This window comes from Bacillus rossius, chromosome 1, assembly GCF_032445375.1.
Source record: "Bacillus rossius redtenbacheri isolate Brsri chromosome 1, Brsri_v3, whole genome shotgun sequence".
Classification (NCBI taxonomy): Eukaryota; Metazoa; Arthropoda; class Insecta; order Phasmatodea; family Bacillidae; genus Bacillus; species Bacillus rossius.
The window spans coordinates 262040017-262184195 of NC_086330.1; the positions used below are offsets into that span (position 1 = coordinate 262040017).

The 144179-nt window shown below is 40.3% G+C and overlaps 2 protein-coding genes across 3 annotated transcripts; one reads left to right on the top strand and one right to left on the bottom strand.

Annotated features, from left to right (window-relative positions):
• Positions 1–1126: 1126 nt before the first annotated feature.
• Positions 1127–119723, top strand: LOC134527538 (phenoloxidase-activating factor 3-like). 2 transcript variants are annotated; one of them, XM_063360297.1, is made up of 7 exons: positions 1127–1262; positions 93662–93720; positions 102867–103541; positions 104626–104725; positions 107099–107289; positions 109694–109789; positions 117623–119723. In XM_063360297.1, the coding sequence occupies exons 2-7, from the start codon at positions 93672–93674 to the stop codon at positions 117949–117951; spliced, it is 1440 nt and encodes a 479-aa protein (XP_063216367.1). In that variant the 5' UTR covers positions 1127–1262; positions 93662–93671; the 3' UTR covers positions 117952–119723. The 2 variants fall into 2 exon arrangements, with proteins under 2 accessions (XP_063216367.1, XP_063216366.1); XM_063360296.1 differs by lacking the exon at positions 1127–1262 and adding an exon at positions 67664–67830.
• Positions 119724–139374: 19651 nt separating this feature from the next.
• Positions 139375–143161, bottom strand: LOC134527539 (uncharacterized). The gene is made up of 2 exons (XM_063360298.1): positions 142427–143161; positions 139375–142340 (listed from the first exon to the last, which is right to left on the bottom strand). Exon 2 carries the CDS (start codon positions 141725–141727, stop codon positions 139790–139792), a length of 1938 nt encoding a protein of 645 aa, XP_063216368.1. The 5' UTR covers positions 141728–142340; positions 142427–143161; the 3' UTR covers positions 139375–139789.
• Between the last annotated feature and the right edge of the window lie 1018 nt (positions 143162–144179).

The following is a 144179-nucleotide window of genomic DNA, read 5'->3' on the forward strand; positions in this document are numbered from 1 at the left end:
TATGCAGGTTTTTATGTTTTTTTTATTTATCTTTTTGTCCAAACTGGAAGCTGCAAATATCGCAACATAGCACTTTCCGCAAAGGACTCTTTGTACAATTGCCTTTAAAATGACGTCGAAAATTGTTGGTTTTATTAAGCGAAATGCCACACTATCGACACATATACATATATCGACTATGACATTGCCTCTTTTGGAACCACGCTGTTTTTGATATGCCATCAAACCATCTTCCATATTTCAAACAGAAAATGTTTCAACCAGTATAGAATATTCTCACTTTCGAAATAGCTTCTGTGACTAATACCAGATGCATACTGAAATTTTTAATTAGAAACAGATAGTGCATATAATTTTTAATATTTTATCAGCGAGAGTTAATTTGCAATTTTAAAGACTCGTGGCCAAGTAGTTCTGTTTTTCGACAACAAATGTCGCCTAGTGTTGTGTAGCGGTAAATATTATTTATTTTTTTATGTGTCGCTGGATGCACTCTCACGATCTCGAGAGGAGAGTTTCGCTAGACATCAAGAAGAAGGAAGTTCGTCTTGCATGATTGTGATTCTCTGCCGTCTTAAGGCATATTATTTGACTAACTAATGATTTATTTTGTTTGAATTCCACCTGATAAATATATATTTTAAGTGCTGATTGAGTAACATAAATTAACTAATTAAATGTAATTCTGAAAACAATTCCATGCCTCATTATGTAAAAACATTTTCACGCAGGGATTGATTTCTCAGAATTAACCAGAAGCACTCCAAGAACATCAGTAGAATTCTCGCCAGGAATAACCAAGAGCACACGGATGAAAACTAACACACATTTTCCTCAATCAATATCAGTGAATCACAAAAAAAAAAAAAATGTTTGAAAAATAAAACAAACAACAGTTTCTGCCAGTTTGTGAACTTTTCCTTTGTTCAGCAAGGATAGAGTTCTAGAACAAGCCACTTTGGTTTCTTTGCTATTGAGATTTTGCAATTGTGATAAAGCGGCGTGGCATTCGCATGGCGCCTTCTTGCCCCGAGGCGTTTAATGTTCGATGTTGCTTGCCTTGTAGCGTGCACTTGGCCTCTCACTCATCGCGGCGCGCCGCACGCCTTTCCTTGCGAGTCTGTGTTCGGATTAGCACTCATGCTTGTTGGTACTTAGGCCTTGCTTTTAAGTGTTGTTTCTTCCGCTTGCTTTTCCCACGCCCGAAGATGGTACTCGTCGCTCTTAACGTCATTTGCCTATTGTTTCGTCTTATCAGAGAGGTAAGATTTTAATTCACCGTATTAGCGAGTACGCCTTGTTTTGATCTCGAGTCTGCTTGAACTATGTCTAGTGTAGGGTCAAATCGGGTTTAATGCGATTGTGTTTTGTATTAGTGAGTTTTTTTTTATTTTTTCTACTTAATTTTTTGGTTGATGGCCCCTACGAGCAAGTAATTTCCTGGATCTGTTCAAGGTCGTATTTATCTATGCATTGTGGTCTTAGCTTTGCAGGCGTTTAAAGTTAAAGGTGAGAACTGAAGGTCCCGTGAATTTCATATTTTTATCTCGCAGTCAACGCGTTCATTTTATAACTTGAAAAACTAGATTTTTAGAAATTTCAAAATTTCAAGCAAATATATTGTGTGGGCTGGCTGTTGGGGTTTATTTTTGGCTTTATTTTTTCTATGATATGTACACTTAATATCTGAGTAAGATTAGTCAAGACGCTGGAGTCAGTTAAAACACGTAAAAAAATTAAATAAAAACACGGATTTTCAGCACCCTGTCATTAATGACAGGTATTAACCAAGCGAATTTTAATCGGCCACAAAAAATATTAGCTTTCCCCTTCAAAATGCTGTCTCAAACGTACAGATATCTTGAATAGTAAAATTGTTAAAGCTAAAATTAATAAAGCATAAAAATGACATATCTTAAAAGTCTAAATTCGGATAGGCGGAAACGGGCGCATATAAAATTCAAATAAGCGTAAAAAAATTTTTTTTGGGATCCTAAGAAACAGTCCCTCAAAGTTAGAGCAAAATCTCAAATTAGTTGACTTTGCCAATCAGACGATTTTATATGTATGACTAATTAGTCACACAAAACTGAATACTAATGTAGGTAACTAAATTGACATGAAAGCATAGTTCACGTTGTTTGAACATATGAAATACCTATTAGAGTAAAAATTAAAGATTTTTTTATTTAAATTTCTGTTAGTATCGTACACACATTAAAAAAAAATTATGCAGCATTCCTTTGTTTTATGTCTATTGCAATTTGCTCGAGTGTAGTGTAGTTATTAAAATCAAAGAAAAAATCTTAAATTGTACTGTATGATTTCCAGTAGGCGTCTTTCTGTAGTTAAATTACATATATTTGATCACAGGTGAAACATACTGTTACGATTTAAAATGTGGGGAGAACTGGGTTCGTAAGAGCTAGCCCAATAAAGTTTTATTACAGTTTTATTGATGACTAATATTTACGTCACAAATAAATGATCTTACTTAAAAATGCCTAATTATCAATTACTCGCACTTAAAAATGTTTACACTCAAGTCACTCGTGTTTGTTAAGTTCCGCAGTTCGCACTCCTCACTGGAGCTAGGCTAAACAGTGGTTCGCCCCTTATCACGCGCCTGTCCACACACACAGTCTCGCGCCACTCAGTCCACTCTCTCGATCCCGTCGCGCTACGTTCGAGATCGCGCTCTCACTCTCTTCCGATGTCGCACTTCCCCTCGCTCGCGGAACTCTCGGAACTCCGGAACTCTCGGAACTCCGGAACTCTCGCGGAACTCACCGTGGAACTCGCGCTGCACACCCCGCGCTTACTCTGTCGCCGAACTCCCGCCGCACCAGCGGCACTCGCGGCACTCACAGTCGCGGTGGCATCCTTCTCGAATCTACGAGAGCAGCATTGACGAGTCGCGTCATCCCGGGCCGACCCGACGCCCGACGCGTCGAGAATAGCGTCGCTTGCTCGCGTGGCAGCCCGCGGAATCTCCAAGGCCGCTCAGCGATAGATAACGGCGCCGAGGGAGGACGATGCTCGGAAACGGGGGAAGGGGTACCGACGACCCTTGTAATCCGGCCAGGCACGCGTGGCATGCCTTACGTCAGTGGACCGCACGTGGCACTACGCGTGAATCCAGTGGCCGTGCAGGGCCATCTGCCAGCTCCGAACCTGACATCGCGGTCTGGTCTCTCGCGCTCGTAACATGCATTAGAAATGTGGGCGTTCAAATATTCCTGAAAGGGTATTATGATCTTATAAAGCACTATTTAACATTTTAGAAAATGGTTTTTTTTTTTCAATTTTAGCATGTTTTTTTTTAATAATATTAACTAAATGAATTGAAAAATTTGAACTTCTGTGAGCAACAAATTACTTTTTCCCGTTTTAGATGTTAAAATTAGGCACTGCATTCTACCTCGCTTATACTCTATTCTAAATAAAATTCTAATTAATTTTACCTATGTATGACTAACGTTTTAACACTGAGGTGAATGTCGTAAATAAGTACAGAAAACATTCAATTTTTCGTATGATACAAGACCACCTAGTGACAGTGATGAAACAAAAAAAAATGTTTTCATAATTAGAAAATAATTAGGTAATTAGAAAATCCAACAGTAGCAGTGGTATATTTTGGGGTGCCGCTGGAGATATATTTTTCAGACAAAAAAGTAGTTCTCATCAAACATCAGTGCAGCCATCTTTTGAACCTTCTTCGACAGCCTAAATACCTCACCAAATTACGTACTGAGTTCTTCCATACCACCCGAACTCCTTCAATCTTATGTGAACTCAGGTGGACTTCAACTTTACTGAATAAGCATGACGTTTGAATCCACCTGTTGTCCGCTTTGCAACATATAAAAAATCAATACCGCACATAAACAGTCTCTATAAAAGCTCGCAATAAGATACCAGTTTGTTTATGTTCACATATTAATCATATTATGCATCATTAATCTTTTTAAATATATATATATACATGCTGAAAAATCAAATGTTAAACATGTAATAAGTGCCAAAAAATAGTAGTATGCCGTGTCCGAAAAGTATATTGTGTAACTGAGCACGATCTGAGACCTAGAGTAAAAAGTTAACAATGTGTCGTCGGTGCGCACATTTTCATGCAGGCATTATTTTGTTCTTTCCAGATTTGGGTAGTGAGTTTGGCTAGCACTTTTTCTTCAGGAAGTAGTTTAAAAATTTATTTGTTGTTTGGTTATTGCATTTTTTTAAATTGTTTTTCACGTGTAAGAGTTAAAATATTAATTTTTTTTTCATCTTATTCCGAGTTTTAGAAAACTATTATTAAAACGTGGTTTTTCGTCGCGGTCAGGAAGATTTTTATATATCTGTGACTGTACGTGAAAAAAACATTCATCACTTAAATATTATTTCGAAAGTAAACATGTTAGAGAATTGTTGTGAATTAATAAATTTTGTTAATTAGCCTTCGACGTTATGAAACCACGAGCTATTCGTTGATTTTTGGAGATATCATTTTTTTGTAATGAATGTAAATATCTTAAATTATGTAGTACGTTAATTAAAAAAACGCTGTTAAACACGAATTAAAGTTGTTTGCAATTCATAAATATAGTTTCAAATTTAAAAAAAAACACTCGATAAGCAAGCAAGGCAATACGAGAATTTGATCATATCATTAAATATATATATTATGTATATTCAATGATCCTATGCAGCGGTAGGACGTGACCTTGTTCGCAGATAACGCATCAACTGGACTCCAGCAGATACAATGACAAAAAAAAAAAAACCTTTTCCAACAACCCTCCCGTTCATGATTCCCTTTGCTTCTTCGACTTCCCCCCCCCCCCCCCCTTGCCTTTTTTTCCCCTCGTAAAGATCAGATATTTCGCTCCACACTAGCTACAGCACGTGGCCGGTAGGTAGCCCACCCTTGCTGCGCTGGTTCAAATATCCCGGCAGCTGTTATCAGCACCATTAGGCGACCTTGGAGAGAAGCTTCTCTTATCGCTGCCTTGAGAACGAAGAAACCGCAGGCCAGGAGCAGCCAATTACTGTTATTATTGAATGGAGGATATTGTACCCGAATGGCTTTCTATCGGGCCTACATTCAGTCCTGCATTTAAAATATGTATGGTTTAATTAATAAAAGATTAAAGCCTCCATATTCAAACTTTATTTAGCATTGATGATTTTAGAATATCAAACATTCTAAAGGACTAGAAATGTGCATACGGGGTTGACCTAATGCAAGGAACAGTTCACGAGGCACATCAATGTTCGTTTTTTTTTTTTTTGTGAAAGACTAGACAATAAGGTTGTGGAAAATTTGGTACTTCCGTATTTTCGTTTCACATTATTTATCAGTTATATGTCATGTAAAAAACATTGTGTGTTTCACGTAAGTTATATTTGCTTGGTAAGTATTTTAACCAATATGTTTCATCTATTAGTAAATATGCTTAAGAAATTAACTAATTAATGAATGATTTGTGATTAGCTAGAATGGAGCTACATAATAATTTTTTTATTACTTTACAATATTAACATGTCAATAGCTTAATGGTCGCTGTCAAAAAAAAGTATTTTTGTGAAATAAAGTACTTTTATTTACCAAACAGAGAACATACTTTGTAAGTGGATTAGTAGTATAAAAAACCATAAGTTCGAACTTTTGGCTTGTACGAAAAAAAAATATATAGTGGAAAAATCTAGTCCACACTACTACTTCAGAAGGAATTTTATTAAAATAAAAGTAGTTAAAACTTTTTAAAATACATTAAATACTGCCTTTATTAATTCATATATAAAATTTTATATACACTCAATATACAATTCATATACACTTATATTCAGTTTCTAAAAAGTAGATACTCATTTAAACACGTTAATTTGAAAGCTTTAAAAATATATTTCTGGTAAATTAACTCAGTCCTGACTTCACTGTTGAACCTAGCTCCAGTGAGGAGTGCGAACTGCGGAACTTGATAGACATTGTGTGACTTGAGAATAAACATTTTTAAGTGCCAGCGCTTTGATATCGGATATTTTTAAGTACAATAAGTTATTATTTATGTAAATATTAGTGATCAATAAAACTGTGAAAAAAAAACTAATTGAGCCCTCATGAACCCAGTTCTCCCCTCAACATAAGTCGTAACAATACCATTCAAACTGGGACATTATTTTATAGACATCCTATATTTCAAATATATGTGTTCAATACTATTTTCCTTTTCCTCTATCTGTGAAGTTTAACTTCTACCGCACGTAGTTCCTACGCTTGTTTTATTTTATTTTTTGATTTTACAGTTGCTCTTATTTGTTTATTATTTTTATATAGTTTAAGTAAATAATAGTTTTATTTTATTTTATACTATAAATTTACCGAGACATCAAATAATAATCGTTATATATATATAATTCTTCTGTGCGTGTGTATGTCACTGAACTCCTCATAAACGGCTGGACCGATTTTAATGAAATTTTTTGTATGTCTTCAGCTTGATTCGAGAATGGTTTAGATTCACAATTCAGTACACTGGAAAATATTTATTTAATTATTTTTTTATTTATAAACTGTTTTTGATCTTTGGGTGGTTTAGGTTCACAGTATATTATGTATATGTGTGTGTGCTGTGTATTTATTTATGTGTTGTTATGTTATGTGTTGGATTTATTCTATGAATTGTTGTTATAACATTAAGATTAAAATAGAATTGCTTATCGAGAATCTTATATTATTATTTATTGAAATAACATTTTAAAGTCTAATTAAAAATATATATTGTGCAAATTTGTGAGGTGCAGTATTGAAGTGAGTATTTTACACAATTTTTCATTACTTTTAATTATGTATAGACGTGCATTCAATAACAATCAACTTAACCTAAAGTTTTAAATTGTCAGATCTCATCTTATTCTATGCAACTTATGACGTATTGAACGCCTCTTTTAAAATAAAAATATAAGTTTGTAAAATAAATTATAGAATTTATAAAATAAAAATTACTTATAGTAATTATAGTTTAAAGTATATTTAAATTTGAAGTTTTATATTTTTTATTTATATTTTATTTTAAAAAAATTATAATTTTTGGATTTACAACGTTTGAACAGGACAACGTCTTTCGGGTCCACTTTAAAGTGTGTGTTCAGGTGGATTCAAGAATGGTTTAGATTCACAATTCAATCCGATAAATAATATTTTGTATTAATTTATTTTATTAATGTTTTTGAACGTTGGATGTTTTACATTGGATCCGGTAGGAAGCGCTGTGATCGCGTTATTGAATATTAAAAAAAATAAAAAATATTTTTATTTCAGTTCGATCCGGCAGATGGTGCTGCGATTAGATTCAGGGAAATTTCCTGTAAATTTTCAAATTTAAAATACGTTTGAACAGAATAACATCTGTTGGGTCCGCTAGTTATCTTATAAATAGCAATTGCAAGCGAGTAGTGACAAAGGTATACAGTCTAGAAACTCACTCGCTGGAACAAAGCGAGCCGCGTGTTAACCAGTCAGCGATATTACATTGAGCGAGTTAGTTAGAGACGAGTGAAGTAGCCGAAAGTAACTGAGGCTTTATTTATTGCTTTTACTTGATCATTAAAAAAAGTAATTTCAAGCAATATCTCGCGAACCAAATAGTTCAGAACGAAATGATGGACAAATGGTAAATGTGGCTTCAAATTAAGTAAGGATGAAAATAATCAGTAAGCAGAGAATTCATATGATGGAAGAGGGTGTTGCTCTTCACTCAAACAATTTACAATAAACCAAACATAGTTCTTGTATGCCTATGTTCCAAGCATAGTTCTTATATGCCTATGTTCCGCAGTACTTTTGTATGTATTTTAATGAATTTAAAAACAGTTATTGCAGTTCTGTACCGCTAGCAGTTTCAGGCTGGCTCTTGACACGTGACATCTGATCGAGCAGTTATAGCCCGCATGGGAACACTGTAGGTTTGTTGGAAGTTCGATGCTATTACGTGCAGTCGAATTCTTCCCCCCCCCCCCCCTCACCCTTTCTCGTTCTTCTACGATGTCGGTCGTCTTACCAACAGCAGCCATCGTTATCGTTGCATTGCCCTGTGCCCTCGTGACTCATGGTTCTGTCCACATGTCATTCCAGCGGCCGGGCCAGCGAACACGAAAACAACCAGTATTACAGTATTAGTTGTAGTTGGTTCCACACCACACTTCGTCATCTCTGGGCTTGCGCTGCAAGCAGTCCTGCAACTCCGAGTCCTTGCCGACTGCCATGCGCACTGTCGCCCTGCCTTTGCTAATACCAACACCATATGAATCAACATTAGTCTGGTTCAGAGGGTACACCAGTGGATATTGAGATGGTTCAAGTAAGACTTTTGTTTCCTCTTTCCGCGTGGAATTGATTGAAGTGTGAGCTTGCTGTAACACTAAAACTTAATTTGTAGTTAAATAAATAACAGCTGTAAGAGGCATTATTTTTTCTAACACCAGATGTAGCATAACGTAGGTTCTAACACCACCAGTGGACTCAAAGGGGATGCTGGTAGAGGACTTTTGGGTAGGGGTATAGGAGGGGTGATAGAGGGGGGAAGGGTTAGAAAGCTACTGCGTAGGGTTGGAAGGGGATGGGGTAGGGAAAGAGAAAAGGACGTTATATTCGTTATTTTCGCACTTGTCGCCTGCATGTAAAGTTTCACGAGAATGAATCATAGTGTCCTTTAGTTAATACACCGACATGCATTTCCAAAGACCTTCCTATTTAATTGTCATGTCTGCGTGCACAACAAGTCGAGGAGAAAAATGGGGAGGGGAGATTTGACTGCACGAAAAAACATCGAATCTCCAACAAATCTAGTGTTCCCATGCGGGCTATAACTGCTCGATCAGGTGTCACTTGCCAAGTGCCAGCCTGTGACTGCTAGCGGTTACGCTTCCAACAGTCTGGTACAAAGCTGCAACTGGTTGCAAATCTATTAAAATGCAAAAGTACCTATTGTGTTATGTACCAATATAGGCATAAATGTGATTTCTTGTAATTTGTTTGAGTAAAAGAGCAACATCCTCTTCCATCATATGAATTCTCTGCTTACTAATTTTTTCATCCTTACTTTATTTGAAGCCACAATTACCATTTCGTTCTAAGCTATTTTGTTCGCGAGATATCGCGACATGACATGCCGTACAAGAATTCCATACATATATAGATTTTGTCAAAAGTCGCTGACACGAATCATAATTTTAAAAAAAGCAAACGTTACATAGGAAAATATTCGGGAAAACGTCACTCTCTGAACAATAAATTCAGTGAGTAAGAGTTTCAAAGGTTGCTGATAAGTTACGAAAATGAACTAAAAAATAATAAAATGCATTTGATGACTGTGATAATTAATCAAATAAACACAAATTGTAATAATTTAGATATTAAGGTCGAGAAAAGAGATTACTAGAATAAAGTAATTAATAACTAATAACTATTACAATGATAATTAACATTATTTCCATTAAAATTTTACCTTTTCTCAGTCGCTATCCGACGAATGTTTTAAAGATTCATTGCCATCACCACCACCACCATTGTCGCTTGCATCCATCAAAGAGCTATGAATACTTGATTCTGCAAATGATGGCGGATCCAAAAGTTCAATTGCGTGTGGGGATAATGATTTAAGTTTTTTTGGAGGAAGTTTCCGCAAACTGGAGATCAGTGGATCTGACGTTACCAAAAGCCTGCATAAAATGTCTTCCATTTTTTAATTAGGTCACATTTTCGCCCAAAATCTTCTCTGAATATTTTTATTTTCTTGTTACACGACTCTTGAGCTTCTTCAGACATTTGTCCGATAGGAATAATCAAAGAATATATCATTTTGTGACCGCGAATAAGAATTTTATGGACTGTTTTAGGCATAAAATACCATGGATAGAGTTCGACCAATTTACGTGCAGTATCTTCAGTGTAGTTCTGAAACTTTTGTACATTTATTTTAAAACCACAAGAAATTGTTTGCAATATAACATGAAATCGCTTTATCAATTCTCCATCAATTCCCGTTATTGAAGCCGAAATTTTATAGCTGTATTTCCGCCATTAGAATTTCCATATACTTGTTTCGGTTGATCAACAATAAGCCCTAATTTGTCACGAAAACCTTGTTGTATGTAATTTTTTTTCTCTCAACACTTTCCTTATCGTCCTTGCGCCCTTGCCACTTTTCTATTTCTAATTCGTAACTCACGTGCAAACAACATTCAAAAAACCGTATCCAAGCATGCAGTGGTGATATTCCGAATTCGAAGTGATCCTCAATGATGGGTTTTTGTAAAATACTGTCGATATCATTAAATTCTTTGGATGTAGTCTGACAAAGGTAGCAACGCATACTCGACGATGTATTCGTTATAACATTACAAACTTTACTATCTACCATTGTTAACACAAGTTTGAAATTGATGTTAAATTGTTTTCCATCCATTACAGTTTGAAAGGCGCAAAGTTTCTTTCTTGCATTTTGATACTATCAACTTCGTGTCTGGTAGCTTCGGTAGTTTCTTGCATAAATTGAATTTTAATTGGGCGACCAAATCTTGGCGATTAAGGTCGAAGATTTTTCCAAATAATGACATGTGAACTGACTTTATCATAGATTTGCAACGGAACGAGTGAAATAACGAAAATGTTGGCATCCGATTTATGGCCATATTCATCGCTAAATGTTTATTTGTAGATGCTTTGACCAGAAGTGCCATCACATCCCCATTTGCATACGAATTCTAAATTAACAACTTCGTTTTCAGGGAGAATTTTAACTACCTCTGATTGTACCATTAAAATTATTTCAACTGTATGATTTAACAATGCTTGAAGTGTAACTGTAGCTCCACTTTTAGTTACAGAAACTTCTGAATTGTCAGGGTAACTCTTCCTTTTTGAATCCAATACATATTTATAAGGCGGGTACAATTTACAATGTTTTTCTACGCTTAAAGAACGTATTCCTTGATACTGACTTTTGGACAGTTTATTTGTTATAACAAATGATATGCTTCGTTGACTGCCAGTGTATTCTCTGTAACACGTTGCATAGCTTTCTGGTACTTTGATGCTTTTGATGGACTGCCTGTGACATCCTTAATTAATTTCAAAGCATGTACATTTCCTGAAGCCTGGAGACCCATTTGTGTAGTGTAGGCCAGTGCTTTGACGCTATGTTCTCGAACCTTGTCTGTCTTCCTCCGTTTTGACCGTTCACTCAAATCAACCCAACTTGACGAAGGACGCCCTAATGTTTTGTTCGCGGAAGCCTCCGCACCTTTATTTTCAACTGTGAAATATACAGGAACGTTGAACCAATTATCAAACTTTTCGAAGAATTTTCTTTCAACTCTATTAAACTGTTTCCACTTTTTTCTAAACTTCGATACCAATTTTGCAATGACATCTTTTAAATTTTGTGGCAAAATGTATTGATGTCTAAACTTTTTCGCAACCTCTGTTTCAACAATTTCATTCAACATGTTAATATTTTCATTTAATACAGTTGTTACAAATAGAAAATTTTCCTTTCTCGTGCAAGAAATTTCTTTGGTATCGTTTGCAGATTCTGAAAATTAAGAATTAAAGGTTATTAAAAAATATTTTTACCAATTTATTGTAAATAATATTTCATAAAAACAACGCAAAACTGAATTTGAAAAATGTGGGTTTAAAAGCGCATCCATATCATCGAATAAAAATCATAACAGAAGCCAAAGCTGCAACTAGATGCAGCTAATTTTTTGACATGTTTAAAAAATATTAATGATCTACAAATGCCATTTGGTTTCAGAGTGGGATCTTGAGGGACTTTTAACTTATGGCTTTTATTAAAAACGTCTTCTTCAAAAGTGATGTAGAAATCATGTCATCATTTATTATTAACTTTTTATTAAAATAATTAATAATATTAATTAAGAGCAACACATATGAAATATACTTACGTTCTGGAGAATAATCCATTTTTAAGAATCCTAATCGGTTCACTTTTCACTTTTCTATACGTTTTTGAACTTGAGGAATTTTTGGGTGCGTCACACGCTAACAAAGCGACACGCTCGACGCTTCGAAACAAACTAAATTCCTGAGCCAGGTAGGGACCCTTACCCATCCCTAACGGTGTTAATACGTGCTAAAGGTACCACTACTACTATTCCAACAGTCAAATGTTCCTTAAAATAACTTTTTTTTTCGACTTTTGGCCAGCTTTTTTGGGATTTGGGACCAGTGTGCGGCGGTCAAAACCAGTACCTCACCTCGCTCGCGAGCTCCCGCCGCACTGCCCCGTGCCTAGCTAAGGCTCGAGGCGCGAAGGGCTTGTGGTTCGGAGACGCTTGGTCTACATGCCTGAAATTGTACATGACTTGGCCTCGTGGTTCGAAGACACTTGGTCTATACGCCTAACATTGTACATGGCCTGGTTGGAAGGTATTCCAAGTATCGAAAAATTATACCTTCATGCTGGGCACAGCGACAACATATTTATTTCTTCGGACAGGTATCTTGTATAGAGTCGCCTTTTGTAGAGAGAATGATTAATAAACTCCACATAAAGTAATGGGTAACAGAATATAAAATTTATTTTAAGTTTTAGTTACTCTTATCACTGATCGAGTATGGAACAATTGGGGGAAATCGACCGAGTAAATAATTATTTTAATGAGTAATTTATTTGATGATTTTTGGAAATTTTCCCGAATTTCTGGGTTTAATTATTACGAATTTCCGAGATGGCGGCCAATATGACATAATCGGCGTACTACAGTCTGTTAAATGGGGAATTTAAGCCGCTTTTATATTTTTTCACCATTTTGAATTTAATTTTTTTTTACTTAGAATATACATTTTTTGAATCAAGCAAGGATCGAACCAAGCACTGTAATCAATCGAATCAATTATTATTTTAATAAGTGATTTTTTGATGAATTTTGGAATTTCCCTGAATTACTAGCTTACTAAATACAGATTTCAAGGATGGTGGCCAAAATTCATGATGTCGGGCGTCCTAGCAATAAATAATTACTGCACTCTAGCTGGTAAAAATTAAACTAATATAGTGGCAGTGCACTCTGGCAAACTACGTGTGTTATATGTGACACTAGCACTCCTGGTAGCAAGTACTGAAAACAAGATGGTGGCTGCACCCTCTAGCAGGTGATGTGTGTACTACGTGTCACCAACGCTCCTGATAGCGAGTATTGAAAAATAAAATATGGTGGTCCTGTCTCGAACAGTTAATGCTATTATTCGTTCGAAATAAAAAAATATATATATTTAAAAATCCGAATGTTACTTGTTACTATTTAAATACCTTATTTAATTTTCAGCCTGGTAAATGTTTCGATGACCTTGCAGTTAAAGTCGTGTGTTTTCCAACCCAGAGGTCAGAACTTTGATGGTTCGAATCAATGTACTTCCAATGTATTTTGTATAAAAATTTGAATTTTAAATGTTGATAAGGCCCACGACAGCATTGGTAGGTAATGGAACATCGTTCTTATGTGCATGAAACAGAGCTATTGTACTATTACATGGTGATAGCACAGACATCTTCGTGTTTATTAAGATATCTGCTATGAATGTTTAGTAAATATTTCGCCTTATTACAACCATAAACTTTTCATCTGTGGAACATTAATAATATTAATTTTTTTTTTTTTTTCATCTGCATTGTTGTAATTTTCGTTAATTTTTTTTTTACCGTTTATTTTTTTATTCTGACCATCTGTTTAATTTGTAAATTCAATTAATTTTATTCTAGTTCCTTACCGTATTGTTGTAACCAAAGGCCATGAAAGGATGTTATGAACCATATATATTGGGTATACACGTATCTCAGCCACACAGGAACAGGAAGTAACTTAAAAGAGTGTGATTTTTGGCGTTACTACGTGTAGGCTAAGGCCTGACGCCTGAACAATTAAAATTATTAAAAATATGAGTTTAGGGTATCGTCGGTTGTGTACATTAATGAAATTGTTACAACTAAATATCTTAACGAACTGTAAGTAATATTTACTTGGATTTAAAGCAGTTATGCCAAGTATAAGCCAATTTAAGAATTGCTTAGCTAGGGACGCCATAATTAAGCAGTGTCGCCATTGTTCAAGGCTTAAGCGGCCAGTATAAATTTGCTTACATGCTTATAAATACGTGAGATTTCTAGCCAAACAAACTATATTGTTGCAAAAGTTGATAAAACTGAACTTCAATTAGATTGTGTATATAACATAATATCAAGAGAAGTAATTCTACTTAGACACCCAGAAGTCCTACTTTTAAGATAATCGTACTCCCGCTGAACTAAAGCCGTGTAATTCTATTTAAAATAGAATTTAATTTGATATTAAACTCTCTAATTTTTAACTCACTTTGAAATCATTTGATTTATGAACGATATAAATTTTGAAACAACTACTGGACTTAATTAAATCACTTTTGAACTTTTGGGTGTGATCTGTGCCAACATACATCCTAAGACATTTGAACTGTAAATAATCTCCAGGAAAGATTTGTCACAATATAAATTAAGAATTTTTAAGTAAATTCATATTTTATTGTTGAGTATTAAAATTGTTATAACTCCACCAACCTTAAATTCTTATACACACTTGGAAAGGATGAATATATACATTTCTTATAATATTTTCAAACTTACAAAAGATTCCTAATTATATCGTTGAATAATATTGTTAATTTTCATATGTATCAAGAGTCAGGTTCAGTTTATGTATGTCAGTGTATGTTTGTTATTGAAAGTGTTGCTGTGTTATGTTTACTATCTATGGTTCAAACTATTAAACTTCAGATTTTTCACCACTCTTTAAATAATCAATTTCCTATCCATATAATATACAAATTTCTTACTCCATAATTAAAATACTATATATTTCCATAGTAAACTACAGATTGGATTCGTCAGTTGTTACCGTCTACTATTGTTTATTTGTTAGAGCATTGTTTCTAAGGTTTTTATGCAATGTTATATTATTAAGTTTACGAAGGTATCAACAACACAGTACCTACACTTTTTTTTCCTCCACCCTGTACTGCCTTCTCTCCCTACTTCAACAATAAATTAAAGAAAGAGAGAGATAGAATTATTAGTGTAACAAAGGGAGGTGCAGAACAGAGGAAGTGGCGCCGCAACGTGTGGGGCTCGAAGAGAATCCCTAAGTAGACTACCTCTCCAAGGTGAAAACACAAGATGTCTGTTAATAAGACCTATGAATTGAGGAGTCGGTCAGAGCTCAGCAACAACCTGGAAGATCTCTCAGAACACGACAGTATACAGGAAGGATATGAGCCTGTATATCAACTGGTAATGGAGGTACAGCCTGAACCCAGCACACCAGAAAGAAATGAATGTCACAGAGAGAGTGGGACAGCTACAGCCACACCTACAGCTGCAGCTGAAGATGAGCAAGCAGCGAACACGACTCACACCACCACACCGACCGAGAACCTGCCGTCAACTGAGTGGTCTAGCATTATGTTGTTATTACAGAACGTGGCAACTATAACAAACCGGTTGGACGACAACGTGGCAGCTATCACCACCCGTTTGGACGCCAACGCTCTGGACAACGCACAGAACATGGCAGCTATCACCAACCGTTTGGATAACAACGCACAGAACGTGACGCAGCTTACTGAGAAGATTGACGGAGTCAGAGGTCAGCTGGACGCAAACCTTTGCGAGTTGAAGAGTGAACTCAACACCAGAATAGAGGTTCTAGATCATCAGCTGCAAACAGGCCTCAGTGACCTGGAGGGACGTTTGGATGCCAGATTACAGGAACAATGTCAGTCGGTGGGACAGCTGGCCAACCAGGTACTGACACAACAAGAAAGAGTTGAGAACTTGGAGTCACACACTACCTCCATGATTCGATCAATGGAACTGGTAAGAATAGAGGGGCGAGACCAGTCACAGCTACTCCAGCAGAGACTCGCACATATAGAGGAGACAGCAGTCACTCTGCAGTCACGAATGGAAACAGTAGAGTCAGGGGCAAGATCAGCCGCTGAACAAGCTGCTCAAGCATGCACCAGCTCACTACAAGAACAGAGGCAACTGAGAGGGGAGGAATTACATAATCGGATGACAACTGCCAACTCCTCCAGGACAGAGCTACCCAACCTACAGCCTACCGTGACTGCCAGTTACCCTTCACCACCAGCCCCAGTGGTTACCTCAAACGCCACACCACCTCATCAGACCCCATCTTGCAGTACTTCACATCTTGATCAGGTGGCTCTGATACATCACCCAGCCAAACATTGGGCTGAGGCTATGCCTACGTTCTCTGGCAAATCCTTAGAAAATCCAGTTAGGTTCCTCAACAAATTTGAGGAATATGCCCGAACCTTTGTACTAAGTGACAATGATAAATTGAAGTGTTTGAACGTAGCCCTTAAAAGTACTGCCTTTTTCTGGTGGGAGTTGCAAAGCCTGCACATCAAATCCTACGAACAATTCAAAGAAAAATTTAGATCCCAGTTTTGGAATCTAAAGGTACAAGGGAATTTGAGGGCCCAGCTACACTCCGACAGATTCGACAGTAGGAAAGGGAGCAGTCTGGAGGCGCACCTTTCATCAATGTATGAGCGCACCAGATATTTAGACATTACCATGTCAGACGATGAATTCATCGCAACCATGCTGACACAACTCCCTATCGCCTACCAAATACAAATGTCGGGACATACCTACAAAGATGTTACTGAGTTTAGGGACCATGTTCTGGCTGTAGACAAACTACAGAGATTACAGCGAGGTCAAGGTGCTAGAGAGGAATCTGAAAGAACACCTCACCAACCACCCAGTAAGAATGTGCCAGTGCACAATTACTGGCAGAACAGGACCAAACAGGACCAGCAGGCAAACGTGCACACCTTGACGTGGGAGAGTACAGTCAAGAGTGATGAGGACCACCACCAAGGGCATCTCGCTAAGAAACAAAAGGGCAAGTATACCCATAAGAATAGGCATAACAAGCCCTACAACAAGACTATCTGGTGGTCGAACAAACATGCCTGTAGTGATGGTGAGGATGGCCACCACGGCCAGCGCTTGGGTAAAACATCTGTTGAACGGCCCCCCAGGAAGGTCACGTACCCCCATCGTTATGCAGATTCAGATGGTGAGGCTGACTACCGTCACCAGAGTCAACGCCAATTTTACGCTGACTATACTAGGGGTAAACATGACTTCCGCCAGCCACATCTCAAGAACCCCGCCAGCCCAGACAGAAGCGGCAGACCACCGAGTCATCACAGCTCGTCTGGCGGCATACAAACTCATTTTGCATATCCACCACCCTCATTCTCATCACAAGAACAGTTCCAGCCACAACAAGGCTATTTTCAACGTAACGCACCGGTGAATCCTGCTGCTGCAGAATTTCAGGCAACAGTACCCAGGGTTGCCAAGGGACCCAACAATTGGACAGGGCCCAACTCTGCAGGTTCAGCTGCCCAGCAGGGTAGTCAGAACCATCTAAATAGGGAGTTAAACTAGAACGGGTCAGGTTTGCATCGCCCCGAACTCATACCCGCTATCCAGAGCCTACATGTCACCCCTTATGAAGCTCTGTGTCTGGATAAATCGGTGGCGATCGACCCGCTCTATATGCCCAAATTTGACAAAGAAACCGATTACGAAGAACTACCCACAGGCAGTGAGGTAGAACATCTGATCAACAGTCGCCTACAGTCTGAGGCACAAGCAAGGCAAAGAAGGAAGAAGGCTTCGAAAGTCAAGCAATTTAACATAGGAGAGCTCGTATTATGCAGGAGTGCAAGTGTGAGCAAGAAATGGGACAAAGTCACCAAGAAGTTGTTCTTGCTGTTCAAGGGACCCTATGTGGTCACAGACAGGATACATAACAACTGCTATGAGTTGGCAGACCCTGCCACCAACCACAGCATAGGCAGGTATAACCTAACCCAGCTAAGGGCCTACCACAAGCCTATGGTCCCACAGTAACAAGTGTTATTTGCTTGTGTCAGCTACTACAATAGTGTTTAATGGGTTTTTTTTCTTGGTGAATTAAGTAACAATATAAGTGCACATGTTACCTACACTGCGCAGTCCTATGTAATCAAGGAATTGCACATCAAGCACTGTAAGTGTGTGAAGCTAAATGTTTTGTGTCCAAGTCAGGACCTGTGCTAGCCAAGGTTGTACGGTATGCTGTATTTGTTAGTGTAAGGAAATGCACTAGTCTGGTTGCCTGATGAGCTTAAAACAAGTGTGTTGTCTCGTGACGGTCTAAGACTAAGGCTCTGCCGCACTGGGATTTGTTGTACAGCACTAACCTAGGGTTATTATGGTACCGTAATGTATGGCTATGGCATAACCTAAATGGGTATGAAGCTTCGGTGACACATGTGAGCAGGACTAGATGTCTACTAACAGTGTAATCATGTTGTTTACTCTGAAGAAAAAAAAAAAAACCTACTGATCCACTATAGTGTGAGCTAACCAACTTAACAAGAGTGAATACTATGTGTTAAAATTTTCGCCGACCAGCTGTGTTACTCCTAAGCAGTACATGCACATTGCATACTACAAGCACAAGAACACTTGCAACTACTAAGCCATGCACACTCTAACTGCTAGTTACCTGCAGATATGATACTCCTTCTCGTAGCACTCTGAGCCTTAGCTTGTTGTTGGATCACCCCCAAAGCTATCTTATTTAAAAAAAAAAAAAAAAAATTTAATAATATTTTGCAATTTTTAAAATAAAAAAAAAATAAAAAAAAATTATGGAAGCTTGATATGAAGAAATTTGTGTGATTTATTTTGCTCTATCAGAATGAAAGAAAAAAAAAACTGCACTGGAACTAATTTATTTTGGAATTTGATTTTATAAATTATGGGCACAAATTAATTTTATGAACTCCGAATATTATTTTGATGTGTAACACATAATTCGAAGCACTGTCATCTTGAGGATCACACTGTCACGCGAGTGACGTCACTGTTGTTCAGCAGCACATGATGATGTGATTGTCTTCTGAGTTGTTATCCACAGTAGCAAGGAACACTGGTGTTGCGAGAGAAAGTCCGCTCTTATGCTGCCCAGTTGTTGAAGGAAGTCACTGTAACAGAATTGTGACAAATGTATAAAAGTGCAAGAAATTTTTATATGTCAGGGTAAATAGGTGTAACACCTGACTGGAAGATCATGAACATTCTTGAAATGATATGAGACTCCGCATCAGCCAGTAGCTGACAGCCTACCTAACAAGACAACAGCATTCTGCAAGTAATCTACTGTGCAGCTGTGTCCAGAGTAAGATAGTGAGAGACTGTAAACCACCAGCTGAAAACCTCACCATACTCAAGAAAAAACACTGAAATTGTCCAGGACTGCATCTGAATTATTATTCATCTGTAGAACACTATGTAATAATTTTAGGCTTGGATAATAATAATATCTGTCAAGATATCATAAGAACTGATAAGGTTATGAAATATGTGTAACAAACTGTAAAATAATAATGACTGTTGCATCATAAGAAATGATGATATTCAATTATGTATAACTTTAATTATGTATATAATTTTTCAACTGGTTAATCTTGTGTGTAAATATTTTTCTTGTGTTATGTTATTTAATAATCTCTTAATATGTTGTAAGAAATTGTAATAATACTGATAATTGCATTAGTAGTCAACTAATTTACTCAGTAAATCACAGGTTAAATGCTGTGTTGAAACTGACGCCGACCTCCAATGCTCCTCTGTCGCATAGACCGCTATGCCTCATCAACGTCTCGCAAAAGCGTGTGCACCGAACGCGCCCGTGCGCGCAGCAAAGTGCAGTTCGTGCGACGAGGCGAACGCCATACAACGAGTGCTACACCGGCGCAAGGATCCGGCCGGGTGTGGCATATCCTTCCGCCGCACTACAACAAATTGTTATAATTATGTTTTTCCACAGGATTTTATTAAACATTATTTTTTATTAATTAATAATTAAGTCTTTGCAAAATCATGTTTCAATGTGCGATTTGTCCCGAACCTGGCCGGTTCAGTTTCCCGCGAAATTCACACGTTTCCGCGGGAGGGCTGGCGGGGGAGGGGGGTCGTGCGCGGCGACACCTGCAGTGTCCTTCGAGAGCTCAACCAGGCCGGCAGCCTGCGCGCAACGCGGAACCTTCAACCTTTGCATTCACCGACATGTAGTTTTCCATAGTGTAATTTCTTTTCAACCTTTTGTACAGTTCCGCGGTCGGCCTAAATTTACCATGAGGTACTTAACTTAATTCAATCAGTGCTCCGAGATGAGTGTTTACGTCATACGTAAGTACTGTGGGGAGAGTATGTGTTTTTACGTCGGCGCTTCACGCCCAACCTAGCCTACAGGCTACTTAGTTTTGGCCCGCACGGGGCAGCCAGCAGGCGACACGTGCCATCCAACTTAATCACGATTCAGTCCCTGGGACACACCTAGACACCACGTAGAGTCGCCGGAGACACGGGCCTACGTGTTGCTAGCCCAGTTTATCAAGTGTAATGTGTTAGCGGAATAGTTGTTCGCCTAAGTGTAATTCGTCATGTCAGGGCTTATGTATCACCGTCGTACTGCAGTGCGCCACCAAACTTAATAACGATTCAGTCCCTGGGACACACCTAGTCACCACGTAGAGTCGCCGGAGACACGGGCCTACGTGTTGCTAGCCCAGTTTATCCAGAGCTAGGTATTAGTGTAGTGTATTGTGCTTCAAAATATCGTGTGCCATGTCAGAGTGTCTTTTGTAACTTTCGCGTCACGTATACGAGTCTGCCCCTCACGCGCATAAGAATCGTGAGCCGCCACTGAGGAAGTGAGCTGCGCGTGTGACTAGTCGCGTCGGGCAAACCGTTACGGCCAGAACGGGCAGCACCATGTATTGGGCTGCGCTGTATTAAATTCACCAACTATCTGAAGAGGTTTTGTGTTATTATTCAGGCGTCCCGAGTGGCCTCAACAGCTCGGGGGGCCCTACTGCGTTGACCCCTACCTCTAGCCACAAGGCCGAACCTTCCCTGAGATCACGAACTGAACAAAATCACGTCTAAATACTCAGAGGTAGCGGGGACGGCGTCAAATTGGCGCCCGACTAGTGTGGCTTTCATTTTCTAAAAATTAATTTCCAAATTTTGTTTCAAATTTTTCAAATTTTTTCTCAAATTTTTCAAATTTTATACTTCAAATTAGTGTACCAGTAAGGGCTCGCGTAGGAAGTCGGGAATCGCGCGGAAACGGACGCGACGCGCAGACAGCCAAAGGAGCGGGCACCTGGCGATAGGCGCGCGTCAAGTTACACGCCAGACGAGATAACGGCTGTGGGAGCGGAAGTCCGCGCGCCTCGCACACGGATCAGGTGGCGCAGCTGCGCAGCTGCTACGCGCCGAACAGGAGCACGAACATGAGCCATGACGGAGCGGTAAAGATAGACATGGAAGGGGTATGCCACGCATGCCTTCTGCCAGGGTTGCCAATAAATCATGCCGCGGCAGGGGTTTTCGCCACCTGTACCTGCGACACAGATAGGAAGCACAAAACAGACTTTGACGACAGAAAATCAGGGCCGACGTCTACAATTCAGTGCGGCGCGAGGGGATGTCATCGGCGGCCCGATGAGGTGGCGTTCTGCCACCAGTGCGGCACCGTGAGGCACCGCTCGTGCACCGAGGCCCGGGAGTTCCTTAACTTCCGGAATGGGCTATTCATGTGCCGCGCGTGCGAGCTCGCGCTGGACAGACCGTCAGCGACGCCGGCGGCCCCTGTCGCACCGCGCCCCGGCGGCACCCTCAAGCTGCCGGAGTTCGGAGGGCAGGAGCACGAGGACCCCGCAAAGTTCCTGCGGACATGCCGAGACAGGCTGGCACGATACGCGGTGCCTACAGATGAGTGGACGGAGAAGGCGTGCGAGCAGCTGAGGGGGTGTGCCCTTGACTGGTGGACCACAGCCGGAGAATACGGCATGGAGTGGGGCGACTTCGCCAACGGACTGGAGGAGCGTTTCAACGACGCCCGTGCCCGGGCCCGGTGTCAACAGTCACTGTTCTGCCGGCCTCAGGAGGCGGGGGAGAGCCCGGAGGCCTTCATCAGGTCTAAGGCGCGGCTCCACCGACGGCTGGCGGAAGGGGAGGACGACAGCAGCATGCTAGGGGTAGTCGTCCAGCTGATGCTGCCCGAACTGCGGCCATTCCTTAGGGCCGCCACCGACAAGGGACTGGAGACGTTCGTGCGGTTGGCGAACGAGGTGGAGCGCGACGTGCAAGCTGTCCGTCGCAGCCGCGAGCCGCCCACCCGACGGCCAGGTGCGTCGCCACCGATGTTGGCGGCCCCCGAGGTCTCCAGGGCTCTGGTACCGTACGTGGAGCCAGTGCCGAGGCAACAGGGGGAGCAGCCGTCCCGACGTACCGCACCCAGGGAGAACACCGGGGCACCAAACCAGGGGGCTCCGCGCTGCAAGTACTGCCGTGAGGAGCGGTACCACTGGCACGACGTCTGTCCCACGCGGGCAGCTGTCTGGCAAGCCCGTGGGGCGGGCGGCCTTACGTCGGGAAACGCCCGCTAGGGGGTAGTGCCATGGCTGGCCACTGTCCCTGGAACCCTAGCCCGGCCTCCACTGTCACCCCGGCGCGCCCCGTCAGGACGGACGGGCGCGGCGCACTCGACTCGTCAGCAGCCTGCACCGGGTCGTCGGCGAGCCGCACCGGACACCAGGTGGCCCCGGCGACACCGGCAGCACCTGCGGTGTCCGCGGACACACCGGCACGCCCCGTCAGGACGGACGGGCGCGGCGCACCCGACTCGTCAGCGGCCTGCACCGGGTCGTCGGCGAGCCGCACCGGACACCAGGTGGCCCCGGCGACACCGGCAGCACCTGCGGTGTCCGCTGACACACCGGCACGCCCCGTCAGGACGGACGGGCGCGGTGCACCCGACTCGTCAGCGGCCTGCACCGGGTCGTCGGCGAGCCGCACCGGACACCAGGTGGCCCCGGCGACACCGGCAGCACCTGCGGTGTCCGCTGACACACCGGCACGCCCCGTCAGGACGGACGGGCGCGGCGCACCCGACTCATCAGCGGCCTGCACCAGGTCGTCGGCGAGCCGCACCGGACACCAGGTGGCCCCGGCGACACCGGCAGCACCTGCGGTGTCCGCTGACACACCAGCACGCCCCGTCAGGACGGACGGGCGCGGCGCACCCGACTCGTCAGCGGCCTGCACCGGGTCGTCGGCGAGCCGCACCGGACACCAGGTGGCCCCGGCGACACCGGCAGCACCTGCGGTGTCCGCTGACACACCGGCACGCCCCGTCAGGACGGACGGGCGCGGCGCACCCGACTCGTCAGCGGCCTGCACCGGGTCGTCGGCGAGCCGCACCGGACACCAGGTGGCCCCGGCGACACCGGCAGCACCTGCGGTGTCCGCTGACACACCGGCACGCCCCGTCAGGACGGACGGGCGCGGCGCACCCGACTCGTCAGCGGCCTGCACCGGGTCGTCGGCGAGCCGCACCGGACACCAGGTGGCCCCGGCGACACCGGCAGCACCTGCGGTGTCCGCTGACACACCGGCACGCCCCGTCAGGACGGACGGGCGCGGCGCACCCGACTCGTCAGCGGCCTGCACCGGGTCGTCGGCGAGCAGTACCGGACACCAGGTGACCCCGGCGACACCGGCAGCACCTGCGGACCGCCTGACGGCAGCGGCAGCGCCCCGGGAGCAGTGTGGTGAGTCGTTCCAATTAGGGCAGTTGGGACCTGGGGCGGGGCATTTACTCCGGATTCCCGTCAGGATGGATGGACAGCCGGTGCATGCTCTTGTCGACACGGCCGCCAGCCACACGTATGTGTCGGCTCAATGCTCGAGCGTACGGGACATTGTCTCAGATGTGGAGGAGGTACAGTTAGCGACGCAGGGGGCGACAGCGCGTATTGTTGGCCGCTCGAACATCACCCTCTCCATCAGGGACCATGTTAGTCACACAACAGCACTAGTAGTAGAGGGACTACGGGAGACGCTGATCCTAGGTCTGCCTTGGCTGGCGCAGGAGGACGCCACTGTGGAAGTCAGGGAGGGGAGGTTGCACGTTGGCCACCACGAGCGGCGCACAGTTTACAGCCTGGGCTATCGGCCACCCGCCGAGCAGGGGACACCCATCACGCTCGCGGACTTGAGGAACGGTGTGCCCGCTGCCCATGTAGAGCTCATAAACAATGTCTTGTCTCAACAGCCACAGGTGTTTGCGGCCACAGATATGCTCCGCCGTACCACAACCACGGAACACACCATCCCCACCCGACCTCACCAACCCCAGTTCGTAAAACCATACGGGTTCGGACCCACTGAAAGGCACGTCATCCAGACCCAGATCACGGAAATGTTACGCGATGGAGTCATCGAACCCAGTGAGTCGCCATACAACTGCCAGATTGTCATGGCGAACAAGAAAGATGGCTCCATGCGTTTTTGTGTGAATTTCAAACCAGTCAATTCAGTAACCATACCCGCCCCACCACCGCTCATCAACATAACAGACGCTTTGGCGGGGCTGGGCGACGCCCGCATCTTCACGTCCCTGGACCTCAAGTCCGGGTACTGGCAGGTGCCGGTACGTCCAGAGGACCGCCCGAAGACCGCGTTCACTGCCCCTGACGGCCGGCGTTTCCAGTTCTGTGCCATGCCGTTCGGGCTGATGGACGCCCCCGCGACCTTCCAGGCCATGATGGTGCGTGTGTTAGACGGGTACGCGGGCGAGTTCGCCGCCGCGTACCTGGATGACGTCATCATCTGGTCACGGTCGTGGGAGGACCACGCCCGGCACCTCGGCCTGGTCCTTGAGCGGCTGGCCAGACACGGCCTCACGTGTGCCCCCCAGAAATGCCACGTGGGCGCGGCTGAACTGGAGTACCTAGGGCACATGGTGGACGCGGAGGGTTGCCGCCCTCTGCCAAAGCACCTGAACCTTATTGAGTCCAAACCCGCCCCTCGAACCCGCAAGCAGCTGCAGAAGTTGATGGGCCTTCTCAACTGGCTGCGCTCGTTCATTCCGCATTTTGCCAGCGTCACCGCCCCGATGACGGACTTGCTGTCACCCAAGCTCCGGTTTCAGTGGACCAGCGAAGCGGACGCCGCCCTGGATGCGGTGAAACGGCAGTTCCGCGAGTGCCACCAGCTCGCCCGTCTGCAGCCTGACCTTCCCCTGTTCCTTCAGACAGACGCCAGTCAGGAGGGGATGGGGGCCGTCCTATACCAGGTGGGGGACAAAGGCGTGCGCCGGGTGGTGGAGTACGCCAGCGCCAAGTTCGGCCAGCCCGAACGGCGGTACCATGTGAACGAGCAGGAGTGCATGGCCGTCGTTTGGGCTATGCGCCGCTACCGCCACCACCTGGAGGGCCGCCGGTTCACGCTGCGGACGGACAGCCAGTGTCTCCGCTGGCTGGACTCCGCCCAGGGCCGCAAGTCGAAGTTCACGAGGTGGGCGTTGATGCTCCAGAACTTCGACTTCGCGGTCGAGCACGTCCCTGGACGGGACAACCAGTTCGCCGACGAGTTGTCGCGCCATCCCGACCCACACAACACGTTTCAGGATAACCAGGACTGGGAGGGTCTGTTGCCGCCAGGGGGAGTCGCGCCGCCGGTCACTCCAGGGGAGGCGCCCGCAACTTTATTCCACATCCCAAGGGCCCCCGATCATCCCGCCGTCTTGCCTGTGGAGACCCTGAGCGGATTAGTGGAATTCGTGAAACAGGCCCAGCGGACAGACGACCCCACACAGGCCGAGGTGCGGTCATGTGGGGAGCAGGTTCACCCCTACCACAGGTGCGTGGACGGGGTGTTGGAGACCCGGGTACCAGGGGACATGGACGCCTGGCGCCTTCATGTGCCGCTCGGTGCCCGCGAGCAGGTCATGGGCTTCCACCACACGCACGAGCTGGCGGGACACCCAGGTGCGCACCAAACCCAGTTAGACATCCGTAAGACCTTCCATTGGCCGGGGGTGACGCGGGACGTACGGGACCTGGTGCGGCGCTGCCAGCAGTGCCAGCAGAGGAAGACGAGGCGGTCTGACGGGGTGGAGCAGCAGCGCCTCCGACGGCCCCGCGACCCGTTTCACACCCTGGCCCTGGACATAATGGGGCCCTACCCGCGGACCACCCGGGGAAGGAGGTTCTTGGTCGTCATCACAGACATTTTCACCCGGTGGGTCGAGGCCTTCCCGGTGTCCAACGTGCGCGCCGGAACCATAGCCGCCCTGCTGGACCACGAGATATTCCCGCGGTATGGTTTCGCGCGCGTGCTGTTGACGGACAACGGCTGTCAGTTCAGCGGGAGGCGCTGGAGAGCTGACTGTCGCCGTTGGGGTCTCGACCACCACACCACCCCCATTTACCATCCCCAGGCCAACCCCACTGAGAGGCGCAACCAGGAGGTCAAGGCGCAGCTGCGGCTGAGGTTGGGGGACGACCACTCCAAATGGGACGTCCACCTGCCGAAGCTGTTGTATTGCCTCCGGCGCCGCACCAACGCTGTCACCGGTCATTCCCCTGCCGAGCTTCTGTACGGGAAGAACTTGGCTTTGCCCGGGGAAAGCAGGGTGGCCGATGTTGCCATGGGCACGGTGGCGCGCCCCAATCATGAGGAGGGGAGGGAGCACGCCAGACAACGGCAGGCCCAATTCCTGGCGGCCCACACGCCCATGACTAGTCACCCCCCACCCCCCATCCAGCCAGGTCAGCTGGTATATGTCAGGCAGCACCACTTGTCGTCCGGGGCGCGTAACTTTTGTGCGGGGTTGGCGCCCCGATGGTCGGAGCCGCGGGAGGTCCTGTGGAGGACGGGCCCCTCATCCTATGCGGTCCGGACGCCAAGGGGGCGGCCCGCTAAAGTGCACCGGGACGACCTGCGCGTAGTCGCGCACGGGGTCAGAGTTGGCCCAACGACCCCCTCTTCACCATCCCCCACACTCCAGGAAGCCACAGATACGCCGCGGGAAGGAGCAGCACCTGAACCCACCACCCGGGGGGACATGCACACGGGAGACACAGACGTGGGTTGCCCTGATCAGGCACATGAGTGCAACCAACCCGACCTCCGGCACACCCCGAGCAGGTCCCCGGTGCCGCTGGCCACAGTTCCGCACGTCCCCGAGGAGGTGGGGAATCCGTTGGTCTGGTTTCCTGACGAGGAGGGGGAGGAGGTCTGTGAGGAGGAGGACGACGAGCCACTGTGGCCGCTGGACCTCAGCCTGGCGGATGCCACGTTCCGGGTGTCCGTGGACGAGCCCGAGGAGGGGGAGGAGGAGCCGGACAGTAGAGATAGGCGCCCCACCCGCAGACGTCGGGCCCCGGTCAGGACGTGCTGCGCGGACGACAGCGAGCCGGTAGAGTTCGCTCCTGTCCCCGCCGTGGAGGCGAGCTGCCCGACCACCCAACCGGACACGAGGGGACCTACCACACTCTGCACAGTGGAGACCCCTACCAGCACAGTCCCCACCACACGACCACAGAGGGCCCGCCGACCCCCGGCCTACCTGGCGGATTACGAGTGGTCCAGGTCCCCGTCGAGCTACTCCACCCGGGCGCGGCCCGTAAGGGGCGATCCAGGGGTGCCAACACTTGTGGCCGGACCCCTATCATTCCCCCCGCCCACGTCATCCATTCCACCACCCTGCCACACCCCGACCACACTGACCCCCCCACCCACTTGTCACCATATTGAGCTAGAAGAGGCGCACGTCGCTGCCCAGTCCCAGGGGGGGAAAGGACACGGGTCAGGGCGTAACCCCTTATCATTCATTGAGTGGGAGAGGTATTCAGGGCAGAATGTTTACATCACAACACACCACCACTCCGCCGCGTAGTGTAGGGCTCGCAGTGCGGCGAACGCCAGTGAAGTGCTCAGCGTGTGAAGCGAGGCGTTGATGCACATAGCGGTCTCAGAGAAGGGGGGGCATTTGACGCCGACCTCCAATGCTCCTCTGTCGCATAGACCGCTATGCCTCATCAACGTCTCGCAAAAGCGTGTGCACCGAACGCGCCCGTGCGCGCAGCAAAGTGCAGTTCGTGCGACGAGGCGAACGCCATACAACAGGTGCTACACCGGCGCAAGGATCCGGCCGGGTGTGGCATATCCTTCCGCCGCACTACAACAAATTGTTATAATTATGTTTTTCCACAGGATTTTATTAAACATTATTTTTTATTAATTAATAATTAAGTCTTTGCAAAATCATGTTTCAATGTGCGATTTGTCCCGAACCTGGCCGGTTCAGTTTCCCGCGAAATTCACACGTTTCCGCGGGAGGGCTGGCGGGGGAGGGGGGTCGTGCGCGGCGACACCTGCAGTGTCCTTCGAGAGCTCAACCAGGCCGGCAGCCTGCGCGCAACGCGGAACCTTCAACCTTTGCATTCACCGACATGTAGTTTTCCATAGTGTAATTTCTTTTCAACCTTTTGTACAGTTCCGCGGTCGGCCTAAATTTACCATGAGGTACTTAACTTAATTCAATCAGTGCTCCGAGATGAGTGTTTACGTCATACGTAAGTACTGTGGGGAGAGTATGTGTTTTTACGTCGGCGCTTCACGCCCAACCTAGCCTACAGGCTACTTAGTTTTGGCCCGCACGGGGCAGCCAGCAGGCGACACGTGCCATCCAACTTAATCACGATTCAGTCCCTGGGACACACCTAGACACCACGTAGAGTCGCCGGAGACACGGGCCTACGTGTTGCTAGCCCAGTTTATCAAGTGTAATGTGTTAGCGGAATAGTTGTTCGCCTAAGTGTAATTCGTCATGTCAGGGCTTATGTATCACCGTCGTACTGCAGTGCGCCACCAAACTTAATAACGATTCAGTCCCTGGGACACACCTAGTCACCACGTAGAGTCGCCGGAGACACGGGCCTACGTGTTGCTAGCCCAGTTTATCCAGAGCTAGGTATTAGTGTAGTGTATTGTGCTTCAAAATATCGTGTGCCATGTCAGAGTGTCTTTTGTAACTTTCGCGTCACGTATACGAGTCTGCCCCTCACGCGCATAAGAATCGTGAGCCGCCACTGAGGAAGTGAGCTGCGCGTGTGACTAGTCGCGTCGGGCAAACCGTTACGGCCAGAACGGGCAGCACCATGTATTGGGCTGCGCTGTATTAAATTCACCAACTATCTGAAGAGGTTTTGTGTTATTATTCAGGCGTCCCGAGTGGCCTCAACAGCTCGGGGGGCCCTACTGCGTTGACCCCTACCTCTAGCCACAAGGCCGAACCTTCCCTGAGATCACGAACTGAACAAAATCACGTCTAAATACTCAGAGGTAGCGGGGACGGCGTCAAAACCATTGTAAATATGAATAATATTTTTTTTTGTGGAATAAAATTCCAATCATAATACTGTTATGTAGCAGTAAAATAGGCTGAATAGCAATTGTATGCTACATTATCATGATATCTAATGAGGATAATTTAAAAAAAAAAAAAAAAAATGGTGTAAATCAACACTGATAATTATTGATATGGTAATTACAAGTTGTAAACAAAACCAGAAAACTAATATAAGGTTATACCACTGACAGACTAGTCAACCAATAAGTAAACTAGCAGTACAATTGTGTAAATATTGTGTTCCTATGATAATCCACAATTATAGCATTACTTTGATGTTGAATAATTAATAAGATTTTATCTTATTGTTGCAATGTATAGTATATTATTAATACGTCAATAATGACAACTAGAATTTATTTTCTTTAAACAATTTCCTATTTCTCGTAACGAATATAATTTTTTTTTGATTAAGTAATTAATTTTCGTAAAAGTGATTAAATCTTTCCTGGTTATTTACACCAATCCTACTGTGAGAGCGACTTCAAGCAGCAACCAGTCAGCACAGAACATTGTTATGTTTACTGTTAAAGTGAGTTATGGAAACGCGATATACTAGATACACACCTGTCGTGTGCATAGTGCGGAAATAACCACGAGTGTAGAACACGGAAATATACTTAGCGGTGCGATGACGGAGCTGGCCTTGCTCCTACTAGACATTAAGTTGACGCCACGTATGCTGACACAGCGGCGTCAGCATGAGACCTCCGTCTATTCCCCGTTGATACCATCCCTGGTCAAGGGCTGGGACAGCCCACGGGCCACCTGGAGAGCCGAGCCCGGCACTGTAGCGGACATCGTCAGGACCCGCCACTGTCAGCCACTAGTTCTCACGAGCGCAGGTCACCCGACACGGTACATCCTGTTGCCGTGATCAGTAGCCGACACCCCCCTGCGGTGGCGTGGAGGTATCGTTATCGCCTGCCCAGGTGTGTGGCAGCACACCACGACGCTGTGGTGAATCCGGGAGAACCACTGAGTGTTAGTATTGGTGCACCTGACACTACCTAGCCGAGCACTACACTCAACTGTAAGTAAACCTACCAGTGCTATGTTCCTGCTTGATGTTCTTCACCATCCCAACACCCTATCAACAGCACGACTACGAGACGACGGAGTTTTCGCGCCATTTACGGAGCGCGAAGCAGCGAGGTGTCTACTGCGAGACGGCTGACACGAGACTGAACAGTCACGCCACGCCTCGGCCGCCGGTTGATCGCTGATTAGCGCGCCACCCAACCCCCACCTCCTTGCCAATTCTCAACCGTCGCTTCGAGTAACGGTCGCACCTGCTGTGTGTGAGAGAGACAGATGGGTTAATAATAAACCGGCGATCTTATGCTTTGTGCTCGCTTCGTTTTATGATTATCCCATGGGACAGCATCTGTACTATTGGTGATAGCACAGACATCTTCGTGTTTATTAAGATATCTGCTATGAATGTTTAGTAAATATTTCGCCTTATTACAACCATAAACTTTTCATCTGTGGAACTTTAATAATATTAATATTTTTTTTTTTTTTTCATCTGCATTGTTGTAATTTTCGTTAATTTTTTTTTACCGTTTATTTTTTTATTCTGACCATCTGTTTAATTTGTAAATTCAATTAATTTTATTCTAGTTCCTTACCGTATTGTTGTAACCAAAGGCCATGAAAGGATGTTATGAACCATATATATTGGGTATACACGTATCTCAGCCACACAGGAACAGGAAGTAACTTAAAAGAGTGTGATTTTTGGCGTTACTACGTGTAGGCTAAGGCCTGACGCCTGAACAATTAAAATTATTAAAAATATGAGTTTAGGGTATCGTCGGTTGTGTACATTAATGAAATTGTTACAACTAAATATCTTAACGAACTGTAAGTAATATTTACTTGGATTTAAAGCAGTTATGCCAAGTATAAGCCAATTTAAGAATTGCTTAGCTAGGGACGCCATAATTAAGCAGTGTCGCCATTGTTCAAGGCTTAAGCGGCCAGTATAAATTTGCTTACATGCTTATAAATACGTGAGATTTCTAGCCAAACAAACTATATTGTTGCAAAAGTTGATAAAACTGAACTTCAATTAGATTGTGTATATAACATAATATCAAGAGAAGTAATTCTACTTAGACACCCAGAAGTCCTACTTTTAAGATAATCGTACTCCCGCTGAACTAAAGCCGTGTAATTCTATTTAAAATAGAATTTAATTTGATATTAAACTCTCTAATTTTTAACTCACTTTGAAATCATTTTATTTATGAACGATATAAATTTTGAAACAACTACTGGACTTAATTAAATCACTTTTGAACTTTTGGGTGTGATCTGTGCCAACATACATCCTAAGACATTTGAACTGCAAATAATCTCCAGGAAAGATTTGTCACAATATAAATTAAGAATTTTTAAGTAAATTCATATTTTATTGTTGAGTATTAAAATTGTTATAACTCCACCAACCTTAAATTCTTATACACACTTGGAAAGGATGAATATATACATTTCTTATAATATTTTCAAACTTACAAAAGATTCCTAATTATATCGTTGAATAATATTGTTAATTTTCATATGTATCAAGAGTCAGGTTCAGGTTATGTATGTCAGTGTATGTTTGTTATTGAAAGTGTTGCTGTGTTATGTTTACTATCTATGGTTCAAACTATTAAACTTCAGATTTTTCACCACTCTTTAAATAATCAATTTCCTATCCATATAATATACAAATTTCTTACTCCATAATTAAAATACTATATATTTCCATAGTAAACTACAGATTGGATTCGTCAGTTGTTACCGTCTACTATTGTTTATTTGTTAGAGCATTGTTTCTAAGGTTTTTATGCAATGTTATATTATTAAGTTTACGAAGGTATCAACAACACAGTACCTACACTTTTTTTTCCTCCACCCTGTACTGCCTTCTCTCCCTACTTCAACAATAAATTAAAGAAAGAGAGAGATAGAATTATTAGTGTAACAAAGGGAGGTGCAGAACACTATGCTGACGCTCTCTAGGAACAAATACCAGAAACAATAATGGAGTAATCCAAAATGGCGGCATACATAAGATGATGACAAGTGGCGCACATGAAGTCAGAGTCGAAAAAAGTGACTATGATGTCACATCTAAGTTGGCGGACATTATGTCAGCATTCCAAATGACTGCCGTAACGAAAAATTCAACTTTCTAGAATCCAAGATGGACACCGTAACGGGAAGTGCTACGATGGTGTCAAACACATCCAAAATGGCGTGCGTAACGAAAAATGCAATGTTAGTGAGTGGGGCGCTCGATTTCAAGAAGATGTAATCCAAGATAGCGGATCTAAGATGGCGTCCGGGGACAAGTTCAAATTTCAAGGTCAAATTTATCCAAGATGGCCACCCTGACGTCACAATCATAAATGGTGGACATTGTCTCCGGCTCCACACTCTAACTACGGTCCCTGGTCATACATACTAATGTTCATTCATTCCTATGCTTGTGAAAAAATAAACTAAGAATAGTCAGTTGTCAAAACTCTAATCGTTGATAAAGTTACCTGTCAGAAAAGGTCACTTGTGCCAGTGTTTAATTTATGGAAAATTATTTTTTTTTTAATTTTTCTTTAATAATGGTTTGTGATGTTTAAAAAATTATTAAGTAAAATTTTGGCCGATGTTTCGGCAGTGGAGCAATTGGCTATTCCCTGCTCGCACCTGTTGGCCAATGAGGCTGCCCAGATAAAATATATCAGCCCATTCCTGAACGCCTATATGCGAATTTAACTATCCATATCACGTCAGCGGACACAGGTGAGTAGGGGGAGCGTGCCGCTCTGGTTACACAGTAAACAAAAAACAGCTGATTGTCTGAGCACGTGGGGGGTCGTGGCACCACGTGGCCCGGTAGGCGTGGCACCACGTGGTCGGGTGGGCGTTGCTGGAGCCACGTGGAGGGGGTCCGCAGGGGGTTGTTTACGTCACGTGGAGGAGGGTGTGTGTATGTTTGTAAATGAGTAAGGTAGGTAGCGCTAGTGTCGCACGCCGGAATTATTTTAACAAGTATAAAAATGTGAGGGTGGGCGGCGACGATTCGAACCTTCGTTTCTGGATTGTTAGTCCATCACACTAACCACAGGACCACGAGACCATGTTGGAGAAAATAATTTCAGATGTTGTATATAATGTTATAAATAATTTTTTTAAAGAAAAGGTATATTTTTTATAGTGCTAAGCGGGTAATTTAAAAAAGATATAGTGTCGGCTGCTATGCAGCCGCCATGTTTATTTTTATTTTGCTAAGCGGGAAATTTAAAATATATAGTGTCGGCTGCTATGCGGCCGCCATGTTTATTTTTTTATAGTGGTAAGCGGTAAATTTAAACGAGGCGCATTGGCTGCTAGTCGGCCGCCATGTTTTTTTTATAGTGCTAAGCGGGAAATTTAAAAAATATATAGTGTCGGCTGCTAGTCGGCCGCCATGTTTTTTTATAGTGGTAAGCGGTAAATTTAAACGAGGCGCATCGGCTGCTAGTCGACCGCCATGTTTTATTTTTTATATTGCTAAGCGGGAAATTTAAAAACGGGCCCGCCGCCATGTTTATTTCAACATTGAAAAAAAATAGTAATTTCGGCTGCTAGGAAGTAAACAGAACAGCCAACTTTGAAAAAATAAATAATATTATATGTATGACAATCGATTGCTGAAAGTCGCCATCTTGTAGTACAGCATACCAGACCGCCATCTTGTAGCATAGCACACCAGGCCGCCATCTTGTAGCACAGCATATCAGGCCGCCATATTTATTTTTCTTCCCCATTTATAGTCATTGTATTTTTCATTTCTCAAGTTTGAATATAAAAAGTATTATTTCGGCAGCCACTACTCTATGACTATAGTAGTAGTAGTAGTAGTACTAGATGCCAAATTTGAAAACACACACTGAAGTGTAGCCATGTTTTCTTATAGTACTAGACCAGTATAGTCATATTATGCTTAATTTGCTGTGTAGCATGTCTGTCTATAATAATAAATAAATAAAAAGCTGTAGGCATTACTTATGCTTATAGCGTGTTAATAAAAAAATTATACTTTACGTATTTCAGCGAATTCAAACACCATTTTTTTGGTGTTAAAGACATAATGTTCTCTTGTAGTGTGTATTGTGGAAATCAAATATACAGTAGGATTAATTACTTAAAAAAAATATTATTTATAATATATCACCAATTTTATTTAAAAATAAAAGTATTCTTATTACATCACTTGTCATTTAAAAGAAAATGTATTGTGCATTTATAGTCATTATATATTTTTAAAAAATAAAAAATTTTCCCAAGGGCTGTAGCTGCGAGGGAGTACGCGCCGTCGCAGACGTGTCTGCGGCTCCAACCCCTTCCATCCTCCCCCTTGTTATTTTTTTTAAATAATAACCCAGACACTGGTGCCCGCATAGGGAAGCCGCTCGCAGAGGGGTGGGGGCTGCAGCCGCAGAGAACTGTATACAAATGTAATTTCTTCCAAAGTTAAAATATATATTTCCCCAACACTTAAAAAAAATATTACGTCTACCTGGTGTGTTAGTTACCTGTACCTGCCATTTGATTAATACCAGGTAAAAGTAACTTGTAATAATAATCTTTTGCGATAGTCTCGTTTACGTAATGTTTTCGTTAAAAAAATTATGTATATATATATATTTTTTTCTCACATCAGTTTTTTATTTAAGAGTCTCGTTTACGTAATGTTTCTGGTTACCAGCCACAAGTAACACATAATGGATATTGAAATAATGTAGTCAACACATCGATATTACTTAGTTAAAAAAAAATTTTATTTATTATCCCCCCTACCCCGCTGGGCATCCATAGCCATCAGCTTGGCCACGACTTTGCCGCTAGGCAGAGCCAGCACCTGCTGGTTTGTATCAGGTAGCCGGAACCCTCTTTTTCGTCGGCTGTTAGCGGCCAACCCCAGGGACATGTCCCAGAGGGGCCCGCCACCAACAGCAGCGGTGAAGTCTTGGCCGCCGGTGTTGGAGGAGGAGGGGGAGACGACGACGGCCCTTCCAGCAGGTCTTCTGCGAAGAAGGCCGCCGCAATGTCGGCTTAGATACTCGTACCCTCCTCCACCTCTTCCACGAAGAAAGAGGCCGCCAATGCTGATGGGATCCGTTCCATTGTCTGGGTTGGGGAGATCTGTAGAACGTCACACAAATTTCAGGCATCCTATCAGGAGGAAGATTTATATAAATTTAAAAAAAAAGAAACAGGGGAATATTTTATTTTTACATTAAATTAGGAAAGCATGTTAAAAAATATACTTTGAGAGGCAACTTTAAACAAACTAGTATTTTTTACGTTAAATCATCTTAGCATGTATAATATGCAAGCTATCATGGTAACAGTGGAATATTTTTTCAAACATCTCTAAACATTTTCTTTAACATACCAACAGTTTTTCTCTCCACATGCATAATGGAAAGGATCAGTTGTCATGACATGGCATGGCGCGGTGGGGGGAGATGACACACCCCTCTTAGGATAATTTTTTTTCTTTTGTGTGTGGGGGGAGGCGGAAGAAGCGCTGTTGTTTGCCTTCAACCCCCCCACACACACACACATATATACACTTGACGCTCCCTCCGAGCAGGGGAGGAATGGTGAGCACTGTTGTGTTCCTGCAACCACTGCTCGGAGGTTACGTCAGCAGTGTTCGTCTCACTGGTGAACGTAATCAGAGGGGGGGAAAAAATGGAAATATGTACAATTATTAGGAGGGATCGGGCGAGGCACGAGTTTTAGAAGGACACAGATCTTTATGCCCCCAAGGTAATGTGCTGACCCTATCTTCAGAAAGCCAACGCTTATCGTCTCCTGAATACAGTGCTACCTTGTTCACTCGCCCCGTAAACACGGTGTGGCCTCGCGAACGGAAATGGTATTGACTGCCTAGAATCCGGGAATTTTTAAGCAAGCAATCCAGGTATTGAGGGAACAGAAGTGATTGGATTACGTTGGCCTTAACTCCTTTCGCTTTACGCATACAAGAACCATCCTCCATCTTGTATGCGTAGAGTTTCGGGCGAAGACCCACATATTCCGTAATGATCTTGCCAGCTGCCTCATCTTTCATCACCCCTGTTACACCCTTGTTGACTAAGGGGAAGCGTTGATCATTACCTGGCGCATAATTTGATGTGTCGAAATGTGAAGCTAAGTCGGGTCGAATTGAATCATAAATGTTATCACACTGAACGTGGTAAATGAACGAATCAGTGTCCGAGTACAAGAGATGCAGAGACTGGGGAGGGAATTTTTTTTGCATGTAGTTAAATGAAAGTCATATAAAATCAATTTTGACAAACCTAAAATGGCGACACCCATTTACAAAGGTTTATCGAAGGTTATCGAACATTTCTGCAACTCTATGAGAACTAGATTTTCATCGACGATTTGCCGAGCCTTGAATGTCGGACGACCAATCAGCTCGGCTGCCCCATAAATAGTTTCATAACACGAAGCGATGCGAATGTCTCGGTGTTTTCCATAATCTTCTAAACTTTTACCCTACACTGCATTTGAAAGTAACTTAAAAAAACGATTTTTCGAAGGGATTCGATTCGCAGCCTGGGCACGACGCTCAGCATTAAAGGTTATGTATTCTTTCATCCAGGCCGCCTGTTCAAACCGCAGCACGCGGTGAACCTGGCCGATGACCGCCCCATACCGAACGTAGTGCCGCAGTGTGTTAGCATGGACAACATAATTATTATGTGGCGCGAGAGTTAACAATAATTTACTCATTCGCTTGTTTGGTGGTACGCCATTCACAGGGGCCAGAGGCAGATCTGATAGGCGGTCATAACAATCACCGGGAAAGCTCAAATCCACTTCCGCGAAATATGACGTATCGCCATCTATGTCAATGGCGTTGAAATCCCAACTCGCATACTCATCCCTGGGAACCCACTCAAATTTGCCCACAGGAAGTTTATTTAACATTGTGTGAGCATACAAAGTGATTACATCGAAATAGCAGATGTACGAAGATGGAAGGCTCGGGTCGTGAGTGGACATGTGAACATTATTGGCTTTTGTGTGACGTCGACTTACGTTTGTTATACCTCCACGAACGGCTGACTCTAGGAAGAGGTATATATCCGGGTCGGTTATCAGCTCAAGATGCGCACCGGTTTTAAATAAAAGTGCATCCCATGCGAGCGAGGGAGTGGTAATGTAATGGGCAGGATCTAATGAATAATATTGTAAGCAAACGAAATGAAACGACTCCAATATGTCGGCCAGCAAACAAGTATCCACCTTAAGATAACTAAGTGCGTACTCTTTCAATGTGGCACAATGGAAGACATCCCAAGAATTTTGAGCATGAGTATAGTCCAGATCACTCACGTCCGTGCCACTCATTACGTTATGGAACGCTTCCTTAGGGGGTAGCGAGGCAGTCTGCAATTGTTCACTAGATTTAACAAAATCATAGGTAAACACACCTTTACAAGTAGCTAACTGAAACTGTGCGTCATCTGGAAACATTGAACGGGTGACTTTAAATTTATCTGGCGTGAGATTGCCAGCGAGAGTTTCCAGAGATGAATTTTAAAAGTTAAGTGAATCTATGAACCTAAGATGCACAGTGCGCATGCCTCCTTGCGCATTATCTGAAATGGGTATGTATTTTGTAATGCACTTGTAGCTCTCCATTGTAACTCCAAGGACTTTGACACTGCCGGGGTTCTCCACAACGAAGGAGCCGTCCGGCTGTGCAATCCACCGCGAAACTAAATATTGCATTAAAAATTGGGCATCGTAATTTTGCAAATTATGAAAAACCGCAACAAGTTGATTCTTTTGCAACCTGAAAGCCAGGTTGCATTTAGAATGGCAGTGATCGACCACCATCTGCCCAGCCAATACCTTCTGACCGATATGGCAATGTGTTTGACTCACAAGCCTTGCAGAGACGGCCTGGATCGGTGTCTTAATAGTAATGATCTTTGAATAAATATCGCAAACCCACTTTGTCATTGAAACTAATTCTGCGATCATTTCAGCAATACAATTATCACCCTCGAATTGCACATACTTGGTCAAAGAGCTATCGTACCCACATACTAACAAAATGCTACATGCATAAGGCACGTGTTCGTTTACCCGTTTAGTGCTAGAAGACTCGTCACCAAGCAAACAGGTGGAGAAAGGCTTCAGGTAACACTCAGTGTCACAGTACGCAATAAATCCTAGGCGGTCCTGTTTTGCAAAGTTTGTAAATTGCAAATACTTGTTCTCTTCTGTAAGGAAACAGGTCCGCACTGCTTGATGCTGGCTGCAGAGAACAGTGTGTGAATTTAATCTGTCTTCGCTTCTAAAATACTGAAGACAGCACTCGCAAATCCGTTTCTTATGTTGTGTCTTGGACAATTGTGAATGCAATAATCTAGACATTGATTTTATGTAAACAAAGTGTAGGTGCTCTGTCGCTCCAATCGAACGAATCGCCAAGATATTTACATGTCTCTCTCTTCGCTCAGAGGATACGCGAAGAGGCTGGATCGAGGATTCAGATTTGCCACTAAAACATTCATCAACGTTATTCCCCTTAGAATCTACGCAAGCGTAAACATTAAGGGAAATATCATTGTTCCTCTCAAATGTTTTAATCTGATGCAGAGTGGAGGGAAATGTCAAGCCATTCGTATTAAAATACACGAGTGGATTTGGATATGAAGTGGCTCGAGTAACATTGCCTTCCATCGTCGACACACCTGCCATGACGGTATACAGGAAACAGTGCTGCTCGGGACACTCAATGTTAACACAAGCTCTCCTTTTGGACAAAAACGCCGGCAATTTCGTGTGCGCTGCGCCAACCGTGAAAACTCTATAGCTTGAAACATGTACATCCATGTTAATCAATCTTTTTAGAGCCCAGCCACTGCCACGCGTGCTGAAATCACTAACGTGTTTATTGATTTCCGGAATGAATGCTGAATCGTAGATTTCCCCTACTTCATCAGAGTGCAGTATCGCGGTTGAGTGAGTTGTGAAATGAAAAGTTTCACTCTTGTTTCCCTCCGCAGATTCCTTAACAAATGAAGCCGAGAGTGAAACGTAATTTTTAAAGGGGCAAATTAATTCGTTAGTTAAGTCCAGAAAGAGAACCCTACATCTCTGTATAAACCGGTCCAAGTCCGGATCGACTATTTCAATATCATTTCCAATTCGAAAGTCCACTGTCTTGTTAGCAAATGCAGTGTTCAATGTAACACCCTCCAGGCGAGGCAAGACGTAGGGACCCCTGCGCCAACTACACCCCTGACCACCGCCCACCATCGCGAGAGGCAGGGATAGAAGGCTCAGCTTCATTAAGACGGAGTCGCTTTGCCTCGGGGGAAGAAGATGGGGAATATATAGTAAGAGAGAAGAGAGAGAGAGAATAAAGAAAGAGAGAGAGGGAAGTTACGTTCAACAGTGAGCACAAAGCTAAAACAAAAAGAAGAGAATAAAATATAGTAGACGTATTTATGGAGTATGGGTTTGACATAATATTTTTAAATTAATTTTTTTTTCAAAAAACAATGTTAGATTGTACACGAAATCTCCCATCCGTTTGCAAGATACAAAAAAAAAATTTTAGAGTATATTTTCTAAAAACATTTACGTATTAATGAATAGGAAACGATAATAAATTATAGATGGTAAATGCGAAAACATTGTGTGGTAGTAAAAGGTGAAGAAAGTTTAAGTTTAAGTTTAAGTTTAATATTATTTTCATGTTAAATGAAAAAAAAAAAAAGAATATTTCCATTCAAAATGATAATATCATCCTAACATTACAAACAGCTTAGTAAATAAATTTACAGTAAATTGTATCTATCTATCTTACCTTTGCTGGAAAAAACTGGAGGCGCAGCTCTGCTCGTCGAGGTAGCAGTGAGGCAGCAGCAGTGCGGCGACTGATCAGAGACTGTGTTCCCTCACAGTCTGTGCCATTTATATATCACACGAATGTTTCAAAATGGCTGCCAGTGTATTTTTTAATTTTTTTTTACTCTGGGAGCGCTCATGCCGCAGTGCGTTGCATCTGGTTATTTTTTTACAACTTACCACCCCTCCCTCCAGACGGATCTCACCCCAGACGGAAGTCACCCCAGAACAGGCTAGTATTCAAATAATCTAACAAGTAATAATAATTACAGTTTTTTATTCAAAAGTCACTCTTCAAACCACTCCTCATACAACAAAAAAATTACATTAAGACGTTTTTTCACAAAAACGACATATTAAATTTAAAACAAAAATATGACTCTTTAATCAGAGTCCAAAATTACATAATTATGTAGAATACTTTTCATATTAGACCACACTTATGTGTGTTTTAAATTACAACAAAAAAATTACATGAAGAGGTTTTTTTCACAAAACATTGTATTACATGAATAAAACACAAGTCATAAAACTTACAGTTTGTTATACATTTCTATGAGTACAGTACGTAGGGCTATTTTGGCATTGCTTAGGTCTCTTTCGTGCTGGTACTCCTGAATGTTGTGATCACCATCTTGACTGACGGGTCCCAGATAGCTGAGGTCTCGGTTTCGAGTCTTGCGCGGTGCATATGTTGCGGGCACTCTCCGCTGACATTTCTTGCGCGCTGGTTTCGCAGGCTCAATGATTGCTGATGCACAGTCGGGTGAATGCAGTTCTGGCATTTGCAAGGCATGATTGTAGACTTCGTTAACACTGCAAGGCAATGGCGTGTCATTTGCATGTAATTAACTGCACAACGTCCATACGAATTGCACTGATTAACTTCCAGGGGTAGATCGTTAGTGTCCGGGTTTATAATCTGAACAGTGTGAAAGTGACCGTCACAACTCTCCACATAGTTATTCAGGATGCCATTATTCCAGATTGAGTACTCCACCATAGATAAACCACGAGACAGGTTTTCATACTGGTTACCCAGGTTAAACGACATGTTTACTCGACCGAGGCTCACTCCACACTGAGCTGAGACTCTGATTGTCTTTTAGCAATTATACGTATGACTTCCATAAATAAACTTGCAATGTATTCACAGAGGGTGTTACAACATGCTGACTCGCAACAGTTCATGTTTTTTTTTTTTTTTTAGAAAAGTTTACGTTTCGTCGATAGCTTGAATCCGACATATGGCGCAAGAGGTAATGATTTAGACACTGAAAAGTTTGACTCTTTTATTACTTTTGCACAGTAAATAGGACATAGGTGTCCAACACACGGTGTGTTCAGGTCGTCATCGTCTCCCAACAAAACATTGTACTTTTTCTTCCGACAATGATCGGTTCTGGTACAGCGCTCTATAAAAGTTTCATAATTTTTAACTCTAGAGGTCCTGAGTTCATCAACGGATGTTGGATGTTTAGCCAGCTGATGGCCTAAGTGCACGTAACAGTTCTTACCTTCACAGTGAAACGATGTTAACAGTCTCATGGTAGTATATGGGAATGATTTATCCCAAAACATGCGATAATGGATATTATCGCGACACGATTCAAAGTATACAGGCAGTCGTTCACAATCCGTTTCAATGTCATAATATCTAACACGGTATTCGACACAGTGCAGGCTAGAATGCACGTAAAGATATCTAGTTTCTTGACAGTCGTACATTATCTGCGGTAAAGTGTCAGTTAACCTAGGATCCGCTATTCTGTGTTTCTTCGCTTTTTCTCGCCATCGGCGCGAAGCCAAAGAAATAGGAATGTCATAGAAGTTTCGGACACTTTGATTATCACTAAAACCATCATCTGACAATTGTTCTGGGTTTGTATCTAAATAACGAACATCCTCGAACAGCGGCATGGGAACGTCCAGATTTTCACCGGAAGCTAGTCTTAAGCCTGCGGGATATGGCCCGCGGATGTGTCTAGACTTTTCCCTCTTGGTCTTGATGGGGTCTCGACCCCAGACGGGTGGAAACATGGCGGACGTCACTCACCGGAGCTGTTACTGGCGAATATGGGCGGGTGGCAGCTGGCGGGCGGGTGGCAGCTGGCGGCTTGCGGCTGATGTCTAGCCGCGACGGCGGGACCACAGGTCGGCGTCCTCCTCCTCCTCCTCGTCGGAGCCGACCGGTGTTGGAATGCCGCAAATGTCCGGGTTGCACGGCACACTCCACGAGTGGTAGCCCCCGTCGAGGAATGTTGAATGTGTGAACGAATCACACGATTCACTCCAGGCAACCACAGTGCTGTTGGGACGATGCAGCTCGAACTCAACAAAACCTTGCTCCTGGCCGGGCCACACTTGCACCACCTCATCTGCGGCCTCGACGAGCAGAGCTTCCGGAGAGCATGGGAGGTGTGTGTCCGGCCCTAGGAGGCTTATGCTGCAGTTTTGCTGAGTGCAAGGCAGCTCTATCAGATCGTCGTCTGCATCGTCGCGAACCAGGTGTCCCAACGTTGTGCACACGTGCAACCACTGCCGACCGTCCACTGTCTCGAATATCACCCGACCGTAGCCGAGCGACACATCCTGATACAAAGTTGCCAGATTGAACTGCATCAGCAGGAAGAATGGCTTGGAGAGTGACTAGGCTCCCCTAAGAACGACGCATTCCATTTATAGCACCGAGGGTGGGAACCCCACCAGGCTCCCCCTTATGAGCGACGCGTTCAATTTATAGCATCGGTGGGGAGCAACCAGGGTCTGACGTAGCTTGGCAATGATCCAACGCCCAAGCCCTAAGCAGCGCGGCGATATGTCGTGATGTAACAGGCCGTGCGCGGCTATTATCTTGCATATACATTTTATTCAGTTCTTTTAGTGACGGACATCCGAGCTCGGTCTGAGCATCCTGAATATTAACATGTTTTTACAGAACTTTGCAAGCCACCTTTTTTGCTCTACGCCTGCCACCATTACGGTTCCGCTAATATGTCCTGACAGGATGTTTTGAATGAAGTATACGAAAACAGACCGTCATCCCAATGGATGCCATGGAAATGTCTAGTTAACCAAGAATTTGTTCTCTGGTATTTTCTGTGGAGGTATTTACACGAGTATGGCGGCTGAAATGTTCTCGTAATTATCTCCCCTTCGTCATTTGCCAGGCTTATCTCTTTCAAGACGAAACCGTGCTGAGAATAGCATCCCTGGAGGTTGGCATACAGCATGATGTCCCAGGGAAGACTGCGTTATCACTTTTACATTAGAATTTTAATAGATTTGTCTCTCTGGTTATACGAAACCAATCGATCGTGCAGAATTAGTGCGAATGCTTGACTGCCGACGGGAATATTTCTCGTTGTGGTAATTTCTATTCTACAATCCACGACTCCTCCAATCATCTTATCGTTCTGTTTAAACACATCAAACACAAAGAGAGGAGCCATATCTTTAAATTTCTCCGGGTCGAGAAGTGGTGATAATTGACGACCATAATATGAGTCTTGAAATTCCGCGTACATGTTATACACCAGCAGATAGCTATCATTAGGAAAATTACTATCAAGGTTTGTGTACGGATAGGATTCCGAATTCAAAAAAACTTTCACATTCTTAATGTCAACATGATCAAACTTTGATTTATCACCAGCGACGTTTTTTTGCTTACCCGTTTGAAATACGACTATTATATATCTAGGCTTTTCCGTATTAAATGATGTTTTCACGGACCAATGTACCGATTGAGATTGCGGCAGGGCCAGATATGTTTCGAGGCTCCAGGATCGGAAAGCAATGTCTATGTTTTTTCCTTTTTCAACCATTTTAAGCAAACGAATCCTCTGTGCGGTAGAAACGGTTACATGAGGCATTAACCAATCGATGCTCGTGAGTGTTAGTTTCACAGGCAACGGTTGCGCTGCCGTGTCTAACACCGCGTTGTTCTGAGAGTTTGACACCAGTAACACTAATTCTTGTCGAACATTAACTAAAACATGTTTATAATCTTCGAAAAATCCCATGAGATGACTCGAAGGCACGCATATTTCAAACTCGCCATTTGCATTAATGGGTACACTATAGTCTTCAGACAAGCCCCAGACGGCCATCTTGGAAACGGCTTTTTCACTGGGCGTTAGCGAAAGATAGTTTTTAATCGTAGTCACTAATCCAACGTCGCGACATTCATCTATCTGTAAATTATTTACCTCGTACACAATTCTGTTAAGCATGTGTAAAATTCCATTTCTGACAATTTTTGCGTATGTAGCGGCCTGGCCATCCGGTTTGACGAATTTTCCGCGGATTCTTAACAGACTTTTGCAATCAGACAAAAAATATCAGAATTCTGGATTGCGATACGTATCTCGGGATTTAAATCATAAGGACCCGAAATGAATGGCCGGTAGCTATGTATTTCCGTTTTCGTGATATCATTTTCAAATTGAATTGGCTGGTCGACTTGGAGAATGATGGAATCCATTTTGGAATACTTTGAATCCTAGTTTCTTGAGAAAACATATATTTTTACGTGTTAACCGCTTGGCGTCTCGCTGACTACTGGGTCTGCTTTCGAAACCGCCGGAGCCTTTATGAATGCCAAAGTATTTCACTCCCATATTTTTTTTTTAATGCAGACATAAAGTTATTTCTTCGCCTCTAAAATCTATGAGCTTCCCATTTTGGTCGACTATCCTCACAGAAAACTTGTGTATTCGTTTAACGATCACCGGAACGTATATGACAGATTTAGGTACTTCGATGACCTTATAACCAGGCAGGACGCTGGGGTTAAACTCGTGTATGCTCAAGCTAGGTTGTCCGTTTAAATAGCTGGAGCCCACGATATTTGTATCTATATGTATGACCGATACAGGGAAAATATTGACCGGTTGTGTTGACTCATGCATTCGACCTGCCACGTAAATTTTAGGTTCAAAACCGAGCATTTTTCCGATCGTATCGCTTCCTGTGAAATGGATATCGTAATTACAATGCATATTACATTGCAATGTATTAGGGTTGCCTCTCAAAATAAATGTCGCATCGTGTGGTAACAGATCTCCGATGTAACTTTCCAAATCTGAAATTTCATAACTTCCGACGGGAAGATTAATTTGAGACACAGGACCATTGTTTTTTGAAAAACGGAATTTGTTGTTTTTTTCGTCAACGTTCGGAATGGAATGGTATGTTTGAAAGTCGATTAGCCCAATCTGCCACTCTCCATTCGTAAGGTCAAGGGGTGGAAAATATACGGACCACAATTCCGAATTTTTTCCCGTTAATATAAGTGAAATTGACATTTCAGGTTAGCTTGCACTACAGTATGGATCACCAGGATAGGTTGCACTCTGGTATAGACTGGACGCGTCAATGGCTGGTGTATCTGTGCTGTTTGAAATTATTTCTTTTGTTTTTTATACGCGAACACGAGAAATCTTAAACATAAATGACCTCAATTCCACGATTTGATCGTCTGTTGTCTAACGTAATTGTAAATTAACATTGTGTCTTTCAGGTACTTTCTTACTTCCGGAGGCGGTCTGAGGTCGCCATAGCTGTCATAATACAGCGCAGTGCTGAAAGACTTTTTATATGCAATCCAGTGAGTTCCTTTTATTGTCGATATGTCTAGATTAATTATCCCGCACTCGTACTGTTTCGGTTTTAAAGGTAAGTTATCTCTCATGTAAACGCCTCGGAAATTTTTGATTTTCAACTTGAATACCGCATTTTCTAAATCCGTTGTAGTTAGCGGTCTGTGAGGCAAGGCTAAAATCACCCTTTCCTCATTTTTTTACTGCTTTCTGAGTCGCTGCGGCGAGAGCGACCCTTCCCCGCGTAAGGCCATGTGGCAGGGTTAAAAGCGTCTCACCCTTCCCTGTCCCTCCTTCCGCTTCCGGCGGCGGCGGCGTCCTCCGATGCCACCTCCCACGGCTTTGAATGGTCTTAAAAAAAGTTCCGCACCATTTTTGCTTCGATTTGTTAAGGCCTGAATACATCTGTGATGCTGTGCATTTTGTTGCAACAATTTTGTCTGATTATTAGCTGTTGTCACACTCTTTGCGATTCTGGCTGCGCCTCCAATCAAAGAACCGAGCGCTGCCAGAGCTGGAAATAGAAATGGTATAACACCGCCCTTTTTATCACGTTTATTTTTCTTATTTTTTTCTTTGCGAGTCTTATGCCGGCTCCTAGTTTACGCTTAACACTCATTATTTTACTTATGCTCCAAGCCGCGATCTTTTCACCTAGCTTAGTTTGAGGGTTCTGTGCAATTTGTTTAGCTCTAAGTGATAAAATACTGTCCACTTGATGTCTGTTCTCCAAATCGTTACTCTTTGCGTATGAAATATTGTGTTCTTTGTACGCTCTATCTAATTGATTTTTGCCTGGGTCTCCGCGTGCTAAACGTTTTTCAAGTTTTGTACCGGGCCCACAGTACTGATAAGTTGGCAAATGTAGCTCGAAAGGTAATTTATTTATGGCAGAGTTAATAAGACCTTTACTCTTCACCCTCCTTCCAGCATGACACATATCAGCGTAATGACTTTGGGGGGTATAAATAAGACGGTTTTATACTTTTTACGCTGCAGTTGTAACAATGGAAGTTATCCCTCATTATGACAGTCTTCCGATCGAAATTATTCACAATGATTTGATAAGCAAACGAGAACAACGCCACAGACCGCTGTTGCCGAATACCATAAGATGTATAATTGCCGGACCTTTAAACAGCGGGAAAACATGTATTTTACTTTCGATTATACAACATCCTAACGGAGTGCGTTTCGAGAATATTTATTTGTATAGCAAGAGCATAGAACAACCAAAATATAAACGTTTGGCGCAGGTGTTGTCTCATGTTCAAGGTATTAAATTTTTTCTATTTCATGAAAATGAAGAGGTAGTGCCGCTAAGCAAAGTGCTACCAAATTCGATTATAATTTTCGATGACATCGGGTGTGAAAAACAGGCAATAGTTCAACAGTATTTTTCCATGGGGCGACATTTCTTGTGCGATTGTTTTTATTTAATTCAAATGTATAGCTAAACCCGAAAACAGTTGTTTCGGGATAATGCTAATTTGATAATTTTATTTAAAATGGATCTTCTAAATCTTCAACATGTTTACCACGAGCACGTCACAACCGACATGTCATTCGATAAATTTAAAAATGTTTGTGCTCGCTGTTGGAATAGCAATGATGGTTATGGTTTCCTAGTAATAGGTAAGGATTTTCCTCTACAAAAAGGTCGTTATCTCTGTGGCTTCGATCACTTCATAGTGTTACCTTTGTGAAGAATGAACTTGGGCATCTCCAAATTTGGGAGCAGCGGGAATAAACGTCAGCAACAGTCATGTCTGACTCTTACGGAAGATGGGCACTGTCAGGTTGGCGGGAAACGTTTGCGCGGTGTAGGCGATCCATGTGACGCGGCAGATGCTACCAAAAAGAATTACGTAGATGTAGCTTCCGGTGCCACCGCACATGCAATTAGTACGATGGCAAATAATTTAGAAAAATACTTGGGTCTACTAAAAAACAGCCTCTCCTACGCACAGGATCTTAATAACAATTTGCTAACGTATCTACATCAGTTTGAAAAGAAGAGTTCAGATGTTTTCGATAAAATTCGAGGAAATTTACCCGAGAAGGAAGTTTTACACGAGTTGAAAAATCTGGTATCTGTCAGTAGTGATGAGCTGAAAGTGATTTTTACGGATGTGAAGGATCTCGTTAGCTCGTCACGTGACTTGCAAAGGGGAATGGGAAGTTACTTGCGTCAGGCAGATAGCGATACGCGCGAGTCATTTGCCAAGATTCTAGAGCTGTTGAAGGCTCTGTCAAGTGGTGGTTGCAATAGGAACTTTAGCGAGCTAAAGAATATTTTTCTGACTAAACACGAGGCTTTATATATACACAAACAACACTTTGAAGCAATCAAAAATGCTTTGGTGTCTACAAACGAAAAACAATCTGATACGACTGCGTACCTACAACAGGTTGATTCCACGGTTTGCGCGACATTTACAGAGCTTTTAACACTTGTGGGCGAGCAACCGAAGCTTGTAAGTAAGGAAATAGTGTCCGGTATGGAATTTCAATTTAATACTTTGATGAGTTCTCTATGCGAAGCGAATGCTAAATTTATTAAGGAGTCTCTATCGAGTATTGAGGATAAAGTTGATAGTCTCGTTAGTGGAGCTACTTCATGTTCTCAGTTTCCACATATCGTTAATCAAAGCTTGAATGCAATGAGAAATCGTCTAGACCTATTGTATAACCTATTGGGAAGGAAGCTAGTGGACAGACCTGAAAACTAGCCAGCACAGTCACCATCTGTATCGCTTCCGGTTTTAAGAGGTCCGTCGGTGAATTTGTCTGGTGTAAGACCATCTTCAACTCCGCTTCCGTGTATTACCATACCGGTTGAGCTTCCCATTATACCAACTACCACTACTGCGCTTAAAAGACATCCTTAATGTATAAAAGCCTCTATTTACGCTCACATGAGTCAGTCATGGCTTCAGAAGCAAGAAAGCTCCATCACATCATACAAAACGTTCGTGAAAAACATTTGCTAGCCAAACGCGCGCACCTGGCGCGGGATGCAGTTAATGAACAGGTATTCAAACCGATCACATCGCGTCTCGAGAGTTCTGCTGCCGCGGATAATTTATCGGCTGAGGTGAAAAAAGAATCCGCTACACCTATCGCTAAACCTGAGATTAAGACTTTCTCTATCGAAGGTGACGAAAATGACGATAATTATTTACCACTGATTGTTCATTCCGGTAAACGCTCGGCTGCGTCACATGAGCCGTTGGGTGAGGAAGCCCGGTCCTGCCTAACCGGATTCAATTCTAAAATAAATTATACGACCTACGGAATTTACAAACGCAAGAATCGCTGGTTCTTGGGAAATAAGGAAGTTTTTTTCCTACCTAATAATTTACTTTGCATAGATGATGAACTAATACAACCTTCGCCGGGATTATATGAGCTATTGTTTTCGAAAGAACCTAAGGTGTATTCAGAAGCTGCATTGCGTCAATACACACGCTTGCTGCGGTCTACTAGCGCGTGTTATAAAAGAGATGATACGTCATACAAACTTTATAAAAACACCGATCATGAAAAGTTTGGGCTCATTAAGGATCTTTGTCCTGTCATTGCTTACCATGAAGGCAGTGGTTTAGTTGAAAAACTAGATTTAAATCGTCGAAAGGAATATGGAACTAGGTAAATAAATTATGTGATCGGCTTAGATTATTACTTGCATCGCAACAATCCGGAAACATGAGCCATTCAAATGAAGTGTTGGCCATACTAGAAGAACTCATTGAATCTGGCTACATTAAAAAAATAAGTAAAAAAAATGACTGCCAGACGCGGTATTGTGCTTGAACTTCACAAAAGCGCACGCAAAGACTTTCCTCGGAGACGTGTAATCACTAATGGTCTCGGCGATCTTTTACAGATCGATTTGGTGGAAATGCAACCTTATCACCGTGCGAATAAAGGATTCAGATATATATTGGTTGTGATTGATGTTTACTCCAAGCGGGCTTACACGGTTCTGGTACTGAAAAAACTGCGGAGCTTGTGGGTTTAGCTATGAAACGTATTCTAAAGGCTTCTGGAAGTTTCACTCGCGTGCACTCAGACCGCAGTACCGAATTTTATAACAGAAGATTTCAGACATTAATGAAAGAACACGGAATTAACCATTATTCAACCAACAGCGAGCTGAAGGCCTCGGTAGTTGAACGCTTCATTAGAAGTTTAAAATCGCTTTTGTTTACGGAAATGACCGCTAAGGGAAACTACAAATGGCTACCGCTCTTACCAAAATTTATGGAAATATACAATGGCAGATTTGTAGGACTATCGGTATGAGCCCCAACGAGGTGAAAGATAATTCTCTTAAAACGGTTTACAATGTTGTGAAAAAAATAGACCACAGGCTACTTAAAGCTAGTGTCGTAGATCATGTACGTATCTCAAGAAATAAGGATTTATTTGCAAAAGGTTATTCCGTAAATTGGTCCCACGAGTTTTTTAAGGTGATAAAAATACTCACACTTACCCTAGAACCTACTACTTGTCTGATCTAGATGGAAATGAAATCAAGGGCGGTTTTTATTCTCAAGAAATTCAAGTGACGAAGTATATAGACACTTATTTAATTAATAAAATCCACAAGCGACTTCCTACACATCTTCTAGTCAGCTGGAAGGGATTCCAAGAATCAGTAAAAACATGGATTTCTAGAACCGATGTGGAAGACTGATGGAGTGAACCGGCCTTAACAGACTCTAATCGCGACTGTCTGGAGACCCTTGCAAGGGTTGGGGTGTAGACTCCCGCATAGGGGGAACGCACCGTCGCGACACGTGTGCGGGTGCAGCCCCACCTCTCTGCGAGCAGCTTCCCTATGCGGGCGGACATCTGGCAGGGTTATTATTTAAAAAAATGACAATGGGGGATGAAGGGTTTGGAGTCGCGACACATGTGCGGGTGCACCCCTCTGCGAGCGGCTTCCTTATGCGGGCGCTAGTGTCTGGGTTATTATTTAAAAAATAACAAGGGGGAGGAAGAAAGGGGTTGGAGCCGCAGACACGTCTGTGACGGCGCGTACTCCCTCGAAGCTACAGCCCTTGGGAAAAAAATTTATTTTTTAAATTATATAATGACTATAAATGCACAATACATTTTCTTTTAAATGACAAGTGACATAATAAGAATACTTTTTTTAATAAAATTGGTGATATATTATAAATAATATTTTTTTTTAAGTAATTAATCCTACTGTATATTTGATTTCCACAATACACACTACAAGAGAACATTATGTCTTTAACACCAAAAAAATGGTGTTTGAATTCGCTGAAATACGTAAAGTATAATTTTTTTTATTAACATGCTATAAGCATAAGTAATGCCTATAGCTTTTTTTAATTTATTATTATAGACAGACATGCTACACAACAAATTAAGCATAATATGACTATACTGGTCTAGTACTATAAGAAAACATGGCTACACTTCAGTGTGTGTTTTCAAATTTGGCATCTACTACTACTACTACTATAGTCATAGAGTAGTGGCTGCCGAAATAATACTTTTTATATTCAAACTTGAGAAATGAAAAATACAATGACTATAAATGGGGAAGAAAAAAAATGGCGGCCTGGTATGCTGTGCTACAAGATGGCGGTCTGGTGTGCTATGCTACAAGATGGCGGTCTGGTATGCTGTACTACAAGATGGCGACTTTCAGCAATCGATTGTCATACATAAAATATTATTTATTTTTTCAAAGTTGGCTGTTCTGGTTACTTCCTAGCAGCCGAAATTATTATTTTTTTTCAATGTTGAATTAAACATGGCGGCCGGCCCATTATAAATTTCCCGCTTAGCACTATAAAAAATAAAACATGGCGGCCTACTAGCAGCCGATGCGCCTCGTTTAAATTTACAGCTTACCACTATAAAAAAAACATGGCGGCCGACTAGCAGCCGACACTATATATTTTTTAAATTTCCCGCTTAGCACTATAAAAAAAACATGGCAGCCGACTAGCAGCCGACACTATATATTTTTTTAAATTTCCCGCTTAGCACTATAAAAAATAAACATGGCGGTCGCATAGCAGTCGACACTATATATTTTAAATTTCCCGCTAAGCACTATAAAAAATATACCTTTTCTTTAAAAAAATAATTTATAAGCATATATACAACATCTGAATATATTTTCTCCAACATGGTCTTGTGGTCCTGTGGTTAGTGTGACGGACTAACGATCCAGAAACGAAGGTTCGAATCCCCGCCACCCGCATTCACATTTTTATACTTGTAAAAATCATTACAGCACGCGACACTAGCGTTACCTACCTTCCTCATTTACAAACATACACACACACCCCTCCACGTGACGTCAACAACCCCCTGCGGACCCCCTCCACGTGGCTCTGGCAACGCCCACCCGACCACGTGGTGCCACGCCCACCCGACCACGTGGTGCCAGGTCCCATCCCCCCCCCCCCCCCACGTGCTCAGACAATCAGCTGTTCTTTGTTTACTGTGTAACCAGAACGGCACGCTCCCCCTAATCAGGTGATTCGTTGTTAAGGTTATAATCCCTCTTAGCACTTTGCACATCAAGTTAATACAGTGAGAATATAGATTTATCTAATAGTGCTTTTAAATATGCTCTGTATCTTATTAATCATTTGCATTAAGTAAGTAAGGCGAACGGAACAAGGGAGGCACACCTTTTCAGTGCGGACAGGGAAAGTGTGGTATGGTTTGGATGAAGAAATGCTGGGGGTAAAGGATGCAAGGGACGTGAAGGTATGACTAAAGAGGGTTTGGAGTGAGTAGAGGTAGGAGTCCTTGAAACCAGGTGAAATATCAGTTGCAAGAGTACCGAATCGATCGATCGATTCAGCTTGGATCTCCGAGAGCGGCGGGAGAACCCCAGACCTCGCATTTCGATGAGATTGTAGCTTCGCCCGAGGAAAAAAAAAACTAAAATAATTACTTAGTCGCCCAGTTTTCCCGGTCATCTCCCAGCCTGGTTCGCGGCCGCCCGCCCACGTGAACACGTGACCACATGACCACGCGACCACGCGACCACGCGACCACGCGACCACGCGACCACGCGACCACGCGACCACGCGACCACCCATGGGTGGCTCCAGGACCCGCACCGACGCATTTCCTTTTTATTTTCCCTACTTCTCTAGTGTTCCGTTGAAAATATGCACATTAATGGGACAAGGAATATTACATTGTTATTAGCGTATAGTTTAAAGTGTTGGCCAGTACCTATTTCAATTCATGATTTCGTATTAGAAGAACTTTAAAAGATTTTATTGTCTGGCATAAAAACGCGATTTCACAGAAATTTGAGAAAATACCCGAGGATTACTTATAAGGAAAGAATATAAAAATTTATTAACAGAAATTAGCAAACCCATCGTCGAAATTTTAGCTGAAAAAATTGTTGTTTAAATAAAGTTTATTTTTAATATTTTCTGGTGGAGGGCCTATACGCCCCATTCCTTCCGGTAGGTCTCCTTACATGGACGTATATTACGGGGGAAGGGAGGCAAAGCCGGCCCCCCTGGAATTAGAAGCCCCTCACTGTGCACTTTCAATATTGTGATTATGACGAGGAGTTGATAAATATAGGCCTATCAATGTCAAAAAAAATGTTTTATGGAATATTTTCTATATATTTAAAATCTTTTGTACTTATTGAATGCATATCGGTCAACATAAAGCAGTGTACAACACACAGGCACCCTATCCAGAGGTGACGTGTCGGTTAAAACCCACGCGCAAAACTCTCGGACCGCGCGGGCCCCCTGCCCCCCCCCCCCCCCACCTGGTGAATCCTGTATATTTGTACCCCTGCCCTCGTAGAATAACATGGCCCAGGGCCCCGCAAAGTATATGGCCGCCATTAGGGTTCAGAACCGGTAAATCTCTGTCCCGAAAGTACCGGGAATACATATACATATATACACACATACGACATTGTGACTTCTCGTTACCAATATTCTTTAAATAACTATACTTTTATTTTAAGTTTGTTAAGAGAAAAAAAGAAAATTTATTTTATGCATGTTAATAATTCTGTGATTTTGCATGTGTTAAAACGATTGTTTGTTTAAAGGTTTTCTTTCCAAAGTTACAGACTGAGATTAAGACTGAGAATAAAGTGATTTTTTTACGTTAGGATATACTTTTTGCAATAAAAAAAATTATAACACAAATGTTTAAATTTTTTTAAATTCTGAACACTAGAACTTGTTTAATCATACAAAACTAACTAGTACTACCTCAATCACAGACTACTGCACCATTATATCTATAAAAAAAAATAGCTAGTACCGAATGTACCGGGAAATCTCGGTTCTGTTTTAAACTAGTACCGAAATTCCCAGTTATGAAAATCGGTTACGCTGGGTGCACAAATTAAACAGTAACAGTAGGTCGTGCCCACAAGATTTATCACCTTGTTTTCGAGTCTTCTGATTCACAATAGCGCTAAGTACGGTCATGTGTATGGGAGGTCCTGGTATAGAAAGGAAATTAATATATTTTATTTCTGTTACAAACGCATGGTGCAACAACCAATTAGAAGAGAGTAGAAAGCGCTTTTGGCGGGTTTAGAGAACTGTTTATATTTGTCAATTATATTGTTACCAATTATGTGGGGAGAACTGGGTTCGTAAGAGATAGCGCAATTAGGTTTTCCAATTAAGTTTTATTGCAGTTTTAATAATTACTAATATTTGCATTACTAATAAATAATTTTACTTAAAAATGTCCGATCACCAATGACTGGCTCTTAAAAATGTTTATTCGCAAGTCACTCAATGTCTGTGTAGTTCCACAGTTTGCACTCCTTACTGGAGCTAGGCTCAACAGTGGTTCACCCCTTACCTCACGCCTGTCCACACACACAGTCTCGCACCAGTCAATCGCACTCTCTCGGTCTCGTCGCTACGCATCGCGCCACTCTCGAGGGGGTCTCTCACCCTCTTCGCCGATGTCGCACTTCCCTTCACTCGCGGAACTCTCGCATAACTCACGCGGCACTCCTTGTGGAACTGGGCGTCGCTGCTTAAGTACCTTCTCGAACCAACAAGAGCGGCAGTGACGGTCGCGTCATCCCAGGCAGACCCGTCCAGAAAGGCGGCGCACATTCACGTCACTCCACGCGGCAGCCCGCGGAATTTGCAAGGCCGCTCGGTGATAGATAACAGCACAGGGTGCGAAGGGGGAAGGGGGAGGGGGTAGCGACGTCCCTTGTAATCCAGCCAGGCACGCGTGGGTTGCCTTACGTCAGTGGACGGCACGTGACGTCATTGGCCGTGCAGGGCCGCCAACCAGCTCTGTGCAGGGTGGCATCGCGGTCTGGTCTCTCGCGTTCATAACAATAATGTGACAGGAAATTGTCAAGATATTACAATGCTCAGGTGTGATTCCTGCTTTAAAAATTAATTAGTTCTATTACTTGTAAGTAACTAGCAAAAATTGCAAATAAAAAATAGGTCTTGGTTAGAATGGTTAGCTAAAAATTTGATGTAATCCTTAAGTATTTATTTTAATGTTGAAAAACTATGCTTACAAATTGCTTGTCAGATGTCATGGGATAATCATTTGGTAGTTAATATAGTTACTAACACAGCCAACAGTTGTCAGATACATCGCAAAATTTCATTGGATGAAATTAACAGTAAGATTGCAATTGAGGACCGACTTTGCACAGGTCATGTGCACAGTCGTGCGCATGGCCTGCTGTGCACTCGCGTGTTTTTTTTTTTTTGTTTTTTTTTGAACCCAGCCTTACAGTTCTGAAACCCTATCTGCCTTTGGCTGTGAGTTTCCGGGCACTAGTACACACAAAGCAAGGAAGATAAAGAATGGCAACTCAATGCTCTTGTTTTCTTTGTAAATCACGCGAATTGTGCGGTATTTATTGGTAACCTAAACACCTAAAAATCGTTAACTTTAGAAAGAAAATGTTGGCGATCTTGATTTTTTTTTTTTTGTCGTTTATGTTGGGAATATTTGCCAAAAAGGTTTCATATTATCGGTTTCCCAATGTGGAACAACCAAATAAGTACTATGTTAAAGTGCTTTATCCTTTGTTTCAAATTTTCAAAACAGCATAGCCGCAAAGCATAAGTGTTGAAAATCATAAGTTCAGTTTTAATTGCAAATAATAGGTACACACGAGAACACGCATGCACATGTACACATAGGAGCCATGCATATTTCATTGCTACCAAGATCTGGATAATTCAGCATTGTCTAAAAAAAATTCAAAATTATAATAGTTAGCAATTATACTCAATGCGACATTCCGTTAATACACCATTCCATAAATTCTGAACTAATAATGTCTGTAAAATTATTATTTTTTGTTTAAGTCATTATGTTTAAGAAATTCCTATGTTTTCTTTATATTTAAAATTTAATTTTGGATTTTGGCATTTCACAATCGCACATATTTTTTAGTGGCCCTACTCCAGCTATTCAGTTGCTCCACCTTGCTAGTGCCGTTAACAACAGCTGGGAATACCCGCAGAGTCCGGTACCTTCTTGGCTTTTGTGAGGAAGGGAGGGGAAGTCAGGAATGAAGAGGGGAGGGAGGAGAAGTTTGTAGAAGGGAGAGGGGAAGCTGCCAAGGCCTGAGAGCCTGTGCGGTAGTGACTGTTATCAGGAGTACCAGAATTGTGGCATGGGTACTAATTTCCGTATAACCTACCGCGTTTGAGTCATCGTGGTACGGTGATGTATCAATATCTGACTGAACCAGAGACGTGGGCAGGGGCCGGTTCCGCAGGGGCTCACCCTCACTTTCACGATCGAAAATAAGAAGGAAAAAAACAGTATATTAAATAACTGGGACCTACCTACACAAGGCTACAGAGAAATTATTTTGAAAGGATTATTGTAAGCCTTAGTAGGCCACAACAATGTATTTCCTTCCAATTATAACCTCATACACAGAAGCGGCAGGAATTGTTTCAAAGTAGTCTATATTTATTGCCGGTTTGCACACGGTTTATGTAAGCGCATGTCTTTCATACAAACTGGACATGTGTGATTCATGTATTAAGTAACTTATATATATATGTATGTGTGTGTGTGTTTATGAGTTATTTTAATGAAATCATCTAACAATTGACTTAAAAAACAATTAAATAAAAACAAATAATATTTATAAAATTATCAGTTTTCTTTACACAATCTCAATTATTACTTAAATTTATTTGTAAACGTTGCAGTTCTGGAAGCCTACTATTTCCTGATATTTTAGTGTGACATTCAATAAATTCTAACTTTAAAAAATTATATAATGGATAATATGGACACCCTCCTTTACAAAATCCTGGCTAAGCCTTTGCTTCGATGCAAACAAACATTGGAAACTCAAACATAAAACCTATTTTTGTGGAAAATGGTTTTAATTGTAGACACATGTGGTGGCTTTTCGCGAATCAAATTAAAAAATCTGAACTTTCATTAGACTGCAATACGGTATGGCTGCACCAGTGTTTTTTGCCTTGTAATTGACAGTCGTATGTAGGAGAAGCCATCGCCTTATCTGGCCGGGCCACTCAGCACAAAACAGCTGAGATTCGTGTGCCGCCAGTGGGCGTGTTCCTGAAACAAACTCGACCAAGCACGAAACACAGACGATGCTTCAGTTTTTGAAGTGAAACTTCGTTTCTGAGGGGACTACAATTTTCGAGCGTTAAGAACATTCCTATCGCATGAGGGGAATAGTAAGTTACGGGGAGGGGGAACCGGGAGAGGAGGAGAGTACGTCAAAGGCGACGTCACTCCAACGCATGCACTAGCGGTCGAATGGGAAGTTGGTACGTAGCATGCATGCTGTATGCCAGGTTAATGTGGCCGGAGGGGGAGACGGCAGGGGAGAGGTAGCAATGACGCAGCAGTAATGCTACGGAATTCTAGTAACACTGCTTGTCTACTCCTCAGTTTTTTTTTTGCGTTCATACCCACATCCTTACTATTCTCAATTATTATCTCTTGTCTTGTAAAAAAATATGATTAATTTATATATATATCTATGCCTAATAAACAAGAAGTTTCACTTCTGTCGCACATGGAATTCAAGCACACCATATATATTTTTTTAACACACATATAGATCCGAAATCCTTCCTGCAAAAACATACGTGTCCCAAGTAATTATTTTTTACGTAACACGTATTTTTGAAACTCGGTTAAGCAATGAAAACTTCCCAAGTTCGTCTTTGTCTGGCGTTCTGGGTTGATAAGTCCAGTACTATCAAATTATTCTTAAGTACACGTAATTATTTTGAGACAAAGAAATGCCATGTTAGGTTTTTGGTTTTGCCAATTACAGATATGATGAAGACTTATGCTTTTAGAATATAGGTTCATAAAAATATCCAGATAGTGGAAAACAAAAAAAAATTGACTTATATTGAGAAACTTCGTAATTAGCCACGAATTTTTTTCCCCATAAATATTTGGCCAACTCCTTACAAAATAGAATGATGTGTAGAAACACACATCTGGTGCAAAATATAACAACGAAAAGCAATACATAATACTCAGGGCCGGTCCTAGGGCGGTGCGAGCGGTGCGACCGCTCCGAGCGCCATCAAGGGAGGGGGCGCCGAAATCAACCGACACATGAGACGAACGACGGTGACGATCGGTCTCAAGGGAAAATGGACGATTTGAGGTACCCGCCCTCCGAAGTCACGGTGTCAGATCTCCAAATTGAATGAATCCAAATTAATAATGATTATGTGTACGACAGCTCTTTTAACGTGGCTCATTCTTATTACATTACTAGCAATTTTTTATTTACATCCTGTGTCCTACAGTTTACAGTGGCGCTTCATCCGGCCGTTACTATAACTGCTTGGCGCCTGAGTCTTCCAATTTCCAGTCGTTCATTAGGGGCAAGTGGGGCGCGGGGTTAAATTTCGTCCGTCACTTGTTTCGCTAGGCAAGCATTGTCTATTGAATTGCCAAGTCGTTCAAATATGCGCGAGTGTATATCTGTGTTGTACAGTGTGTGAGTAGTTAGATTATTACAGAAGAATTCTTAATAGAAAACGGAAGTAGGTAAGTATTGTTTATATAAGTTCCTTTCTAGTAGTGGAGCACAGATGCGGATACCGATTAATCGCATATTAACAGCAACGTATCCAAAGTTTTGTAAATATGGCGTCTTCGTGCATGTTCGGCGATGTTTGTTTTAACGAATAAGAAATACATATTACGACAAGACGTTGGTGACACTTAATTTCCATACATATACATTGCATTGAAATGTTATTAACGTTTACTTGTTCTAAACGTTCACAATCGTTCTGAAATTATCTCCGTTGTTTTAGTACAGTTATTTTCCGATAAGAATCTTAACTTATTTAAATGTTAACATATGATTATACACAAAGGCTAAACAAGAATAGCGTAATAATTTATTATCATATAAAGCGGACGTTTCAAGAATCGGTAATCGGTAAAGTCATATCAGTGCACCACTACTTTCTAGTGTATTCTGTGGTACTGCGATAAGACATATCCACTTATCAACGAACGAAACCGCACAGCGAGATTAAACACGGTGTCTTAGGCATTTAATGATTACGCGCGTTTGTCGAGTACGTTTCTCCTTGCAGCCCGATGTACTGCGCTTTTGTAGTGTATTTATTATAGTGTATGTATGGTAGCTTTTGTATGGAAGTGATGTACCTGTTACGTAATAACTATTATTTAATCTTTGCCTATACTGCGTTTTATATATAAGGTGGTTAAGGTGTAGGTACTTACTAGTTTGTTTTAACAAATTTGTATAGGCCTACTATATATTATATATCACTCTTGTTAAAGTTATTTATTTTTTGTCCAATAACTATTAAAAAACGTTTTGTCTAAGGGCCTGTTTTACTGCCTTTATTTAAGTGACAATTAGCGTAACTGAGTTTTTACGTATTTTGAATGGAAAATAAATGAAAAATCAATCAATTATACTAACTGCCAGTTAAATAAAGGTGGTTAAAAACAGGTTCGTAATTAATTAAAAGTGCAAAAAACGGGTTTTTAAATAGTCCCTGAACTTAAATAAAGGAAAAAAAACTTAATTTAATTATTTTATAACTGGCTACTGCCGGCGATTTCGATCGCGTGAGTCCGTGGGAATAGATTATCGCACATCAGAATTTAAATCTTTAACTCAAGTATGTCCTATTCTATGTCGCTGATTTCTTGATATCATGTATGTAACGAGTGATGGTTAAATGTGTCTTTTACAGATTAAAAAACATGTCACAGTCTTCAAAAAAATTGTCTGGTGCACAAAACTTAAAAAGGAAACGGATAAAACAAGCCGAAACTGAAAAATCTGCAAATTTGCTATCAATATTTTTGAGAGTCAAAAAGTTATCTGACCCTTCATCACCAGAACTTCAATATCAACAAGCAATATAAGAAGACCCGCTTGAAAAAAGTTCTGATCTTGAAGATACACAGCACCATTTTCAAGAAGATTTAGCTGTTCCTGGAACCTCATCTGCATCTCAAAATATTACAGAAGAAGTTGTAACAGATGAATCGTTATCATCATCTTTTAAAGAGAGAAAACTAGATGATATTTCAAAATGGCCGCTTATTATTGACTCTGCAACAAAAGATGAAATCCTTCTTCGAGGCCCTGTTTGTAATGAAATGAACAACGAAAATTACCCAAAGAATTGTGACGGCCGTCATTTTTCAGATTCGCATTTTGAAAAAGTAATGCCAAATGGGGATATTTTTAAAAGAAGATGGCTCGTGTACTCTAAATCTGCAGATAAAGTATATTGTTTTTGCTGTCGTTTACTCAACACAAACCCCAACTCTAATTTGGGAAAAGAAGGATTTGACGACTGGCGGCACTTATCAACGCGTCTCAAAACACACGAAACATCCTCAGATCACCGACGTGCTTTGAACAGTTGGATACAAGCATCGATTAGGTTGAAGAACTGTAGCGGGATAGACAAACAATTACAAAAACAGATTGAAGATGAGAAATCTAGATGGGTTGCTATCCTCGAAACAAATGATGTCGATAGTGTTCTTCTTGGCAGGCAATAATTTGGCGTTTAGAGGGAGCTCTGAAACATTATACACCCCTAATAATGGCAACTTCTTGGGTTTGGTGCAATTATTAGGAAAATTTGACAATGTGATGATGGAGCACCTCCGCCGTGTTGTAAATAAAGAGACTAATGTCCACTATTTCAGCAAACGCATTCAAAACGAATTAATTGGCTTACTTGGAAGTGAAGTTCGAAATAATATAGTGAATATGGTAAAGTCAGCTAAATACTTCTCCATCATTATGGACTGCACTCCTGATGTAAGACACATTGAACAAATGTCACTAACATTCCGGTTCGTTGACGTTAATGAAGAAGAAGTGGAAGTGCGAGAGTGTTTTGTTGCTTACAAGCCAGTAAGTGACTCTTCGGGAGCAGGACTCACTGGCCTCTTTCTTGATTCGATTGTACAAGAATTTGATTTAGACATGAACGATTGTAGAGGTCAAGGCTACGATAATGGAGCGAATATGATAGGAGTGAACAAAGGTGTACAAACCAGAATTTTAAACCTATATCCTCGGGCATTTTTTAATCCATGTGGCTGCCACAGCTTGAATTTGGTGATAGCAGATGCAGCCAAATGTTCCGTTAAATCTGTTTCTTTATTTGGATTTCTCCAAAGACTATTTGTTTTATTCTCTGGATCAACCAAACGATGGGAAGTGATATCCAAGCACATCGACGGATTATCATTAAAAAAACGTTTGCGAAACTCGCTGGGAGAGTAGAGTTTCTAGTCTTGCTGCTGTTCGCTTTAACTACACTTCAGTTCGTGAAGCCCTTCAAAATCTTCATGAAGAAACTAATGTCTCAGTTGCAGCATCAGAGGCATTGTCGCTTATTCAGAATATGGAGCAATTTGAGTTCATAATTACAATGGTGGCTTGGTATGATATATTGTTTCAAGTAAACATTGTAAGTAAAGCTATGCAGTCTGAAACTATGGACTTACCAAATGCATCGCAATTACTGAAAAACTGTTCGGAATTCGTGAAAGAGTACAGTAGATTTTCCTCAACTCTAATTACAGCTAAAGAAAAAGCGTCTCTAGCCGAAATAAACCAAGTTTTCAAGGCAGTCCGATCGCGAAGAAAAAAACTGTTATTTGAATACGAAGCCTTAGATGAAACACCAACTGATCCGGAGGAATTATATAAAATGAACGTTTTTTACCCGATGATAGACACAATTGAGAATACATTGGTTACACGTTTTCAACAACTGTCAAAATTCAATGATACATGGTCATTTTTATACGACATTAAAATAATTCCAGAAAAATCCATGTTGGAAAAAGCCTGTGCTGAATTGCAAATCACTTTAACCGATGGAGAAAAATGTGACATATCTGGTCATGAATTGGTTGAAGAACTTGTGAGCCTGAACCCATTACTAAGAGATCTTCAGTCAGGAAAGCCAATAAAAGTACTTCGACTTATAAAAAAAATGATTGGCAAGATATTTTCCCGAATGTATGGACAGTGCTTTGTATCTTGCTAACTGTGCCTATAACTGTTGCCAAAGGAGAACGAAGTTTCAGTAAATTAAAACTTATAAAAACCTACCTACGGTCTACTATGTGTCAGGAAAGACTGTCCGATCTTGGAATTTTGTCTATAGAAAATGCTATTGCCCAAAAGTTGAATTATTCTGACTTGATAAAAAAATTTGCAAGTGCTAAAGCTAGAAAAGTGATTATCTAGGTATTTTTTAAATATTTTTACTACATGTCTACATACTTTTTGATTAATGTTTGCATGGAACATAGAATAAATTAAAGTTGACAATCATTATATTTATTATTATTATTATTTGTCATTTGTCCACTACATCTATCACATATAGGTAATCGCACAAACTGGTCAAACGAACATTTCTAAGATTTGACATTTTAGACAGCAGTAATTCGGCTTAATAATCTGAGGCGGCTGCTTTTTTGGTGGAAAATTAAGCAACCAGTTTAACAATATTTTCTTTTTACTTAGAGGGGCGCCATTTTTAGATCTCGCACCACCTAAAAATTTTGATAGGACCGGCACTGATAATACTTGTAGTATAAATACTCGTATATGAGTTTTGTGGGATATGTATCTGTAGTACCAACAGTGGCGAACACTGAAGACGGGGGGGGGGGGGGGGGTTTAAAATGAGAACGATGAATCCCCCCTTCCCTAAATCCTAAAAATCTATCATTCCCACCAACGAAAGGAAAGAATTCAAAAGCAAACCATGAAAAAGGTGATTCTTCCCACCCCCTTAATTTTTCTCGTCAACAAATAGAAATTATGCGTACGCTTCTGAGTGCTTTGGACGTTCCCATTGTGAAAGAAATATTACATGTTTCAATATTTCAGTCCGAAAAAAGTACCTTAGTTTTTTGTATCACGATGGCGAAAGATTTAAAACAATTTCATTGGGAGACAAGTCCATAGCAGTGTAGGTTCATTCTCCCCAAAATTCCTCATTTGCCATGAAACAAAAACAATGATACGAAAATTCAACCATCCATTATTAAGTGTGATGCAGATCTTTAAATGACATTTTTGATGTGAACATCTTAGCCCTTTGGTTATAACACATTTGGTAGGAGTAATTTCGTGAATGGAACGGAAGTCGCATGGAACGGAAATGTGTGACCACGGTGCTGCCATCTGTGGTGGTTAGTACCAAAAAAATGTTCACAAAGCCAAAAAGAGAAATTTTATACTATGAAAAGTTTATTGAACTTTAACAAAATGAGCAGTATTTTAATATAATTCCTTGTCGAAAATCATGTCCAAGGATTAGTATTTTTTCAAGTCTTTTTCGCTATTATCGGAGCCTTTTCATTATATAGGTAGTTTAAAATTTCGCTCTGCAAATTGAATGATTCGATACTCGGCGTAGCTGTTCTGGCAGCAGCGAATTCTAGCGGCGGGTGCGGAAACTACACGTGATTCGCGTCCAGAAATGTAGTTGAAAACACAATTTGCCTACATTTATCAAGCTCGGCATCATTTTAAAGAATTCTAAGTTAAATTTCGTTTCCGAGTTTCGTATTATATGTGTATTTGCAACATGAGAACACACGAATTTGCTCGTTACCGAGGTTATATGTCACAAAACTCTGGCTCACTTTTTTTCCCATGAGTGCCACTATTATGTGCCGGTGTACCATTATACTGAAGGTCCTGTACCGTGCGTGATAACCTGGTGTTCCCCACTCACGAGAGTCTAGCGGCAGGAATGCTACTTTCTGCAACAGGTTGGAAATGCCACGCCGCTCATGCTCGCTCCGGGGCCAACGGCTCGCTCGGACCTGAAGTGAACGCTATAGCGTGTACGATGGGTCTGACACCACACCGTAGTCTTTTCAATCATAAAACAAACTTTATGTTTTATTAAAAAATTGAAGAAAGTTAAAATTTGAAACAATACTATGAACAACTTACATATTAAATGTTATGTGCACTAATTAACACAGGCTTTACACGATAACACAAAACAAATTTTTAACAAATAAATTTAAGCCTAATTAGTAACTTCTCAGCACAAAATTAAAAAAAAAAATATTTATCAAATTAATAAACTATAAAAATTAAAGTTTGAAGTATTAGATACACATGTATTAAAACACATGTATTATATACGATATACATGTGAATGTAATCCACTAAACATGTGGCTTCAATCATAAAAAAATATTAATCAATTAAGTTAGAATATGAACCCAGGAAATATTCACGAAAATAAAGCTTATTTGTTATCATATACAAATTTAAAGTTATAATTTTGAGATGTTTCGTCCGTCAAATAATAAGAATACTATTGAATTAAGATGAATTTACTGTAAATATTTAATAAAGTGAATAAATAATAAGAGAAATACTAACATACCACTGAACATAATAAAATTACTTCATTGAAATAAGTAATTTTTGAGAAATATAAAAGTTATTTGTTGTGCAGTAATAATATTGCGATCGATGTCTTGAATCTCTGTTTCATTTGGTTTCGAGGTTCCAGCGCGTTGAATCACTTTTATTCTTTTTGTAGAAAACGGTCTTCTTTGTGGCACTATATTTCTTTTGAGTTTTTCTCTTCCCTGAACGACTTCCTAATGACTATTTGCAAGACGTCCATTCTGCGAACGAACTGCAGCTAAAGTTGCTTTCATGGCTGCAGTGTACTACCTAATTATCTCACCCTCACTTTGAGTGGAGATGCCTTTAATTATTTTATGAATTTCTTCTTAAAGTTTGACTTTTTCACCACATATATAAAAAAGATTTTTTTTAATTTTTGCTGAGTTGAGCAACCTTCTTTCTTTTCAGTAAATTTGAGTTCATTTTCTAAATGAATACATAAATTGCCATCGCTAAAGGGAAGCACTGGCTTGAACATTTTTGGACGCAGTTGTTTCATGGGTTGTTTTCTGTTGACATATCAGATGGCTATGCTTGTACATGTTCCATTTAATAGTGGAATCCACACATGTGTAATTATATCTATGGATGCTTGTAGCAAATTATGTTCATACTAGTTTGAAGGGGCGTCCAATCTGTTTTCTTTGATGTGATACAATTCTTTTACATCATATGTGGATGAAACTTTCTTCTTCGATAATCAAGTCCATGTTAAGAAGTAGACTTTCTCTATGTCTACTTCTTATATTCACAATTTTACTGGTCACTTTACATTTAGTTAGAACAATCCTGTCAAATAGCTTGTACCTAAGAAAGTTCATAATAGTAAAAATCGCTTTATCCAAACGTCTTCCAGTCTTTCCATGCAAATAGATATATTTTAAGGTTCTATGCTTACGTTCTATTTGCATGTTTGTATTGATACCACTATTAACCCTGAAACAATATGCCAATGACTGAATATTCTTCACGTAGTTTCCGTTGAAATATGCCCCAAAATCAGCTGTGTTTGAATTTCTATTCAGTCGGTTTATTACCGCAGTGAGCATCGTTTAATATGCAGCAGAGTCCCGTTCTTGCCACAATGTTCTCAAGAGTTTGGAGACTTCGGCCTGTTTTTCTCTACCGTTAACTTTTGACAAATATTTTCGCCAGGCTTTGTCCACATGCCAAAACAGTAAATTCTCATAGTCGGTGGCTCCATGGTTAAAACCCATGCATTGAAGAATGAGTCAGCCATATCAGACATAAAAACTTTGGGGCATATTATTGCAGCTTCTTTTTTTATATGCTTAGAAAAATTGATAATACATGTTGATCTGTTCTATTTGATATTAGAAATTTGCAAGGGAAACCCTGTCTCACGTCATCTAAAACGAGTGATGTAATCATTTCGAACCCGTAATAATTGTCAAGACCATGGGTATTATCGATACAATTACAGTCACTGCCATATTTTTTTATTAAGTTACACTGAGCTTTGTTCTTAATAATTAAGACAAAAATGTCATTTTTTTAAACTCTGGGTGCAGTTCAGTGACTGTATTTTGAGGCTTGTGAAACAAAACACACGACATATCACTTGCCCTTACCTCGTTAACACACGCCTCCACACTAGTTCCATCGTCTGTCTTCCACAGAAGCAGCACGTAGATTGTAACACTGTTCGATATTGTATAAGAGGTGAATTCTTTCTAGTTTTGAATCAGAAACTGAATCGCGTATTTTGTCTAGAATGACTTGGAATGGAATTTTATTGGCAAGGTCTGTTGCTAAATTACATCTTTCCGAATCAGAGAGACTGAGATGGCCTATATGTGTTGAGATTGAAATCATTTTACACATTCCATCTTCAGGTTCGATTACTCGTATGCTTGCAAGACATGTCCCATTGATTTTATTACTGCCCCGAGTTTTAAGGTGCTTCTGACCTGTACTTTGACACATGTAATAGCCTGAACGATGACATACAAAATAATTCCTAACAGAATTGTTAGCATACCGTTTTTAACCACGCTCTTTCACATACCTTGAAAATGTTTCCTTTTCAACATTTTGTTTTTATTTCACAAAATATTCGAAAGAAGAACACTCAAGATCTTGGGACTTGACACCAGCACTGTGTTCCGATTCCAGATGATCCAGAAATGACGTTTTCGTATTAGGTCTGAACTCACAAATGAACACATGAAACTTTATTTTTTAAACAATTTCCGCACTGTGATATTTCCGATCATGGTTATTAGTTTTCGAAGATTATATTGTCTATCGCAAATGTTGCATTTGAATTCAGAATTATTTTTTTCCATTAGAAGTTACATCAGCAACACGATATAATTATAAACTTACTTGTGAAATGTATTTCCAGTCTGCTTTTTCGCTAGCCTATTTGTACAACCATAAGCACAACACGACATTGTTTAATTTCATTAAAAACACCATTTCAAACTTGTATTCGCCGTTTGTTTTGGTCGCATTAGTGGGCGTGTCCCAAAAAGCAAAATGACTTCAGCATTCACGTCAAACAACTACTCCCTAACTTTTTTTATTTTTTTTTCCTAACCTTAATTAAAATTAAGTGTGTTTGGGAGAAAAAACGCGCGCGTGGAAAAAAAACAGGGGGGGGGGGGGGGATGCGCTCCCGATCGGCTAACTTCGGGAAGGCTCGGCAGTTGCAGCAAGTAGCATTCCTGTCGCTAGACTCTTGTCTCCCACTCACCTGGTGGTGACGGCAGCGGCCGGCAGTTGGCAGCAGTGCGCCGAGGACAGACGAGGACTCCAGCATCGCGGCGGACGCTGCGCAAGATGGCGGCCACGCTCTGACGTCCCCGCGCCAACACACTCACCGAGTTAAACCACGTAGTCATTCCTCGCACCAAGGTAGTCCGCGCTGCGCTGCCGATCCCTGGGCAGTCGCCGTATTCCGTACACGCTGTTCGGGATGAGGTGCCGCTTTCTTGACAGTGTTTCAGCGAACGTTCCTACTTTCACACCCAAATGTTATTATAAAACTAAATAAATAATTACTGATTCATTTTAAACTAGTCTGGGGACACAGGAATATTTGTTGATTTTTATTTATTATGTCGCAATAGGGGGAGACCCAGGATCGGACCCCTCCCTTCAGGAGTTTAAAAAACGCGAGAACAAAATTTAAAAATAACAGCCTTTTAGCTACATAATATTAAAAATTTATCATTATGGAAACATTGTACCTATCTAATTCTCAGTGGGCAACATTAGTGTATTTCCTCCATATTACAGCCCTCATACACAGTAACAGCAGGAACTGTGTTTCCAAGTACAGACAATATTTCATGTCAGTTTAACATATGTGTTTCATGTACTTATTATAATTCATATATATGACTTGTCTTAACGAAATCAAACAAGTGACTTAAGAACAAAGTATTAAAACAATTTTAAAAAAATAAACAAAATATAAAATGTTCAGTTTTCTTTTCTCAAGCAAAAACATTACTTAAAAATCTTATGTGTAAACGTTTGAATACTAAAAGTCTACTAATCTCTCATATTTTAGTATGACAAACAATTTTCTTTTTAAAATCCCAAAAATTCCATTATAAAGAACACTTACTTGTAAAAAGTGATGTCATGGTTATCATGTATCCCCTCCTTCATACAATCCTGACTACGGCCCTGGTCGCAGTGTTCAGTTCTCAACACCAGTCAAAAAAGTGACGCCTTAACTTAAAAAGATTGTAAATGGTTAATGCGAGTGACTTTCAGGAACTTAAAGTTATTTTTAGTTATCATTGTTGATCCTTAAACGAACATAACTAAACGATTCACTGGAAATTTTAAGCTTGTGGTTGTCTCTTTGCCCCCTTTTCCGAAACTTACGTACAACAACTTCTAAACTTCACATAGCCTTAGATAAACACAGACAAAAGTTTTGTGCTTGACGTTGCAAATAAAGGCTTTATGCAAATGAAGAGCCACGGTGATTCAGTGGTCGAGATCACTCGCCTTCCACCACAATGATCCAGGGTTCAATTCTCGGTCGGAGCTAATCACGAGTACTTCCGCTAGTGGCAAACATGGCGGACGCTGTCGCGAGACTGTTTGTTTTCTCAGAAGTTTAAGCCGAAATTACAAAATCCTGTACAAATCCGTTGTCATCCGCCCGTCGATCACGTAACCTGCAGACATTCAGATGGTCCGAAAAAATGATTTTTTCCGTATGTCCGTCAAACGTTTGGCAAGCTCTTAGTCTACGTTTGACGTACGCGATTGGATTATATCCATGATCTGGTTGCGACAGTCAATTTTTTCCAGGGTACAGGCCTGAGGATTTTTTGAAGTGAAAACTTCTTTAGCCGTGTTCAGCGATTTTTGGTAGGGGCAAAACTTATGGGTTCGCGTCACCGACATGCTAGTGACGTGTTGCGCCAGACTGGCGAATCGCAGCGGCCTGTGTACATGTATACTCATAAATACACTAATACATTGTATATACTCGACTGTATCATGTGCGTGTTGGACTCTTTTTTTGGATGGGTAAAATCTTGAGAGTTCGCATCACCAACATGCTGTAGTAGCAGTAAGTGAAGTTAATTTGACCACGTGAATACATGACCTAGGTCTGACATCACTTGTAAGTCATAGCTAGGTAATGAATATTTACGTAATTTTTACATAGGTACCACTGACATCTGTTGTGACTAAAAAATGATGTAAGGATAAATATGATGCTGACATCGTACTAATATAATACAAATAATACTATAATATACTGTATACTATACTGCATATACTATACTATAAACTATGTGCTATATATACTATTATATAATACTACTACTACTAATAATAATAATAATAATAAAATCATTTTCTTACGTACATTTGACGTAGAATTGATGTCATATTACACATTTAAAAACAAAGTTTTAAGTTTACACTTCTGTTGACAGTCCCCAAGACTGGCTATTTTTTTTCGTTCAGATGTTTTCCATGACAACATATCGACTGTTTGAAACTCGCTTCCAAACAATTCCGTCATGACTATAAATTTTATCCGAGGATTTGCTTATGCAATACGTACAGGAACACGACTAGTAGGGTGAGGGGGCTGGTTCCAGGACACGGTCAACAAACAAACAAACAAACAAACAAACAGGTAGTTGTCTGAGCGCGTGTCCTGGGTGGGCGTTGCCGGGAACCACGTGGAGGGAATCCGCAGGTGGTTGTTGACGTCACGTGGAGGCTGTGTTGATGGTTCTAAATTAGGAAGCTAGGGAGCATTGGTGTCGCGCGCGCCGGAATTATTTTTACAAGTACAAAAATAGGATGGCGGGCGGCAGGGATTCGAACCGTCATCCTTAGGATTGTGAGTCAGCCACGCTAACCACTGGGCCACGAGACCATCTTGGAAAAAGATTGTCAGATGTTGTATATATGCTTATAAAAATTTTGTGTTATGTAATTTTTAGAAAAAGGGATGTAGTCCGCCATGATTATATTCTTTATAGTGGTAGGCGGGAAACTAAAAATATATTGTCGGCTGCTAGTCGGCTGCCATGTTTATATTTTTTTATAGTGCTAGGCGGAAAATTTAAACAAGCTGCTATGCGGCCACCATGTTTATTTTTTATAGTGGTAGGCGGTAAATTTAAACGAGCCGCATCGGCTGCTAGTCGGCCGCCATGTTTATATTTTTATAGTGGTAGGCGGTTAATTTAAACAAGCCGCATTGGCTGCTAGTCGGCCGCCATGTTTATATATATTTTTATAGTGGTAAGCAGGAAATTTAAAATATATAGTGGCGGCTGCTATGCGGCCGCCATGTTTATTTTTTCGTCAACATTGGAAAAAATTATAATAATTTCAGCTGCTAGGAAGTATACAGAACAGCCAACTTTGAAAAAAAATATTATATATGACAATCGATTGCTGTAAGCCGCCATCTTGTAGCACAGCATACCAGGCAGCCATTTTTTCCCCATTATAGTAATTGTTTCTCTTTTCTCAAGTTTGAATTTTTAAATAGAAGTATTATTTTGGCAGCCACTACTCTATGACTATAGTAGTAGTACTAGCGTACTAGGCGCCAAATTCAAAACACACACTGGAGGGTAGCCATGTTTATTTTTTATTTTAGTAGTAAACAAGTTCGAGATATATCATTCTGAAAGAGGAAACATGGAGTAGTGGCATCATTGATTTGGAAAATATTCTGACGAGCTGATGAAGAGAACTTTTAATCGCTTGGCTAGATGCATGGCGTGACGTACGAAAGTGTGACGGACGGTTGACAGATGCAGACGACGATCTATTGTACCTACTGGTACCGGCAGACGTTTGTGCATATCTGAGCGGGTAGCTTGGTAAGGAATCCAAGGGGAGTGGGGGAAGAGATGCCCGCGCATTTAATAATAAGCCATCAGCTGTACTAAAAACATCAGCTAAGACGAGTTCAATTGTGTGGAAAGCTATGGAGTGTAAAGCACTCCGGTCATACCGGTTAAAGCGGTATGGGAAAGTTATTCATAGCAGTTATTTACGCCAGAATATTTCTGCGCATGCGCGACAGGCCTAGAGGCGGAGGGGAAGGGGAAGCGAGGACGGTGTGAAAGAGTTGAAGGGGTGGGGAGTGCGGAACTTGGAAATAATATAAAAAAAGTGCGCGTGTAATGACCTTGGAAAGGGTCAGGGAGCCCTATCTGAAAAGAAATTTGCACAGTTTTCTAACACTTCGAAGGCATCAGCGCGAGAATCACCCTTACAATGTGGATGGCCAACAAACATACAGTCTAAATGATATAAGACAACATGTATACGCCTGGAATCACAAACCACAGAGGCAGTGATGCGTGTTGAAAATGATAATGTAACGTCCAAGCCCCTTGGCGTAAGTTTACTGTAACACAAAAATTATTATTTGATAATTTTTTCAACTCCCCTCCCGAAATAAATTTCTATGGTGCCACTGAGTCCGCCCTCTTAATATACATTGTCAGTGACACGAAAAGGTAATTTTTACACTGTAAAGACATTAGTATATGTATACTTCCATTCCATTGTTAGAATTATTTCATGCTATTTCTTCAAATTTTATTTTATTTTGAAGTTTAGTAGGTATATACTAATCCTGTATCAAAGTTATAACGGCTTTAGATTGTATAAACAAATTTTAAGATTGCCTGACATATCATGATCTGTGTAATGATTAAATGCAAGAAAAATCTGAAAGCCTTACAAGTCGTAAAAACACTAAATCCATTCATCCATAAACATATAATAAATCCTAAAGTGTGTTTGTTGGTTTATTATGTTTTATTGGTTTAATTGTCCATCTTACACGCTTCAACGGAGTGACCGATCGACCTGATTTTTGGTGTGCAGACAGTTTAGAGGCCCGATAAAAACATAGGCTTCTTTTTATCCCGGAAAAATGTACGGTTCCTGTGAGATAGATCTGGAGCGTAATAATGTAATTACTTATTCATGCTGAAATGGCTGAAAGGAATTTGCCATTGCTTTGTTGAAACTTAAGCTCCTGGTGTTATGCATGTCTTCAAGATATACACATATTAGTGGTTTATTTTTAGGTTACCTGGGTTTGAATTGATAGTTGTCAGGGAAATAAAGCTTTGATTACATATGGTTTATATGGTTTCATTGATTTAGCTTTGTGATTTGGTTTCGTTGTCTCGGTGTAGTTTAGATTTATTGTATGGTATTTTTCTGTTAGTAATTTGCTAGCGTTTTGAAATACTTGATAATAACAATTAAATAAATTAATTTTCCCTTTTAAAACACAATTTACAGCATTCTGATAGACTGTTTTCATACTTATTTCTCACGCGGGCGAAGCCGCGAGTACTTAATAATAAGTTAGACTTATTTTAACATTAATCTAGTTCGATATATTTGCCAGCACAATTTGTCAGCTGAACGGTCAAGAAAATCTAATTTTTGCTTCTATGTTTTGGAAGAATACATATAATTTCTAACTGCCTTTTCTATTTCGTTTAGTTCGTAAATGTGATGCGGTATCGAATTAAGGATTGTTCGTATCGCCCCTACCGACCTCCAACATTCTCAACAAAGTGTCATTACTCATTACTTATTTTAAAAAAAAGTAAACTCGAGCTTAGGTGTTTTCCTACAAGAGCAATCTCGTCGGACAATGCGGACACTTCGGCCGAAACGCTAACGTCCGGTAATAGTCAGGGTGCAGGCCAAACTTTGGCGCTAAAGCCGATTGCTCATTGCATAGTATTTCATGTAATTAAATTATAATTGTCGTGGACAACATAATGATTTATTCTAAAATATTTTGTAGTTGAATGTATTTAAACTTATAACAGTCATATTGACATCATAAATTTTAATTTTTTACACTCATAGAAAATTACTATTCACAAATGTTTGTTTATACATTTCTTAAAGGCTAGAATATGGCAGTAATTCTCGGACTGTCTCCTTATTAATATCTTTTTTTTTTCAATTCACTCTCCATGAATGATTATATCGTTATTGAAAAAAAAAGTACTGTATATATTTAAAGGGATAGTAATATATATTACAGATATGGCATTTATTTACGTTACACTCTGCCGTAATGCCTACCGCATGTTCCAAATGTGATCACGGGAATATCGAAGAATAAGAAGGGAGGGGTAAGGTAGTGCCGTTAAGAGGAGTTACACGAAGCAAGGGGGGGAGGAGGGAGAGAGAGTGACAAGCGCGTGCATGCGCAGACGTGCTGGTAGTACGGGCCTGTCTTTAGGCGCTAGTCCTGTCTTTAGGCGCTAGTCAGGTACTAGGGGACTCGCATGCACTGAAGTCTGCCGGTAACAGTCATTCCGGCCTGAGTAGAGAGAGGTTGCCTGGATTCATGACAGTGCAGACAGCCAACCCACCGCTGTGACGTCAACCGCAGCCCTGGCGCTCCAAGAGGCTTCTCACCCTTCCTCGCTAGGGTGGCATGCGCCACTTCCCCACTCTTCCATTCCTATCACCAGGAGGGAGAAGAGTCTGGAATTTGCTCTCCTGTGAAGATAGACTGCAAAGCTATACTTGTACCGATGAGGCATAAGACATTATGACCACTTTTGGGAAAAATGTATTTTTAACCATAAACGTGACCACCGTTTGACTTTCTTTCTAGTGGAATACAACGCTTAAGAGTAAATAAGTTGGTTAGTTACTTAGTTGAGTAAATAAGTGAGTTACTGTTTAAAATTCTTTAAACTGCTCTCATGAAAAATATGGTAAATGTGACATAGTGTCTTATGCCTCCGACAAGGCCGTAGGCAGAGTTTTGTGAATGAGGTGATCCAGTACACCAATATATAATGTCTTCTATAATTTTTCTTTATTTATCAATTTCAAAAGAAAATTTAATGTTACACTTAAATAAAATCCCAAGGAATATCTAACTTTTAACTCATAGCTTTACAAGTAGAAATTTAATTAATGATTTTGCATGAAGAAGCTGAACATTTCGTACTTGATTTTGAATTAATTGTTTTTAATATTTTGTTCTCAAGTCATTTATTGGATGATTTCTTTAAAACAAGCCATAAATTCACATATACTAATGTTATACGCTTCTATGTAAGACATACTTACAGTAAGACGTGTGCAAACCGGCATTTAGTAAATAATACATGTGGCTTTTGTATACGAGGCATGTTGGACTGTATTGGGGATGAAATACATTATTGTAGCCTTCTAAGGATTACAGTTATCTTAGTAAAATAATCTCTAAGAAGCTAATTTGTTGTGATTTTCTTATTATATCTTTGCTTGTTTTTTTTTTATCCTGGAAGGGTTGGGTCCGGACCTAATGCACCTCCCCATTTGGCTAGTGCCTGACTCCGAGGTACAGAGATAAACTCAAGGCGTAAATAACCTCAGTAAAATGTTTATTCGCTTTGCTGTGTATTTAGGACCTAAGATTTAGTTTATATCACACTAGGGTTCAAACAAACAAGGTGGTCACTGTCTTGGTCGCCGAAAGGCGTGCAGAGGGTAGAGCGGAGCCTCCTGGCAGGTTCACGAGCAAGAGCGCGTGGTCGCTAAGGCCGACTCTGGCTCGCGTATCACACGTCTCTTGGCCTCTACGGGCCAGGTGCAGAATTGGTGTGTAGACTTGTCGGTAACGTGCGTCTGTGGAACTTTAAGCAATAAGCCTATTACTGTATGTTGTAGTTCAATTCCCTATACCACTTACATCACCCTCGGTCTGTGGGTTCGAGACTCGGGGAGGGCATAGTGGCGGCTGCCTTGTTCCGGGAGGGCGCCAGGCTCTTGCGGCTAACCGCTGACGTTTCGTGGGTCGTCGGCCCCAGCGAGGCCTACCAGGCTCGGAGGCTGAGGTTTAATTACAAGTTAAAATATACACTAGACACACTGCGTCGCAGGTCAAGCTGAATATGGTCTCTGAATGATAGAAGCGTTTGAAAGACACGTGGTTTTATTTCAGTTTAGGCTGGCAGTGGTACACGGGACAACAGGGCATTTACAAATTTAAATTGGTACGTTAAATGATATGTTACATAAAATAATATGAAATAATACACTAATAAAACATGCTACAGTTCAAGTTACGCGTTTGCGTCACACTGTAAGAGTGGTGGCTGGTAAAGTTACAAATACACTGGATAAGACAGAAAATTATAACTTAATATTTACGAGACGTTATTGAGAGTTTAAATATACACGTTGCACTTTATGTTATTTGAGATGAGACCTGGCGACAGTCCTGCACGCGTGTATACTGGAGTCGGCCAGTACCGTTAAATTGTTGGAATAACCGTATACTCTAGCCGGCTGTGGTGAGCTGCGATTTTGTGTTAGTAACTACAATGTCTGTCGATGTCTGTAGACGTATGCTCAATTATTAAATAAAACGGTGGACTGTAGTCGACCAGCGCCGTAAGTCCTGGAGCACGCGGCGGAAGTATCACGCGGCGGGAGAAGCTAATGACGGCCGGGTAAGACCAGAATGGACCGGGGACGCGCGGTGGCGGATGAAACAACTGTAGTTACCAGAGTACTGCAGTCAGTGAGAAGAACGGTGATGGCCCGCCGAGGGACGGTGCATCAGCCTGTTGAAGCACAGAGCAAGGAAGATAGAGAGTCGCAACTCAATGCTGTAACTAACGCTTTTATTTTCTTTGTAAATCAGAAAATTGTGCGTTATTTATCAACAACCAAACAACATTAAAGTTGTTACTTTTCAAGAAAAAAAAGTTGGCTAGGTACCTTGATTTTGTTTTTTGTCGTATGTTGCTGGGAATATTCACAATGAATATCTATTTTCCAATAGGGAACAACCAAAACAATATGTAAAATTTCTTGATAGTTTTGTTTCAAAACTTAGAAACAGCATAGCCGCAAAATATAAGTGTTGAAAATCATAAGTCGAGTTTCACTTGCAAATAATTCACACGAATTGTTTGAAATTATACTCAATAAGTTGCCTCGTTAATACACCATTCCATAAATTCTGAACCACTAATGTCTGTAAAACTACCCTTTTATTTAAGTCATTATGTTTCACAAATTTCTGTGTTTTCTTTATATTTAAAACTTAGTTGTTGATGTTGGTATTTCACAATCACACAAATATTTTAGTGGCCCTATTCCGCCTATTCAGTTGCGCCCCCAGTGTTGAAGACACTTCACATATCCCTTGAATAAAAAATCTAATTACAAATTAAGTGGCTGAAGGCCTAAAATTGTTGTATTAAATATTACATTAAGATTAAAGTTACAATTACTAATCCATTTGGAGAATTCCAGTGTTTGCTTTAAACTGCTCTGTAAATATATTTAAGATGGGTTGAAAATTTATATTGTGTGAACAAGCGTAAATACGAATTAAGATAGGCCCTAGGCAGTAAGGAAAAACACTGGCGTTCACAGAATAGAGTGCCCTTAAGGGGCTAAAACGCTTGTATGACGCACTATCCCTTGTGGGCAATAAATAGTTTGATGCACATTGCACGAGTACACTCGGAAATTAAATAATACAATGTACACTCCATTTAACGCCACTCGATTTAACAACAAACTCCCTAAAAAGTTTACCTTGTCCATACAATGGTACACTCTATGTAGCATCATACCCACTCTAAATACGACAACAATACGTTATTATTAAGCAATAAATAATACTTTCTATGTTGCCGAAATTAATCAGAACGGCAGCTGTGTACGTTCTTTTGTTTGTTATTTTTTTGCTTTATTGTCTAGCACGTATGGAAGATACTAATAAATTCTTTATTTTGTTTGTTGTGATTACCTTGCACGTGTTAACTTCGGCTGCTAGACTATCGTTAGGTTGTTATGCATTGTCTATACGTTTATCATATTGTTACGAACCCGAGAGACCAGACAGCGATGCCACTTCGGAGCGGGCTGGCGGCCCCGCACGGCCACTGACGTCACGCGCCATCCATTGACGTAAGGCATGCCACGCGTGCCTGGCCGGATCACAAGGATCGTCGCTACCCACTCCCCCCTCCTCCACCGCTCCACGCATGTCGTCCTACCTCGGCGCCGTTATCTGTCTCTGGGCAGACTGGGAAATTCCGCGGGTCGCCGCAGCGAATAGACGATGTTTTTCTCGATGATTCGGGCGTCGGGTTGGCGCAGGATGACGCAACTGGCCCCAGCTGCGCTCGTCGGTTCTGGAAAGGGCGCCTTACACTATTTAATCCGCGACGCCGGCCTCCGCGGAAGTTCCGAACGGATCCCAAGCCAAGGGAAGTGCGACGGCGGCGACGGAGTTTGGCGACAGAGTCCCGCGACGGAGGTCCACGAGGAGTGCGGCCCAGTGAGGACTGCGGTGTGTAAGGACTTGAGACACTGAGTGACTTGGATGAACATTTCTAATTGCGAGAAATTGGTGATTAGGCATGTATGAGTAAGATTATTTATTATTACTGTAAAAATTAATCATCCATAAAACTTTGTAGTAAATACTTAATAGGGCTATCACTATACGAACCCAGTAGTTTTTCCCCACATTAATAAATAGTAAAAATATTCTTAGTTGCTCACAAACTTTCAGTGTGAACATGGCAGGTAAGAGAAAATCTTTGTGTATTGACGAATAAGTTTTATCAATACGCTCAATAGAGGCGGGAGAAAAGATAAATGATGTTGGAAGATGCTTTGGATTCAGTTGCTCTACCATGTCTACAATATGGAAGAACAAAGAAAAAAAATTTACAAGCAGAGGAGGATGAAAAATCTTCCAAGAAATTAAAGAAACCTAAATACGAGTAATATGTCTGTTTCGAGGCCGATCGTGAAAGCTAAGGCAGAGTAGTTGCTCAGAAAGTTCAAGCAACGTCACCATATTGTCACGTGTTCCTAGCCGGTGCCACCGCCATTTCAGTCACGATCCACCTTCAGAGGGGGGGGGGGGGCGAGAATCGTAGCTCTTTACATAGAAACAACTCGCTTGGCATCAACTAGTCTTAACTTCATAAAATACTTTACTGTACCTAGGATCATAGGTTCGTCATCCCGTACAGGATGTCTGGTGAGAGCTGAACTAAGGAGATTTTGCAAAATAACATAATACTTAATTAAAATTATTTTATTCTTAAAGTCAAATACTCAACATCATTTTAAAGAACATTTAAATAGCGGGATTACAATTTAAAACAATAATCTCTTTACTTCCTTAACGATTGAACGACCTTACAAGAGAGAGAATGAGAGAACTTCACTAAACACTTCCCTAGTCCTTCCGAATACCTCAAATCATAATTAATACTTAAAATTAAAACAAAGATAAGTCCATACTCACATTTTCCGAAAAGCCTTTCTTGATCGATTACTTTAAAAAAATAACGTAGGGGCCTCTCCTGCCCTTGAAATCCCGAACGAACATTACATTTTAAAAACTATGACGCGTGACCCCTGACGAGGGCCATAGCCTCCGCCCGAAAGCTTGACGACTACATTATGACCTAACTTAAATTAAACGACTCGTGGCCTCTGGCGTCGACCATAGCTTCCGCCCGAAAGCTTGAATTCCTACATCACGAACGAACTAACAACTCGTGACCACAGGTGAGACGCATAGCCTCCGCCTGAGTGAGCCTGAATTCCTACATCACGAACGAACTAACAACTCGTGACCACAGGTGAGACGCATAGCCTCCGCCTGAGTGAGCCCCGAGTCACCACTCACTTGCGCTTAAATTCGCGCGCCCTGCCGCGCCTACCATAACAAAAGCTCGTTATTGAAGTCAAATTTACTAAACAACTAACTAGAACATCTGGGAAGACTACCCCCCCTCTACCCCGATGTGCAGGCCACACCGCGCGGCTTGTTACGACAGCGCGCCCCAGTAACTGCGGCCCGTGGCTGCGCCAGCGCGCGGCCAAACAAACAAACAAAATTCTGCAAGCCCGCAGCGCGCCGCGCCGGCCCCGTGCCCCAATTACATGGTCACGCCACTTGCGCTGACGAGTGAACAGAGCAGCCAGCCCAGAGTCCCGTCAGTAAAGTCCCTAAATTTGATTTCAACAACCCTGCAAAATTTCAACCCGCGACATAACCCTCCCCTCACAGAGCTCGAGCCCCATCGAGCTACCTCAAAATTACAAATTGTCTTTTTCCATTAAACCATAACTATAAATTCCTCATTTCACAAAAATAATAATTTTCTTAGTTCCTTGCTGTCTGAACATACATCTAGATTCTGCATAAGATTTATTTTAAAACAACAAGTATTCATAAAATTAAATGTAAAACTTTTATCTGGTTTGTTCTCACAGGAACCTTCAGAGGCTCGAGTTCTCAATTCAAAAAAAATTGTTCTGTTAGTGAAGCTCTCTTTACAAATTAAATTACTGTTCTTAGTTTCTCAGTATTCGTTAAACAATGTGCAAATTCTTGATAATTATTATTTTTTTTTTTTTTTCGGTTTCCGTTTATTACCATACTTCTTTCGTTCTTCAAAAAAAATTAAGTGTCCTTACAGTGTTTCAATTAATTAAACTCTTATCTCGTGAAGGTTGGTGCAACTCCTCGAAGTCAGTGTTGTCGAGAAGAGTAGCTCCCTGGGCTGGCCATCAGCAAACACCACTCAACTCCAACAGCTACTGGACTGGCTTCCAGGGCAGCTCACAACTTCTCCCCACATCTGCTTCGGAGTTGTGCCATCCTCATCACGAACAGATTACAATTCTGAAACATCATCAACAGGCATTACCATCACGCCTGACAAATACAAAACTAACTACTAAACTGCAATCGATGGGCAAGGATGCAAACACACAAAAAAATAAAATTAATTAATTCAACTGCTAACATAAAGTATCCCACCCTTAGCATAATCTAATCAGGCAAATAATTTGATAGGAAAAACTTAAGGAAGGGAAACATGACCTCCAATGATTTTCCCTAACTCTTGAGTCTTGATCTTCTCTATACAGCAAATAGTCCCCACGAAGTAACTGGGTTGAAGGTCAGTTCACATGACCCACCCATAACCTCTTCTACTCTTCTTTTCTTCTGGGGGCAACCACAATGCCCACCAATCTCTCTCCATGGTGCCGAACCAGCTATCCCATGAGAGTAAACAACGTAGTCAATAGAAGCGCAGAGGGGAAACACCAATCTCTGGCTTGTCGAGTCATAAAACTGCTTTATCTTCTTCTTCTTCTTCTTCTGAGTAAAACATCTGATTAATCTTGCTACTATTCTTCCCAACAATAAAAAAAAAGTTCATCAGGTATCTTCATGAAAAAACATTCTAACTAATACTAAGTCTTCTTTTTCTTCTTTTTTTTTCTTCTGTTAGATGTAATAGAAGGCCATGTTAGGGAGGTTATAGGGAAAAAGAGTGGCCAATTCCCACCCCATCACCCACCTAGATCATGACTAATTAACTTTTAAACTTTCTATTTCAAACAAATAAAAAAAAACAATTTTTATTCAAATTTTTAAATTATAGCTACTTTTCCTTCATAACCTCAAAAGCAAATCAATAATTCTAAATGAAATTGTGATTTACTGCATCCTTGTTCCATCCGATCTGTTTGTTTATAACCTTTCTGGTAAAGTATAAAATTTTCAAACATTACTAATTCAAAAAAAAATTAAATTCTGGTGTCCTTTGAGTTACAATTAAATTTACTATTTCTTAGCTTGAAATAATTTAAGTTTTCAAAACTATTTCATTGTCTAATTCACAACACCTAAAAATCAACTCAAAACAACAAATCATCAAAATCAATAAGATCATCTGACCTACCTATCAGTACTGTGAACTTGAACTGTTCGTACACATTTATAATAAGCTATTGTATTTAAATTCCAACCTAAATAAGGTTTAAAAAAAACTACTAATCCCTCTGTAAATTAAGAAAATTAACTTTAAAAATTAAACTTAAGGTATTAGTTCTTTTTGACAGCTACCACAACTCACTAGTTCCATTACATTACTATAACCTAAAAAGTTCTGTAAATAATGTTTATAACAAAAAAAACTCCAGTTACTGTCTTCCATAAAAAAAAATAAAACTTTACATGACCTTATTAATCTCCACTTGTAAGTCCATGGCTGCCAGCTTTCTCTTCTCTTGAATCTTCAGTCTTGGCTCTTGTTTCAGTGATCTTGTATCTTGTCTCTCGAACTCTTGTCATCTTGTAAACTGGACTGCTGCTCAGCTCATCTTAAGGAATCTGTAACAGTTTCAAAAATACATGTTAATTTAAATTACATAATTCCTGTTCTTTGGTCCTAAAAAAAAATTGTATTATTAGTACACATTACCCTGAAACAACATTATTATTCATTGTTTATTACTTAAAAAAAATGCTTTACCATAAAATCCTTTTTGTTCTTTTCATTAGGCCTATTTATTTTCCTTCTTCTTAATTAAATTCTGCTTCAAATGTTAATCCTAACTTAAGACCTACCATCTATTTATTATTCATTACCTACATTATTTATGTTACCCTAAAATTCCCATAAGTTTCTAATACTTCCTATCAAAGACATTCTCTCTAAAAAAAAATTTACTTGTGACTCTTAACTTAACAAACTTAAAAAAAACTTTTACACTAGACTTAACTTATTATTCATTCTTAGTTACTAAATTTCTATATGTAAACTTTAGTACTTACAAACAAAAACTGCCTATTTCTCTCTACCTCTTAATCTCTTTCAATTATTACAATAATAATGTTACCTTGCATCTTTAAACTTTCTTCTTTTCAATTAAATTAGACATCTCATAACAATAAAAATTCTGCCTATACTCTTCTTATGGGTGTCCAACCCAACAACAAAATTTCAAATTCTCAAGTTTCCTTATATTTAAATTATGCAATGCACATAACCTCTGTGGTGCCTGTACCCTTTTAGGCCTACCACCTTCTCCTCTCACAGCATGACAACTCTTATTCCTCGGGGTCTGTATTCACTGTTACAAATCAAATATCTCAAAAAAAATTAAAAACAAATTTATTATTTTAAGAAAACAAAAATTTACATTGAATTTACTATGGAGCCTGGAAATCTTAATGTCTCACAGCAGCTAACATGACTAAATCCCATGGAACCCCAGGTTTACATAACCTGTGCCCAAAAATTTAAGCATACCAGGCTTTCTCTGCACTGGTTTTACAGCATCACACACTATTTAGGGCCCCTGATCTGCCATCAGTCCCAAGGAGTTTTCCCACAACCCCTCTCTACACAAGCGCCTACCGCATTCCTCTCAATTGGCTATCGGTTTTACGGCATTCTTTTGGGATCCGACCATCAAGTTAGGGCTAATCGAACACTAAACCTCCATACTTCCAAACTAATGTAAATCAATTAAATTTTCTCTGTAAATTCTAAAAATCAAAAAAAATTATTCCAACATGCCAAAGAAACTTCCAAAAAAAATTCATAATCTTATCTTCAAACCATTAAAATAAAAATAAATAGATTACTCTGTTTTCTCCTTAATAACTGTAAACTGTCAACAAATATCATGTCGTAAATTTTAACTATGCTTACTGACTCTTAATCATAAAATCTCATTTGTCCTAATTAATAAACAACCGATTTCCTTAAAATCTCACTGTATCTCTCACACTCAAACTTCACTGGCTGAATATCTCAATAAATTCAAAAACAATTATCTAAACTCTTAAAGAAACTCCTCCCCAATTATTCAAATAAATTACTTCACCTTATTTTATTTCATTACTTAAAACACCTTACTCAAAAAAAATTAATTAATTATCTAGCTATCTTCCATTATTATTTATTTACCGAACAAAACTTTCTCCTAAATTAATTTAGTAAAATTCAATTTCACATTAGGCAAGTACACTAACTCTCTACAGCAATGTTTCTCATTTCCCTCCTTCCTAACTGAATCCAATCTTACTTAACCTCCAGGGAATTTACCTCACAAAATAACCAAAAATTTCACTGTAGTGCCTATCTGCTATAGGCCCACTACACAGGGGGCTCTAACCCCACCAACAAACTTCATTGAAATGGTACCCTATCCCATACAGGATAGCCACTTCGGTACTACCATGGGGAACTCCTGCCCCAAACTACTCACAACTCTCAGGATTCTCCTGACCCTTAATTCCGTAGTCAGCCCATCTCCTATGGTCTGCGCTACAATTCCCTTTCTTCCCAGGGACACAACGCCTCACCTTAGGGTCCCTCGCCCTAATGAAAACATTAATTTTGTCTCTCTGTTCTTTTGGAGTAAATTCCCTCTACACACAAAATCTAGCCTTCCCAGTTTTCTCAATGCTTATCGATTTTATAGTGTACCTCCTTAATAATGTTTACAAATCCCAAAAAAATATTTTTAAAACCGAGGTAGAATTTAACTAACAAAAACATAAACAACTTACAACGAAACACTTCTAGCCTATACATCATACACTTCTTAAATTAAATTACTTACATACTGAAAGTTCCTCTTCTCCTAAAACACACTTAAATTTAAATTTATTTAACCAATAGTCTATTTTCTTATCGCTAAGTTACCGTACAGCTGATCAAAACAAGGTCACGGCCTGTCCACGTCTCCGTATGAGCCCGTGACGTCACCGAATTCCATCAGGTGCGCCAACCCTCGCTTGCGGTTCCTCCGTTCTCCGCTAGGTCTCAGCACCTCCCCGTCACGTGTTCACTCTGCCACGTCCACTGACGTGTCGTTCTGAAACAACTCTCAACATTTTTCTAATTAAAACAAAACATCACTATAAATTCTATAACTCTCTTTTACATAAACTCTCGTTTTCTCTTTAATTCCTTTCTAACGTTTATCCTTCCCTCGACTGATTTAATTCGTACGTCTCGTCTCCTACGCGCACGAAAACAAAACAAACTTCTCTTGAAAATAATTCCTATTTACGACAAAAAACTTTATTTTAAATTATAATTCTCTTAACCTACAATCTTAAAATGAACTTCAATTAAATTAAACCACTTGCATTATCTCTAATAAGCATTTAACTTATAACGTATTCTCCTCACGTAATAATCCCCGATATAAATCTACAATAAATTCAACGACTTAAAACAACTTATCACTATAAACTTTATCCTTACAAGTATCCTCAAATAAACATCTGTTACGTCAAAAAAAAAATCTCAAAGACTTCCTCCACTATAGACTAAAATTCCGTAATCCTCTCCTCAAGTAAACTCTTAATAACCTGCTATCAGAAGCTGAAACTAACTTAATAATAAACATAAAAATCTACCTCTCTCTCTCTCCAGAAATAGAACCTATCCGGCGAACTCTACCATTTCTTTCACGTGCACCTAGCCGGTGCCACCGCCATTTCAGTCACGATCCACCTTCAGAGGGGGGGGGGGGCGAGAATCGTAGCTCTTTACATAGAAACAACTCGCTTGGCATCAACTAGTCTTAACTTCATAAAATACTTTACTGTACCTAGGATCATAGGTTCGTCATCCCGTACAGGATGTCTGGTGAGAGCTGAACTAAGGAGATTTTGCAAAATAACATAATACTTAATTAAAATTATTTTATTCTTAAAGTCAAATACTCAACATCATTTTAAAGAACATTTAAATAGCGGGATTACAATTTAAAACAATAATCTCTTTACTTCCTTAACGATTGAACGACCTTACAAGAGAGAGAATGAGAGAACTTCACTAAACACTTCCCTAGTCCTTCCGAATACCTCAAATCATAATTAATACTTAAAATTAAAACAAAGATAAGTCCATACTCACATTTTCCGAAAAGCCTTTCTTGATCGATTACTTTAAAAAAATAACGTAGGGGCCTCTCCTGCCCTTGAAATCCCGAACGAACATTACATTTTAAAAACTATGACGCGTGACCCCTGACGAGGGCCATAGCCTCCGCCCGAAAGCTTGACGACTACATTATGACCTAACTTAAATTAAACGACTCGTGGCCTCTGGCGTCGACCATAGCTTCCGCCCGAAAGCTTGAATTCCTACATCACGAACGAACTAACAACTCGTGACCACAGGTGAGACGCATAGCCTCCGCCTGAGTGAGCCTGAATTCCTACATCACGAACGAACTAACAACTCGTGACCACAGGTGAGACGCATAGCCTCCGCCTGAGTGAGCCCCGAGTCACCACTCACTTGCGCTTAAATTCGCGCGCCCTGCCGCGCCTACCATAACAAAAGCTCGTTATTGAAGTCAAATTTACTAAACAACTAACTAGAACATCTGGGAAGACTACCCCCCCTCTACCCCGATGTGCAGGCCACACCGCGCGGCTTGTTACGACAGCGCGCCCCAGTAACTGCGGCCCGTGGCTGCGCCAGCGCGCGGCCAAACAAACAAACAAAATTCTGCAAGCCCGCAGCGCGCCGCGCCGGCCCCGTGCCCCAATTACATGGTCACGCCACTTGCGCTGACGAGTGAACAGAGCAGCCAGCCCAGAGTCCCGTCAGTAAAGTCCCTAAATTTGATTTCAACAACCCTGCAAAATTTCAACCCGCGACAATATCAACTATGGTAAAATTAATGGAAAAGCACGAAGTGTTGATACGAATGTTACTAACGACTGGATTAATAGTGTGTGGCCAAAATTGCAACGAAAGTACAATCAAGTGGCATTTTTTAAGCTGATGAAACCGGAATTTTTTTTAAGTTTCCCCCCTTTAAAACTTGGAAATTTAAAGGAGAAAAGTGTGTGGTAGGAAAACTCTCCAAAGAGCGTATCACAGTGCTTGTATCTGCTGATATGAATGGCACAAAAAAAAAAGGAAACTGGTGGTAATAGGTAAATAAAAAAAAATCCGCTTTGTTTTAAAAACATTTAAACAATTGCCAGTCACCTATAAAGCTAATTAATCAGCCTGGATGACAAGTCAACTTTTCGAAGAATAATTGGAAGGTGGGATGCAGGGACTAAAAATTATGCTTCTTGTCGACAACTGCCCTGCTCGCCATTTTATATATAACCTTCAAAACATAGAGTTGGCATTATTTCCACCAAACACGAATAGTGTTTTACAACCAATTGATCAAAGCGAGATTAAAAGTCTCAAATGGCACTACAAAAGGAAACTATTGATAGAGCTAGACGAATCTGAGGGTAAAACATTCGGCATGCAGTAAATTTTTTATCCAAAGTCTGGGAAGAAGTTTTAGACAAAACTTTTAGATAAAAATTATAAAATTTACAAACAATTTGAACGATTTCTAAATGCACCTACTAAGGGAGTTATGGATTAATTTTATCTTACCCTTTGCAGCAATGGTTCGTCTGATAAAAAATTGTTTCAGACAAAAGTTTTAGATAAAAACTATAAGATTTACAAACATTCTGAAAGAATTTGAAGGTTTTCCTACGAAGGAAGTTATGATTTGTTTTGTTTCCCAATTCTTGTTTATTCCACCCCTTGCAGTAATGGTTGGTCGTACAAAATATTATTTCATAATAAAGTAGTAGGTAATAATTTTAGGTTTTACAATAAATTAGAAAGATTTAATAGTATGCTTCGTACGGAAATTATGTTTTTTATTAATTCTACCCCTATTTTTTTCAACCCCATACAACAATGGCTCATCTTATCAAAAACTGTTTCAGACAAAACTGTAGTTAAAAATTATAAGCTTTACAAAATATCCAGAGACAAATTCGATGTTGTGCCTAAGAAGGGAGTTATGATTTTTTTTTTTAGTTTTACCCTTTTCTTCAACCCCTTAAGTAGTATATAATACGGCAGCCGGGCGCAGGGTTAAGAGTGAGGAGCGAGGAGACAGTACGCAATCTTGGATTTTGACGTCACGGTGGCCATCTTGGATGACCTTGACCTTGATCTTCAAATTTTGCCAAAATTTGCCAAAACTTCGCCAAATTTTGACAAAAATTCCATTTTTTTTTAAAAAAATTCCGTCAAAAAATCCCAAAAAAAAAATCCACAATTCAAAAATTAGTATTTCTAAATTCCTCAAAAGTCATTTTGCCTTAGAAAGAACACAATGTCCTAAAAGAGGCCTAAGCATCCATGTCTAAAGCCTCTGATAAGCCTCTGACATCACGGAGGATTAAAACCGCCATCTTGGATTATGACGCAATCGTACATTGGCGAGATCGAATTACTGAGACGAGAACGTATCACAGCGCATCGAATTTTCTTGATCATATGGGCTTCTACTTTTAACGTGATTTAGGCTCCTGTATTATAGTAAATAGTTCTTGTTTTAAATTAATCGATCGGTCGCGGGTATATAAGCGAGTCCTAGACAGCAGGTCGCTCAGTTTTTTACTTTCGTCGACGGTGTAAGGATCACCTAGTTTGTTTCATCTGGTGCATAATTCGCGTAATTACCTGTTCTTGTGAACTCGATGGCATCTTTACCGTCTTTAAAGACGAACTCGATGGAGGTTGTACCATCGACTACGGGAACCCTGACGTCAACACTGGAGGAGACGTCAACACTCGTGAAACCACCAGCGGAAGAGAACTTCATGACTTCACTGCTGACTGCATAGGAAACCTCGGCGAACGCTGTTTCAACCTCAAAGAAGACTTCAATGGATGGTGATTCGTCAACAACTAACGAACATCGGTGCCGTTACTGTGACAAAATTTTCTCAAACATCAGCAATGCTCGTCAACACAAGAAGAGAGAATGTGCTAAGAATCCTCCGCGCAACATGTTTGGTTGTGAGAAATGTCATTAGCAGTTTGCCAGAAAAGATAATATGAAAATGCACATGAAGACATGCAAAGGTCCTGCTGCGCGGCAGAAAGTAAAGGTTTCTATACAACAACGATGCATTGATGTTCATAAGAGTATGCCTGGAAATGGTACAACTACGGCAACGTCAGTATCTGGATCGGGTCTGAAAGGCTCGTCTTCATCACCACGGTATCCTTGCAGCTACTGTGATATGTCGTTCGCATTTTCCCATGATGTGCGAAGACATGAGAGGAGTAAATGTACGAAGAATCCTCGCATGAAGTTTCGCTGCGATGAGTGTTATGTATGGTTTACTCGAATTGATAATTTGCGTCGACATGCGAAAAACTGTAAAGGTGAATCCCGTGTGCCTACTATTGAACTACCCACGGAAATTACGACTCCTCAGTTTAGGTTGAAGACTCGTGAGCGTACAAACAAAAAAAAAACAGATGTGCAGCAACCGATTTCTATGGCATCTGGACATGGAACTAAACCTAAGACTGTGTTCGGTGCATTACATTTGAATGATAATGGCTTCTATTTGGTGCAGTCTGCATTTCGTGGGACATTGAAAGACTACTATTTTCTAAATACGATAGTTGAGGATATCAGGTAGAACATAATCAATAAGCTTACTGATGATGTAGAAATAAGTGGTCCTTTAAAATATAACTTGTGGCTGGACTGTGTATATGGCAAACCATATCCGTTCGATGACAAAGTGAAGAAATGTGCATTCAAGACATCGGCTGCAGTAATTTACAGTTCTAACTATGTGAAGCAAACTTTTAAACACGGTATCCAGAAACTCTTTCAAGAAGATGAGGACTATGTCAGTAAAGGTTCTGGTTGGTCTCTGTCTAGAATAACCGATTGGAGCTTAGAATTAGTAATTTCACACCGATGCGGAACTAAATGTTTATGTTATTGTTAACTTTCGCAAGTGTTTCTGTAGTGGAATATAAGATATGTAAAAAAAAAATATTTTGTAAAAGAACTTGCGCTGCTTTATTTTAGAACCTGCTACTATTATGCTAAATTGAAGCTATATTAATTTAATTCTGTATCGTCCTGGGATTGAACCAAGTTTCGAATCAATCATTACTCTAATGAGTGAATGTTTTGATGAAATTCTGATTTTCTCCCGAATCTCTAGCTAAATAATTACACGATTCTAAAATGGCGCCCAAATTTCTTGATGGTGGCAACCTCAGTAATAATACATGTTTACTGCACTCTAGCCTGTTTAAATAAAACTAGAATGATGGTAATGCACTCTATAAGACCAGTACACATACAAGATGGTGTCCTCCAGCAGAAGAAAACAAAATATTGGCAATGTCCTCTAGCAGGTGGTAGCTCCTGGTAGCATGTACTGAACACAAAATATCGGATCCATGATGATCGTCAAGGTCGAAGTCAAATTTCAAGGTCAAGGTCAAAGTTCCATGCCAACAGCCGAGGTCAAAGGTATGGTGAACAGAAAATTATACTAACATGGCGTCAGTGCACTCCAGCAGACGTAAACAAGATGGTGGCCTCCAGTGGACGAAGAAAAGGTGGCGGACATGACGTTATACCAGTTGACGGTATATACCTTGGTATTAGTGGTGGGAGGTCAGTCTAGGTGGCTTCTGTGGAATAAGGATCTGTCGTTTTTTATCTTTTGCTCTTACCGGTTTCGAACCAAGGACGGAAATCGTTCTAATAAATCAGTATTCTAATAAGTTAATTTTTTTGATGAATTTTTAACTGTTTTTCATTAAAATTGGATAATAAATAAAGATTTTCAAGATTGCATCCATAACGATAATTGATACAGTGGTGACATAATTCAAAATGCCAGGTGTGACATAAGACGTTTTTATTACTTTTTATTGAGATTTTTTTTAATACATTAATAAATTACTAGTTTACTCTCGCTGGAAATCTAACCATGACCGAAATCGTTTAAATAACTAATCATTTGAAGTAGGTATTTTTTTTAGTAATTTTTTGGATTTTTTTCGGAATTTCTAGCATTTAAATTATGGATTTTCAAGATGGCGACCGTAACGAAATATGCAACTGTATTTTTTAAAATATTTTTATGTAATTTTGATTATTAATTTTTTTATAAATTTTAGAACTTTTTTCAATAAAATCGGATAATAAATATAGATTTTCAATATGGCGGTCGTAACGTCATACTAGTTGACGTTATATATACTTTGGCATAAGTAGTGGGAGATCAGTCTGCCAGCGGCTTCCATGGAGGAAGGATGCACTATTATATACTACTCCCTTGAAGCAATGGTTCGTCTAATCAAAAATTGTTTCAGTTAAAAGTTTTAGATAAAAATTATAAGATTTACATAATATCCAAATGAATTCGATGTTGTGCCTGCGAAGGGAGTTATGATTTTTTTGTCTTCCAACCCTTGTTTTTTCAACTCCTTTGCAGTTATGGTTGGTCATATCAAAAATTTATACAGACAAAAGATTTTGCTATAACTCATACGAGTTATAAATCGTTCAAATGGATGTAATCTATTACATATAATGGGAGTTACAGCGAATTTTCTGTTCAAAAATCTTTCCCCGTTTCTACCCCTTTAGACGAATATTGTTCCTTAACGAACTCGACCGAGATTTTCCACAATTATATTTTATGTATCAGTTTCGATGTGATTTGTGAAAAATTGTGGCATTTATCGTGTCCACAAAATTGTGATATACATATGTATATATAAAAACCTTTTGAGATGATGGTTTTTGGGTCTATGGACCATGAAACGAAAAACTATATAAATATTTTCCGGAAGTCGCACTATGGTAACGGCTACATTATAAAGTATTTCTTTGAAATCTACCAAAAAAAAAAAAAAAAAAAAGGACGGGAGTAGGATGAGTTTGCCATCTTGGACTGTGACGTTCAAGCAGGCATATTTAATTATATTGACCTTGAAATTTGACTTTTACCTTCAAAATTTGCCCTAAATTGGTAAAATGACTGCTCAAAAATCTGAAATATAGAAAATTTCTTTTTTGAGGAAAGTTTCCCGTTTAATTTCCCAAAAAAGTCAAAGGCTTAAAAGGTTTCCGAAAGAGATTCAATTTCCCATTTACAAGCCTCCAATAAGCCTCTGGAGGGAACCTTGACATGACGCCGAAAGCCATTTTGAATTATGACGTCACATCCGCCAACTTGAAATTCAATAATTTTTAACAAAGGAAATCGGGAAAAGTTTTTAAATTCATAAAAAAATATATTTAATCTCTTTGTGATAACATTTTAATAAAAAAAATCACGTCATGGAGTCTTGGGTTCGAAACTGGTTAGGGTAAATAAATAGGTGACAGGGTCTTTCCTTCACAGAGGCTACCAGCAGACTGACCTCCCACCACACTACCAAGGCAGATACTACGTTCTCCAGCATGACGTCATAGTGACCATCTTGGATCCGCTATCTTGTTTTCATCTGCTAGAGATCACTGCCACAGTATTGGTTTAACTTTTACCCGCAAGAGTGCAGTATTATTTTTTACTGTAAAATCCGACATCCTGTCGGTCATATTGGCCACCAATTTGAAATCATTAATTATTAATTTAGAAATTCGAAAAATATTCCAAAATTGTATTTAACAGACTCACTTCGTCGGAATTGTAAATGGGAGTATTCACTATCTTGAATGCGCACTTCTTCATTTTGTCCAGGAACGTATAGGGTTTATCTTGTACGCAGTCCAACCATAAGTTATGTCTTGAAGATCCGTGCATTGCTACGTATTCTGTAACATGATTATGTTCTGCTTGATATCGCCAAGAAAAGTACTCACCAAATATATTTATATAATAGAAGTCTTTCAACATTCCACGAAATGTATATTTATCCAAGGGAACCCATTATCATTTATCTGTAATGCACCAAGCACAGACTCTACTAGGCGTCATACCAACACCCGTTTGTGTGCTTGTATGCATACGAGTCTTTAACCTAAACCGAGGAGTCGAAACATCCTCAGGTAGTCTCACAGTAGGCACACGGACTTCGCCTTTACAGTTTTTACAAGTAAAAACATGGCATTTATCGCAGCGAAACTTCATTCGAAAATGATTCTTCACGCATTTACTCCTCTCGTGTCTTTGTGCATCATGGACAAATATGAACAACATATCGTAGTAGCTGCAAGGATGTCTAGTCGTTGTCAACGGGCTTTTTTTCAGGCCTGAGCCAGGGACCTATATTTTTTGGTACCAATTCCAGGTTTACTCTTAAGCGCATCAATCAATCGCTGTTGTAGCGAAACCTTTATTTTCTGCCGCGCAGCAGGACCTCTGCACATCTTCAAGTGTATTTGAAACTTATCATTTCTTGCAAATTGCTTGCGACATTTTTTTAAACTAAAGTTTTTGCGAGGTGGATTCTTCGCACATTCTCTTTTCTCGTGTCGTCGAACATTATTGTTGTTCGGGAATATTTTGCCACAGTATGACATCGATGTTCGAAAAATGCCGAGGCACCTTCAGTGGACATCATTGATGCTATTAGTACTGCAGCCATTGAAGTCTCCTTCGCTGACGAAACGTCATTCGTCGAGGTTTCCACTGCAGCCAGCACTGCAGGCATAAAGTCTATTCTGCTGGTGGAACCACGCCTGTTAAGTCTCCTGTAGTGATGTCGTTGAACATTCATTCAAGTTCTGCGTAGTTGTTGGCATCGTCATCGAGGTCTGCATCGTCGATGGCACAATTTACAACAAGTTCGGCGTTAATGATGCTAAAGAGCTCATAGAGTTTACAGTAATAGACTATTACTAGACTAATATGTCAGACAATACTACCGAGGGATCCTTACATTGTCGCAGCTAGTAACAAACTAAGACCACCAACGTCTGGGCTATGATTATTTACTCACGATCGCTGGTATAATACAAGAGTAAAAAAACCACCATTTTTCATTTGTTTATTTGAATATATTTTAGTGACTATAAATGTAAGCTTACCAATCAGATTCGATAATGACTACAAGGCGACCGGCAATGCCTCCACCTGCATTTGGCTCCATCTCTATTTAGCTCCATTTGCACTTGGTTCCACCTGGCTGCAATGCTTCCATCTGCATTATGATCCATGTCTATCCCACAGGAACCATGATTTTTCAGGGATAAAAAAGAGCCTATGTCACTCTCCAGCCCATAAACTTTCTCTATTAAAAAAATCATGTCAATCCATTGCTCCATTGCTGCTTGAAAGATGGACCAACCAACAAACATCCTTTCTTATTTGTAATAATAAGTAAGGATTGAGTAAACAAATACCATCTACAAAATACAAAACTGTTACTGATGCATGCATAGCATAAGTTACTAAACATTCAGGTTTTTATATCAACTTTGACTAAATGACTGTTTATAAGTACTTTTATTATTTTTATTAATATTTTCGTTTCCCCAGTATGTTACATACGAATGTTATAATATGCAGCCCATTAAATCAAGTCATTGTGATATGTCAGTGTCCTAACATTTTTTTTCTTTGCAGGTTAATAGAAATGGGAGCAGTATACGACTTGAGAATTCCCATCATATTGTTCTTGATAGGTAAGCCATCTTGATTACTCAAAGCAATTTCCACTTTGATATTATTCTAAATATTCTGTGGATTAATATGCATAAAACACAGTGAATTTGGAACACGAATGTGTATAATAATAAATCAATATTTTAACTGTCATACTATACATACCTAGTATAAATATGTTTATACATACATTTATAAATATATATTAAATCAGTAAACAAATTTTATGTGTACTTTTATAACTTAAATAGGTTCACAGTGAGTGTATTTTTCTTAAATTCTTTGGTTTGGGGAAATTGGCAAAGTGTTTCTATCCCCTTTCCTCCTAAACGAAATTCTGCATACACACCTGTCAGACACTGATGGAGCCGCACAATTTAAGATTTTCGGAGGAATTTGGGCTTTAGAAAACCAATTAAAAGTAATTTCATTAAAATTGTATTCACATACTTTTAGTAGCTAACAATAATTAAGTACAGGATTTGCATTGTATCAAACATTAATTTAATCTCTAGTACTTAAAATATTTTGAATTGAACAATTATTTTAATTTAAAAAACTGCAATCTCGAGGGTTTATAACCATGCTGGTTCACTATTCGCGCTGCCTCTCACCTTGGTGCGTCATCGCAGCACAGTGTTTTTTGATGTGTAACACCTTAGTTTTTGGTATACGCACGGCTCTTGGTGGGAGTCATTTTGAGAATGCGACTTCCATCGGCCGACGGAAGTCTCATGGAACCTTTGAGAGGTTAATGGAACTTTTCCTGCACAGCTTGACTTAGAAGACTTGCCTAGTATACCTGGACGATATTATTGGGTTGGGAGATACAGTGAAGGAACATTTGCGGAATCTGCAGGATGTATTCGACAGGCTTCACCGTAAGTTGAGTCCTAAGAAGTGCTTGTTGTTCCAGAATGAGGTAACATTCCTGGAACATATTGTATCACAGGATGGAGTGTGAGTAGATCTTGAGAAGATCCGTTCTGTTAAGGAGTGGCGTCAAAATAAGAATAAGCATGAAGTAAGGAGTTTCTTAGGACTCTGTACGTACTATAGGCCATTTTTGCCTGGGTTCTCGACAATTGCAACACTACTGCATCAGCTGACCGAGGACAAGAGACAATTTTTATGGACTTCAGCATGTGAGTCTGCCTTTCAAGACCTCGAGGATATCGTGTTCATTAGCTCTATACTTGCATACCGCCATCAACATGGAGAGTATATTCTCGACACATTCAAGTGGAAAGAGGTTGGGTGCTCTACTTTCCCAGGTTCAAGATGGAAATGAACAAGTAATAGTATACTCCAGCAAAGTTTTTTCCAAGCCTGAACGCAACTATTGCATCACAAGATGAGAACCCTTGGCTGTAGTGAAGTATCTGCAAAATTTCCACACATATTAATATGGAAGAAAATTCCTTTTATGCACTGACCATGCCGCACTTATGTGGCTACTACATTTTAAGAACCCAGAAGGACAACTTGCTAGGTGGACTGAACAGATACAACAATATTATTTTCGGATAGAACACAGGAAAGGCCAAATTCACAGTAATGCCGATGCCATTGTGACCATGTGTTTGGTCACGAGACATTTCATGTTTAAATTCTACTTTGGGAAAACATTAAGGACATGAGAGAAAATACATAACCTTACCTGTTGTTACCATGTGGACATAACATCTTGCGACATCACAAGTCATAGACAGGCTACGGCTGGGTGCAGGCAACTCCAACCAAAATTCAGAAGGTTCTTTCCAAAACAGTTTCAAACTCAGGGGTACCAACTCAGATCTTAGTAAGAAGAAGAATACCACTGTGGATCGATTGTTTGGACTACAGAGAAGAACATTCTATAACATTATATTATAGTCTCCGATTTTCTGTTTCTTCCCAGACAAGTGAGAGACATAGTTGGGAAAGAGGGGGAGAAAATTTGGGGATTTGGGCCGTTAGTTATGGAGCTGCAGGACCATTACTAGACTCGCCATGGATTGTTGACATCGCATATACGCACAGAGAGAGATGATAACCCGAGAAAATGCAGGTTATTGGAGAGCTATGCATTGATTTGATATGTTCAGTAATAGCCATTAGAATATTATATAAGTGTATTTGGTAATGTTGGTTGTATTTTTGTTGGATTATGTGACAATTTTTTTGAAGTTGTTTTTACGATGCACCTTGTTGAGTTAATGTTTGAATCTGGGTGCTCGTGATTGTCATATTCAGTGCCGCAAACTGTTGGCGACCATATTTCTTTCAGATAGTTTTCCATAGCTCTCCAAGACCTTAAATTACATAAATTGTCCAAGTACATAATGTTTGTTTTCAGGATATTTGTTGCGAATAATCGCATATAAAGTAAATATTCTAGTATTATTAAGTGAGATAAAGTAACTTATGGGACATTTTTCTTGTACCTGAACCAAAATGATTGGTATCTATTTTTGTATGTATTTATATATTTATATGAATGAGGTTATGAAATGTATTTTTTATGTTGGATAATTTTGTCCAGAGATCAGAATAAAGTAACAATTAATTTAATTTACTTGTCTTGTTATGTTCTGCCACCTTCAATGTGTCAACAATTATGTTGTCTTTCCTTTGTAATTTTCTAATATGCAGGCTAGGCCCCATTTGGGCAAGCAAGCTTGCCTTGTGTATCATTACCTTGGTAAATAGAGTGGTGCTTGCAGTGGGAATTTGGGACCAGATGGGATCGGCCTCACCCTCTCCCGAAGACCTTGCAATGTTGTCTGCAACCATCGCAATAGGGCAGAGAAAAATGAGGGAATCGAAGATGTTCGCCCAACAACAACTAATTGGGAAGATAAATGGGATAATGCCAGCTTGAAAGCAGCATAGCCGCAAGATCCTGACCTGGCACATATTATAAGCTGGCTAGAGAATGGTACTGGATGTCCAATATCGCATGAGATCTCCAGTGACCGAAGAGCTGTGAAAGCTTACTGAGCAGTGGGATTTCTTTAGGATGGTGAATGGGCTACTAATGAGGGCATGGGATTGTCCAAATGGAAAAGTAGTTACAATGCAACTACTTTTTGCAAAGAGTCTAGTGGCAGAGGTGTTGAAAGAAATCCATGATGGTCACTTGGGGGTGAACTAAACTCTAGCCAAGACCTGTTAACGGTCCTTTTGGTTGAGGTGTCGCTAGGATGTGGAAACTTGGTGTAGACAATATGAAGAATGCTTGGCTAAAAAGGGGCCACAACACCGGAGTCGTGGGAAAATGAGGGCCTACAATGTAGGCAGCCCCTTTTGGACCATTTCTTAAGACTAAAGATGGTAACTGGTATGTTCAGGTAGCAACGAATTAATGCAGCAAGTGGCCAGAGGCTTTTGCACTTCCTAACAAAGAAGCCACTACCATTACAGATGCAATAGTCAACAACTTCATTTGCAGATATGGGGTACCAATGGAGTTCCACTCAGACCAAGGCCGCAGTTTTGAGTCTGCAGTTTCAAGTAGACAATATTGGAGGTGTGTTGTTTGCTGGAAATAATTAAAACCAGGACTACAGCCCTACATCCCAGTCCGATGGCATGGTGGAGAGGATTAATAGAACTCTTGAGGAACACCTTGTCAAGGTTGTGGCCAGGCATCAATAGGATTGGGATTAACACATCCAATTATTGTTTCTAATGGCATATAAATCTGCCATCCATGACTCCACTGGGCAGACCCTTGCGAGTATTGTGTTCGGACAGGAGTTGAAGCTGCCCTGTGATGTCAAGTTTGGTCAAATTCGGTTGACCTCGCAGGGAGCCGACCAGCACCACTGATAATGTAAATCGTCTTCAGGAATGAATGGCGCTTTTACATGAAGGAACTTGCAAAAATATTCGATTAGCAACGAGTCGAATGATGATGAGGTACGACCTGAAGACTAACTTTACCGTATTTTAGGGGGGCGATTTTGTGTGGCTGTACAATCCGCAACGAAGGAAGGGAAGGTGCCCTAAGCTTTAAGCAGCTTGGGAAGGCCCGTATGAAGTCTTGAAGTGGCAAAATGATGTGGTTTACTGCTTCCAGAGAGGAAAGAGGGGACGAATAAAAGTGGTACATTTGGACTGGTTGAGGGAATATTCTGGAAGGGATGCATTACTGTTCAGGACGAACAGGTTTAAGGAGGGGGCAGTGGTATAACGCAGACAGGAACTAGACACGCGCCAGTTTCGGAGCTGGCTGACGGCCCTGCCAGGCCACTGGCATCACACACAATGTCACGTGTGGTCCACTGACGTAAGGCATGCCACATGTGCCTGGTCGGATTACAAGGGTCATCGCTACCTCCTCCCCCCTCCATTCCCGCACATTGTCCGCAAAAGCCTACACTGTTCGTCTGTGCTGTCGTTGAGTGGACTATTTAGTTTAATGACTGGGTTATTCTGTTCTATTGTTTATGTCTCGTCCAAATTACCTGTTAGTTTTATCACCGAGTTCGTCAGTCACTGTGTTGCAGTTTATTTTACATTTACTGTTCTGGTTGCAACTGACTTATCGTCACTGTTATCTATCGCTGAGTGGCCTTGGGAATTTCGCGGGCTGCCGCGCAGAGCAGATGGAATTGACACCGCCCTTCTGGACTGTTCGGGTATCGGGTCGGCCCAGGATGACGTGACTCGTCATCACCGCTCTCGTCGGTTATGGAAAGACGATCTACTAGTACTTAAGCAACGGGTATTCCGCGTGAGTTCCGAGCGAGATCTGAGAGTTCGGAGAGTTCCATGAGCGAAGGGAAGTGCGACATCGGCGAAATGGTGAGAGACCACCCCCCCCCCCCCCTCCGATCCCTCTCCGTGAGTGGCGCGACGCGGAGTTCGACTGGATTGCGAGAGAGTGCGGCGACTGAGTGGCGCGAGACTGTGTGTGTGTACAAGGCGAAGTAAGGGGCGAACTACTCTTGAGCCTAGCTCCAGTGAGGAGTGCGGACTGCGGAACTTGATAGACATTGAGTGACTTGAGAATTTACATTTTTAAGTGCTACTGATTAGTGAACAAACATTTTGAAGTACAATTTTTGTAATTAATGTAAATATTAGTAATTAATATAACTGTGAAAAAACCTAATCTTGCTCTCCCATACGAACCAGTTCCTCACATTATAAATCGTAATAATATATATGTTATTTGCTTAATATCCTGTTTGAACGCCGGTGGTGTTATAAAAGGAAAAAAAGTGTTCGCAATAAGATTTTTGTGTTAATGAATCTGGGATGAGATGCCAGTTCCCGAAATATCGCAATTATTTTTTTTAATAGAAAGCCTACACTGTTCCACTGTTCGTCTGTGCTGTCATTTAGTGGACTATTTAGTTTAATGACTGGGTTATTCTGTTCTATTGTTTATGTCCCGTCCAAATTACCTGTTAGTTTTATCACCGAGTTCGTCAGTCGCTATGTTGCAGTTTATTTTATATTTACTGTTCTGGTAGCAACTGACTTGTCGTCGTTAGCCTACCATGTTCGTCTGTGCTTTCATTTTATCTGACTTTATTTCCACGTAATTATATGTTTTGTCTAAGCATGTGTAAAATTTTAAATTAGTTAATATATTATTGTTTTTTTTTTGTGTGTGAATATGCTGTATTCATATGTGTTGTACATGCCTAAAGATTTTTTCTATTACAACCAGCATAAACTAGCAATGGCATATTGTGTGAATTCATTCTTCCCTATTGCAAGACTCATTTAAAGACCGTGTCTATGTAACACAGTTGCACACTGAATCTGAAGGTAATGGTACCTTCAAGTTAATTTTGTTCTCTGAAAAGCCCATAGCCAGGATTTTGTGAAGGCAGGGGTCCAGTTTAACCATTATATAATTTTTATGATCACGTTTTCTTTATAGTTGAATATAAAAATAAAAATTTATTGTCACACTTAAATCTCAGGGAATAATAGACTTTTAGAACTCTAACGTCCACGCATGGAAATTTAATGATTTGGCTTGATAAAAGAAAACTGAATATCTATATATTTTGGTTTTTATTTAATTGTCTTTCATAATTTGTTATGCCAATTATTAGATGATTTCCGCTAAAACAAGTAAAAAGTATAAATGTACAAAGCAGCATCAAATATTCTCATTCTGTCTTTGTGTTTTTTTTTTATCATGGACTTGGTGCTCACACATTTTAGTCGAGCTGTGCAGAGGCGACTCTGGGGCCTCGCACTGGCCATTTTCTTTCTAATGGTCCTTTTCAACTAGTTTTTCTGTGATAGATAAGGCCGTTAATTTGAAAAGAAAAAAAAATTTAATCGCATTTGATTTAAGGTGCAGATCGGTACCTCTCAATTTCAGTTGCCTTTTCATGATTTCCTACAATAAAAACCGTAACTGATTTTATTGCCTCATAAAATGACACAATTTCACAGGAATTTTATCGGTAGCGTTAATAAAACTTACGTGAGAATATTTTTTTTTTCGAAAGAACATCAAAATTTTCAAAGTAAACCATAGTTTTTAAGAGTTTATTTATATAATTTCCCTGCCCAATTTATTATAAGGCTGTTCTATACCTCCTCCCTCCCAGATCCTCCCGTAAGGCCCCTCTACAAAATATTAGGACCCTGAGAAAATGGCCTAGGGCACCAACAAATCTAGGACCGCCACCGATGCTGGCATTGAGGTGGACCACCCAAACCTCGCTACAAGACACTGTGTTCATAATATAATGGTCCAGTTTCAATGGTATAGACTATTTACAACAAAAAATACATTAAATTAAAGGTAAACTAACCTAGTTTTTTCTTTCAAATGTTCATCATGCCACCTATAGTTATACGGCACACATTCAACCTAAAGTCCAATTCTTCCCACAACTTGGTTAACACATCCGGAGTAATGGAAGCAATAGCCTCTTCAATTATGTGTCTCAACTCTGGCAAGTCATTAGGTAGCAGCAGAACGTAGGCACGATCTTTTATAAAGACCCAACGGATAAAATCGCATGGTGTTATTTCAGGCGAACGTAGAGGCCAGCGAAAAAGAGCTCTGTTGTCTTGACCATCATTACCAATCCAACGGTCAGGTACTTCGACAATTAAACCTTAACGAAACGCACGTTGAACTGAAATTACAGATTCACTCTTAGCAAAAACTGAACAACACGAAACGCTTTACGCTCAAGAGTCACCATTTTTTGTAGGTGGTACTAGAAGCGAGAAAACAACAAAGCTGGACTCGCCCATGCACTTGTCTAAAACTGTTTTGAGTTATTCTTTAATTGTGGCCTTGAACCAATACTCTACAACACTTACAGTTGATACTATTAAAATTTATAACTGGGACAATCTTTTATGGACATATGGTAGTGTGACCCCGAGGGTCCATTGCAACGATAAATCCCATTTAAGCTTACGACCAGTGACAATAGGCACTGACCTCTCTTCCTAGATAAACTATACATCGTTTAGATGATTGCTCTCCCTTATGGTTTGTTTACCCAGCCCTCTTACCATTAGCCCTACCGGCATGGGGCCCCCATGTGCGAGGATACGGAATACGCCGTTTACGCAATCGGGAAAGGTTTTAGGGCTCTGGCTATGACCAGGGGCTGAGGTTACCCATCCCAGCCTAGTCATCACCTCAGCCCCCACCCCCTCCAGCTCGCTCAGCTAACCAGACAGTTGGCTGTGTCCTAAGTCTTTAGACCTTATCAGCACTGCTGGTGCCTACCCCGATCTACCACATCACACTGGAACCCCTCAATCACCCTGTGAACCTGTGGTCCGGTGGAGTCCTATCCAACCTCTCCTAGCTGTTCAGGCTAGTAACCGGAGCTGTGTCGTCGCTCAGAATGTTGACTCATCAAAGGACGACGTGCCTTCCTGCAGGAAATGGGAGTCAGAATGAGTAATGAGTAGACTGAGGCCGTTCCAGGGCTGGGCATGCAGGTCTACCTCCAGAACCCCCGCGACCAGCTGGGTCCCCTGCCGACCCATTTAATTTTTATTTTATTTTAGTTATTTGTCTCGTTTTCCATGAAAAAAAATGGACATCAATAGGGAAAGGAAGAAGTGAATTTTTATTAGCATTTATTTTTAAGTCCTGGTCAAGGTGTAACTTTGCGGACATCGATTTGATATCCATTTCGACATTCGATTTTGTACTAAAAAAAATTTTTATATGTTTTAGTTGCACATATAATGACGCGATTTTATCGCTGCTTTATCGTTAGCATTTATAAAACTAACCCGAGTATACATTTTTAGGGAATAATAGCTATATTTATTAAGATGAATAAAAAAATATTGTCGAAGAAATTTAAGTTCCAGGTCTACTCAAAAATGTTGTTTTAAAAAAATATATATTTTTCAAATTTTTCCGGGAGAGAGATTTCAGAACACCGTCCTCCCCATTTTTTTTTTTCGCTGGTGGATTCTCCGTTCACCCCCCCCCCCTCTCCTCTCTTTTTTCTCAGGCATTTGCAAAGGCCCCTCTCCAAAATATTCTTCTTCAAGTGCCATCTTTAAGATGGTTGGCAACCATCGTGGATATCCGAACTAGAACCCAGCCATGATCATTTTTCTGATGATATAAGCGAGTATATTTAATTCACTGGTTTCTTGTTGCCATATGCATCCTATGCTGTTGACCATCGAGTAGTTAATCCGACTTCTGGGGAAGTTTTTTTCCCCTACAAGGACAAGAGGGTGCTCTGTACCTATACCAGCTCGGCCGTTCCCCAAGAGACGGTTGGCACTTGTTAGCGAGAGTCTCCTTATCCCAGGAGTCAGAATATTAGAGTCCCGCAATAATAAATGGTCCAGAACTTCGCAAAGTTGATTGCTACCACTGTGAGCAATAAACCGTATTTTAATAGCTACTGCAATATATTCAAGGGGTAATTGATAACTGGTCAATGCTGACACTATTGTGATATGTTTACAGCAGTGTTTAAAATCCCCTTCATTTTAATTACTCGTAACTCATGTTACACATTATTTATGTTTGTCGGAATAAAATATCTGTCCCTTATATGGGCAGTTTCAACTGAATCAGTGCCAGAATTTCACATATTGCATGTAATCACTGTCTCACTGGGAATAACTATTATTTTAGAAAGTTTTGTAATGCATAGATCCTCGGGAGTTTAGTAAAATAACAGTATTGTTTTGTTTGTTTGTGCAGCTCTCATGGTGGACGGAGGAGTGGTCACGCAGAAGTGTCTCGAGCCACTGAAATGTATCCCCTTTCCCGAATGCAGTGGTGGTGACCAGCGAGGAGACGACATAGTCTTCATCTGCGAAAGAAGCAGACGGGATGACGACAGGGTGTGCTGTCTCCCGCCACCTCCAACTGACCCAGTCCACGACACTTCTGGGCATCCAGGATGGAAACCGAACGAGGCTGAAAGCAAAGCCCCTGAGCAGATCCCCGTTTCAGGCCGGGGCACTGAGGACCCCATAATTCCAGATCCAGATCCTCCCGGCTGGACTAACTCTCGCGATGGCGCTACGTATCGAAGCAATGGAACTGCAGATTCCCGCAACAGGTCACACATCACTGTGTACCCTTCGCACGGTGGATCAGAGAGTTCGCGTCACAGCGCTGATGGTTCTTCCAAGAGGATTTCCACGCCAGCAATACTTCCTGACTCAACGGTCGCGCGTGAGCATGTGACCTCGAACAACTCCAGCACGCCTTCTTCAGGGGCTGCCACCGGCTGCTGCAGTCAGGGTGTGAATCAGAAAATGAAGTTGTTGCCACAGGAGGGCTGTGGGCTATCCACGTCCAACAGGATTACCAATGGCCAGGATGCATCTTTCGGCCAGTTTCCATGGATGGCTCTGCTTGGCTACAGACGTAATAACCCCACTTCGGTAATAATAGTCAGTAGTATGAGTAAAGCACACAAAACATCTGATTTTTTTTAAACTTAAAAAATTAGTTCACCATTTCCTTCAGTAATAAAGATCGCATGCATTCGTGGTCATTGTCTGGAGTTGCTTGACTTCTGGGTTGTAGCCACGATAAATGCGAAAATATCACCGACGTTCGGTCGACACAGTCGCCATCATCAGGGAGACGTTATCTACGGAGATCTCAGTAGATAGCTGTTCCCAGGTGATGGCAAAAGCAACGTCGGTGATATTTTCGCTAACGACGCTGCTACAACCCAGAAAACAAGCAAATTCTTTTCCTTCAGTTATTAACATGTTAAAACCGTCTACTATAAACAATTCTTTTTTTTTTTAATTTTAACACAAATGTTTGTTTCCTCATGTAATTGAATGGACATTCAGTTAACATATATATTTTGTATGAGCTCAGATAACCTGAAATACAATTTTAATTTCATATTGATGTAATTATTAGAAATTGTTTGGTGTGACTAATTTGGTTATGCCTCATTTAGTTTATGTGGTACAATACCATTTTGGCATAATTATGGTAGAGTTTCATTTTATCACTGCTATACAAATCTAAAAATAATTATTTTAATTGTTCAATAAGTCATACCTTTAAAATACTGGCTTTCACCACTTTAAGTAAATTTATAGCATATTTCGTCAAGCTAAAGCTTAATCATTTTAATACTGTACGATATATTTGAAATGTTTGTTTAACTCATATGAGGGGAGTCTTGGTACATAAAAGAAACAATTTTTGATGCAACCAATTTTCTTTGTGCATGTCACTTAAGCAATTGTTATTTAAACTAGGTTTGACCTTGTTTTCTACTTTAGCTGTAAAATCGTGCATGTAACTGTGTATTTACTTCTATTTTGGCTATAGTATTGTTAAAACTTATACTATGTTATTGTTGCAATTTAATCTGTCATTTGTGCCACTAGACCTGTAGTATTGATATTTTTAGTTTCGTTGTTGTCATTGATACTTGATTTGTGAATTTGTAACCACTTGAACTATAGTATTGTTGTTTCAGTGAGAGATGGCACCGTAAGTTTTCTGTGCGGAGGAACACTGATAAACCGGCGGTATATCCTCACAGCCGCCCACTGCTTGGAGCCTGAGGGGGCTGTCTTGTACGTACGCCTCATTCCTTGCAGTAGTTGGTTGAAACTATCAAAACTCTAGTTAATGTACTGTTGAGCTATTTATTTATTTCCGTTGCGTATTATTCCTACTTGCGAATGAATGAAGTACGTCTTGTTGACATCCAGGTATTTAAGAGAGATAATGAATAAACCACTGAAATTGAGCAACAACGAAATTCATCTTTGAGGGGAATGAGAGCACCTCGAGAAAACTGATCCGCTCACAGCAACGTCCACTACGTTTGCCACTTGTGAAATAAACGTGTTTTAACTTAATCACCCTTGTTTATGAAATATGTTTAATATTCTTGAATTTGATCTGTAAAATGTATATATATATATGTATGTGTGTTTGTTTGTTTGTTATATTATGATTGTTTGTCCCTTTTGCGTTCCTAAACTATTCATCCGATTGCGATTACACTTTGCACACCTGACCTTTGAAACACGGGGAAGGTCACTGTCTACGTGAGATTTCAATAAAGTAAATTCTTTAAAGCAGAATTTCATTATTCTTGATGTTATTTTGCCATTTCATTGTTAACGCATCGTTCATCCGATCTCTATGAAATTTTGCACACTTGGCCTTAGAAGCACGAGGAAAGTTACTGTCTACAACGTACAATGGCGCGCGAGTCGTATCGGATAATTATCAGTAAATATTTTATGACAGTTCCTCTTTTCTACGGTCCGGACAATAATGGTGGCACGCGAGTCTTATCCATGGGGGTATTATTCTAAGAAAGTGGGTGTCTGTTCTGAAGTTGAAGTCAACTGATTAGCAATTAGATAGCAAAACAAATAGTAGATGTATAAGGGCTAATATTTGTGCATTTTTGTTTGTCCCGTATGCGTTGATAAACCATTCATCCGATTGCGGTGAAACTTTAGTGAATTGTTATGCGCATGCCCGCGAAGGTTTTTCAAGTAGTACAAACATTTTACAGTATGTGTTGCGCGAATATTTTCAAGATGTGTTTATTTCACATTGTTTAGCGGCAGTTTATGTCATTTCATTGTGTGAGGACGCACTCATGACTGAATTGAATTAAATATGAAAGAAGATAGAGAGAGGTAGAATGATATAGAGATGTAGAGAAAGGGGGAGATAGAGAGGTATAAAGAATGATATAGATATAGATAAAGAGATAAATTGATGTATAGATATACAGACATATATAGAGATAGAGGTACATGGAGATAAAGGTATATTGATGAGAGAGATAGAGATACTTTGGGATATATATTTACATAAATATATATAAAGAGGTAGAGAGAGGTAGAGGTGTGTGTATATATATATAAATGTAGATAGAGAGATAAAGAAATGTATAGAGGCATAGATATATATAGATAATTAGAGTGGGATAGGGATATGCTTTGTATAGGTGTTCCAACTTGAAACAAATTACAAAAAAAAATTGTACGATGCATTGAAATGCTGCTAGGCATTACCTAGTATTAAGAGGAGGAGTAGCAGCAGTGTCAATAAATGATTTAATATACCATCACTCTGATAAAGGTTGCACTAGAAGCTCTTCGTGAATCGGGTTGCTTTTCATTATGTTTGTTATTAAAACAAACAAAAAAATACTGAAAAAATTAATTTAAGTGTTTTAATTTTAAAAATTAAATATTATATACACATACATACATTCTACAGCTCTGCGACTCTTTACTTCTCTTATTATTGTTGATTCTGTTGCGAATGAGCAAAAAACACAGTGGCAAGCATTCCCCCTACTTTATTCTCACTTTTTCCTGAACTAAGTTATATTCCTAGTCCACACACACACTCCTCCTCCAGTAAATTCAATTCCCCTATCGTTCTCACAATCATAGCATTCATTCCCCTTGCAGTTTCTCTTCGCTCCTTAAAGACCTTCCTAATGTTCTTTCTCCTACTTATAGGCTTCCCCATCAGAACTTGATACATCTCACCCCACCCTCCCACCCAACTCAGCACTTGGTACATCCTAACTAGCCTCTCCTCCTGCCTGTTCTTTAGGTTCTCCCATCCCATTTCCTTCATCAGCCCTGTTGGGCTTTTTAGATGCATTCCCCTTTCATCACCATCAACTCTCCTTTACCTTCCCTTCACCCACCTAGCTGCTTTTCTCTGCACCCCCTCCAGCTCCCACTCCAGCACTACTGTATATGAGTCATGCACTGCCACTGCGTACTCCAGCATGGAGCGAACCATTGATGTATAGGCCTTTTTCTTTAAAACACAGCTTCCTCCCCTAAGCACTCGTCCAATCTCCGATCTACTCCACCATTCTTCTGTCTCTTACGACTCCTTCCACTTTCTCCATCAATTTCTCACGAGGAACCATTGCTTTTAACCTATGGCTGTTGCAGGGAGGTAGTGAGGTTAGGGGAACATAACCTCGCTACCGAGCCCGATTGCGACCAGATGTTGCACTACTGCGCTGATCCAGTCGTAGATGTTCCTGTGGAGACTGCGATTCGTCACGAAATGTTTAACAGCCCATACCTCAAGAACGACATTGCGCTTCTCAGACTGCAGGTGCCCATCAACATGACCACAGGTTTGACTCTACTTGACCACAACCATAGACCAATCAGGGAGATAAGTTGCGAAATCAAGCTGTGAGGGGAAAAATGTTGCCTCCAAAATTGTACTGCCTATATTCAAATAGATTTTAATCATTATTTTGGACATGCGCCATTGCTAGTTTGCACTATTTCATAGAGAAACCCGGAAGAATGGACAAAGAAATATGAATACACAAACACACATCAAACAAGCCAAAACCAGTCTATGTTAAAAGTTAAATGTATAGTTAGCACAGACAATTCCATAGAATGAATAAGTCAGTACAGCACAGACGAACTCAGTGGGCTGACAATACGAGACAATTGCCACAAAAATGGCAAATATAGACAAACTACAACCGTGGACAACACAGCGACAGACAGAGGAACCCGCCGATGATAATAAAAAGATAATCTGAACAACACGCCTACCTAGTATCATCGTTGAGTTCATCTGTATGTTACTCTATTGTCCAATTTTGTTGTTTATCTGTACAAGGGTTATCTGTAAAGTTTCCGACCTCAACATGAAGATGGCAGCATTCGTCAACAAAAATTGTGAATTTGTTTGCGCATGCTTTGGAATATACTCTCTGAAATTTCAGCCATTTTGGACGCGCAGTTGTTTTTCAGCAATAGTTTGACTAAGTCTGTGCAAATTAGTTGTTTACGAAAGTGATGGCCTCCTCATTCGACAAAAATCTCTGTCCTCCGAGCGAAACTTTTAGCCTAGGGAACAAAAAAAAATTCAATTGTGTTTGCATCTGGTGAGTAAGGAGGGTGGTCAGGATGTTCAAATCTCAATTCTTAGGTTTTCCCCGTGGTAATCGTTGAGGTGTGAGCTAGTGAATTGTCTTGGCGAAACCATTTTTTTTTTTTTTGGTTTCTGCAAGTGTTGCCTTTTTCTGCAATTTATACTTTCAGTTTATCAAGTAACTATGCGTAGTATGCACCTGTCGTTTTTTTCTTTCTTCATTTTTCAAGATATTTGGTTAAGACAATTCCACAACTATCCTAGAAAACAGTCACCACCACTTTCCCAGTCTTTGCCCTTTTTTTGGAGCTGATTCCCCCATCGCAGTTTTTGGTGTCGCAAACGTTCATTGTCACCCAAGTTGATACGGCCGTTTTTTTTAATTCAGATGCCCAAAATATCACTGTGGTAAATTATGATGCAGAGTCTTAGTACACAGCGTCCAAAACGTATTTTATTTGCGTAGGCGTATTAGCCTTTCAAAAACAAATATTCAATGACAGCTCGGTAATCAATTTTCCATTTTCACAAAAACACGCGCATCGACTCACGCAAACGATTGTTAAAAAACAAATGCATGTTTACAATAACTTAAATTTCAGAGAGTACATTACAAAGAATGAGCAAACACATTCCCCAATTTTTGTTGATGAGTGCTTCCATCTTCATATTGATGTCGGAAACTTTTCTGATAACCCTCTTTTTTTAATGTTTTTGTTGCAAATGTCTCGTCGTCAGCCCACAATGTTCGTTTGTACTGTGATATTGTTCTGAATAATTAAGTCTACGGAATTTTCTGGGATATCAATACATTTAACATCGCCTGATTTGGGCTTGTTTTCTGTGCGTTAGTGTATTCATCCTTATTTGTCCGTTCTCCGGGTTTTCTCTATGACATGCAGTGCAAACTAGCAGTGGGGTATGACTAAAATACTTTAAATTTTACCCTTTGCAAGAATCATTCCAAGAACATATATGCAAATAAAACTTACAAAAACTCTTGGTCATTTGGCTGCAGCAGTTTCATTGTTGATGCTAAAAATTTTCATAGCACTTTGTATGTCCGAGTTTTACTGCAGCTAGTGTTGTAAAACTAACGACTGTTTAATCAAATTTTATACTCTGTTCAAATACAACTTAGCATTTAATAATTCTATCAAAGACTTACAATACCAGGCTTTATCCGAGAGTTCCGAAGATAAATCCCGGAAAACACAATGTTATTCTTCAGTAGCTGGTAAGGTTTTTCTAGCTTTTCAGAAATCAACTTGTAAGTTATACGACTGTTAAAATTGTTCTGAACTAAAGACTCAAGGAGGATAGAGCTCGGGTTCGCCTTGTGGTTGGTTTAGGTATTCTAAGTTGTGAACATTTTCTTCGCCTCATGCCTTTGCTTTCACTTAGCGGGAGTCATAGAAACATCTTGTCTACTCTACTCTGTTTACCCGCTAAATTTTCCCCACCCTGAATACATGATTTCATACTTATTTTAAAAAAATAATACAGCTTTCTCATGTTTCAACCCTGGACTCCATTATAGCATTTTAAGTTCCATGCATAATAATGTAAAACCATACCTATATACATCGATCTTGTATGAAGGAAACGTAACATTGCTAGTGTTCCTTTGTCTACTTTCGCAGAGTACATTCGGCCCATCTGCCTTCCTTTTGGTCTGAACGTCACTGGGCTGGAAGAAAAGAAATACCATATTGCTGGCTGGGGAAAAACTGACTACTGTGAGTGTTTCAATATTCATGCATAGCACTTTTTCCCGTTTAAATTTAGTACACAAATAATTCATTGTTTGGGCCATATTGTATTGTTTGGTTTTAACAATTAAAAATAACATAAAGAAATATATTTGTACCAATTTAAAACATATCTGTCTCCAGATATGTTATTATGATGATCCAGTGATATCTGCAACACTATACCTTATGATACTAGAAATTACTAGACAAATAATTATTCAATTTTATAATTCATGGCAGTGTAATAGCCCTATTTTTATTTATTAATTTTGTAAATCTTGTTTAGAAACATTTGCTTTAAAGTGGGTTGATAGTTACATTTTTTCATAAGTTATAATAAAGTTTTGTTTGTATCGGTTATTATCTATATTTTTTTTCATTTTTTTGGGAATTTATAACATTATTGAGTAAGTAAATGTTTTATCTTTGCTGCCATAAAGTATGGGAGAAACGCTCCAGTATTAATTTGCAGTAAAATATTATATAGCCAATTAGACATGTCATCTCTTTTGAGGGGCGAATAACTGTTTGAACCAAAGGAGCTCCATTTTATTTTCTGACTCCATTAATCAGTGCTATCAGTTCTAAATAGGTGATACAGTAAATATTTTTGTATTAAATTATTTTCCTATTTCGTCATAATATTATCATATTTGCTAAAATTTGCTAAGATTATATTTTTAAGAAAATTACCTTCCTTTAAGACGAAATAGGAAAATAATAACATACAAAAATATTTACTGTATCGCCTAGTAGACAGGTGACGACATTTTGTGTTTGCAGGGTAATGCAGTTATAAATATTTTGGTATCATTAATAGGTTTATTTCATGTTAGATACTTTTTTTATTTTTTCGGTTTTTTTTTTCTGGGGTGGATAATTGTTTGCCTCCTCCTATACCACGCTTCTAAATACACCAGTAAAGTATAAAATGTGACATATTGTTCTGTAATTTACCATACCTACCAGGAATTACAAATTGTAAAGGTCTTTGCCATGGATATCTCTCCGGCATATGTCTAAAGGAAAAATTAAATGCGCCACCAAATGTATGCATCTTTCTTAGTAAACTGTTTGCACACAGCGCCAATTACAGACGCTGTTATACAGTAACAAGTGTTACTGAAGATCTGAGAATCATTTTTTTTTAAGTACTAACATTGCTTTTTATAAACAAGACTGTTTTTTTATAAATACAAAAGTTCTCTTGATTCGGTCTAGTTATTGAGTATTGATTCCTATATTGGTTGAACGATCCGGTCTAAAAATATACTGTCAAAGCATTATTAATTTGACTGGCATTTTGAGGCCAATGTCGGATAATTGGGATACTTGGGAAGCAAATGTCAGATATAATCTGGCATTAATTGACACTATTACTTTCTTGTTAAATCACTGTTTAACCTGATTCATACCAACACCATGTTAGATGATCGATTAGAATAAAGTATCTAAGATACTATTTTATACATTTTTTGAAGTGGGGGAGAGCCGGACAAAGTGGCCATGGCGGGCAAAGTGGTCGCAGGGGCTACTGAGGTGGTGAGGTGCTGCCATGGCCAGGGGAACGCCTCAACTTATTCCTCTCGATGCTATCAGTCACTATGAGAAGGCCTGTCCTGTTGGCGTGTCGTTTATCGAAATTATTATAATTTTTGTGGTTTTTTTTTTATCCTGATGTAAGGTTAGTACTCAGTTTGGTATTTCTTACCATGGAACCAAGTCAGTAGTATATAAAAGGGGCTCCTGCAGCAGGTTCCAGGTTGAGGTGTGGGGGTGGGGTCAATGTCCGACGATCATGATGTCACTGTGGACAACTCGGATGACCTTGACCTTTACATTGACCCCGGCGGCCAAATTGGATCCAACATTTGGTTTTTCCACCATCTTTAAATTCTATGATTTTTCCACCATCTTGGAATCGAATGCCTCACTCCCTAGTGTTGCACTTTTCGTTATGGTTGTCAGATTGTTTGTAATTTTCACCCAATAAAAGTGATTTTTTTTAACTTATAAAAAATTAATTAAATTTTGATAAAATTAACTTTCATCATTTTTTAAAACGTCCGCTATTTTTAAAAAATTCCACCATTTTGAAATTTAGAATTTGTTTTGAGCTAGAAATTCGGGGAAAAATTTTGAAATTCATAAAAAATAACTTAATAATATTTTAATAATAAAATTTATAAATAAAAAAATTTACTACGTTAAAATCCGGCGATTTCATTCGATTAAAAATCGTGACCTATCTTTTCACGCAAACCACTGGCATACTGAAGTCTCACCACTAACGCCATAGCAAATATTCCGCCAGCTAAGATTACGTCTTGGCGGCCATATTGTTTTTCGTCTTCTGGAGGCCGCTATTTTCTTTTACTCTGCTAGAGGCTGATGCCACCATATTATTTCTTTTTTTTTCCCGCTAGAGTACAGGAATAATTTGTTACTGCAGCATCCGCCATCTTGAAATTTGGTCTCCATGATGAAAATCTTTCATTATTAAGCTATAAATTTGGAGAAAAATTCCAATTTCATCAACAAAATCACTTGTTAAATAATAAATGATTTGATAGCCTTTGTTCGATCCCTGACTGATACAAAGATTACTAATAAAATGATAGTTTCGAGAAATAAAAACACCACAAATTTACAAATAACAATTTATTACAGAATTCATAATTTCTAAAAGAACAAAAAAAAAGCAAATTACAAGTGTTTCTCGATTTCTGCATTTGCTACCCACGAATTAAAACGATGTAGGAAGCCCCACCACTTAAAGTATTATGGACCATTTCTTCGTTTGAGAATCTTCTCCACCAAGTACATATCGGGATACATTGTAGACTGAAGTTGTTCGGCATAAAAGCCACCACGAAAAGGGTTATGGATTAAAACTTTGAGGTGGTAGGTCCTAGGCACCAATTCTCGAACATAGGTCACAAAGAAAAGTTCGGGACTCCAATTCGCGGTGAAACCTTTCTCAAAGACGTATTTATGATTCGAAATCCGCACAATGTAATTGACGTTAGCTTTAGGTTTTCGTGTTAGTAAACACTGTTTGAAGCAAGTGATCCTCTTTACGTCTTGGGCTTAATTTTCGTAGTAGAATGCACTGTAGAATTGTATTGGCTTATTAGTTTCGGAAAGATATCAAGCCACTTGTAATTTTCGTTAGCCGTAAATTGTCGCCACATGTTGGTGCGCAAAGTTTAGTAAAACCTTTCGACAACAGAGGCTTTGACATTACTATGACATTATTGTTTGGTGCAAAAATTCTTCATTAAAGCCTTGAAGTAGGCATTGTAGAATTCTATGCCGAGATGCGTTTGCAGGTGCGTAGGTACACGTCCATCACGCATAATGTTTGTATTGGTCTTGGTTAAGTGAAAACATTCTTCGATTTCACAGGTATGGTCCAAGCGAACTTGTTATACACATCGATGACTGTCAACATATACTTAAAACCTTTATTCATTCGGGAGTATGGTATCATTTCAGCAAGGTCCGCCTGGAATAACTCCTTAAATCCACTTACTACGATTTTGTGACGAATATATTTCCGTTTTATAGGAGTGTGAAGTTCACGAGCAATTCCGATTCGACTCATTCTATGTAGCCGGCTTCCCACAGTTCTTCGAGTATGGAGACTGTGCGAATAGTTTCCTGCACTAAGCGAAGCAAGTACTATTCTTAGCCTGTGTACCAATTCGTCTGGGTTGTCCCAATATACATAGACAAAGCTCAGACCACTTTCTAACTTTTTAAAACCTTCACCATGTAATTTTAGTACACTGAAGATATTGTTGAGGATGTCGATATTTCATGATCTTCGTCTTTATATATGCCGCTTACTGGGTCGTTATCACGAAAATGTGCAGGAATTGTTTCTAGAAGCTTTTTACACTCTTTCAAATCTTCCTGGGAATAGCCTTTAGGTTCCCTACGAAACAGAAATTCCTACAGGCCGGAATTCCCGTGTTTTGTACTCTTCTACGCAAATATATTTCGTGGTAAAAAGTCTTTCTTTAACACCGAGGATTCACCTATTATTTTTTCTGTACACTATGTAGGTTGTGTCATTATTCCGACTCATGAAAGATCTGAAGTATGGGCAGACGATTGCATTAACTAGTCCTTGCTTTTATAATTTGTTCTCGTGCAAAGACTCTATATTCGTAATGTCCTCTTCTTCATAAGGTCATTCATATTTCCTCTTTGTAGTAGGCATCTTGTCATCAACTTCTTTCTTTATGGTTGGTTCTTCCTTATTTTAACTTCGTCGAGACGACAAGTGATTGGTTTAAATATCTCATTTTCTATTTCACGTGCAAGTTTGGCTCTTCTAGCAAGTAGATATTTTTTCACGAACAGACTTTATAGCAAGATCTCTGGCCAAGTCCGACATTGTACTGGCTGAAAACATATTGCAATACTTCATTTTATAATTTTTATTCGTCCGCAGAAACTTCTTCGCTGTGCTTAGCATAATCAGTTTTTTTTGTTGCCAAATGAGTTAGTGATGCATTCAGGCTACTTTTAAAAGTCCTCAGATCGTCATATCTTTGCGCATTCCAAACTTATATCATGTCATGTCGACAGGAGTTCAACCCCCCCCCCCCTTTTAGCCCTAAATATTTAATTAAATTTCTTATTCATCACTCAAAAAATTTCATATTAAAAATTAATAACAATTTTACCATTACAATATTTAAATTTAAGTACCGAAAACAGCCAAAATACCACTATTTTACACCTTAAAATTCAAATTTTCCCGGGGGAAGACCCCCGGCCCCCCGCTTTAATACGGGGGGGGGGCATGCTTCTTAACACCCCCCATACCCAAATCCTGGCTACGCCACTGCATGTCGAGAATTCTAGAATCCAAGGCTTCCATGCGCTGGTCGATTGCTAGCAAGTACTTTATTTATTCGTTTTTCACACTTTCTACTCTTTGAGTCAGTAATGAAATATATTTCCTGATATCGGCGTAATGAGACTCGAGAACAGGATGCAGTTTGGTAGTGCACTGCTACGACCGAATTTCGAAATACTATATGTTTGACAATAAACTGATCGAAACCTTGTCTGTACCTGCCCTTATATAGAGGCCAGTCCGTGACTATAACTATGAATCCGTGCTCGTTTTTCCAACACAATAAGCACATGTCTTTGAATTTCTGGAAAATCATGTCTTTGTTTACGTGATCGTCATAAACGTTATGTAAATTAAGTTCGTCCATTCAAAAAAAGTACTACGATGATCACGTTGTCTTTTAGCATATGTTTCGGTATACGACTGTACATCTGACATAGGTAAATGCATTTTACTTTGGCGTATCTGCCCATGGAAAAGTACTTTTGAATTATGCCTTGCCTCTCGCACACGACGTCGTCGAAAACCATCACTGAATTGGCTCTTGCTTTGCTAGGAGGCAGCACATCCGCATTATCGGTAAACGGAAAATACTCCAGGCCGTCCACCGATCATAGAATCAAAGCTATGCGCTGGTACTTTTCCTGCTGCAACATTCTTGGAATAGAGGTACACATTTTTGAACGTAAGGCCGTTTGATTCCTCCATCAGATTCAATAGTACGTGTTTTTTGCCACATTTGGACGGGCCCACCATTATACATCGTGTGGTAGTAAGCAACAACGTGCAATTTCGCGATTCGTCCGCACTGTCTTCGTCATCTTCAGTAATGTGCAAAGATAAATACACTTCTTGCTTGACAACTTGCATGGTACAGTCGAAATATTATAAAAGAAAAATTCACAACATTAAAAGTACTTGGGAAAATAAGAAAGGCGGTTCTATTTTGCAGTTATCTGTAGTATTTTTTTCCGTAAAAATTGTATCGATGGTTGCGAAACGTCCACTAGAATGCGTTGGAACCAGTTTCTAACCTCGCGTAGGGCACCGTTTATTAAAACGTTTGCCGATTTGAGTAGTATGTAAATGGGGCTACAGGCACATAGCGCTGGCGCGTGGTGCCTGGTGCCAACCGCCATCTTGGATTGTGACGTCACGGCGGCCATCTTGGATGAACTTGACCTTTGACTATGACCTTTGTACTTCAAAAGTTGCCCAAAATTTCTCAAAATTCGCTAAAAACTCAATTTTTTTGGAGAAAAAAAATACCGCAAAAAATTCTCAAAAAATCCACAATTTGAAAATTAGGACTAAGAAAACCTCAAAATATTGTTTGCCTTAGAAAGAACACAATGTCCTAAAAGAGGCTTAAGCATCCATGTCTAAAGCCTCTGATAAACCTCTCACATCGTCTAGGATTATGACCACTTTCTTGGATTATGACGTCACCTTTGCAATTTCCGTTACGGCCACCATCTTGATAATCAGTATTTTTTATGTTAGAAAATCGGGTAAAAATTAAAAAATTTGAAATAAATTAATCAATCGAATTGAATAATAAAAATATAATAAATAAAATTTAAAAACAAATGTACACTTATGTCATGGAACTCGGAGTCCTCGGTTCCAACCCGGTGAGGGCTAAAAAATAAAAATGACGACCGATCCTTCCTCCACGGAAACCGCTGTCAGACAGACCTCCTACCACTTATGCCAACATATATATATTGTCAACTAGTATGACGTGATTGATTCTTGGAGCCAAAACACTGTCGTAGTTAATGACTGATGGAGGCATTGTATCCTAACGTAAAATTAACGAACGTAACCTACTGAATTGAATGTTCGTGAAAATGTACGTCCTTTTCGTTAGATGTGCTTCCTTTTTGTTGAATGTGCTTCCGATTGTGCTTCCTTTAGTTGATTGTGCTTCCAAATGTACTTCCTTTTTTTTATTGTGCTTCCCAATGGGCTTCCTTTTTGTGATTGTGCTTCCGAATGTCCTTCTTTGCGATTGTGCTTCTAAATGTGCTTTCTTTTAGTGACTGTGCTTCTAAATGTGCTTCCTTTTTGTGATTGTGCTTCCGAATGTCCTTCTTCTTTGCGATTGTGCTTCTAAATGTGCTTTCTTTTAGTGACTGTGCTTCCAAATGTGCTTCCTTTTTGTGATTGTGCTTCCAAATGTGCTTCTTTTTCGATGATTATGCTTCCAAATAATGTACTTCGTTTTCATCAAACGTTTGAACTGCGTGAATGTTGTGTGGTCATTGCGTACATTACGTGTACAATGAGTGTACTGTGCGTCAATTGCGTGAACATTGTGTGTTCGTTCCGTTTCATGTGTAACTGTATGTACTGTGTGTTCATGCCGTTTCCTGTGTGCACTGTGTGTACTGTGCGATCATTCCGTTTCCTATGTGTACTGTGTGTACATTGCGTGTCAATTGCGTGAACATTACGTGTTGGAGCTCTTGGAGGACTTGAAGCCGATGGGTAAATGGAGCATTGTAGCCAAATTTAGATAGACCTGATGGCGCGAATTTGAGTTTTTGGAGCTGTTGGAGTGTTTTTGGCGAATTTTGAGGAATTTTGAGCAAATTTTGGCAAATTTTGAAGGTGAAATGTCAAGGTCATCCAAGATGACCGCTGTGACGTCACAATCCAAGATGGCGGTCGGTACCAGGCACCACGCACCAGCGCCATGTGCCCGGAGCCCCATTTACATACTACTGATTTGTTTTCTTACTGATATTCAATTTGAACATGTTCTGGAATAAGGCCAGCGAGTTAAGATACGGTTGTATTCCAACAAGGAAGTGCTTATTAGCTACCTTACCCGAACGTCGTGGAATACCGCCCAAACTGGCTTTAAATCCGGGTCTGTGCTCGGGGAAATTACCGAATGTGTTTGGTTGCGTCAGCAAGTGAGCGACTTGTGATTCCAGACGATTCGGACGGCAGTCCAGTGCTGCAGTTCACGGGCATCCTCAGCATGCCACTGCCCGACTGCGACTCCCGCCAGGAGAAGGAGGTGCGGCCCCTGGACCACACCCAGCTGTGCGCCGGCGTCGACATGGGCAAGGACGCCTGCAAGGGCGACAGCGGCGGTCCCCTCATGGAGACTCTGCAGGCTCCAGCCCGCTCCAGCGTCCAGACCTTCCAGATCGGCGTGGTGTCGTTCGGGTCCGTGCCCTGCGGCGCCAAGTACTCCCCCAGCGTGTACACCAGGGTGACGGCGTACCTCGGCTGGATCCTGGACAACATCGCGCCGTGAAGTGCTGGCATGGCTTGCCTCGTGTCGTTTAACAGTAGCAATTAAACTGTTGTAATCACAAGGTGCCAAACTTCCTCAAGTTTTAACGACTCAGGCCTCATTACCTCTTAAATATTACACAAGCTCAATATTTCATTTACATGTAGTTACTAACATTGTAATGTTTCTTCACTTTTACAAATTCGAAATAGAAACCAACTCTATGTTACGAAAAATATTTTTTGTTATGTCTGTAGGTATAGATATATTTTTTATACATTTAGTTAAACGTTTTATACTCTGGAGACAAGTGTAGTTCCTAGAGAGGGGAATATCCCCCCCCCCTTCTCAAAGGAGTGATAGTCCTCTCTAATCAAAATTTATTTTTAGAGTGTATATTTGTGTTTCGTTTCATACTAACTTAATTAATAAATTCAACCAAACTATTCTCGAAGCAGGTCATTAACGTTTTCTGATATTTTCTTTGGGAATATAAAATTATATTAGATCAAACGCTGTAAGTGTGTGAGCGTGCAACCTTATCGGGGTGCCTCAAACAGCGCTGCCACTTATATGTGGACAAAAACATGGAAACATTTGACAGATTTTGTAATGGAATTTAAGAACGGGGTGTGGGAAAGATTTATTTTGGAAAGAAAAAAAATCTTATACAAGGTTTGAAGCTAACAGTTGTGTGAGGGGCATGCTGGGCTTGGTTGGAACAGGTGGCATCGAAGTAGCAGGACCGGAAAGCTAAGGTCAAGTGACATTTGATCATCCCACCTGAGTTGCAGCGGGCTGGAGAACTTGACATGACTCCACCCTCAACCTAGTTGCTCGTGACCTAGCTAGCACTTTGTTCATTCTCCAGGCAATCTTTGGAATGACCAGTCTGTGCTGCGGGCCGTTACCTTCTTTTTAGTTTTTTTACCGGATTGGTGTGCTTGTGGTTGGTCAGAAACGAATAACAACTATTTTTTGCTCATTTCATCAGTTGTTTTCTTTTGCAACATGGTGAATACTTATGTGTATACTTGCTTTAAAACATATTTGGTTTTTTATTCCAGAACAGAGTTTTGTCAAATATTTAATTGTTTTAAGTAACTATCACCAATAACTGTATTTCTTTTCAGACTGGCTGGTGAATCATCAGATCACTTGCCTTCCATCAGGATGGTTTCATTGTCAGTGGGTAAAACTTTGATTTATAAGCAGGGAGTTGTTCGGAGTATTTATACTTAAATCTTGACCTTTCTGCATAGATGTACATTGTTAGTCTTTTTTGCATTTAAATTTACATTTTATATGCATTTTTTTACATTTCTTACTCAGACTCATCATTTCACACCTTATCCATCGCTAATGACGTCGTTTTGGCACCGTTACTTTGACATATGCTGTCAGATTGTTACTCCAAATGGTTCTGGGTCATTTGCTGCCAAGTAATGCAATGCAGTTTGCAGAATTACCATCACATAATCGTCCAGTCGTTATTAGTTTATTTTGTGAGAAGCAAGTCACACATGTGCACTAGTATAAAATATGATTATGATGTAAATCTAGTTACACTATAATTAGTAAAGAAACCTATTTTATGAAAATAAAATTTTTTCGGTACTTTAAATGTTTGATGGTGTAAACTACTTTCTTAAAATAAAAAGTTAGCAATTAGTTATTTAAAAAAAAATTTTTTTTTCTGTTAGGAATACCTACTGCTGTAATCAGTACGCTGTAAATAGATATCAAATTTTCTCTTTGTATATATGAACTTGATATAAAAAAACCTGCACCAACTTCTTTCACTACTTATTTTTTTGTTGTACTGGTTACTCTCATAATTCCTGGAATGGGATAGATTGAAAGTAGCCTTTATGTCGCCCACAAATTTCCATTAAGTCCCCAGTTTATTCTGTCCACTGTGGCCTCTTATCTTGCACTCGTCCGTCGCATACACAACACCCTGATCCTCCATTCCCCGATGCATTTTTCTTCGCACACGAAGTTCGCCGCTCAGCATCTGCTACCGTTCACCAAGGGGTCACTCACCCTCTTCACTTCACTGCCCTCACAAATCAGTCTCTCCGTTTATATACCTGCCACATCCTGCCTGTAAAGATCTCGTTTCTTTTTGTTGCATCATCATAACCCCCGAATTAACAATCGGAACTGTGTGAACAATGGTGACCAGACGGAGCTTTGGGAACATGCTGAAACCACGAGAGCCGCAGACAATTCCCCAGACTCGATGGGAAAATGTTGTGGTAGGGAAAGGGGGTAACGAGACGCCGCTGCTAATCGGATTAGGTGTGTAGCGGTATTGGATGGATGGGTGCTACCTGCATCGCGACCAGCCTGCCGGCAGGCGCGCGGCCTGGCTGGTCATCATTGACACCAGAGTCGTTGTAACATTGCCCGCCTGTTCGTTCCGAACAGGCAACACAAGTCTTCTAGAGTATTCTCTCATTTATTACAAATGTAATACTTTCATTATTTCTCTCTTTCCTCTCAAGATGCCGTGTACTACATCATTTAGGCATTCCGACACTTCATTCGCGCATTCAAATGCCGCTAGGAGCTTAGGGCACCTACCTTTTTTTCGTTATGGCTCTTTACCCTCACTACAAGGTAGTGATACACATTCCCAAACCCCACTATAACAGCAACTTTCGTACATAGTAACCATAACTTTCAAAATTCCAAATAAATAAAGGCCACATTATTTTAGTAGGCTGTACATTCCACCTTATGTGTATGAGCAAAAAAGTTAAAATAAAAATATATTTTATATATGGGTCATTCTTTGTCAACTTGAACTTTTGATACTCACCAAAGTTTAATATTCAAATATTTTTTCTAAGCTTATGCTGACGTTATTTATAATTACTAAATATTCAATTTCCCTGAAATAATAGTCGCTCCGTTGTTTAACCTGTTTTTGGAATCTTTTGCCTCTCTAAATGCGAAGTAATTGCATAATTGCGTCACTACTGTCCCCTACATTAGTTTTCATAAAGATTTATAAATTATGTTTAAAATTAGTGCAATTATAGCACAAATTAAACACAAGGAAGTAATGTATAATAAATATATACAATAACTTATTTGGGGACATAATTTTGTGCAAAAAAAAATTTTATTTTAATGGAAAACAAATAAAAATAAAAAATAAAAATGTATTATATTCCGTAATATTTCATTACGTTTTCAAGTACAAATTATAATTTTTTTTTCTGCTATATATATGCGTCTGCAATATATTTGTGTTATTTACATGTTCACGAAATAATAATTGTTAATATTAGAAATAAATAACTAGTGGGGACAGTTGTGACAGTTAATGGGACAGGTGTGACAGGCAAGGGGACAATTGAGACAGTTAATGGACACCTTGACACATTAGAGTAGGCTATGTGACACGTTGATGGAGACTATGTTACAAGTGACATCTGAGAGACAGTTTTAAATTATGAAACAAACACACAGTGCACAATTATACGATACAGCAATGATAAATGCATCAAAAACCATAAATACACTACAAATATGCAAATAACAAAATAAAAAACAAGCCAAAAGAAACAAAAAATGCACTGTAGTTAGTTTGAAACAATTTGTATGTAAATGTAAAACGTAATTATTATGTTAAACAAAACAAAAATCACAATTTTGTATTTTCACATTAGTATCTTTGCCAAAGAAAAGCTTAACACTATTTTCAGAAGTAGCAGCACTGAATCTTTAAGTTAGTCCCATTTTGCTTAATGACATAAACTTAAAATTTGCTTTAAAACTCAAAACAATGTTACATTCATATGTCAGTAGAGATTACCAACCTCTCAAAGAAATCAACATGATTCAGTTTGTGAAAAAAAAAATGTACGCTCATATTTTCCTTTTGGTTGAGGAGGTGAAATTTTACATATTATTTCATCAGAACAAATATTCTGATGACTGTCGCGGGACTCTTTATAGTAAAATGATTTAGAAAGTACAGTTCTGGACCTACCCATAAATTTGATTTTCAAGTTTCGCCTTTCAATAGTCACCTCAACAATCGTAACTTGTCCTGGGTACCAAGATTTTTCAAATAGAACAGCCACCCAATCACCAACAGAAATTCCATCTCCTCTGTTATAATCATCAATCAAAATTCCTTCTTCTCTATCATCTAGTGCAGAAACAGAGGAACTCCTGCTACTACAAGATGGCAAAGTTACAAGTGATGATTCAAGTTTTTTAGATGACTGTGAAGGTGGTTGTGCTTCCTTAGCTTTGGATTTAGTGTTTCCTGTCATGTGCAATGTAAAAACTTTGTACTTGGGTTTGCAGAAATCACATTATTTGTAGGGATGATGGCTTTCACTTGAATGAGTACAACTAAATGTTCTTAGATAGAGTTCATCATTATTTTGCTTTCGCCATTATTTTGCCAGTTGATGCACATGTCTTATTCCTGAAGCAAGTTTAATTTCAGCTCAGATTAATTCCTCGATTTGGTTGATCTCTTCTGAGGTTACAAGAAATAGCTGTACATCAATTTCACTAATAGCAGTAATGAAAGCTTTAGCATTTGTCATGTCTATTCCTTTTGCTACTTGTCTGTCTCCATCTGACGGTCCTTTCCCATGGCCACTTTCCCAGAAATTCCAAGTAACTGTTTGGAACTGAAGTAGGTTTGCAAAATAACAAAGGAGGAAAAAGTTTCTTCTGTTTTTGTACTGGCCACATGCCCCATCACTGAATATGTGTAGTTTTGTTATATCTTGTTGCCGAAGAGATTTCAAAACTGGATGCAAGTGACCCCAAACTGACGGAGCTGTGTGTCGCAAATCTTCGGAGATGGAGCAGAAAGAATGACACTTCAATTTCTTATTTTGCGATCCAGAAGCACCAACCTCCAAGACACAATGCACTCCAGTATGTAGAGTTAGCTGTTTCCTGGAACCCCCAAAGTGTAGAGCCTGTATTTCTTCAAAATACTTACAATTATAGTTTTCTGAGAAATCAATCTTGACAATAGCTGCATTCTCATCGATTATTTCTTTGATCTGTCTTAAATACTGATACTGGTTCTTAATGGTGAATATGTGAACGAGGTACTCTGGAATTTCTTTAGCTGTCAATGCAACAAGTTTCTCCTGACTCATTATGATTTTGTCTTTGCACTGTATTTTATACAATACATTTTTCCCATTTTTTCCTTATTAACTCTTTCTTCGTTCTTATGAATCCATTGGTAGCAAAAAACTTCTTCGTTCTTCTCATAGTCCTTAACTTGAAGAGTTTTGTTTTTGCACTTTTCGCATTTTCCCAACATGCAATCTTGAGACATTTTGCCATCACAAGTCAGAGATCTTGTAACTTCGCCCATGTTGTCTGATTCAATTATCCGCGACTGCTTTAATTTCGTCAGTTTTAACTGCATGTTTAAATGCCTAACACCTATCTCTAGCATTCACTTTAAGATGGGTAACGATATAAGGTTTCAGCTTGCAGAAGGTGAATATCCAAGAACGTGTCCATTTCTCTCTAGGAACTTTTTGTGTAAATTTTTCATAGTGTCAGTTAGGTATCTTTTGTTCTTCCTTTCCTTGTTTAATGTTATGAAATCTTTTTTACCTGGTGCTTGTGTGGTTATCTCATCATCACAACAAAATTCATGAACACTCGTCTTCACCATTTCCATTTTCTCTTTACATTTCCCATTTTTCTTTTGCAGCAGGCCAGGCATGTTCTTGGCAGCTCTATAACGATGTAGGGATATTACTTTTTTCAAACCATTTGCCATTCTGTCCTTTTTTAGTATTTTTCCTGCTAAAACCTTTGAAATGGCTGATTTTTCTTTTCGCAAAGCTGACTTGTAATTTGCTTTAATTTGCTTCGTAACACAGATGGCAAACTTTAAGTTTCGTCGTACTTCATGTTTCCCTATGCTTATAATTTGATTAACAACTTTATTTCAGGAAGGAGAGAGATTTGAAGATTTCTTACTTCTTGCTCTTTCAACCCTTTTACGATATTTTTCTGCTTGCCGTTTATACTTTTGAACACTTTCTTTCAGTCTCTTATTTTCCTTTTTAAGTTGTTCCCTAAAACGCCTTGCTCGTTTTTTTTCCCAGAAGAGCTTCTCTCATCATGTTGACTGCTGGTAATGCCTAATTCTGAAGGTGAAGCAGGTGGTGTGCAGCTAGCCAATAACTCTTTTTTACTTTCTTGTTTTTTCTATGGTTACATTGCCTCACTTTCCACTTTCTTCTTTCCAAAGTCTGTTCTTGTTGACTTTTTGCAGAAATGGGTACAATTTTACCTTCCTTTTTTTTCTTTTGGTAATACAGCTTTTGAGTGTGAAGAAAATCAGCATGCAAGTTTTCATCAGCATAAATCTTTGCCCTTTGTTTACGTTTCTTTTCCTGCCCATATGCTTTCGTTTTTTCACTTCTAATAGATTTTTTCTTCTTTTTTTTTGTTTTTGCAATGACGACTTTCTTGGGAGTTGTAGGTTTACAATCATTAACTTTCAATGGCCCTGTTTTTTTTTTGCTTTTTTTTTTTTTTTTACCAGAGCTTCGGGTATTACATGTTGAAGGACCAGGATTTGATTGAGCAAGATAGGAAACTTTTGCTTTGTCATTTTTATCATCAGGATTACTGTTTTGTAACTGTTGTCCATTTATCTTTCTTTCATAATACTTGATTTTCTGCTTTATTCCTTTATTTTCACGTTTTTCATCCATCCTCTTCATTCGTGACTTGTAAGCATCCTCACGAGCTTGCTTTAATTTTTTCTTCAAGCCTTCTATGCTTGTAAGAGTATTACTCGTGACACTCCTTTTTTCTTCAGATGGCTCCTAAAACAATCCGGTAGAGCATAGACATCTTGAGTTGCACATTATTAACTTAAAACTATGCATGTATCATTGCTGTTCATTTGTCCCCGCACATCCATATACAAACTCTTCAACAACAAATAATAAAGAGCCTTTCACACAGATTTTTATTGACTCCAAAAATTCAATTTAAATTATTGAACGAAAAAACCAATTGAAGAAAGTGCTACTTTATTTGTTGAAGATTTTGATCACGTGGAAGAAACTTTATAGTAAAAATATTATAAATTAATTGTTATAAACATAAAACTTCAGGCATACCATGAATATTATTATTTAATTTTGTAAAACACAACTGTTTTACTTATGTCACTACTGTCCCTTTTATGTCACTGCCGTCCCCTTTCATTGAATTTAACCAGGGGACAGCAGTGACAATCTGCCAATTTTCTGCTCACAACAAAAGTAAAGTTATAATGAAAATATTGCAGGGTGTTCTATTTGAAAAATATATATAAACACCTATTAAAACAACAATACATTGGTTACTTAATGCAAAAACTTACCATAGCAAAAGGGAGGACAGCTGTGACACCATTAAATTACATTTAACTATTCGAATTCAACAAAATATTACATTTTCATACAGAAAATAACAACCCCACTGAACAAGCACTTTTCTCACAACAACATGGCTGCCACTCGGTCCATAGATAATATAAGTAACATGCTGCACTCCTAGCCAGTCTTTTGAAAGCAATAACATTGAGGACAGCAATGACATATAAAGTAATGGACTCAAATTTTCCTTACTTTTGAAAATAGATAAAGAAATATATTGTTAAAAAATAAGTAATTAGTTCTTTAATTCCATATTGAAATATCTCAAATAAAACTTAATTGTCACAATATAAAGAAAATAATGTAACAAAATTATGCATTTAAAGTTACAACTTGTGATTCGGACAAGGAACAGCAGTGACATTTGTTACTACTTTTATATGTCAACAAGCGAATATATTTAACTTCTACGCCTACATGTTGACACATAGAAGACTAACTGCCATATTCAATAGATTAACATATAAAACATGAACATATTACAAGAAATCACATAAAAATATTTCGAGGACTCAAAAGTCCAAGTTGGCAGAGAATGACCCGTATCCAAATAAGCATTTAGCAAAATTTCTCACAATTTGACTTATTAGATAAGTGGGGGTGATTGAAGGCTTGCACACTAAAAAATACAAAGATGTTTAAAAACCATTTAATAATGGTGGTAAAATTCTCAACTGTAAACAACTTTCCCACAATAATGGTAAGCTAAACCCAATCTACTCTATAAAACCAAACAAGATAAAATACTATCATTTTTCACAGCACTAAGCAAATATTACAAAGGATATATTCAAAAATACATTATGCAAGCTATTAGAAATGTATACCCAATTTACCTTTATTAAATCTATACTAATATTATAAAGCTGAAGAGTTTGTTTGTTTGTTTGTTTGAACGCGCTAATCTCAGGAACCACTGGTCCGATTTGAAAAATTCTTTCAGTGTTGGATAGTACATTTATCGAGGAAGGCTATAGGGTATATTATATTATCAATAACATTAGGGATCATTACTAAAAGTCCAATTTAGAATCAAATGCGTTGGAGGGGGTTAGATACAACATGCAGTACACGTACGAAGTGTGTGTTGACAATGCCGCAGGCGCTAGAAGTTTATTAAGCGAAATACCACTCACTGACTCACTCATCACGGGATCTCTAAAACTATACACCCGATTGACTTTAAATTTAGCATAGTTACTCATTTTGTGATGTATACGCTCACTAAGAACGGATTCTGCGGAAATCCGATCCCAAGGGGAGTTTCGGGGGCGTAATATATCAAAATTTCCAGTTTTTGGTAGGGAATCACCATGGCAACGGCTGTTGCTTTGTTGATGCTTCATTCGTCTCTATGGCAACGACTATTTCATTGTTATTGCAGTCCTCATCACCGTTGAAATTTTGCGGGTACTTTAGATATCAAAATTTGCCCTTTTTTTCAAGTATATATATTTTACAGACTTGAAACTTCACAGTAATGTTCCTTATGTTACGCACGATGACATTTTCTGAAAATTAGATCCCATGGGTGGTTAAAACCAGTCAACAGTGGGTACTTTGTCTGCATGAGAACAGGATTTTGCATTGTTCATGCCTTCTGTGTCTCCATGGCAACGGGCATCGCGCGGAAGTGGCGTACCCACAAGGAGGGGCATGTAGTATGAGCGGCGCAAGAGTGATCTGCCTGTAGACTGTCGTAGTGAAGTACGGGTACATCAGTTGTACTTTGCGTGCACAAATCGGGAAACCATCGGTGCTATTCATTTTCTCTCCGGTATATTATACAGCATTGTAATAAATTTTCACTGAATTTTTATTATTTACCATTACTGTAAATGGGAGATGTGGCTTAATTTTTTTCCATTAGTATAGCCGTGCGAAGCCGGGTCAGGCAGATAGTCAATTATACCAGGGGTTCCCAAAGTGTGCGCCGTAGAAAGTTAAGAAGGGCGCCGTGAAGCGATTCTCTTTACCATTCTCCGAAACCTCAACTAAGTGTTCGCGGGTACAAAATAAAAAATTTATTTTCTAGCGCTCGTGTAGTGCTTCGATTACTTGAGCACTCGCCGATACTTATCTACTACACGCCCGAGACAACTGTGGTCCCGGTAAAAATGTGAACTACCCAAGGTCAGACGGACCCCTCCCTCCGTAACACTGTCCCCTCCCTTTCTCCTAGTCCGCCTCAAGGGTCGGAACGCATATCGCGGGTGGGACGGCAAGTAGAGCTGTTACCATGTCCCGACACAGTGCGCGGACACGGGCGTATCGGTGTTCAAGTATTTCACGGATCCTTTGAAAGCGGAGCAAGGTTTCGAAGCGTGCGTAACTGTAATATAACATGTATTGACAAATGGCATCGGGCATTTCAACAAATCACAAAACTATATATAGCCAGTGCAGGGAAGTGATTATCAATTGTAACATGTCAGGAGTTAAAGAACTAAGTGGCTGAGTGGGAGTTTGTTACATGCACTTAGCAAAAAACTGTGTTTAAACGTTTCTTGCATATGCTACATCAATTAATGGCAACAAAAATTATTTTATTATAGGCAATGTATACCAACATGTACGTTCAGTTTGGTGCTGAGTGAAATAATTATTTTAATGCAAACTGTACAGTGTGATGCTGTGACGACTGTTTGGTACACATTCTGACATATCTCCATAGACACATTGTTTCGCTGTTTCATGCAAATATACCTTCAGTTTATCACAACATCTCTTACGTACTGCACGACTGCGCTACATGGTTTTCCTTTCATCCATATACTCTTGCTTAAATGTTGCGTACACTCATGAACGCACGTGTATACCCTTTGCTTCCGCAGCAAACGGTATTCCCTTACTGTCAACCCCTCCTCATTCACCACCCCTCTCTCATGTCGACACTGGCGCTCCCATAATTCCCCTCCACAGGACCACAGTTGCTTGGGCGTGTAGTACTCTCCTCCCCCGCCGTGAACCACCCGCGATGGTCATTTGTTTAGATACAAGTGAGCAGCGCGACGAGATGACGTCGTCGTCTCCCGTTTTGTTTTGATTGTGTCGTTTCGTTTCGTTTTCGTCATAAGTCTTTTGTTTTGTCAAAATGGATAGATTTTTATTAATTAAACAAGTCGGTAGTACAAGGGACACTGATAATGCGTCTACCAGTGGCGGAGAAGTAAAAAAACGGAAATATCGCAAATACGATGATAGCTATTTGGTCTTCGGCTTTACGTTAATAGAAGTAAACAATGAAGAAAGACCGCAGTGTATGTTTGGTTTGAAAATTTTATCAACCGAAAGTATGCTTCCAAGTAAGTTAAAGCGACATCTCGAAACCATTCACCCGGCTATGGTTGAAAAATCACTTGATTTTTTTAATAGGAAATTACAAAATTTAAAAAAAAAAAAAACACAAAATGTGTTTACTCAACAAGCCTCAGTACCTAACAACGCGCTGTTAGCATCCTTCAAGGTAGCACACAGGCTGGCGAAATGCAAAAAAAAAAAAAAACCTCATAATACTATTGCAGAAGAGCATGTTCTACCGGCTGCTCTCGACATGTTGAATATTATGGTGGGAGAATCGGCGGGAAAATTAATTTCTAAGGTACCCATATCTAACAACACTATCAGTCGAAGAACCCATGACATATCTGAGGATCTAAATCGCTAATTAATAAAAAAAATGAAAGGCAAGGAATTTGGTCTGCAACTTGACGAGGCTACTGACAGTAATAATGATGCACATCTGATTTGTTACGTACGCTTTGTGGCTGACAATATTATTGTCGAAGAACTATTATTCTGAAAAAACATTACCGAAAGTGAAAAGGCTCGTGACTTGTTTGAAATTCTTGACAAGTTTATTACAGAAAATGGTTTGAATTGGGAAAAATATATTGGTGTATGTGCAGATGGTGCTCGATCAATGTCTGGCAGGTACGGAGTATTACAAGCGCTTATTTGTAAAAAAAAAAAAAAAAAAAAAAAAGCCTCGCATGCTGTGTGGACCCATTGCATCATTCATAGAGAAGCGCTTGCATCAAAGTCGATAAGTTCTGAATAAAATCAAGTATTAGAACATGTAACTGTAAACTACATTAAAACTAGACCACTAAAAGCCATACTTTTCAAAAAAAAACTATGCATAGATATGGGAGCTGAACATACGGCACTGATATATTACTGTAATTCACGTTGGCTTTCCCGTGGAAATGTCTTAATTCGTGTGTTCGAATTACATGAAGAAATTCACAGTTTTTTTACAACAAGAGCATCATGCAAACTTTAGATACTTTGCTGAACCAGATTTTTTGCTAAAACTAGCATATTTGTGCGACATATTTGAAAAACTTAAACTGAATCTGTCTTTGCAAGGCAACAACATGCACATTCTGAAACTACTGGAGAAGATTGCTGCTTTTAAGAAAAAAGTTTCAGTTTTGGATTTAAAAATTAATGAAAATCGCGGTCAAGATTGTTTCCCGCAGTTGTATGAATATGCGACATAAATGAGCTTGTTGTCTCACAAGACCTGATGACCCTTTTCACGGAACACCTTTCGAAACTCATTGAATGGTTTTCAAAATACTTTGCCGAAGACGATGTCGATAAATATGCGTGGATCCAAGACCCATTCCATGGACAAGTTCCGCCAGAATTTACATCGTAAGAAGAAGAAAGTCTCATTGAACTCTCTTGCGACAGCAGTCTTAGAACTAGATTCACATGTTCCGATTTGATGGAGTTTTGGATATCGATTCAAAATGAATATCCCACTTTAACTTCAAAAGCTATAAAAATTTTCATTCCTTTTGCAACATATTATTTGTGCGAAGCTGGATTTTCAGCTGTAGCTGTAATCAAGCGCAAATATCGCTCAAAGATCAATGTGGAGCAAGAAATGCGAGTAGCAGTGTCAAACCTTATTCCACGTTTTGAAAAAATGAGTGAAGATCACCAAGCTCACCCATCACATTGACTAGCTAGGTAGCTATTGTATTTTATTTTTGTTTTTCTTAAGCCTCTCTTGAATCTTTTTGTGTTAATTTTATATTCTTATAAATATAAATATACAGTTCAGATTCATAATGTGGATTTTTAATTTTTGTGCTTATCTACCTAACTAGTATCTTTGTACCTATCTATTTCGACGAGCCAAATAGGTTAGGGCGCCGAGACAAAATAGTAAACATGTATGTGCGCCGCGGACTGAAAAAAAATTGGGAAACCCTGAATTATACTAAACATTACAAAAAGGTAAATTGCTAAAATTTAATTTCTGATAAAAAAAACTCTTCAATAAGATTGTACATATAAATTTACACTTACAAAAAAATACACAGTAAACACTTATTTGGGCCATGCTTAAGTTCCATTAATGTTTATCCTCTACAGTCACCAAAATTGTACGCTACATAATTTCTTGATGTTCCATCACTAGTAATTTTTTTTTTTTTTTTTTTTTTTTAACAAAATATTGTTCTGTCCATTTCGTACTTCAAAGGAGATTCACAGTTTCAGTACCTACTAAACACATTATCAATAGTTTATACAATAATTTACTAGGAAAGTCTTTTAACGAAATAGCATCGTCGAGGAACGTAGTTGAATGCAGCTGTCGCTCGTGAAAGACAGGACACACTTTTTACGATGCATTGGATTACCTCTGCAAATCGGATTCACTGGCAACACCTCGCATCATGCCCCAAGCTCTTCTTTGCTCAGACTTTGATAAGCCCAACACCAAATTTCATAAAGCAACACAGCGAACCATAGGCATACAGCAGCTTATAGTAAGCATGTGCCATCACATCGCACGCCTGCAGTTCACGACGTATTCTCCCCAGTCCCATTCACCAGCAGTATCTATGCAGGAGCTGCAACAGCTGAAGATTGCCCTGCAGTGATGCCACTCAGACGAGGTCGGTTCTCTCGATGGCCCCATCATTCAACACCAAGACGATTCGTGGCGCTGGTTCGATCGATAACCAGACCCTGAGGTGATCGTTGGAGGCCAATCTAAAAGATACCACCTTCACAATGAGGGTCGAGAAGCCCAAGGAACCAGACGCGGAAGTCACCCTGAAATGCCAACCCCGTCTAACTTGGTGCCCTCCGAACTGGATGTGTTGCCCCGAGAACGATTACACTGTGACAACACTCTTAGAGAAGGGAGAGGACCCAGCCTTAGGGAGGCGAGAGCATCCTATGTCATCACCAAGTGACATCAGTAGTCTTCTGGGTACAGGACAAGGCCATCACTCTCCCGAACCCACCACCAAAGATGCACAGGGCAGCCAGTAGCGGATCCAGAGGGGGGGCTAAGGGGCTCAAGCCCCCTCCAAAAGCATCTGGGTCCACTATTGTTTTAGTGTTTGCCATGATAAAGCCTAGCCTCAGCTGGGTCAATCCCCTCCCAAACCAAATTCCTGGATCCGCCACTGAGGGCAGCTCACAAGCAGATCTTCCCGAGACAACTGCGAGACTGTAACACAGATCCCTAACCATAGCAGTAGCCCCAACCAAGAGCAGTGTGGGGACAGACACATCTAGGGTGGAGCACCTGTTTGCTGTGTACCCACACCATGAGCAACCCAAGACAGTTTGCAAATACTGCTTCCCCATTATTTAGGAGGCCCATGCCAACCAATGTCCCACAGCCCAACAAAACCCAGTCACATGCCCAGGGTCGTGAGTAGGGAGGGGCCCCTATCCAGTCTGTGTGAAGGGAGGCATAAAAAGGCATAACGGCCTCAGAGAGAAAGAGAGAGAGAGGGGCATTTGACGACCCTCGCTTTTGCACCCTTGCTCGATCAGGCCATTATGGCCAGTTGTCACTTCGCTGGGGTGTATGCGGGGTGGTGAGTGTGCAACGAATACACTCAGTGCCATGGGAGTGCAAGGTAATGCAGCTAGGTGAACGAACACCACAGACGGATTGATAACCACCTGCACGAGAATGATCAGGTAATATTTCTTTAAAAATTGCCATTACCCATGGTTTGTGGGTTAGAGACCCAGGGTGAGCCAAATGGGAGCTGGCGAGAATGAATTTAGACTTTGTTCCAGGAGGGTGCCAGGCTAGTTCTTTTTGCTTACCGGTGATGTTTCGTGTGTCATCGGTCCCAGCATGGTCCACTAAGCTCTGTGGATCAGGTTAATCTGCAAAAGTACTCTAAATGATAGAAGCAGTTGGAAAACACGTGGTTTTATTTCTGTTTGTGCCGGCAGCGTTACACGGTGGAGAATTCTTCTTGTGATAACAATATGAAACAATACACAAATCGAACAATTTGCAGTTCACGTTATGCACTTGCATTACATGATATAGTTTGTGACTGGCGGAGTTACAAATACACACAACACTACAGAGAATTATACATTTATGTTTATGTGATGTTATTGTGAGTTATAATATACATGTTGCACTGTACGTTTCTTGAGATGAGACCTGGCGACAGTCTTGCACGGGTATTTACTGGGGTCAGCCAGTACCATTAATTGCTTTAATAACTACAGACTCTAGCCAGTTAATGTAACCCATGAATTTACGTAAGTAACTACAAAGTCTGTTGGGAAAGGCAGACATATACTCGACTATTAATTAAAAACGGTGGGCTGGAGTCAGCCAGCGCCGTAATTCTGGACCACGCAGCGGAATGATCGCATGGCGAGTGAGCCGGGTTAAGACCTGCACCGTAAATGGTCTGAGGACGTGCGGAGGAGAAAGAATATTTACGATGAAAACTTATAGTTACCAGAATTACTGAATTCCATGAGAATAACGATGATGGCCCCACCGCAGGACAATGAATCGCACCAGACCACGGCCTGTTTAAGACTGAATACTGTCGCCAAACTGCGTAAAAGAACTAAAATTAATATTATGTGTAACTTAATATTCAAACACTTCACAAATACCTTGAATAAAAATAATGACAATTTAAGTGGTTGAAAGCCTAAAAGTGCAGTAGTTAAAAAACATGAGCCAAAATGAATATCGTCTGTAGCTTGCTGTGATTACTCAATTTACTATGTTGACCTTAGGAAACACAATTAACAGTATTTCTAACTTAAAAATTTAAAAGAAGAATTATGGGCTCACACACACAAACTGCACTTATTAGTTAATTGCATATTAAAACTATGATTTCTCTGACTCATGTGGTCTGGTTGGAGGTGAATTCCATCAGCAGAGGAATAGTACTGTCGGGGTGGGGACTGGGCATTATTGTCGCTGAAGGTACTTCGTCAACATGTTTCTTTAGTTCTGTGTGTTATATAAAATAATTTTTTTTATGTTCATTTAATTAATAATTAAGAAGGGTATTTGATATGGTGCGATTTAGCTGAAAGGCAATGGCCTCGCCAACTCTGCAGCTACGCATATATTTTTGTGGGTATGAACCCTTACTGTCTGTGGCCATTCATGTTCACCTTAGTTCATTATCAACTGACAACAAGGCTGGATATGTATCGCACCGCAAACCCTCTCATCCTTTGTGTTTACCAACTTCCCCAGCAATAGTAAGTTTCTCTTTTCGATCTATAGTTTTCATGTTCTGTGGCTAGCCGCACAGCTAGCTCGGATTTGTCAGCCGTTTAACGCAAAGTTTTGTGCCCCATGCATGACTTTTTGTTGCCATATGTAATTCCTTAGCCCGGTTGCAGGACGTGGTCCGAGAGTTACTAACAATCAAAGTTTCGCAAGACTTTTCTCAGTTTTGCACACACAGGGCGATCAGTTTATCAAAGTGTTCTAGTTAAGGTCCACATACGTTCGAGTTCTTTTTCTTGGTCCGACGCATGCAGTCATTTTTATCTAATATAATTTTGCTTTTGGGCGATTTTTTTTCCTAACCTAACTAAAACTATATGTATTTGGGAGGGGTCCGGGTTAGGGGGAGATCTAAGTGTGTCTCAGGCCGAAGCCTATGGATGTTTGTAGTGATATTTGTATGTCAGGATTTGTGAAATGCATGGTCACATTTTGCTTGCATGCACCATGGCATGTTATCATTTTATAGTGTAACATATCAGTTATGCATGCAGATCAGTGTAATATGTCATCCAACAGTCTAACAGACAAAAGCCTACAGCTATCAGTACCATGAATCGCCTTCTGTATTTCAGGGTTTTGTTTTAAAGGTATGGCCATGTAGCAATGACAAGGGTCCTAACATCTTCACATCGAGTAGCATAATGTCACATTAGAGCCCAATCCAGTATAAGTAGTAACGAGCATCCGCACCAGTACCTGGTAGGCCACATCCGAGATTAACATCTGTACAAGTGCTCTATTGCGATATATCTGAATTTAGCCCGAACCATCTAATGATTCCATCATCATTGGCATACCATCTTGGGGGGGTCTTACATTCTGGGATATTTTGTCGGTCTACCATCTTGTAGCCAAGTGGCGACTAATGCCTGAGAGCCCAGAGTCTCAGAATGTACCAGCACACAGCTACCTGAGACCTGCTAGTTGGTGCACAGATCAACACCTCACAGCCCCAGCAAGGCGGCAAGATATCAACTGAATTTAAGTATGTGCTAGGTGTGTCTCCCACTCACTAGGAGAGAAAGTAGGCTAACACTATATAGATGTGAGAGCTGCCAGTCTGTATTTAAATTCTGTAGAAAAAAAACATGGTTTTTCTGGCTTTAGGCCCGAAAGATTATATGTGGAAATAAACTTTGGACAGTTCGAATGTTGGACTTAGCAGTGGTGCACGACACATGACGTGTTCTGACAGGGTTGTGTGTTACAGACAGGGCTGAAACCTGGGCTTAAATTAAGGGCCAAATAGGTACGATATCTAAGTGACCTTGGAACAAAGGAATTCCTCCAAAAATATTAACATTTACATGGTTTCTTACTTAAGTTGGAGATAAGGTCACATTAATGTGTTTGTGAATCGGCTTCCAATTTATGGTTTTTCTTATTTTATCGAAATATATCCAAAATAATAACACAATTTTTTGTGCTTATTAAAACTAAGTACGCCAGTTTGGATTCAGTTGTATAAGAGTCAAGGAAATTGAAAGTTATTACTGAATATGTCCATTTCTTAAGATAGAGAAAAAGCATGTTGGAATGTATATTATAAAATTTAGCTATTTATGGAAAACATTTAGTATACCATACTTCAGTCACTAGCAGGAAATTTGTTCTGGTGCCATATTGCAGAAACATGATTAAGAATTTTTTTGGTGTGTGAAAATGATAAGCTTAATAGATATAAACAAAAATACACCATCTTGTATTCAATATTTTTAGGTCCAAACAATTTATCCTTTTTATTATGTAAAACTGTATTTAAAAAGTCTTATACTACACTGTTATATATTTTCAGAGACTTTAAAAAATGTAATTTTTGATAGTATTCTGTACACATTTGATGTGTCCCGGCGACAGCGTCTAGTGCTGGAGTGGTGTGAGGTGGTGTGAACGACCCCCTGGGCGTAGTGCGCTCACACGTCGCCGAACAGCTCCTGCAAGCGGGTAGTGCCCAATGCTGAGAGGGGCTATGGAGGGGTGGAGTCAGGTAAGGAACGAGGAGGGGTTATCAGTCGGAGCCCTAGAGCGAGCTCCCGAAGGTCACTCCAAGGTGATGGAGAGGTAGGAATCCTAGAGCGGGCTGCCAAGGGCCACTCCAGGGGAAGGGAGTCTAAAGCTAGCTCCCATAGGCCACTCCAGAGAGGGGGGAGAGATAGAGAGACAGAGAGAGTAAGAGAGGGAGAGAGGGAGGGTTAGGGGGGGAGAGGAGAGGCGAGCAGAAAGTAATAATCCAAGTTTCAAATTCCTGCTTTATTTCCCTGGCTAGGTAAACTTATACCTAGGTTAAATGCAACTCCTCCATACAATGGTTACTGATACCAGCGATACACATTATAAACAGGTCATCATTTGTTCCCCCCAGTAACCCGCAAACAAGGACACTATTTAATTATTATGAACACATAGCACTGACAAGCATCTTACATTGTACATTAATTAGAAAATATATATGCACTGTTATTAATGTCAATAATGCTTGATGCCATCTAGGTGGGGTTGCGGCACCACTCGTCGCCCATACCCCAAGGCTGGTGTTAGAGAAGCCAGTGGGATACGGCTTTCTTTGAGAGGCGGCCATGTTGGTTTCAGAGGGAGAAGGCCGAGGCCAAATGCAGGACACCACACATTATGGACCAATTTCACCACCATCGTTTAAGATTTTAAAGAAGGCTTAACAACACTTAAGCTTCGTTTAATAACTAATTGCATTTCACCAAATATTTACTTTCTTTTTGTCATGGTCCCGTCTCCGCAGGGAGTGTGGAAACGTTGGGGATGTCTCTCGGTAGTGTTACTGTTTCATTGTGTTGTTCGACGCCAGCTCTCTTGAGAAAATCAGCCTCCTGCAGTGAGGCAGGTTTGGACTGTCCGGCCCGTGTAGTTAGTCGAGGGACATCGCCCATGCTGAAGAACAGTGTGATGCGGGCTTACCTAGGTATCCATGTGTTATGGCCCATGAACACACCCCTATGCGCGTCTCCCACACACACATACAGTGTAAGGCAATTAGGATGACAGGGAGGTTGAATCGTAAGGACTACTCACCGTTCAGAGGTACTGTAGCTAGTTCTTTATTCTAGTACGAGGCACAAAGAATTGCTATTACAAAACACGTACAGAATACACTGACAAAATGGTAGTTTGCGTCTTTTGATCTTCGTCCATGACATAAAAGAACAAACCATAAAATATAAATAAGAGAAGAAGAAAAAGAGAGAAATGATTTGAGAGTCTCAGGTCCGCATCTGACCTCAACGGTGACTCGCATGTGACTGGATACCAGGATCCCGAGATGCTACTACCACACGCACGGAACATAAGTGACATCATGAACAAAGCCGCAATGTGTTGCAGTTCGGACCTAGGACCTGGGCTTTATTTAAGAGGCAAGGGGATACGATGTCATTTTGAGATTTGCCACCATTGTTTAACTTTTAAACATCGATTTCGGTCGTTTAATTTATTAACAGTTGTGTAGCACACACCAAAATGGCTGCACAGTAGTGTCAACTGGTACTGGAAGACGAAAACAAGACACATAATTAATCTTAAATTTTTAAGCAAGAAAAATTATTTCAGTATGTTGGTGATGATAATGATTTTAATACATGTTTTTAACTAATTAAACAATGTGCTAAAGTAAAGTGAGCTTCTGCTTGTGTTTCCATCAAACGAATTTCGCATAGGTATATTATTTTTATGAATAAATATTTTAAATATAATTTTATGTTGTAGTTTTAAAATATATAAGTTCGTTTTCAAATTTTACATAAATATTTTAGTTTGTGGTTGTGATTATATATATATATATATATGCCGTCGTCCGCGGTCTCGTGTTCGAGTCCGGGCGCGAGTTCTAGCGGGGTGGCTGGTCTGATTAACGTTTTATGTTCCGGGAGGGCGCCAGGCTAGCTCGGTGTCTAACCAATGAGGGTTCGTGGTTCGTTGCCCCAGCGTGGTCCGCTAGAACCGTCGGCGGTCTTGCCTGGGAATTTACGTTAAAGAAGAATGCGTGGGATTGCCGTAGTAGCGACGTGCCTTTATTCAAGGGATTGACGTCACACCATACAATTACTGAGCACAGACATGCCCCTGAGGGCTACTTGTCCGTTGCGGGGTGCAGGCCAGTACATGTTCAATGTTTCGTGGCACTGGTTTCTCGGGTAACAGTATGCAGGCCAAGTACACTTGGTGCAAGAGAGGCGCGCACAGATGACGTGGCGCAAAGTTACATTAACAAAGTACACTTAATGAAAATTAGGCGCGCACAAATGACGTGGCGCAAAGTTACGTTAACAAGTACACTTAATGAAAATTAGGCGCGCACAAATGACGTGGCGCAAAGTTACGTTAACAAGTACACTTAATGAAAATTAGGCGCGCACAAATGACGTGGCGCAAAGTTACGTTAACAAAGTACACTTAATGAAAGTTAGGCGCGCACAAATGACGTGGCGCAAAGTTACGTTAACAAGTACACTTAATGAAAATTAGGCGCGCACAAATGACGTGGCGCAAAGTTACGTCAACAAAGTACACTTAATGAAAATTAGGCGCGCACAAATGACGTGGCACACAGAGTTTGTGGGCGACTGGAGTCGGCCAGTCCCATAAGCGATTGTTTTTACGCTGGTGCCGTGCCCACTGGGGTGGTACACGCACCGCCACTAAACTTGGCGAAGTTTTCCTTGCGGGTTTGTGGTCAGCGCGAAGGCGCGTGGCCTTAAGAAAAGTTCTGTGGTTTGCGGGAGACGGCCCGTGCCGTATGCTGAAGAGCGACCCTGCGCACCAGGTGTGGTGCGGGACGTCTTTACGTTTACGCGGTCGGATTAGGTCCTGAACCGTAAAAAACGGACCGGGCACGCACGGAGAGGTGAATAGAAAAAGGTTTGGTTTATGCTAAATGACTATATTTACCGGACGTTACTTGCGATGAAGACAATGGTTGTGGTCTCTCCGTGGGACGTAGGTCCGTCCCGGTCCGCGAGTCGAGTAGAACTGCGGAACTGGCATGGCGTCCGGTGGCGCGTCGGCCCCTGCCGCGCCAAGCTTGACCTCATTACGTTAAAAACTAAATGACTGCGTCTGGAAGAGACTTTAAGGTCGCAAAATTCGTAATTAATTGTTTGAGGGGGAATGGGTGTGGTTCGTCTCTAGTCCACTCGGATTTAGTGTGCTTTATAATAATAATGTCTGGTTTGGCCGTTCGGCTCGGTGGCTCGCTCGACTCGGGTGGGCCACGACCAGGGGTGCGTTCCGTTAGCGGGAGAGTATACTGGCGGGTGCAGGTCGGGCTTAGGGATGGTCGTCGGTCGGACGACGTCATATATATATATATATATATATATATATATATATATACATTTACACTAATGTGGCTAGTTTATTTTCTTTTCATTGATTTGAAACAAACCCGAACCATTATATCTATTGCTCCAGGGAGTAATAGTATAAGTCAAAAACTTCTATTTTTCAGGAGAGAGGTTTAAAGATTTTAAATTAGTGACAATATCAAATTTCCATTATTTTAAATAAACCAAATGGCTACATATGCTTAGTAAATGATTTATTAGCATTTTACAACAACAATATTTCTTTCTTTATTGCTAAAGATTAAATAAATGACATGTACTGTTAGGGCCCATCATTTACATGACTTATACTGGTGAGAACACTGCAGGTTTAAAGACATGTACTCTTAAGACCATTAATTACATGACTTATACTGGTGAGAATATTGCAGGTTTTCTTAAATTAGATGACACTTTTTGCTAAGAAAATGATTAATTGACAACATTCGTATACTTATTACAAAAACCTTTGGAAGGTAAAGCTCCGGAAAGTGCAAAAATATTCATTCATTGAATTCCTCTATATCAGGAAGTACATCTCTTGCATCCACAGTAGTTTTCAAGTTTAAATAAAAGCTGTGAAAAACTGTGTCTATCAATGGCAACAGCTCCAAGAGATCCTTCTTTTTCTCTTTGGAAATGGCAAGTGTGGAGTTATAACATTTCTTTGGATGTAACAGCTCATCTGGACTGCGGTTCCGTCGTTTTAAACAAATTTCTCTGAAAGGTGCGTCTTCATCAAGTGTGTTCTTAAATTGAATCACTCGTCGTTCTTGAGTGTATCTGAGCCATCTCATCTCAGTCCACTTGAAGGGTTCTCCTGAACTATCCTTCTTTCTAAGAAAGAGACTAGTTTTGTACAGCATAGCAAAATTGAGGAAGTCCTGATGATTAAGTTCTACAACTTCAAATTTGTTTTTCCTTCCAACAGTTCTGACAAGCTGGTACCAGTCATGGGGGTGTGACACAGTGAAGCGCAGTTTTTTCTTCTGCTTTTCTATAAGTGCATGGTCTGTGTCACATTCCATATGACTATGCCCACTCACCATAAATTTATGGTCCACCAACTGAAGATTACATTTCTGTTGCATCAAATACAGAAACATTGCTGCTACATGCGAGTTACGGTTCTGGCCGCCACATGTATCTGAATATAAAATAATGTGCGTTACATCTTCAGGTAACTCAGAAAGCTCTCTCAATACACATGTGGCAACTTGATTTGCTCCACGAGCACCTTCGCCTTCATGCCACATATAACAACGAACAGATGGTTTACTAGTTTCGTGCATAGTTAAATTATACGTCCAGAGCTGTCTTTTGTAAAAAGACACAGACGACTGAACAAAAGGTGTGGGCAAACATTGTTGTAAGTCGAACGTAAAACACCTTTTGCTAGGATCATCTTTAGCAGTTTTCTTGTCGAGATCTTTCTGTAGGTATGCTTTATCAGCTTCTGCATGATGCACAGATATTTCCTGTTTTATATCTTCTTCTTCTGCACCACTCGCTAGCTTCACTTTCATTTGTAATGTGTCACACCTATGACAAGTGTCTACTTTTGGTGCTTTAAAGGCTAGTCCCAAGGACTTAAACTCCCTAGTATATACAGTACGCCCCACAGGATTAGAAGTTGATTCTTTGTAAAATGAGAACATAGTATTCAAATCCAGAAAAGAAGGAAGATACTTCTTGTTGTTTGTTCTTCGCGTGTAATGAGATTCGTAAGAAGGGAATGATTGTATATGCCTTCGAACCTCATCCAGTCGTTCATCAGAAATTGCATTACCAGGTGATGTTTTTCCCCTGTTGTCCTGCTGTGTGATACCAGATGTAGAGGTACTTCTGTTGGTGATTGCAAGAGTTACAAACATTTGTGTCTCATCTAATGTGTTCATAAAACATCCCCTACAAACTTTTTCTCTTTTCCCATTTATCTTAAAATGAAACGTATGTGTAACCATTCTAAATTTCTCTTTATCAGGATTGTAAGCTCTTTTTCTTGATGTTTTGGTTTCCATAGTATCAACAAGGCTGGCAACATATGCTACTCTCCTGTCTCTACTACCAAGAGACCAATATTCTTTAAAAATACTTTCTCTTATGTCTTCAGGAAGTCTCTTTCTACATTCTGCTCGACAGTCTCTAAGAGGTTTCATTACTCTAGCTTTGACAACTTTACCGCTTAAAGTTGTGTATGACACCCCTCTGTTACGGTTTACACACTTTTCTCTTTTTCTTGCTCTTGAAAACCTACATTTTTTCACTTCAGCTTCAATTGTTTGTGTATTGTCTTCTTTTTCTCCGAGACCAGCCTTCCTCTGGCGAGGAACATTAACGGAAACATCATCTTCACTTGAGCTTTTCTCTTCTATCGGTTCATAATCTGGATCAATTTCTCCATTATCAATATTTACTTCTGCAATGTCTTCAGTAACCATTGTATGGAGCACTGTCAAACTTCCATCTCCATTATTACCTATAAGTAAAACAATTATTTTAGCTACAAGCACACAATAATGCCAATGACTTTTAAAAGAATGATTAGTTTTGTATCAACTCTCTTACCTGCCCATGTGTTCCGCGTATTTTCAAGGCCTCTGTCCTCATCAACAACATCATAGGAAAATTCACTCTGTTCATAATGTGGTTCATTTTCTTTATTTCTGTTATTTGCATCTGCAATGTCTTCAATAACCATTGGTTGGAGCACTGTCAAACTTCCATCTTCATTATTACCTACACATAAAAATAATGACGTAAGTATAACCACACAATAAAGCCAAAGACTACAATATAATAATAGTTTTACATCTACGCTTACATGCCAACTCATACTATGTAACTTACTTGCAAGGCCTGTGTCCTCAACAACAACTTCAAATAAAACTTCATCAAGTTCCCAATTGTATGATGAGGTGTTTGGTAGCTGTGTGCCATCAACATTAACGAGTTGTTCTTCAGTCACATTAGAAATTTCTTCATCCATACCATTCGAAATTGTGTTCCTAGTATCTTGAACAAAGACATGATCGTCCTCGTTTGTTTTTCTTTCTGCAATAAATAAACAAATAAAATATGGGCACTATCATAACATGAGAATAACTGCACTATAAAAGCAACATAACTTTTGTCCTTACCTGACCAGTATTCCGCGATATTCACAGTTCCTTTCTCATCTATATCGTCCCTAACCTCAATTCGGTCGTTTGTTACAACAGGTATGTCTTTCACATTTTCAATCACATCTGAAATAAAATAAAAGACAAAAGTAATAATGCAAAAGATTTTACTGCAGTTACAGACATAAATGGAGTACCACACTAAATTTAATTAGCACTTACCTGCATTTAAACTGGAGGTATTCTCTTTAGCTATTTTCGTTTTTACAAGTTCAACAAGTTTTTTTCCTCTGCTATACATTATTTCTCCTACACACTATACATTATAATGTAAAAATCAGAGGAATAGTGAAAAATAACGCAGAATCTTCTACTATTGTTATAACTTTATAAGTTAAATTCTAACCACAACCAACAGCTGGGAGAAGTTGTTCCCAATAGTATAAGTCAGTAAACAAGCAACAGTACCAACATAATTTTGACTTGGGTGTAACAGTATAAGTTGACTTGTACTCTTACACCCAACATAATTTTGACTTGGGTGTAACAGTATAAGTTGACTTGTACTCTTACACCCAACATAATGAACTTTATTTCTCTTGGACTGTTAGGTTCAAATCGTTATTACACTGGAAACAAAGTACAGTAGAGACTTATACTCTTAGACACACATAGTCGGCTACTTAAAAAATACTAATATCCGAAAAAAAAAAATTCAATATTTTGACTTATACTCTTACTCCCTGGAGCCAAAGATATATCAACAAGCCATGGTAACAACAGAAGAGAAATATACAAATTGATCATAAGGTTCTGATTTTTGACAAGGGGGTTAAGCCAAAAGGTGAGGGTGATTACAATGTACTATGTGTACCAGTATGGCGGCTGTTTGTTTACAAATGTTTCAGCTGTAGGTACCCGTATTATAAATTTAATTGGAGAAAAATGTTCAACTCATGTATTATGAAGTTTTTTTTTTGTCTTTTAATATGTAGAAACATATAACCAGTAATATTTTGAACAATTTTTTTCCGGAAAGTTTTACAACATTAGTTTAAAAAAGCAGGCTAGAACAGCTGAAACAAATATAAACACACATCCACCATGTTTGTATGTGAAGATCAGTTTCACGTCTGATGGCTAATGCTCTTTCTGTATCCTTTCCTTATACACTGATGATAACTTTCTATTTATTCCACAAATATTTGCCGTCGCCCGGGTTCTCGTGTTCGAGACTCGGCGGTGTTCCTAGCGGGAAGGCTGTTCTTTTGCGGGGAAACGTGTCCGGGAGGGCGCCAGGCTATCGCTGTGGTTAGCCACGAGGTGGGTCGTGAGGTCCGAAAGCCCCTGCATGGCCCACTAGGAACGGCGGCGGTGGTGAAGATGATATTAGGGATCCCTAATGTTTGTCGCCCCACTGGCCCTGCACAGCATAGGACGCTGATCCCTAACTAGGGTGGTGAGGTTCAGAAATAACGTACACGGTTTTTGCACTGTCGGTTGCACGTCGCGCACAGAGTGTGTGGAGTGGACGTTTAATTACGATGGCAAATTACACTGCACTTACAATTACACGAATTCCCTAAATAAAGTACATTGTCAATTACACACTAGGCGCTCTGACGCGCCGTCACTAACGTTATGTCCTCACGCCAGTCGCAGTTGAGGGAGGGTGTTTGATTAGAGTCGGCTAATCCCGTAATTGGTGAACGGCGACGCGCGGGCCCACCTGTGTGGACCGCGGTTCGCAATTAAATTCAGAAACGTCTAC

Bases quoted from the DNA above. Each gene is read 5' to 3' on its own strand.
- LOC134527538 (XM_063360297.1), top strand. From the start codon at position 93,672: ATGGGAGCAGTATACGACTTGAGAATTCCCATCATATTGTTCTTGATA. The intron at 103,542-104,625 runs GTAATAACCCCA...TTGTTGTTTCAG, and splicing joins GGCTCTGCTTGGCTACAGAC to TGAGAGATGGCACCGTAAGT. The intron at 109,790-117,622 runs GTGAGTGTTTCA...TTGTGATTCCAG, and splicing joins CTGGGGAAAAACTGACTACT to ACGATTCGGACGGCAGTCCA.
- LOC134527539 (XM_063360298.1), bottom strand. From the start codon at position 141,727: ATGGTTACTGAAGACATTGCAGAAGTAAATATTGATAATGGAGAAATT.